At 40.1% G+C, this 128,205-nt stretch overlaps 1 protein-coding gene and 1 long non-coding RNA gene across 6 annotated transcripts; one reads left to right on the forward strand and one right to left on the reverse strand.

Moving 5' to 3' along the window:
- Positions 1-48,751: 48,751 nt before the first annotated feature.
- Positions 48,752-52,373, reverse strand: LOC140305117 (homeobox protein OTX1 B-like). 3 transcript variants are annotated; one of them, XM_072383884.1, is made up of 4 exons: positions 52,277-52,373; positions 51,515-51,666; positions 49,802-49,983; positions 48,752-49,738 (listed from the first exon to the last, which is right to left on the reverse strand). In XM_072383884.1, the coding sequence occupies exons 1-4, from the start codon at positions 52,371-52,373 to the stop codon at positions 49,213-49,215; spliced, it is 957 nt and encodes a 318-aa protein (XP_072239985.1). In that variant the 3' UTR covers positions 48,752-49,212. The 3 variants fall into 3 exon arrangements, with proteins under 3 accessions (XP_072239985.1, XP_072239984.1, XP_072239983.1); XM_072383883.1 differs by having other exon boundaries at positions 52,259-52,373; XM_072383882.1 differs by having other exon boundaries at positions 48,752-49,983.
- A 6,109-nt stretch (positions 52,374-58,482) lies between these two features.
- LOC140304760 (uncharacterized) lies at positions 58,483-85,305 on the forward strand. 3 transcript variants are annotated; one of them, XR_011915289.1, is made up of 4 exons: positions 58,483-58,915; positions 75,238-76,664; positions 76,946-77,061; positions 77,140-85,305. It is a non-coding gene; the product is annotated as an uncharacterized lncRNA (long non-coding RNA). The 3 variants fall into 3 exon arrangements; XR_011915288.1 differs by having other exon boundaries at positions 58,483-58,642; positions 58,719-58,915; positions 75,238-77,061; XR_011915287.1 differs by having other exon boundaries at positions 75,238-77,061.
- Positions 85,306-128,205: the final 42,900 nt, after the last annotated feature.

A 128,205-nucleotide genomic window follows, 5' to 3' on the forward strand; every position in this document is an offset into this window, starting at 1 on the left:
TCAATTATGACACAAATTGATCTATCATCTGCAGTGTACATACAGCACACAACGCACAACACTGCTCGTAGATGGTGAACGAGCATTGTAACCTGGAGTGGACTGGGACAAAACAAAAAAAGCCCACTCTTTACTTGTTTATTGGTCATTAGGGAAACTTCAAATTTCAAAGTAACCTGCTGATTTCCTTAGATTTTTCTAGGTTGTCTTTTTCAAAGTTAATTTATTTTTGTTATTGAGATCTGTTGTTATTATAAATTCGACTAATTTGGATTTTAATTAGATTTTTTTTTGGAATATGATTTAATTCTAGTTAATTGGATTACAATTTGCTTGAATTAGACAATCTTTTAAATGCCTTGAGATAACATTTGTTGTTATTTGATGCTATGTGAATTAGATTGAATTGAACTAAATAACAAAATTAGAAAAATTAGAATCATCTGTTTAGCTCTTTTCAAGTAATGACCTCACCTTACTTACCTTGAGGGGGATAGATAAATTACAATTCAAATAGATGTGTATTGTAGCACCTTTATGAACCATGCATCTGTAATTAAAACTTAATAGATGATTGATCCAATTCAATTTGAATCCACACATTTTCTGAATTCTCTCATGGTATGAGATTATTTTATACTATATAGAGTGTAACAACAACACATTTCAGGCCATTTCAATACCAATTTTATTTGAAAGGAAAAAACATTTTCTATCTGTATCATTCTCATCCTAATTCAGTAATAAGAGTAAGGTTTACAACTCGATACCACTAGAACATAACACTTCAGCAAGGAAACACAATACTGGCATTTGATATTAGACTCTAGTTGATGCACCTGTCTCGAATGCACATTTAATTATTCCTCACATTTTTGGCATCATCTTTTAAGTTCCAATGTTTTTTTTTTTGTTTTTTTTTTCCCCATGGCTGTTTAATTTTTCTTGCTAAATCTCATATGGGCAAAAAAATTGAATGACTATGAGGTTGGGATATATGAAACTATTTGGTAAACCATACTGTCAGCACAAGCTTACCTACTGCGCTCATATGAGTGAAAAGTAGATATTTGATATGTACCTTTTTCCTCTTAAAAATAAGTATTTTTTTAAATATTGGAAGTAATTTGTATACCTAAAAACATAGTATTTGTGCCTTTACAAATGCCCTATTTGGATAAGGCTCCACCCCCTTACTGATAGATAGTAGTACTTACTGACACTGGAAGACATGGAATGAGGCATTTGTTAAGGCAGTATCAGTGTAATACCAGAAGGAATAGTAATTATGCTATCTATTTCAAAAGGACCAAGAAAGTGAGAAGAGTTTCTTGGACCTAGTCTTTTAAAAGAATAAATAGAAAAAAAGACAAACTTTTTGACCTGGTTGATATTGAGGGGCTTGGGTCAGATAACAGTCAACAGTTTAGTAGTACATTTATAACCATATCTGGATTTACAAAGCACATTAAAATGCATTTTTCATTCAACAATTCACATTTAATTAAACTTCAGTCAAACTTGTTTATTCTCTGTTAAACTCTGTTAAACTGCTCTGAGCAAGATGTGAAATGACACTATATAAATAACCTGAATTGAATTGAGAACCGAGATTCAGTTATAAAAATTAAATTCAAATATTGAAAAAATAATATATAGAAACGCATCTAAGACTACTTAAGAAAATATATTAAAGCTAGATAATAATAGCAGATTTGAACCCTGTGCCTCATTCAGTGGCAATGTGTAACAATCCATGTATTTTTGGTGTGTTTTTTCTGGTTAGTTTCTGTTTCATCTCTTTGTTTAGCGTTGCCATTTCCTCACCTTTCCTCAGTTCCCTCCTGCCAGCTCCACTCCCTTCACCTGTGCTCATTATCCTCAGTTGTACCGTCTCACTCTCCTCACAGAATTTAGTCTCCCAGTTCTATTTATTTTTTGCCAGATGCTCCCGTCAATATATCCATGGTTTTCCATGTCTGCCTTGTTCCTAGTTTAAGTTTTTGGTATTTCCAGCTTGGCTGTGATTTTCTTTTCTATTCTAAATAAACCGTTACCTCCTGGCTCCAGCTCCTTGTCTGCACCTGGGTCCTCCTTCCTCACCTCCACCTCCAAACCGTGACACAATGTATCCCTCAAAATCATGTTAATAGCCATGGTTACAGTATAATCGCTGCAATGATACAGGCTTGCAGAAACTAAGCTAGGAAATTACTATTGCAGGAGCGTGACCTCTGTTTATAAATTTAATGGAAAAGAGGTACAAGGAGAATCATTATCTACCCTTAAAATTGAGATTTTTTTAACTTTTGTGCTATAACGTGATAGTGACATACAGTATCACCAATGTATATATTTTTTCCACATTTTTAACATCTGTAAATAGTTGCACACAATCACACACTGATTGGCACTTTTATTGGAATGCTTTTATCACTTTTGGTGATCTGTTCAGCTACTTCATAATGTCCAAAGGCTCAAGTGCACCGAGTTTGTGCTTTTTGTTCAGCTTTTTCATTCCCTTTCTCTTCTTGGTTCCAAGGGCTTCAAGGTGCAACTCATGCTGCGACAATACAGCAACCACAAACCAGGATGGTGGGTACGCTCACTGTCCAGTCCAAATCTCAACCACAAAGTCTTTACATCCCATACCCTCAAGTCCCACAAACCTCCTCCATAAATCTTTGACAATGAAAATTAACCCTAATGGGTTTGGGTGAGATAGCACCCAGGCTTAAGCTATGCAAAAATATTCACAATTCTGAACTAGAAAATGAAGAGAAAAATAAGATATGAAAAGTAGGAGAGGAAAAAAAAAATTTGCTTTGCTGGCTGTATATCTAGGCTGTCTGGCGTGTACTGAGGATTTGTTACTGTCTATCACCTTTTCCTCCATCCCCTCCATCATCTTCCTCTAATTAAAGTGTTTGTTGTCACCCTCAGATTTGGGGTGTGAAATCAAGTTAGCAGTTTATGTAAGAACCATGGTGAAAATCAAACACTTTGTTCATCAAAAAGACAGGGACTTCAATCACTCCAGGCTGGGATATATGTTCCCATTGTTGACTTTGCTATCTGCATGCTAAGCCAATTTTCTACTTAAGTCTCCAAGCTTTTAAAAATGTTATTTGGTTCCCTATGTGGTCTTAATTCTTTACCCTAACTAAAAGCACAGCTGCAGCAGGCTGAGGAAATATAGGGACAATCACTGAAGACTTTAAATACCAAATCATTATAACCTAATATATATATATAAAAGATTGTTTAAATGAAGTAGAGGAGATACACTCTAAGGTCAGATAGTCCATTTTATGTGCTAACCTCCCATTCACCCTACCTCAGTTGCCCATGAAACACTTGCCATTTTCCATTTCTGGAAACACGAATAAGTACAATGTCTTTGTTTACTAAACTAAATTACCAAACTTGGTATTTTATATTTTTAAACACATGCACGCAATTTAGAGACTACATGACGTATGTACGTATTCATTTTCATACATTTGATACACATGCACAAATTACTTTGGGGCTTGATGGATGGTTCTAATACAGTGTTTCTCAATCCTGGTCCTCAAGGCACCCCACCCTGCATGTTTTCCATGTTTCCCTGCTCCAGCACACCTGATTCAAATGAATGGGTCAGGTCTTTAAGCTCTGCAGAAGGCTGAGGACGACCCAATTTTTCCTTGTCTGCAGTTCACTTGACACCAATTTCTCCTTCAGGGATAATCTCATCACAAGCAATTGATAGCCCAGGTGGTTAAAAGACAGCACCACTGAAAGGAGGGCTGGACCAATTCTTTTCACTTTATTCATGCTTCCATCAGGTAATCTTATTAGACAGCATTGTATAAATTTCCATTGCTATGCTAATGATACTCAGCTATCTATGAAACCAAATTAAATCAGTCAGTTGGTTAGACTACAAGCATGTCTTTAACGCATGCTGTATACTTACTCTAGATGGCATTTTCTTGGTTTCCAGTACTACAGTGAGGAACTTTGGAGATATTTTTGAAGAATTTATAATTTGCACATATGAAACAGGTTCCAGGACTGCCTTCTTTCACCATCGTGATATTGTCAAAATCAGGAACTTCCTGGCTCAGAGTAATTCAGAAAAACTGGTCTATGCATTTGTCCCGTCAAGATTGGACTACTGTGATTCTATAGGATTGGGTTGTCCCACAAATTCTCTGAAAAGCCTCCAGCTGATCCAAAATCCTGCAGCCAGAGTTCTGATGAGAACTAGCAAGAGAAATCATATTTCTCAAGTTTCAGCTTCTCTTCATTGGCTCCCTGTTAAATTCAGAATATAATTTAAAATTCTTCTCCCTACATATAAAGCTCTTAATGATCAAGGTCCATCATATATAAGATCTCATCGTTACACATTTTCCCAAAAGAGCACTTTGCTTTCAAACTGCAGGTTTACTTGTGATTCCTAGAGTCTCTGCAAATGTAGAATGGGAGGCAGGCTCTTGTGGAACCAGCTGCCAGTATATGTCTGCGAAGCAGACCCCCTCTCTAACTTTAAGATTCCTAACTGTCCTTTTTGATAAAGCTATTAGTTAGGGATGGCTCAGGTGACCCTGAAACATCCCATAGTTAAGCATAGACTGCTGGGAGACCTCCTATTACACACCTTTCCTCACTTTGCTATATTTTTTTCTTATCTTTTTATTTCCTCATGTGACATAATGTACATCTGGCATAATTGTTGTCATTAACTTGTGTTTCTCTTTCTCAGCAGGCATCCTTTGACAGGTGTTATGGTGTCTGTTGTCCCCTCTTTTCTGTCATTCAAAACCCAGCTGGTCGAGGCGGATAGGTCTTCCTTATTCTGGTTCTGCCAGAGGTGTCTTCTTGTTAAAAGGGAGTCGTTTTTCTCCACAGTTGCCTTATACACGCTCAGGACAGGAGATTGGACTGAAGAGAAGTTTACATCCAATCTGTTGGAAACTGTTTTTGAATTGGCTCTGTATGTATGAATTGGACAAATTTAGAATTTAGTAATTGGATTTGATAGGATTATGATTACAATGAATTGGACTCTATTGGTTTGACTTGGACTGTATCATTGAGGTGCCTAGAGATGACATTTGTTGTGATTTGACGCTATTTAAATAAACTGAATTGAGTTGAATTATTCATGTTTGAATTGTTTGATTTAGAATTTCAGTGATTTCCCAAACATTATGGAGAGCACTGTGGATGGACTTGACCTGGGTTCAAAACTGTGAAAAATCCCCGACCCTCATGCTGTGAGGAAAAATGCTCTTTTCAGGATGAATTATGGCAGGTAACTATAAAAAGAGTTATCTACAACATGCACTATCCATACAGGTATGTTTCAAAATGTGCATACCAGAGATAAAGAAGACCAGAGAGGAGCTTACAGGTGAGCACCTGGAAGCCAGACCTATCATGGGATCCAGCCAGGCCCCAGTTTAAAATGTTCAGATCATTTTTTTTTTTGTAAAACATGATTGTTCATTCACACTTTGCTTATTTCTGACTGTTAACTTCTAATCTTACTTTATTGCAGATATCATTTTTTTCCAAAACCTTAATTCCTTATCTATAATTTTGAATCCAAGGTTTTAAAATTTTAAAAATTTTAAAAATGATCAATACATTAATTTAAATCCATATCTCCATTAGCTTCTACATTGTGGTCGCTAGTTACCCTTGGGTTCATCAACAAAAAAGTTACACCATTGTTGTGTTTCTAAAATAATCCATATGTAATCAACAAAAGCATTATCCATACCAAAACTTCTATCAAAATATCAAACATTAATTACCAACTGACATTATACCATTATCTGCTGTGCTACAGATGGGCAACAACTTAGAAATGTGTTTGGCCACCCTGAGTCTCCAGAGCAACTTCAGAGAAGCTTGGCACTGAACTCTCTTTTCTCTCTTCTCAAACCCCAGCTGGTCGAGGCGGATGGCCACCCTTCCTGAGTCTGGTTCTGCCAGAGGTTTCTTCCTGTTAAAAGGGAGTCGTTCCTTTCCACAGTCGCCACAGGCACGCTCAGGACGGGAGATTGGACTGAAGACAAGTTTCGGTGCAATCTGTTGGTTTCCTTAGCTAGGATATTATTTTTTGAATTGGCTCTATATGAATTAATTGGATTATGATTACAATGAATTGAATTCCAATTGGCTTGAATTGGACTATATTATTTAAGTGCCTTGAGATGACATATATAAATAAAATTGAATCAAATTTAATTGAATTTGGCATTTATGACACAATTGTAATGTAATGTACACCAATTGTAATTTTTATGACTGTAAGTGTCAAAACCATCCATATATGATGGTTTAATGTTGCGCTAAGATATCAAGCTAAATGTTTTTCTTAAGTTTGACAGTTAGGACATGTTTATGACATGTTTATGGTTTTGTTGTCTTGGCTTATGTCAAGTTGTCATAACAAGGACATCTCAAACAATGTCACCTTTGCATCAAAAGTGACATAACTTACCGAATGATACTTAACGACAACTGTCATAAGTATTCATTGATGTTTATGATAGGTGTCATGTCATGGTTATGACAATGTTATGTCAGTCTTATGAACACCCATTCAAGTAAAGTGTTACCCTACATCCTATAAATTGCAAACAGATCAGTAAAAATTTGCACATCTATAATGGTATGCAAAAATGGGCCACCAGCTCACAAATACTTTACTGTTAATTATTGTGGTGATTACAAGTGTTTGTTGTTATTGCAAACTTTTAATTTGAATAAAATGATCTTAATAATAATGAAAGTTTTATTGGGAAGCAGAGGATGTGTTTAAACCTCACCAACTCAGACATTGAGAGGCGTGAAATTTGTTTAAATTTTCACATTTATTTCTGTCTCTATATTGAGCAAAGACTCACTTCCTCAGTCTATAAATCAAATCAAATTAATACTACAATCTAAATGTACAGGGAGACAGGGTGTAGTCACATTTATTTGTGATAACACTCATACATAAAGACTACATTTGAAAACTAAGTTACATAAATATTAAAATTCTGTTGACTTAATAAAATTTGAATGAAATTTTCTCCATGTTTTTTCTTAAAATAAATAATTAATTTCTCCAATTAAGTCAATTTTGGGACTTTTTACATCTTGTTTAGTGTGTTACACAATTAAATTATTATTATTATTCAATTAAATAATCTATTTAGGAAAACCAGTGCTTTTTCAAACATTGTATTATAATCACCATTATGAAATATTATGTACATAGGAATAAATATGAGTTCTGGTAAATGTTCCTTTAAACGACGTTTTGATCAATAATTTACATGATTTAGAATTTCAGAAATTTATTTGGCAACAAAGTATTTTAGTATGAATATCATAATAAGGAAAAAATGTGATTTCTCATTTCTACCTAGATTAACAAATCAAATTAAAACAGAAAAAATAAAGTATGACAAAAAAAGAGGCCCCGAAAGATAATGTTTTACAGATTTTCTATACACATATCCAAGCTTTCTCCAAAATGACTGCACATGGTCCATTTGTAACATTTTTCTGATGTATTACTTATATTTCCTCCCCAGGCTTATCATTTTCACGAAACCTGCATTTAATTTGTCTTTGTATTTGTCCAGAACACAATTTATGCCTCTGACTCATATGCTGCACAGAGATACTCGACTATGCAGGGGTTTCCTTGCTGAGCATTTAAAGTTACCCCATGCAAATAGAATATCCTTATTTCAAGAATTGTATAGTCTATTTGATATGTCAGTCCTCAGTAAGATCATTTACAACTGGCTCAATTTACACAGGGCAGAAGAGGGCCATGCACTTTCTTACAATACAGACTCTCTTGGCTATTTGTACCCTGTGGACGTAACATGAAAATTCCTATTATCTCAAGTGAAGTAGAAATCAAAAGTTAAGAAATCTATCTATATTACGATATTACTACATATCAAACTTGTTTATGTACGAAGTAGACTTATAACAGGGAACACATCAAAGAAGAAGTACAGCTGCGGGCTTGTTGGAAATTAGGGAAAAGCTATTTCAGTTTTACTTAACCTAATCATTTTTCTTGATAAAAAATATTGATCAGACGATTACATGAACTACTACCCTGTCTGTCATCCAATTAAATGACATAAGTCATCAGTGAATTACAGATTCCCAATAATTAACGGGTCAGATTATTTACGAATGTGCACATTTTCAGCTCTTTGTAGATTAATTTTGGTCATAACTGTAGATCATTGCAGCTTTAGGATGTCACTAGCAGAGTTGAACACACCTATCAATGCTACTTCAGATTTATAGGCTTCCTTATATAATTATTTTTTACATGTGGATTTGAAAATTTGATAACGTTTTACTCGTCATATAAAAGATATCTGTAAATAATTTTTACATATTCCAATTAATGTTTTCACATAGAAATTACATTTGTCCCTGTGATTGACAGACAATCCGTCGAGGGTGTACCCGACCACTCACCCTATGGCAGCTGGGATAGGCTCCAGTCCTCGGCGACCCTGAATTAGATTAAGTGGGTATAGAAAATGGATGGATGGATGGACTTTGAATGGAAATGAATGGAAATTATATTTTAACTCGTCATAAATTATTTAAGGCTGCAGGGTGATGTGGTGGTTATCAGCATTGCCTCAAAGCAAAAGGTTTCCTGGTTCCAATCCTAGCTGTGGCCTTTCTATGTGGAGTTTGCATGTTCTCCTGTATGTGTGGGTTCTCTTTTGGTACTCCAGCTTCCTCCCACCGTCCAAAAACATGCATGTTAGGTTCGTTGGTGACTCTAAAATTTACCCCAGGAGTGAATGTGAGTGTGGAATGTTGTTTGTCTCTGTGTGGCCCTGTGATGGACTGGCAAACTGTCGAGGATGTACCCTGCCTCTAGCCCAATGGCAGCTGGGATAGGCTCCAGCCGCCCCGCGACCCTGAGTTGGATTAAGCGGGCATAGAAAATAGATGGATGGATGGATGGATGGATGGATAAATAACTGATTTACATAGCAATGGATACATCCACCTATCCATCCATTACATCCATTCTCTGTTTCCACTATGTCCTGCTCAAAGTTTGCAGGAGATGGAGACTATACTGCATAGCCTGAATTAGAGGAAGAGTACATTTTAGGACTAATGCAGAGACCATCATAAATTGCATGTCTTTGGACTATGGAAGGTTATGAGGAAAACCCAGACAGGCACAGGGAGAACATACAAAATAAACACAGAAAGGTCACTAGTTATAAACCAGAAAATTTCTTCTTTCTCCTCATTGAAATAGTACTCATTATTATTGAAAAATGCTACTGTCATTTAATTACAGCTAAGATATGACATACACATGTTGCACATTGTTACCTTATTGTTTACTTTGGTAAACTTTTTTGTTTGTTTGTTTTTACGTTCTGTGTAAAGCACCTTGAGTCACCTTGCTGTTGAATTGTGGTGTATGAAGAAATTTGCCTTGCCTTACCTTTTATTTTTTAGGCTATCAATGATGGCAAGCTACTGTTTTTTCAATTAATTTTTATTAAACTTTTCTTTAACCAGCAAAGTCATTTAGAACAAATTCCTATTTACAAAGATAACAAGGCAGTGCTGATCCTTTGATGCCTATCAGATGTCAAATAATCACTAGTATCAGATCATTAATGACAGTGAAACATAATGTATGATTAAGTCTGTATCAAAGTAAACAAAGTACTGGACTTAATATTCTGAAGCTGTTACCCTACAATATGATCTGCAGAACAAGACTTTTTCTGACTTGCCTTTTCCCAGGATGCAGTGCAAACTGAGCATTATGTTCACACAGCAAGTTCTCTGTGTTTACTTCATCATGATGCCAGCTGAGGTTGCTAGGAGATGTGTGATGAATCTCCAAAGCCTCTAATGATAAAAGTCAGCAGTGTTACCATCCAGCTGAGTAAAGTCCTGGCCAGGTGCTGCATCCTGTGAAGATATATAACCCGCTGTGGCATGGAGACGATCTTCGCTGATCTAGAGAGTCAGGCCCCTGACTGATTGCAGCTGCTGCCCAGATGTGTAGTGTGGGTTTAAGGGGCAATTGTGGACTGATGTGGGCCCAATGAGGTGATAGCAACCTGGCAGAGATCTAACCCCCTTTGTCTCACTTGCGCATCCCCCAACCATACTCCATCACCACCAATCCAAACCCCTTTCCCCACAGCTCTCGTGGTGGAAACAGGATATTTTCCAGAGGGATAAGAAGAAAAGGAAAAGAAACCAATTTTTTATGCTGCCTGCCATCTGATTTAATGGCATTTTTGGCAGCCAGCAACCAGACTGCTGCTGCCGCCTGTAGCCCCTCAAAACTGAAAAAAAATATTGGAACCGAGGAACAGAAAGAAACGTAAGACGAAAAACAATCAAAGCAAAGTTGTAGTGTAAGCTGCATGCACCAAAGGTAAAAAGAAATAACAGAAAAACTGAAGGAAATATGATCAAATAAACAATAGATATAAATATATAATTTGTAGTCAAGCATTAACAAGAGTTTTTAGGCAGTAGTGTTGAGAAGTTCGACTCTTTTTACTGACTCTGATTTTTACTCTCGAACAGTAAATTGAACGAATCTTTGAATGAGTCATTTCGTTCATTTCTCCAGCAAGTGGCGCTGTAGCCCTACTGTGGGCTTTTCACAAAAAGGCCACAGTTCTAAACACTTAACACTGAAGGCAACAAAGTTTGCTTCAGCTGAGCTGACAAAGTACAATATCCAAAATGCCACAAACAATTCAAACCATGTGAAAACCCGGGAAAGCAAATACACTACACAATAAGGTGACTTGTGTCTGTATCCTCCCTACAATTGTTGTTTAAAGCACGACAGTCCAGTCAAATGAACGAATGAGAACGATCCATTCAGCCCTGTCAACATGACAGCTGGTAGAGGACAAGTGAATGTAAAACTCACATTCATTTTGACGATTTGTAACACAATTAAGTGAGAAAAAAAGTAACAATAAGTTCCATAAAATGTTACAAGGTGCATTTATTGTGTCCTATTACTATTATTAGTAGTAGTAGTATCATCATTATTATGTTATTATTATTGTCATTATTATTATTATTATTATATTATATTATTTTATGGTAGAGTATAACACAAAATCAATATGTTGATATAATTTTCAAAAGTATTTATGCACATTATTAAATTATCATTTATTTATTTACACACTTCACGCAAAACTATACACGTCTACAAGAACCGAGGACCACTAATTAATTATGATTTCAAGACAAATGAATGAACATCACAAATCAGACATCATTCATTTCCTCCTTCGTTTCTCAGTGCACAGTAGAGCCCTGCGTGGGACTGTGTTCTTCACCACGCTCCAGCCCGCTCCTGCTGAATTTGTGACCATTACCGCCTGCAACCGCAATGTGTATGTTCACTCCCGCCCGCACCCGCAAAACTTTTAGAATTTATGCCCGCACAATGATAGAAATGCATTAATTGTGTAAGAAAACACGTAATTTTATAGGCTATTAATAAAGAGATTCATGGACAATTGAGAAACTTCTCCAAATGTTAGAATTGCCTTGCTTTGTCTTTGTGCTGTAAAGACCTTCTTTGAGCTTCTTTTCCACATCATTTATTGACATCCTGTCGCTAGACTACATCCCGATCTCGTAGTGTTTTTTTTAGCCGCCCGCTCCCGCCCGCAGCATAGTTCACACCGCCCGCTCCCACGAGATTTGAGAGACCCAATCCCAATGCAGCCTGTAGTCCACAGCCCCGTAGCTGAACTGCAGTCACATGACAAATGAACGAAAGAACGATCAGTATGAATGATCCGGTTTGTGAACGAACTGTTGTTCCTGCTGCTCTTCATTTGATATACGTGACAAATGAACGAGGACCCGAGGAGTTGAGTCGTAAATAAATCATTTCTGTTTCCTGTCCTGCTGACTGAGCTTATGCAGCTGTCGCCTGCCATGTGGCAAGGGAGGGTACTGCATGAAAATGAACAAATCATTCACTGAGACGACTTATTACTCCTGAGTCATATAAAAGATTAGTTCATAATGAACAAAATGTTCGCGAATGACACATAGGCAGCAGATATCTCTGTTTTTGTGGACTGTGGTTTTTGTTTTGTTTTGTTTTCATATAAGGTATGGCTGTGGTTCTATTTGGGTTGTTTTCCTTTTTTCTTGTCTTCCCTGCAGGGAGATAATAGCAATGGCTCAGGGGCGTTGTTATGACCTCTTTTTCCTGAGCACAGCAGAGCACAGCAGAGCACAGCAGAGCACAGCAGAGCACAGCAGAGCACAGCAGAGCACAGCAGAGCACAGCAGAGCACAGCAGAGCACAGCAGAGCACAGCAGAGCACAGCAGAGCACAGCAGAGCACAGCAGAGCACAGCAGAGCACAGCAGAGCACAGCAGAGCACAGCTTGGTTCAATCCAGCAATCACCACTCCACTCCAGAAAAGCCTGGTTCACCTCCACACCACTTCCAGATGATTCCGTTGCCATGCCTGTTTCCTTGCTGTCGGTCAGCTTCCAGCCACCGCGGTCGTTTTGAGTTGTTTTTTGTTCCCCTGTGAGGAAATAAACCTCTCTTTGTGAAACTGCCACCTGGTGTCCTGCCATTTTGGATCCACCCTGCACACAAACCGCCACAGAATCATCTGGCCAAGATGGACCCAGTGGACACAGACCTCCTCAAGCGAGCACTTGCTTCACAGGGTGCTCTGGTGAGCTAGCCTGAATCCATTCTCCAGCAAGTAATGGACGACCTGCAGCATTTAGCCACGGGAAATACAGATCTTGGAGAAAGGATTAATGCCATCACTGGTCAACTCGCTGCTCTCTCTCACGCCTCCCCTCCTCCTCCTCCTCCTCCTCCTCTTCCACCTGCTCCAGCCCAAGAACCCACCATGGCACCGGTGCTTGCGCCCTGGGAACCTTACATCCCCACACCTGCCAGGTATTCCGGTCACTTGGGGACTTGTTTTCAATTTCTGCACCAATGCTCACTAGTTTTTTTTATTTATTTATTTTTTTTTACCAACAACCAGGTACTTACGCTACAGATTAGGCTAAAATAGCTTTTATCATGAGCCTCCTGTCCGACCAAGCCTCAGCTTGGGCTCTAGCCATCTCTACTCACTCCCAAGAACTCACCCAGGAGTATTATGAATTCACCCAGGAAATGAAAAAGGTTTTTGACCATCCTGTTACCACTAGAAATCACAGAGATTTCCACTTCTGCTTTATGCCCCCTCCTCTCTGCAAAATTGTGTATTCCTCTCAAGGTGTTAACTGTCTCCATTGTATTGTAAAAAGCCCCTCCACCCCCCACTGAGGTTGCCAAACTGCTGTTTAAGGGCCCGTCCACATGAGTACGCAGCCTCACCCAGTACGCTGTCATTTTGAAAAAAAGTCTCTGTAAACACGGCGTCATTTCCAGAAATATCTGTGTCAACACGGATTCACTGGAAACGACCCAAAACGCTGTAGTACATATGCCAGGCCCGAATGTGGCACCACACCAATACAATAAAACCGGAAGAGAAGCCACAGAGCATGCATATAAAGGGATAGACATATAAAGAATCTTCATAATGTCTGTATATAAAGGTACAAGTACAAGCTTGTAGTCCGCCATTGTTGTTGTTATGACCATAGACATTATAAAGTTTGGAAAAATACAAGTACAATGGACTTGTTAAAGTTTTATTCTTTATATGTCTATGGTTATGAGGTTAATGGTTAGAGAGTTGGGGCTTATACGTCATAGATTCTGAAAAAAAAATCCACATTCGCAGTCCACACGACTCCAGGCTATCCAGCGTTTTAGGATTTTCCGACTCTGGGACCCGTTTTCAAAAAATACCGGTTTCACACCTTGAAAAAGCCGGATCAGTCTGGACGCGAGGCCTAAACAATAAAGTATTTATGCGGCTTCGACAAAAATGTGATCAGCCCAACATACTGTGTGTTAAGTTGTGTGTTGTAGTAAGTGTAACCATTTTTAATTTTATATTGTATTTAGTCAACAGATTCACATTCATCTTATTTTGTCAGTTGATCCGAGAAATGCTTTCTATTTGTCATAAAAACACTTATTTTAATAATGGCCTGTCATTTTAGGAAGGGACATACTAAATCCTTCATGAAGGGTAATTTGATTGTAGGTTACACCCCAATTCCAATGACAATTTGGAAGGCAAGACCCCCTTACCCTATCTGCCTACCTGTAAGTCGCTTTGGATAAAAGCATCTGCCACATGTATAAACATAAACAATTTACTCTGCCAAGCTCACAATGTCAGAGGACTGGAATTAGTGCCCCAAAAACTACAATTTCCGCTTGGAAAAGCTACAAACAAACGGTATAACTTCAGGAAGAAGAGAAATGTTTACTTCTCACTAAGAAAAGCAGGCTCACTACATATGGAGGCCAAACAAAGTACAGAACTGTAGCATACAGTTGTCCCATCTAGCAGTTTCCACATTGCCATGGTGAGTCTTTCCTACATTTGCCACAGGTATATTTGCGGCAGCGTACACAAAGTTCGGAGCTTCTGTTATTATTGAAGGGTATGCGCACCTGGCACTGTGTCTTTTTCTTCTGAGAAACTCTCATCTCACGACGCTGTTGTTTGTGTTCTTCCCCTTGTCTTTTCCTGCAAGAGCCTGTTTTGAAGTTCCTCTGCAAGCTTCAGCATGAACAATTGGCGACTTTCTTTGGATCCTGTACATGCTGTGTACAAGACGTGCATTTGTGACAGCCATGTCAAGCAGGTTGTAAAACACAGCCACAAACACAGTACAACTGGTGCCCCGAGGTTTCCTTTGCAGTTGCTGGTAGCTCCAGACGATTTATGTTGATGGTGCCAAGCAGAGTTTTTTTTCATTGAAGAAGCCAAAGACAGAAAGGTGAAGAAATTGTCCATAGTTACAGTCCTTCCATAAATGGGTCCATCAGTTTCAAAACAACATTCTCTGACAGCCTCTCTCCCTTTGGACGAGTGTGATCTTTTCCCAAGTAAGGGGTGGCATTACACATGTATTTTGTGTCCAGATCAGCTGCAATCCAAAACTTGATTCCAAACTTGTCAGGCTTGGATGCACTGCAGAAAGGGAAAATGAACCTTTGAAGGAAATAGCTTTTCATCTACGGTAACATGTTGCCCTGGACTGTAGGACAACACACCATTCTGAACAAACTGCTACCAGATGTCTGAAATTGCTACAAATTGAAGGTACTGCTTTATTTCAAGAAAGTGGTTACAGGACATTATGGTTTGATATCTGGGTTGCTGAATCTATTGGGCCACATGAGTACCAATGTAGCACCAATGTAGCCCTTGGCAGCCCTTCGAAAAAGGATTGCGAGGAACGCCATCAGCTTGAAGACATTCATCTGCCAGCTGGGATTTGTTCTACGGCCCTGCTGGACTGTGCAGTCTCTGATGGTCAACAATTTGCTGTAATCCAACAAATGCAGGGAGCTTTGAAGGCGACTTGTGATTCTGCATGTTGCAAACTCTGTTGGCCCTCCAGATCCATTGAATGCTGTCTGTGGAGTTTCATGAGCACAAAAGTCTCCAACTTTGTGGTGGACCCACACAGTGCCATCTTTCGCCTTCTCTGTGGATCCAGGTGTTATACCCACATCTGCACATCTCCACATCTGTTTTTTATTGGAAGGGGGGTTGAGATGCGTTGTGTCTTCCTCCTCATTTGACGTGGCCTCTGTGTCTGAACTGTCTTGCTCAATCACATACTTGAGTGCGTCTTTAGATGGAAGGATTTACTGGTGCAAGAGCAGTCGCATCCTCATCACTTGACGAATCGGTGACATAATTTTCATTCTGAAATGCGAGGTCCACATCTCCACCATCAGATTCACAGTCCGACATGCTCTGTAGAATTCCTACAGCCTCCTGAGCACTGCTCCTTCTTGGTTGCCTTCGTTGTGACAGTCAGTGCGGTTACATTCGGGCGATCGGATTAATGGCTAAATTACAATAAGATTGAGTTATTCAGCTCATGTAACAAGCCTAATCTGACAAGAAATAGAATCGGATCAGGTTACTTGCGATCGAATTAACACCCCGAGATAACTCGATCCGATTGCCCACTTAACGTGCCTGCAGACGACAGTGGATCAGATCGAGCTTTCTGCGCATGCTCGAGATTTTTTCCCACGACCGTCACCCGGAAGTCGAAGGAGACGGTATTACTATTCTTGCCGCCGCCGTCAGAAAGAAACAAACAACGCAATGGAGAATGCACCGTTTGTGCCATAACCATGCTCATCACAAATATAAGATGGATGTAGCTTCATCTTGCTCTTCGTTCGCCATCTTTCTCGAATGCCTTAGTTTTGTTGTTGTTGATGGTGAAGACGTCAACCGGTAAGTGGCTTTATTAGTGATAGTTGAAATGGGTACAGCGCTGCCTATGTACTGCGGTATTGCATGCTTTGTGCCAGTGATTCGATTCATTCACCGCCATGTAACAAAGGATAATTCCCCTTGCTCAGATAAGGAGCATAACCCAACTATCGCTATAATTGAGTTAATCTCATCATGTAAACCCACTGATTGTGAAGTCTGGATCTGCGTGCCAGGCATTCCCTATTTATGGTCGTTTCTCGCTCACAATATTCACACATTTTACAACACTCCCTTCCCCTCCCTTACTTCATCGAATCTAAATTGAATGATGCCCATTGAGTCTTACAAAAGGGCACATCAGCTATAATCGAACCCACGTAGTCCTCTTGAAAGAGGCCTATTTCGTCAGGTAACACAATTTTTCTTATGCCCTTGTCAAATGCCAGCACAGTTTTTGTTACAAATGTTGTAGTGGAAAAATAAAAATATATCAAGTAAAATACTTTGGTTATGTGCCTTTTATGGCCAGTGATTCTTACAGAATGTCACATCAGAGTTGCTGGCCTGCAGAATAGCCTCTGTGTGGGGGTAGGGTGCTGGCAGGGACACAGCTCAAGAATTAGGCTTTTTTTACACAACAATGGGAGGCAGTTGGTGGTATGTTAGACTTTTTCACACATTTGGGGGGGATTTCACAGCAGACTTTAGTCTGCACTTTGGGTCTTCTAGTGTTAAAGGGAAGGAGGCAGTTGGCCAAATGCTTATGTTGAGACAGGGCACCCAGTCAGTATGCACTTGAGTTTTGCATTTTAGCTGCCGAAAGTGGATGGAATGACATCGCCCTGCAGGGAATTTTCCTCAAGGGAGTATCAGAGAAGTTAAAAGATGAGTTGGCCACCAGAGATAAGCCTGATAGCTTAGAGGCCTTCATAGATTTAACCAACAGATTAGACAACAGGATAAGAGAGAGGCAGAGGGAAAAATCCCAGGGACAGAGGTCTCGGTTCCTCACCTCAGCTCCAGCCAACCAAGTGGCTTTTTTCCCTTCCACCTTTTCCTCACCATCTCGCAGCTCTAGAGTTGACACCGGCCATCCTGCTCCCACGGCGGGGGAACCCATGCAGTTGGGGCGTGCTAAGTTGTCTCCAGAAGAGAGACAGCATCGTTTCATGAACCGGCTCTGTATCTACTGTGGCCAGATGGGGCATTATTGAGCACAGTGTCCCAAAGCGCCAAAAGGACAGGCTCATCAACAGCAGGACGCTGGTGAGCCGAACCTCCACGACTTCCTCCACTAACCGCATTTGATTACCAGGTATGATACACTGGACACATCGTACTCTCCCTGTTGACATTTTAATTGACTCTGGGGTGGATGACAATTTCATAGACATTGACTTGGTTCGGAAACATAGTCTTCCAGTTTATCAACTAGACCAACCCAAAAGAACACTAGCTATTGACGGCCAACCCATCAACAGCGTCATGCACAAGACCCAGCCTCTTAAACTCACCCTGTCATTAAACCATCATGAGTAGGCAGAGCTATTTGTTATATCATCCACTTTAACCCCGATCATTCTTGGGTTACCTTGGCTACAAACCCACAACCCACACATAGACTGGGTGACAACCTCGATTTGCAATTGGAGTGATCATTGTCACCGACACTCTTCTTTCGGTCACCCCCAAACTCTCTGAAAATTTTCCTGCACCCCCCAAAGACAGACTTGACTAATGTGCCCCGTGAATATCATGAGCTGAAGGAAGCATTCAGTAAAAATCGAGCTCTCACCCTTCCACCACACCGACCATACGACTGCGCTATCGACCTGCTCCCTGGTTAATCTCTTCCCACACAACGACTATACAACCTTTCCAAACCTGAAAAAGAAACCATGGAAACATACATCAATGACTCGTTAGTCCAGGTCTCATTCGTCCCTCCTCTTCTCCGGTTGGAGCTGGTTTATTTTTTTCTAGAGAAAAAGGACAAAACTCTGCGGCCCTGCATCGACTGGTCTAAATGCTATCACAGTCAAAAACAAGTATCCTCTTCCGTTGCTAGATTTGGCCTTCACACCACTTCACGACTCAGTAATTTTTACTAAGTTGGACTTGGGAAATGCCTACCATCAAGTCAGAATTGAATAGGGGAATGGATGGAAGACAGCATTCAATACACAGTTGAGACACTTTGAATATTTGGTTATGCCTATTAGTTTAACAAATGCTCCTGCTGTTTTCCAGGCTTTAGTTTACGACGTGCTCAGGGACATGCTGAACAAGTTTGTTTTCGTATACCTTGATGATATTTAGATTTTTTTTTCTCAAAGTTATGCAGAACATATGGACCACGTAAAATAACTGTTGAAAAGATTACTTGAGAACAAGTTATATGTGAAGGCAGAAAAATTCAACTTTCATGCCACCTCAATGAACTTTTTGGGGCACATAGTCGAGAAGGGGCAACTCAAACCAGACCCTGAGAAAATCAGGGCGGTAGAAAAGAGGCCTGCCCCACCCACTCGTAAACAATTACAAAGGTTTCTGGGATTTGCCCATTTTTATAGACATTTTATTCATGACTACAGTCGCCTTGCTGCCCCTCTCACCCAGTTAACCTCAGTCAAGAAAACCTTTGTATGTGTCATGACCCGTCGACACATTTTGTTTTGAACCATGCCTTGTCTTGTCATTTCCTGTTTTATTTTGAAAAATGAACTTTCCTCTCGTTTCAGGTATCTTGCCCTTCCTCTTGTGTTAAGTGTCTGATTGTCTTCCCTGATTCCAAAGTGTTTCCACCTGTTCCCCATGGTGTTCAAATAGTCTGCGTTTTCCAGGCTTTAGTTTACGACGTGCTCAGGGACATGCTGAACAAGTTTGTTTTCGTATACCTTGATGATATTTAGATTTTTTTTTCTCAAAGTTATGCAGAACATATGGACCATGTAAAATAACTGTTGAAAAAATTACTTGAGAACAAGTTATATGTGAAGGCAGAAAAATTCAACTTTCATGCCACCTCAATGAACTTTTTGGGGCACATAGTCGAGAAGGGGCAACTCAAACCAGACCCTGAGAAAATCAGGGCGGTAGAAAAGAGGCCTGCCCCACCCACTCGTAAACAATTACAAAGGTTTCTGGGATTTGCCAATTTTTATAGACATTTTATTCATGACTACAGTCGCCTTGCTGCCCCTCTCACCCAGTTAACCTCAGTCAAGAAAACCTTTGTATGTGTCATGACCCGTCGACACATTTTGTTTTGAACCATGCCTTGTCTCGTCATTTCCTGTTTTATTTTGAAAAATGAACTTCCCTCTCGTTTCAGGTATCTTGCTCTTCCTCTTGTGTTAAGTGTCTGATTGTCTTCCCTGATTCCAAAGTGTTTCCACCTGTTCCCCATGGTCCCTCATGTGTTCAAATAGTCTGCGTCTCCCTCTGTCCTGTGCCAGTGTGTCGCAACCTTTCCAAGTGTTCTTCACCCTAGCGTTATAGTGTTCCACAGCCTTGAATCCACGTCCCTGTAGTCGAGCGTTCCTCCTACAGAGTAATCTTTGTTTGTTAAAGTTTTGATCCATAGCCATACTTTAGATCTCGTTAAGTTTCATAGTCTGTGTGGTTGCCTCCGTTAAGGAGTGATTTTCTGTTCTCACTAAAGTTTCATAGTACCTTTAGAGAAGTGTTTGCATTTTGATTTCTTGTTAAAGTTTCATAGTGCCTCCGATAGAGGAGTGTTTGTGTTTTGGTTATTTGTTAGAGTTTCATAGTGCCTCCGATAGAAGGAGTGAGTTTTATTTTGATAACGTTCATAGTGCCGCCATTAAAGGAGAGCTTAGTGCTTAGTGTAAAGTTTCATAGTGCCTCCCGTAGTGGAGAGATTTTGTGTTCTTAGTGTTCGTGCCTCTGTTTACCGGGTGAGCGTCTTTTGTTAATTCCACTTCATTAGGAGTGCGTGTAGAGTTTAATTGTTACCTTTTACATCCCTTTCTGTTTTCCTCCTGGAGTGGAGTGAGTTTTGTTTTGATTAAGTTTTATAGTTACACTAGCCTCAAGTCTAGTTATTGAGGTTAGTGTAATAGGATTTCACAGCCTCATTGTTTGCTCTGCTCAGGAGATCCATAAGTTGTTTATTATTAATAAACTGACTTATTTTGAAACCCGGCATCTGTGTCCTGTGTCCTGCCGGTTTCTGACAGTATGGTCACCAGATGTACAAGCAGCTTTTGATAGGCTGAAAACAAAGTTCACTGCAGCCCCTGTGTTAATTCATCCTGATCCGGGCCTCCAGTTCATAGTGGAGGTTGGCGCTTCAGATTCTGGTGTCAGTGCTGTCATCTCCCAGCGCTCGCCTGCAGACCACAGACTGCACCCATGTGCCTTTTTCTCCAGACGCCTGACTCCTGCAGAGAGAAACTACGATGTGGGGACTCGAGAGTCGTTTGCGGTGGTCTCGGCCCTTCAGGAGTGGCGGCGCTAGTTGGAGGGGACAGCCCCGCCGTTCATTGTCTGGACAAACCATAAAAACCTGGCCTATCTCCGTTCTGCTCGCCGACTGAGCTCACGCCAAGCTAGATGTGCCCTCATCTTGGTAAGGTTTGACTTCACCCTCTCCTACCGCCCAGGCTTGAGAAACACCAAGCCTGATGCCCTCTCCAGGCATTTCACACCGGATGGGAGGCTTTGGAGGAAACCATCCTATCGTCGTCCTGTGTGGTCGGACCAGCCAGGTGGGAAATTGAACAGTGTCCAGGAGGCTCAATATGGGGAAATGGAACCTAATGGGTGTCCACCTGGACGACTATATGTTCCCCAGTCAATGAGAAGCCCAGGCTTCAGTAGGGGCATGCATCCAAGATAGCCTGTCACCCTGGAATTCACCACACCCTTTTCCTGCTCCAGCAGCGTTTCTGGAGGCCGACCATGACCACAGACACAAGGGAGTTTGTCACAGCCTGTTCCGTCTGCGCCAGAAATAAGTCCTCTCACCGTGTACCAGTGGATCTCCTCCAACCCTTACCCATCCCACATTGGTCACGTATAGCTGTGAATTTTATTACCTCCCTCCGAAGGTAATATCACTATTCTAACCATAATTGACCGTTTCTCAAAATCTGTTCACTTTGTTCCACTTCCCAAGCGCCCCTCAGCATTGGAAACCTCTGATCTTCTGGTCCAGCATGTCTTTCGCCTACACGGTATCCCACAGGACATTGTCTTGGACAGGGAACCGCAGTTCACTTCCTGGATGTGGAGGGGTTTCTGCCAAGCCCTGGGGGTGACAACCAGCTTAACATCCGGATATCATCCCCAATCAAATGGTCAGACAGAGCAGGCAAATGAGAGCCTGGAATCGTCACTGCAGTGTGTGGCGGAACGTCTCCCAACCTCCCGGTCCACGTACTTACCATAGGTGGAATACTCCCACAACTAGGTAGGTCAGTTGGTCTGGCTTTGCTCCAAGGACCTTCTTCTCCAGACAGAGTCCCGAAATATGGCTCCCAGGTACATCGGCCCCTATATCATTGAGCGCATCATCAACCCGAGCGCTGTCTGGCTGAGACTCCCTGCCTTGAGTGCCTCAAGGTACGTCCCGTTTTTTATGTGTCCCTGTTGAGACCTATGTTTGACAGTCCCCTGCATCCCACGTCCGACCCACCTCCTCCTCCCCGTCTTATCGACGATAGCCTGATATACCGTAGCTTATATAGTCTGATATCCTTAAAACTTATGTTAGATATTTGATATAATTTCATATGTGCATGACTTGACAAGAGTGTGAATTTGTACAGAAGAATCAAATTTTTGACTACAAAAACAAACTTCTCACCACATTTCACAAACTTAACATTGTAGAATAAGAAGATAGATAAAAAGAAAATGAAAGAATGGGAGGGGAAAAAAGAAAGAAGACATTCTCATCCACACATGAGAGAGAGCAACAAGAGTTCCATGCTGTTTGTCCTATAAGACTGGACTGCTTAGCTGAGCAGATTGAAAAGGAGGAGCTGAGCCCACAGAGCATAAAAGAGGATAGACGAATACCATAGGACAAGAGAGAATGAGAAAAGGAGATAGGAAGAAGAGAGGCACAAGTGACAAGTAAGTAGGGTCAGTCTTTAAACAATCCCCCACCTCCCCATCACTTAACACTTTTGGTGTGTGTGTGTGTGTGTGTGTGTGCGTGCGTGTGTGTGCGTGTGTGTGTGTGACCACTTTAAAGATGATAAAATGAATGAATGATAAAAGAGGAGATTTGAGTGAAGGGGCAATTCTTTGGCTTGTACCTCTGACAACAAACAAACTCTGAACAATGTGGTTCAGTATGTGTAGACAGTTGGAAGATAAAATATTACTGCTTGTTGCTTTGATAATTGTTTGCTCTCCTATCCCACTATTGCTGAATTGTCTTATTGGAGGATTATCTAAATCAGTGTTGTATAAACAGAACCAGTTAAATGTTCAGTTAATGACTTCATCCTATTCTCACTGTAAAAAATACAATTTTGTTGTAAAGACCGGATAAAAATTTTTAGGTTCGGTTTTTAAATAGATATATATGAAATAAATTAAATCTTAAAAATCAAACGTTGCATACCTTTGCCTTGTTCCTTTGATCTAAATGTGTTAATTTAACAGCACAGATAATTCTTTCTTTTATGTAAGCATTTTACATATAGTACACTAATAAACTAATAATCTTGCTGTGCAAGATTAATTGTACATGAGTGAGTTTTACTTTCATATGAGCAGGAGCCACTTTATGCTTTCTATGTTTTTTTTAATGCTATTTCTTCTTCCAGTTTACATTAAGAAAGCAAGAATGACTTGTGCTCACACATTTAAGATGTGTTTCTATCGTGTAATTTTACAAGTTCAGAACTCCTATGAAAGAGACTGAAAAAAGTGAATTAGCCTGAAATTTTGAACCCATTATATTTGCATTATTTATATGATAAATTAGTTTGCTTCACTAAGTAAGATCTTGTTGTTTTCACTTAAAATTGAACTGTTTGAACTGGAAGTTCACTTCTCAAATCTCCTCTGAATCATGCATTAAAGAATCTATAGACATAAAACATTTCAAACCATCATAAAGGTTAACGTCAATCTGATCTCTATCCCCATGTGCTCTTTTAAGCTGTTCTCCCATGAATTTACTGTAGCAAACAGAGCTTTGATTGTCAACTTACTAATATGGAAATGAAATATAATTGTAATTTATCAGCTGATACAACTCTATATCTTCATAGTACTGGCTTTGAAATTCGTTTAACTCAGCAAGCTTTACATTTAAACATATAAGAAGACTTTCAACTAGATATAAACTCTACAATCAAAGTTCAGTCAACTCACCTTTTTTCATATTTTAATACAAATTGAGCCAGATTGAAGTGCTTTCGAGTGCAGTTGCCACTTGCAGATATTGCTCTACTTTTTAAGAAAAGTAATTAAGGATCATCAGAGGAATGGTAAATCAGATGGGAAAAGGCCCAAAACAGCTATTGCAGGAAGGGGTTAAATACGTTGTCATTTGTAGCCTGAGAGAAAAGTGTGTGTTTTTTTTCTGTCTCACTCTTAACATTTACCTCTTAGTTAGGTCCAGAAGTCACCACACTTCAAAATTGATTCCATTGAATCGAGATCTTATCTAGACTGGCTCTCAGAAGTTAAATCTTTGTTTTGTAATTTACTCCTAATCGCTTTCCTTCTCCACAAATGATAAGGCTGAAACTTTGCTTAGAATAAAGCCTTTCATTGTGAGCTCTTAAAGCTAATAAATGAATAAGATTAGTGCATATCCCTTTTCACAACTGAGAAGAAGAAGAGTGCTATCAGATCTGCCACCAACCTGCATTATCCCTATTATGCCTGTCTGCTTTTCTTCTGCCATCAGTCCATCCATCCATCCATATCAACCAACACATACTTAATAGCAGCTGTTATTTTTGGTGCCTAATAAGAATGCTTTCACTTTGGCACCTGCAAACTGATGCTCATCTAACTTTGATCTGTTTGTCATTAATTTTGCTGCTGACAAAAATGGAGATACTTGATAATATGGTGATTTTTGGCCTCACAGATTTGTGAATACTCACTCAGTGATCTCCCGCTCTTGCAACCATCTCATCAGATACTTTTGTTTTGTTAAAGCCTGCAGTATCTCTGACAGACTCACAATGTCTCTCTTGGATTCAGTGTCCTAATGCACCAGCAGTGGCATTGTTAGCAAACAGCAAAAGCAGTTAATCTCATTCTGGATCGGCATGCATAAGCAACAAGTGTCCTAATTTGGCAAGTGGAGAGGAGGAAGTTGAGAATTAGTGGGATTTAAGATTTTGAGAAGCAAATATGACACTATTTTGGAACAGCGACATTATCCTCTGTTTTCACACTGTTTATTTCTGAAGTTTGGTCAGGTTTAAACCTAACTAACTACCTCAGTTAGGTTTGGGAATTCCTGATTAAGTTTTGGCACCAAAACTAATTGATTAGGGTTTGGAAAATATTTTGGTGATGTTTAATGTTAAATAGAAACTAGAAAAAAAGCTGTTCCTGCGAAACAGCTGTGAGAAAGCTTTTTAAGTTGAATGGGATTAGTTGAACATGCTCAAAAAGCTTAATCTAGTGAAAATTTAGCAGAAATCAAGTGAGTAATAGTTAAAATGGTGTTATAATTGGCTTTGATCTTAGACATTATAAGTTCATATTCTGTATTTTACTAAATAACCTATGTTCCTAGCTGGTACTTTTCCACTCTGCTCATACTGCACAATCGATGACCTTAAAAGGGTCCAAGACCTTAGAATGACATAAACAACTGGGTCAGACAAAACATCTCTTTTAGGGCAGATAGGTCTGGTACATTAGATCCACGCCTAAAAACAGCACACACACACACATTGTTTATCACATCAAGAGAACACAACAAGGACAGCGGTTGGCCTGATCATGCCACTGAAGACTGGCCAATTATACTCTGACAAGTGTGAAAACAACTTCTGTGAGATAAAGCTGAATATAAATATGACATGTTTCCGGATATCGGGGCTCGGCCTGACGGATTTCCTGCGGGAGCTCTGGCACTCCGAGTCCAGCGCTGCAATATACTTTACTTGTGACCACTAATAAATACTTTTTTAATAAACGATTTCTCCAGCTTATTCTTGAGCTTCCAGTGAAAAAAAATCGGGCTAACAATGGCTTCAGTGTAATATACAGCAGGGAGTGGAAGAGTGATGTCATCCGTGATAGCAATGTTTGTCAACAGCTGCAGCTTAACGAGCTCTCTCCCTGTATAACCTGCAGAAATTGCTTTTTTGGATACTATGACCTCCTGTGAGAAAACTGGAAGAGCGAGGAAAATAATTGGAAGACCATAAGAAGCAGAAGGCTTGGAGGAACACGGCAATGTAGTTTCAATGGAGTGAAAAAAATTTAAACGGCAGCGAGTTGAACACAGTTGAACCTCTCTCTGGCGTCAGACCAAATTTCCATTGGAGTTAGTGAGAGAAACTGAAAGGTTTCTCTCGCTTCAAGGCTCACAGCTGTAATTCTGTAAATGTGAGCTCTTTAGTAGTTACATCAGCTGAAAGAGGACAAGTGTACCTACATTTTAAAGTATAATTTGTTTATCTGAGTTAAACAGTATTAAAGTTAGAGGAATTTGTTTGAATATCAGAAAAAGTTAAAATGATCTGTGTGCCACTCTAATCTTCTCATTCATAAAAATCAAGAAGGAGCAAAAATGTTCATGTTTTTTTAACTGTCATATTTCAAAATTGGCTTAATATTTGAAAAAGCTGAATGATTTGGTAATAGCCGAATGTCTTGTGAACATTTTAAAGTTTGAATGGTGTCTCCAGCTGAATGTATGTTGAACTAGTTAGGTTGGAAAGAGGAGGAAGTTTTTGAAGAGTTGAAAGAAATTTCCATTCATTTGAATGACAGGAATTAAAAGTTAAATAGTTTAAAAAGTATAAAAGATATCAACACCAAAAGTCATAGCATAAATTTCCAGAAGGAGCTGAACGTTTCGATACCAAAATTGTTGAAATCTGTGAAAGATTGTAGGAGTAGTTAAGTGCCAAAAAAAGAGAAACAGGAAAACAATAGTGAGAATGCCTTAAAGCATTCTCACAATAAAGAAATTTAAGAATATATCACTGAAGTCACTGAACCACTTTCAGTCACTGAACCAAGTGGACAAGACTGTGCCTTAAAACACATTTTCTCGGGGCTGTGAAACACTTATTAATCATAGCAATATATATCATGTATTACTTAACTATCATTGCGTGTTATTTGCATGCATTCAATGACCCACCTTAAATATGATTTATTCTGCAAGCCAGTGTGACAGCAAAATGAGAAATAGTCACTTAACTTGATTCATGTCCTTGTAATCTTTTTTCATTCTGCTGCACTCAGAAATAACCATTCAGGAACACACTGTCAAAGTATTTCATCATGTAGTCACAAATCAATTAAATTAAATTAAATTTTATTTATATAGCGCCAAATTACAACAATTGTCATCTCAAGACAGTTAAATAATATAGTCCAATTCGAGCCAATTGGAATTCAATTCATTGTAATCATAATCCAATTAAATCCAATTAATTAATTTCAAAATAATCCAATTAATTCATATAGAGCCAATTCAAAAAACAATATCCTAGCTAAGGAAACCAACAGATTGCACCGAAACTTGTCTTCAGTCCAATCTCCCGTCCGTAGCGACTGTGAAAAGGAACGACTCCCTTTAAGCAAGAAGAAACCTCTAGCAGAACCAGACTCAGGAAGGGTGGCCATCCGCCTCGACAAGCTGGGGTTTGAGAAGACAGAAAAGAGGAGGGAAAAACACCATAACACCATTCAAAGGATACCTGTTGGAACAGGGAAACACAAGTTAATAGCCACCATAATGTCACATGTACATAATTAAACAGGGGGAAAAAGAGCAAAGTGAGGAAAGGTGTGACGGATGAGGTCCCCCAGCAGTCTAAGCCTATAGCAGCTTAACTATGGGATGTTTCAGGATTACCTGAGCCATTACCTGATGTATCAGATTACCTGAGCCAACTGTTGTATCAAATTAAAGGATGGAAAAAGTCCACATTTGAAGGCTGAAAAGTGACACTACAATGACAACTGCCAAGAAGAAGTTTCATCCTTACTACTTACGTTTTCAAGTTACGCTTTACATTTTACTAAATACTTAATAAGGTAAGTTATGGAATTAAAATAAAATTGAAGCTGCAAGCAGCTTACTCAAGCTAAACTCAAAACTAAGCCCCACGTCACAGATATTTATTCATTTTCTAGGGGGCGCTATTGAGCAATTAAGACGCAAATACAGTAAAAGAAAATGGCGCACCAGGCCTGATGCACATGCCAAAATTGGTGAGTTTTCACGCATGGGAAAACAATGAAAAATGCGATTTAAAGTGCAAATGATAATAAAAATAATAATAATTCAAGCTGCAAGCAGTGTTGATCGGGCCTGAACACATGCGCACGTCGGAGTAGGTGTTGGACGGCATAGCTATCCGTCAACTGTGGAGCAGGCGGTGAGAATCCCATGTATATGAAGACATCATTAGCAGGGTTTTTGAAAATTCATATGGGGTGCTAGAGAGCTATTTTGCTCCGGCCACACACGATATTCTTTACATACGTACGAGGTTCTCAGCGTGGACGTGTGTGCCAAGTTTCATGAAATTGAGATGATGATATGGCTATCAAACCACAAACGCCATAACTCAGCCTTTGCGGCCCTGCCTCGCCCACAACCTTTAGACTAAGTAATAGTTGATCACAACTGTTAATCCCTCATGGCAGAAGAGTAATTTGAATAAGTTTGAAGCTGTTATCATTAAATCTGTAGTTGGGAGTTTGATCATATGCCAGGTGTGGAAACACAGTGACATTTCCAACCACCAGCAGGTGGCGCTAAAGGTGAGTGTCAGTATGTGCATATGTATGCACTCAGGGCAGAGTCCCCAGCAAGCCTATGACATTTGGTGAAGATCATACAATGTATGCAAAAGTTATGAGTGACTTTGTGTTTTGTGGCGAGCAGTGGCGAGTCATCAAAGTTTGAGGGTCTGCCACGGACACACCTTTTAGAATTTGGAAAATCTGATCACAGCTTTTAATCACCCATGGCTGAAGAAGCACACCAAGATTGAAACCGTTAACATTAAATCTGTAGGAGGAGTTGGATCAAATGCGAGGTGTGGAAAAAGGCAAAATGGCACCGATTTGCATGTTCAACTGAAGATGGCCGACTTCCTGTGGACCCGGCGCCATGACATCAAGAGGCTTTTTTTTTTAGCCTGGGCATGACAAAGGCGTGCACCGAATTTCGCCAACTTACGCAAAACGAAGCCCAATGGCAGGTGTATTTAGAACATTTGTAGGGGGCGCTACAGAGCCCTTTTCCTCCGGCCACATACAATATTATTTACATACGTATGAGGTCGTCAGCGTGGACATGTGCGCCAAATTTCATGACCTTGCGATGATGATATCGCTTTTAATCCACAAACGCCGTAACACAATCTTCGCTGCCCCACCACGGCCACACCCTTCAGACTTTTGAAAAGATTCTCCTAACTTTTAATCCCCCCATGCTTTAAGAGTAACATGACCAAGTTAGAAGCCAGTAGCATTAAATCTCTAGTAGCAGTTCGATCATATGTTAGGTGTGGATACAGAGTGACTTTCCAGTCATGTATGCAGTCAGAGGAGAGTCCCCGGCAAGCCTATGAAGTTTGGTGAAGATCGGATAATGTATGCAAAAGTTATGAGTGACTTTGTGTTCGCTGTTTCACAGCTCAGGCCCTAATAAAACTAAAGAAAGAAAGAAACAAACAGAAAACAGCTCTTTTTCTGAATTATTGACTGCTGTGTCCTACCCCTTCTCCTAAAGTGATCCTGGGTGTCATAAAAGAAAAAAATACAGATTTTGTGTTCATCAGCACAAATACAGTTTTCTGTTTCGTAACAATGTCATGTTTTTCCGTAGTCAATGTGGAGCTGTAGTTAGTAACCCAGAAATGAACTGTGTTTACTGAATGAAAGTGTATGTGTATTTATGTGAGAGCTAAAATCTAAATGTGATCTAAAAATATCAGCCTCTTTTTCTTCTCTCATAACCTTAAAGATGAATGCAAGTCTTTCACCCAATCTAAAACACTTGTCTATACTAAAAATGTCTCTCTTTAGTTTGTAAGATAAATTCATGCCAGCTTTTGTGTAATGACTCCTTCAAACATCTTAAAAAGACATGAAGAGACAAACAGTGTTCTTGTTTAATAACTATAACTTCATGTTTGTCCTTCACAGTCAGCCATATGTCTTTGTTCTTTTCCAAGCTTGTTTTGGGAGGAAAGCATCCATATATTAGTTTTCCAGTGGTCATATTTGCATACAGTCTCAATGGTGTATATGTCTTTGCTAAAATCCAATGAAACATTAAGGCTTATTTAAACAGGTTTTAGTCTTGAATTCTCACGTAGTCCAGCAGTAAAGAAGCATTCCTGCTATCAAAAATGGGTAAGAAGTCTATACCTTCTTCTTTGTCATTCTTTTAAAAGTCAGTGTTTGTTTACGCTTGGCCAGCTTTAATCCATGACTTCTTCTGTTGCACAGTGCTGTCAATCAAAGCAATGACAACAGTACCGAAGGGCACCTCAAGCTGCCATTCACATGCTCTGACTCGTTACCAAAGAACAAGAAACAAAGTTTGCTGCAAACAAAAAGAGAAATCCTTTGATGGGTGAAACTCAATTAGCAAAACACTGTCAACATGATCAAATAACTATGTCGTCATTTGTGACCAAGAAACTGAAGGTTACATAATCTTTGTGACTGCTTTTGAATTAAGTAACTGACAATGCAAGGTTAGCACAGAAGGATAGTGAAGCAATATGAGGAATCACACACCTGCTGTAGTATTGAAAAATAAGCCTAGCAGATTACGCATACTTTTATTCCTCTATTGATATATTGCTCCACAAATCACTGTTACTGTTTAGTGATGATTCTTGACTCGCCTGTATTCCATCTTTCCTTGATTGCCCCATTAGTTTAAATACCTGATCTTCTCTGCCATTCTTCACTAGTGTGTTAATGTTTTTGTTATGCCTGTTTGGTTAATAACCTGGATCTTGACCTTTAGTGTTTTTATGGATTATTTCAGTTCTTGGAGTACCTTGGTTTTTTGTTCCGATTCTGCTGGCCAACTTCTCTGCTCACCAGACCAGGTTTTTCTCTGTGTGAGAATTTTCTGTTCTCAAATAAACTTTTGTTTGAACTGAGAGTTTTGTTTCACTTGACTCTGTGGCCGCACCGGGGTCCGCACTTCATTAGGGTGTGACATAGTGTTCAGATCTTCTGTATATATCAGTGCTACAAATATAATTTTATTAGCATCATCTATGGTATATAAATGCCTGGTCTTTAATACTTCATAATCTTAATGATTTTAAAACATTTATCCATTATTTGGTCATATTTAGTGGATGGTCATAGAGATCAAATTCTCATCCAACATGTTGTGTTGTCTTTGTCTTGTCTCATAATTTTCTTTCTGTCTGTATTTCTTTCTTTCTTTCCTTCAAAATATGCTTTACAATTTTGCAAGTCCTTTAAATTACAGTAAGAAATGGGCGGTTTTGAATATGCATTTTATCAGATAATTTGTAAAGAATTTGACAATCAATAAAAGTGATGGTTACATCCTGAGGCATAAAAGGGTCAGTTCTTAAGAAATATTTACATGATATAAAGTGCCAGGACTTTTGTTGAACCAGATGTTCTCATTATAAAGTGAGTTTCCAGGGACTCATCTCACTGAATTTGGCAAGAATGAGTAAATCAGATTAGTCAGCTAATAAATCAAAGAGTGCTTTCCCTATTTCATTTTGTTCTATACAATAAGCTCTAAGGGAACTTTTAAGACCCTCTCATTAACATTGTTGCTTTAAACTCCTTCTGGATGTCTTCCTCTGTATTTAAAACAAGGCCTGGACTTTAATGTTGACCCATCTATCAAAAGATTTCTTCTGTTGCTCTTTGCGACTGAAGTACATAAAAGACTTGATCGATTTGACTGCAGCAGCAGATTTTATAAAATGGAGGTTATAAAATAGCACACTTTCAATATAGCAAGTTTTTTCTTTAACAGACCTGGATCAGCAGAAAGACATTCCACTCTGGCACAACATTTTGGGGATTCCTGGGATGCAACAACTCTTTTTTCTTCCTCTCCGTGTTGCTTCTTTAAGTGTTAATCCTTAGGAAACTTCCACCCATAGCGGCTTGTTTGAAGTGAGCCAGTGGCTATCCACTAAGTATGGTCCCCGTTCATCTGAGTCATTAGATTAAGCTTAGGCACAGCCCGGACAAAGAGATACCCTATCGCCATTTATTTCAAGGAGAGGACCCAGTATGGCCAGTATGGCCACAGAAAGGAGAGGCACTTTTGGAAAACAAATTCATTAAAAGTAGAAAGCAGAACACAAGATGCACTCTACTTGTGCAGAGTCCAATTTATAGTACACACGTCGGCCTTTAGAAAAGCCTGAAACTCTACAAGCGTCTGCTGTTTACATGATACTAAAGCACAGATTATTGTCCTGAGAGTGTATTTTGAATAAGCAGGGAAACTGTTCTTTTACTGATATCAGATATCAGTTAATTATAGTCATTCATGTCTAGCAATCATCGTATGTTTTAACATTAAAATAAAGACGACAAATACAATAACATTAAGGGAATATATATATATATATATATATATATGTGTGTGTGTGTAGTACTTATCATACCGTTATATTCACCAATCAAAAAAATGAAAATAATGAAATAAGTACATTATATTCATTGTGTACTCTGGCTTCCTCCCACCATCCAAAAACATGCATGTTAGGTTAATTGGTAACTCTAAATTGTCCCTAGGAGTGAATGTGAGCGTGTGTGTGGTTATTTGTCTCGTTTGTCTCTGTGTGGCCCTGTGATGGACTGGCAACCTGTCCAGGGTATACTCTGCCTCTCTCCCAATGACAACTGGGATAGGCTCCAGCACCCCTGCAACCCCACAGTTGAATTAAGCTGTTATAGAAAATGGATGGATGGATGGATATTCATTGTGTGTCTGCTGATCTTAATTTAGATTAACTTCTTGTACTAGTCTGTTAATAACAATAACATTTCTAAACAAATCTAATACTATTTTCTTGACAGATATTTTGATTCTATACAGATAGAAAATAAACATTTAATAAAACATTTGAACAGTGGTAAGATTTGATCCTTATTATTAATACTTGGGTCACGACCTTAAAACTTCATGATTATTCATTCTCACTTCGTATGCATTATACATCAGTAAAAGGCTCTGCATACCTACAGCACAGCTGAAAGATTGTGAGTTAAAAACAGAACTCTATGTTAGGTCACATCCATCACAGATTTAAAGTTTGTCATGTTTTTCTCCCGCTTTAATGTTACTATGCATGTACTGTGCATGTTTCAAATAATGTTCAGTTTTGTTAAATTGTGTTTTACATGAAAAGAGAAACACTGTCAGAAATAAATCACAGAAGATACATGCCTAAAAGTGTGCAACAGAGTACTGTACAAAATCATTTTACAGACATCTATTTTAAAACCAACAAAATTATTCATACACGTGAAACTTTTTCTGATAATCACAAAATTGGTCATCTAAAAGTCTGAGAGAAGCTTCAAAAACTCACAAAATTTTATTCTTGTATGATTGCTGGAATGTAAACTACAATCACTTCAAAGAATCGCTTTTGTGTCATGCAGCATCTAATCTTCCCCCTTTGAAGACGAATGTCATTGTCTCTCGTTACTGACGAGTCTGATAGGAATATTCATGCTTGTGGAGGAGGGGGTAGTCAGTGTGAGTGTGTGCCGCAAGATTGGCTTCTTAAACAGCCGAGGAGCCATTTTGTGCAAAAAAAAGTCCTGGACATGTCAAGGCTTTTGACAGTCTGTGTTCAGGATTAGTGGGCCAGCGGCAAGGCAATCCCTAATCCCTCACTGTATCCTAAACTATTTACCCGTCGTACTAAAGCAATTTCCCTGAGAAACTATACACACAAGAGATGCTGGAAGTATTCATTATCATAACTCACAATTTAGCTTTTTATTTATTTTTGCTTCCATTTTTAAAAAATAATTTCTACCAACTTTCTTTATCCTAGTAAGGAAAGTGGAAGATCCACATACTGTAAAATAGATCTACGACAGTAAAATTCTCAATAGCTAGGAAATTATTCTTAAAAATACATTTTTTATGTTGTATTCTATGTTCGTTTTTCAAAAATACTTTAAACTAATTAAATTTTTCTTTTAAACTGAAGCAGTATAAAGGGATTTCCAGTGTTACCAAGTGCAACAGCAAAAAAAAAGTGGAATCACCTTTCTTGCTCATTCAGCTGTTTTATAATGCAGTGAGCAAAACAAAGACAAACAAAAAGAAATCATAAATTAAATTAAACAATTGCATTTACCAGCTTAATCCACTGGCTTTGTAAAACACACCTAACAAATAAATAAAATTTTTTAAATGAGTATGACAATGGAATTTATTTTGTCCTGTTTCATGGCCACCAAAGATTTTCAACTAGAGCTGAGATCCAAACTGTTTTTGGACTACGAAACGTTTTAATGATGTTTTCTCTGTGGTAAGATACAATATCATTATGAAAATTGTTCATCTGTCCATTTACTGTAGAGGTAATGACTGACATTTTTACTTGTCCTTTTACCAGACACGCAACCCCTCATTGTCAATGGATATGGTTTCTTTTCTTTTCTTCTCGGAGATACACCAAACAAAAGTTCTGGCATCATCCCCTGTCCCAGCGCAGACTTGTAAACCATCTCTGAATATTACAATCATCCAACCCCCCATGGTCCCGGACTGCTTCTCTTCAGCGCACCATTACCTTGTTTTCTTCCGTTCAGGTGTTAATAATATATTTATTTGGCTTGTCTGGATGTTAATCCCATTTCCTTCAGCCAATCTCTTACAGTTTTATTAAGGTCTATTGCTGGGAGTTTGCTATCCTGACTCTTTTTCCTCCTTGGGCTACTTGTATATTTTAGAACCTTTTAGAACCTTGCATTTTGATTTTACTTACTCCAAATTTAAGACAGCTTGGTGTCGTCTTACACTCCATGAATTGTGTAATCAGGGATGAAGTAGGTCCTGCAGAGTACTCTGCAGGTAGTCGTCTGAGCATGCCCCATCACTTCTGATATCCATGGTGGAAGGTGTAATTAGGGTGCCTACTAGAATGAAGAGGGACAAGGAAGGAAAATGAGAGGAGATGTAATGGATGGCTGAAAGTATGCAGTGGCAGGATGAGTCAGAACTAAAAGGAAGTGCTCACCAGATATACCCAATTAAAGCTTATAACCTAATATAAAGCTTGTTAAAGGGGAACTCCGATAGATTCCTCGAGCAGCAGCAGGCGTCAATGATGTCATCCCAGTAGACGAGTGTGTAGAAAGCCCTCTATAAGCCCCCCGATAGCCGCCAATAACAACAACATTGCAGTTATAAACTAACAGTGCAATAGCACGCATTGATTCATTCATTCGTCTTAAAGTATTGGTGAAATAAAGACAGATAATGCCTTATTTAGAGGCTGCATCGTTTATGGGGGCATAAACGATCATTCCGTTATATGGATCTCAAGGAATCTAAAAATCTTCCGAAGGAAGCTGACTTTGACCAAACTGCTCTCGGTCAGTAGATGAACATATTTCATGCCAGAAATAAGGTCTAGGTTTAAAAATACCGGAACTCCCTTTTAAATTAAGCTTTTTTGTTATTTATATTACTAAAATGAAGGAGAAATGCTTGTTAAAAAAGGCCTCATGGTGGCACTATCATAGCCATCTTCTGCCTGGAAATGCAACAATAAAAGCATTTTATGCTGAGCCTATAGGGGGTGCTAGAAATACTTATGTGTACCTCAAAAACTGCTGGAAGAAATTTCTCTAACTTTGGTGCACAAGGTCTAGAAGTCTAGAAGCAAGTATTATATAAAACCCGAAAGACCACAATGATTAATGCGTGTGGATTTGGTCTATTACTTACATCTTTATAACTTTATATATTATGTATCTTTTATATCTTGAAAAATATCCCAAAATGTCCAGTATAGTTCTGACTTTAGAACCTATAAACTGCCAGTTGCTGCAATATATTTATTTGGTATTGGTTTTTGAAAGGACATTTATTTTAAATTGTGTTCTACAGAAGACATAAGAAGACACAGTTGTGACTTTGACTGGAACTTTCATTCAAGTGCTCAGTCTGAAAGCGTTAAGATAAAATCCTGTTCATCGCTACAGAGAAAATCTTAGCGGTCATAAAGGGTTAAAAGTGAGCACTGGGATTTTTTGTATGTGATTAAGTTCATTCCTAATCCATTTACAAAATTAAATAACGCTAGGCAAACTTCTAACTTAATTATTTTTGTGCTTGAGTCCTGCCCAAAATAAAATGTACAAGTTGCCATATATATTACCTTCACTCCTGTTATAGATGTAAACAGGATGACACAAAATCTGCTCGCATCTGTCTGTGCCAGATTCTATACTGGTACAGTGGCATAGAGGATGTACATCTTAACAATCATGGTGCAATAAATTAAACATTAAAGCTATTTAATACATAGGATACATTAAATTTGAAATTTAACCTGTATTGTAACTGCTGATCTGTGGCTTGATCCTACTGTGAATGCAACTGATGTCAGAATGATCAGAATTCATGTGTCTGATTTAGGCCTTCTGAATTTAAATGCCTTAATATTGTGTTTGTTATAACTAGCTGTAAGATAGGGCAGACTCAGAAAGGAGCAGAGACAGCAGGTCAAATAAAAACTGAAGTTTATTGTGGAGAACTGATGATCCTTCAAAATAATCGTCTGTGGCTGTAAGTGTCTGTGAAGGGACAGTAGGTGTTAAAACATGGCAGGAAATCCAGAATATCCAAGAATCCAAAATAAGTAGAGTACTGGACGAAAACTTAGATGGGACTTCCATCAATCCTTCCAGAACAGACTTAAATTGCAACTGAGGCAGAAGCGGTGCAGTGGCAAAAATAGGCTTAGCGTGATCAGGTGCATGTACAGTTTGCTGCAGTATTAATGGGGCTTTCTCTGAAAAAAAGATTCACAAAGAACAAAAGACTTGAGAAGACTAAACAAGACTTCTTAGAACTAGACAAAAAGTATGATTTGCTTTACCTGAGTTGTATTACATCAATCTAGCAATGATGAAACTGCAGACTGGAGCTTTAGAAGGCAGAGGTAGGTGATCTGCAGCAGGTGAGTCGAATCCTAAATCAGCACCACCACGCCCAGCAGGACGTCCTGGAGCCACATCAGAGGAAGCAAAAGGAGATGTAACAAAAGTTCTCAGTTAGATTTTGGAGTGATGAGTAAACATCCCCCCTACATTGTTTTTGAAATTTATTTTGCCCCAGAGCTTACAGGTGGATGCTAGGGTGGTGGAGGGGCTATAAAGCAGCCAGTGTGCTGTGTTTAAAGGCAGCAGCAGCAGCAGCAGGTGCAAGCTCAAGGCTGAGAGCTTTGCAGCTTAAATAGATCGCCCAGATTGGAGGGCTGCGCTTTATAAGTGGTATGTTGTGTGTGACACAGATCACATGGGAGGCAGTAGAGCATATCGAGTTCCTGTCTGAACTAGCTTGCGGGCATCACTCCATTTATGCAAATGCTAGCTCCATACTCAATGTAATCATACATTTTATGTGAAACATATTGAATTTTCCTATTAGAGGTGAGTTCAAAAAGGAAACTATTTAAATGGAGCAATCCAACACTGCATAATGCCATAAAGACAAAATATATATTCTGACGTTGCCTGATGCCACTACGGGTTCTTCAGCAAGATTTCAGAGACTGAGGACGGTTTGACATGTGTTGGTTTTGTACTTTTTTGAAAATCTGATCAAGTGGAGTACATAGGCCTTTGCACTCCCGATTCGTGCTGCCGACTCCAGTTCTCTCTTGTCTCTGTTCCACTGTGTTTTTAAAAGAGGAGAGTGATTGGACAAGTGAATGCCGGTGTACTAATCACTCACCTAGTCCTGCTCCCCTGAGCTCTCTCCACACCTCTCTCCTGCAGCTGATGCACCACGCCCCCTCCACATATATCCACCGCCCGACTTAGACCGGGGAGCCGTCTGGCCTAACCCACTCCCCCCGACCTCACCATGCAAGAGAGGAAGTCGGCCACCGCCATCTGCGCCCCCGGCCTATGGACCACCTTGAATTTAAACGGCTACAGTGCCAGATACCAACGGGTGATCCGTGCACTGGCATCTTTCATTTGGTGGAGCCACTGGAGGGGAACATGGTCAGAACAGAGGGTGAATGGGCGCCTCAGTAAGTAATGCCGCAGAGCGCCAACCGCCCACCGGATGGCCAGGCACTCCCTCTCCCCGTGCTGTACCTGGTCTCCTGGTCGGATAGTTTCCGGCTGATGTAGAGCACTGGGCGGTCAACACCCTGCACCTGCTAGGACAGAACAGTCCCCAAACCCCTTCCCGACGCATCAGTCTGCAGGACAAATGGGAGAGAAAAGTTAGGTGTGCGGAGAAGAGGCTCCCCACAGAGGGTCTGCTTTACGGAGCAGTGCCAGGTGTGCCTTGAGAGGGTAACTCTCAAGGCACACCTGGCACTGCTCCGTCCACCGGACTGGCTCAGAGGCACCTTTTAGGATAAGGTTGGCCAAGGGGCTGGTCAGCTCCGCGAAGTTGGGAATAAATCGCCAGTAATATCTGGCCAGCCCCAAAAACCGCCTCACCTCTTTTTTGATCTTGGGACTTGGACAGGCTGCAATCGCTGCTATCTTGTCTACCTGTGGATACACCTGCCCGCCGCCAAAGTGGTACCCCAGATACCGTACCTCCCTCCATCCAACTGCACACTTCTACGGGTTTGCCGTGAGCCCCGCCTGCCTCAGTGACTCCAGCACCGCCGCCACGTGCTGCACATGCTCCGCCCAGTTATTGCTATCATCCAGGTATCATCCAGGTAAGCGGCAGCATATGCAGCATGCGGGCGCAGTACCTAATCCATGAGGCGTTGAAATGTGGCTGGGCCCCCCGAACAACCTGAACGGAAGTGTGACAAATTGGTACAACCCATACAGAGTGGAGAAGGCTGTTTTTTCCTTAGACTCTGGAGACAAGGTAATCTGCCAGTAGCCCTTGGTCAAATCCAGTGTTGTAAAAAAATGAGCAGTGCCCAGGCGATCCAGGAGCTCGTTGACCCGGGGCACAGGATAGGCATCAAATCGTGAAACATCATTCACCTTGCAATAGTCCACACAGAACCGGATAGACCCATCTTTCTTGACTACAAGAACGATGGGGCTACCCCAGGTGCTGTGGGATCCTTCAATTACACCCATCTCCAACATAGCTTCCAATTCTGCCTGAACCACTTTTCTCTTGTGCTCAGGTAACCGATAGAGTCATGAATGCACCGTCACAACCGGGTGCATCTCAACATGGTGTTAAATAAGGCTTGTGCGTCCTGGCAGGGGGAGAACACATTGTAATGGCGAGTCATTTTGAGCTGGAAGATTGGACCGATACAAGCACTTTATCTCTCGGTGAAAATTGTCTTAACCTAGATCCTCTGTTGTACAGCCGTTGCTGACGTTCCTGGGCACAGAGCAAATTCTCATGTGACAACTGCCCTAGTGTGTGGAGCTTTACGCTGAGGTCCAGGATATACTGAACTTCATTTTTAATGGGGCTTGGACCTTCCTCCCAGTTTTCCTTAACCAAGTCCACGTGGTTTTCTGCCAAAAAGCAGTTCCAAGGGAGAAAATCACATTGAGGCCTGGGGTACCTCACGCACTGCAAACAGCAGAGGATCTAGCCACCTATCCCACTTACTACTATTATCGTGCACAAACTTATGGATCATGGACTTCAAAGTCTTATTCAGGCGCTCAACGAGGCCTTCAGTTTGAGGGTGGTAAACACTGGTTTGAATCAACTTGATGCCCAATAATCCGTACAGTTCTCTCAGTGTTCTTGACATAAATTGGGTGCCTTGATCAGTCAGGATCTCTTTCAGGATCCTGACTCGGGAGATAACTTGAAGTAGTGCCTGCACTACACTCTTTGCAGAGATGGTGCGCAGTGGCACTGCCTTTGGATAAAGTGTTGCATAATCCACCAGAACTAACACAAAGCGATATCCACGTGTGAAATGGTCCAATGAGGTCCATTTCTTTTTTTTATTTTTCCCCTTGTCCTGTTCAGCATTGTGGCAGCAGAATTGTAGTCTGAATACCTTTGATGCCAAACAGATTTGCTTTGCCAAGGGAAGTTTTATAAATGTAAAGCTACCCTTGATGCCCATTTATTTATTTCTGTTTACAATATATGACATGTAATAGAACTGAACCGGACCGGGGGACAAGGAAAGAAGAAGAGGAAAGAAGAGGAAACAGAACAAAAATAGAAACAAAAACCAGACAACCAGCTGCTACACCTGTAAAAAACAAAACAGACAACAATCCATGGCCTCTGAGGGGAATCCAGCCTTAGCGCCACCAGGAGCACCTGAAAGCAGACAAGCAGAGAAAAAACAAACACACAAACAAACAAAAACAAGCACAAGAGGCGGCAATCGCATACAACACAACTGTGGATATAGATGACCTGAGACGACATGATAATACATCAACTGCTTAGCGACCATGCTACTGGACTAATGAATGTGTGTGTGTGTGTGAGAACATGCAACATCTATGGCACAGGACCTACATGATAACCGTGCTTATAAGCGAGTGTATAAGCGTACAGGGCCACAATCCACAGCCCCCCCAAGCAATCAGAAGCAGGCAGAGAGGGCCACAAGACTCAGGCCACCAGCAGACCCCACAGAGCACAGAACCCAGGAAGCCCACCGCAGGGGCAACCACGCATCCACCCAGAAGACTGCAGAGGAAGCCCCCGGACAGAGCCCCCATAAGCATAGGGCAGAGGCCTTCCGGGAGCCAGGGGCAACAGCACACCGACCCTGCCAGGCCCCAGCCACCCAGACACGGCCGTGCACTGGACCCGGGCCCCAGGAGCCCGAGCGCCCCCAAACCCCCCGGCAGAGGCCCCACCCAATACCCAGGAGGGCCAATCTCCCCAGACAGCCACACAGTGGGTCAGCGCCTGCCCCAGCGCCCCTGGCCAAGTGCCCTGGGAGTCAAGACGTGCCCACAGGTGGGTGAAGTCGCAAGCAGCGGGGAGAGGCAACGCCGCCCCCCCATCGGGAGAAGCACAGGCAGGCCAGGCGACAGCAAGTCCCAGATCCAGGCCCAATCATTACCACACACACTTTCACGTCCCATACATCCACACATCCACACGTCCTCCCTCCCTCGACTCCGCTGGGGTGTAGTGCAGCGGGCACACCAGGGGGCCAGCAGCCCCCCAGCCACCACAGACCCCGAACCAGCAGAACAATTAATCAATCCTCTTGGCCCCTCCCGCCCCGAGCAGCAACCAGGAAGCAGGGGTGTGGGAAGAAGACCCCTCCCCTCACCCTTCTGGCTCTTCAATATTTTCTAATAGTGAGCAATTAAAATTGAGGGGCAGCTAAACTTGTAGAACTGGGAGCGTGGCCCTCTGGGCAGCCTACATACTCAAAGAGCCCCGCCCACCAGATGCCACTCAGTGTAACCACCCCCCAAGACCTAAGGTGTGTGTGTGAGTGTGTTTGATAAGTAGTAATGTCTAAGGTGTAATTAAAACAGGGGCGGTGAACTGAGTGCAACCAAAGGGGACCACCTACGTGGCCCCATCCACTACACCCCACCGAACACACACGCCCCCAAAACCCTTCATGTGTGAGTGTGTGCTGTGTACAGGAGCCAGAAGGGAGAGGGGTATGGGGCTGATGTCCACCAGGCTCGGGGCCTGCAGCGACCATATTCCGGGAGCTACTGTACCCCCAGAAGGTACCCACCCCGCCCCACCCCACTCAACCCAACCCCACCCCGGAGGACCTCTACAAAAAACAAACAAACAACAACAAAAAACAAACAAACAAACCACCCGGTCACACCAGTCGCAGCAGCCCGGGCTCGAGACCCACCATCACCCAGGCCCCCCCAGGCCCCCCCCAACAGGGGAAAAGCACCGCCCCCCCCCCCCCCCCCCCCACCGCACGCCCCAACACCCTGAAAAAAAAAACAACCATCTGCGGACACCTTGGAGGTCCCAGAGCAACAAGCCCGGCACCAGGACCTGCACCAACCCACCCATACTGTGGCGCGTCCAGGGCAACCCAGCCCCCCCAGGCACAGGCAGGGCCCCCCCCCCCGGGCGCAAGGCAGCGCCCAGCCACCAGGGCCCAGGCCCAGCACCACCACCCACGCCAGAGCGGCCCAGCCACCCGGCATAGAGCCAGCAGCCACCACCCCAAGGCCCCTAAGGGACCCCGCCCCACGCCGCAAGACAGCCCCACCCGCAAGCCCCCAAAACTGCCCTCCAAGCCCGACACACAGTCACACACCCGGTCCCCACGACCCGAGAGACCACCAGACGCCCGAAGCCACACAGCCCCCCCCAGCACATACCCAACCGCCCAGAGCGACGGGACAGCAACCAACCACCACCACTATGTGATAAAGCTAATCAGAGGGGACCAGAGAGAATGAAATTCAGCCAATTGATGTTTTGAGGAGGCAGACATTGTTTCCATGCTAATATAATCTAAAAGAAAATTTCTAAACTGGTTAATACACAGATTGTTCTTCGCTTTCCAGTTCATGAGAATAGTTTTCTTTGCGATACATAACACTGTGAGAACCATGTGTGCTGAGTTAATTTCCATGTTGATGTTGTCTAAGTCACCCAGTATGCACAGTGTGGGGCATGCAGGGATGCTACACTTTAGCCATGTTGATAGGTCCTCACAGACCTCAAACCAGAACTTCTGGACAGGCGCACAGAACCACAAAGCGTGTGCATAATCATCAGGTGTGTTATCTGTGCAATGTGAGCAGATGTTTGAGTGTGTTAGACCCATCCTGAACATCCTTTGTCCTGTATAGTGTGTTCTATGAAGGATTTTGTATTGTATGAGCTGTAAATTAGGATTCCGAGTCATTCTGAAGGTGTTCAAACATATTTGTGGCCAGAAGCTATGACTAGAACTGATGGATAAATCTGCCTCCCATTTTTAGGATGGAAGAGACATTGTGTCATCTGTCTTAGACCATAATTTATATATTTTTGATAGTAGTTTTGGGGTGCAGATGCTTAGAAATTCTGTTACCCTAGTCGGGAGTTGTAAGTTTGGTTGGTGGAGGATATATTTCTTTGTTATTATAGACTTAAGTTGTTAATATTCTAGGAATTTATTGCTGCCTATCTCGTGTTGTGATATGAGCTCATCAAATTAAATAAAATTTCCATTTTGGATTATATGTTCCAGATGTTTGATTCCTTTGATCTTCCACAGAGTAAAGTTGGGGAAGAAAGACAGAATAGAAAAACAGTGCAAAAGAGTGGAAGTGTGAGATAGAAAAAACAAAAACAAAAAAACATACCCAAATAAACAAATATGAACTGCATATATCCTGTGCTGGTGAGACTGGCAGTGAGCTATATATTTTGCCTTGATAGATAACTGTGAATTGGATAGATTATTTCATCTTGCTTATATGTCATCTACAGTGAAATGATTCATACAAGTTAACGAATACAGATCACCTGGAGTTTAGAAGAGCCAAGGAGTGGTTTCCTGGTCGCGGTAAAGCTGCCCGTTGATGAATAATTTATCCACCGCGATGACAGCTCGGGAGCCTCCTTCCATGAACTTTCTCCGGATGGGGAACAGAACCCTGCGTCTTTCCAGGATTTCTTTGGGAAACTGGCCGTTGACGCTGAAGTCCGTTCCTCTCAGCTCCCTGCCGCGGCCCCTCACCTGGACCTTCTGTTGGAAATGCTCGAACTTGGCCACAATCGGTCTCGGTCGGCGGGCATCAGGTCTCTTCCTACCCAGGCGGTGGACTCAGTGAAAAGTAATGTTTTTCACTACATCTACTGGAAGTTTCAGTTGATTTTGGATGAAGTTTTTCACTGCGAGTTCAGGATCCTCGTCTGCCTGCTCCGGGATTCCAGAAAACACCAGATTGTCCCTCATACTACGAACCTGGAGATCAATAATTGATTCTTTTATCCTCTTGTTCTCATCAGAGATCCGGCTCATTCCTTTGGTGAGTGATTTCACCGATCCTCTGAGGGCTGCGTTTTCTGCAGCCAGCGTCTGCACCTGTTGCTAGCTGAACTCCAACGACTCCCGTAATGCCTGGAATTCTCTGTGTAGAATTTCTAACAGAGACATACGGGCGTCGAAGCTGGATAATTTGTTATCGATCGATGTTAAAATGTCCGTCGAATCATTACCAGCTGGAGACGTCGCTCCGGGTGACTCTTCATTACGACTTCTCTTTGAGGTTCAAGCCTTGCTGCTAGCAGATGGGGTTTGGTTAGTTTTCCCCATGACATCCTGTCAAAACACTCGTCGATGAAATCTGTGAGGCTCTCCAGGCTTTCTTCGCTGTACTCCAGTGTTTTGTTTTTGTTTCACCCGATAATATATTTATTTAAACAGTAGTTATTGGCGTAATTATAATCTTACTATATTGTTTGCTCTATTTGAGGCGCGCCTTGTTTGAATCTGCCGATAGTCTCACACAATCTCGCGACACTACAGCATCACTCTCTCTGCAATCCTCCCACTTTCAGGTTCACCTCTTTCAACAAACACAAGTCCCCTGAGGTCCATCTCAATACGCTCAAATGGGACCTCAATCAGCGGTAATGGGCGCAAAGGTGCTCTCGGGATGGCCGGTTGGTTAACCAGCTGGTATTCTGAGTAGGACGCACACCAGCGGCGCACGTCTGTCCCAATGCCTGGCCAGTAGAACCGGGCCATTACATGATTCAATGTTTTTTCATACCCCATATGCCCCGCCATCGGGTTATAATGAGCCGCCTGGAAAACAATTTCCTGACGGCTTTTCTGAACCAACAGCTGTGTTATTATTTCCTCTGTCTGAGTGTCACGACTCACTCTGTACAATCTGTCCCTGCACAATGAAAAGTGCGGATATGTTAATACTGCATCAGGGCACACCATATGACCATCAATTTCTATCACTTGGTCCAAGGCATAGCGTAGAGTATCATCGCGAGACTGCTCAAGTGGAAAATCTTCCATGGAGTCGAACATGAGAACCTGCGGAGCCTCTTATGAGAGTACCGTCGGCTCCCCCTCCTCGTCTGTAGTGTTGGACAACCGCGCACTGCTGAGCACAGCGCACGTATCCCATGTCCCTGACGGTCGTGGGCTCACCCCCACACACTGTCCCACAAATCTATCAAACCCGGGCCAATCGGTACCCAAAATCAGGGGGTGCGCCAGGCGGGAGCTAACCGCGGCCTTCACACTATGCTTTTTCCACTTATAATGAATTTCAACTGGAACCACGGGGTATCTGTGAATATCCCCATGTACACACCTAACATCCACCCATCCTGCCTCTATCAAAGCCCCACGTCGAATCAGGTTCTAGTGAACTATGGACTGCGTGAAGCCTGAGTCCACCATTGCCTTATGTGTACTCCCCTGAAACCTTACCGGAATGCTGTATGTCCCTCCTGGACCGGGGGAGGGTGCCGGAGGGCCAACAACCCGAATCACCTGTCCGACCTCCGTTAGCGGGCACTCGCGGCGAAAATGACTGGGCTGCCCGCAACTCCAACACTCCTGCCCTGCCACCTGAGGGAGCCTCTGTGGGTCAGGAGCAGCACCTGTCGCGGCTGGAACCTGGGGTGGAAAGAGAGGACAGGAAATGTTAGTGCAGTGAAGAGGAGATGGTCGTGCTGTTGTGTGATGAGAGTCAGCTGTTGACAGCCTCCTCCGAGGTGCTGGGGTGGGATGGCTTAGAGATGCTGGCCGATCCTCTGGTGTCTGGCCCCGGGAAAAAACGGCCAGATGGTCCTCTGCGAGAGTGATTGCAGTATCCAGGTCAGCGGGTTGGTGTCAGCGCTACTCTGCCGTACCAGTCGGCAGCCCCTCCATGAACTGCTCCAGGACGATTTGTCCCAGCATTCTTTGCTCACTGTTCGAGTCCCCTGACTGCAGCCATCGTGTCGCCACGTCTTTTATTTGCTGCGCATAGATGAAGGGACGGTCAGTGGGGCCCAGTTTTGTCCTTCTGAACCGGTGGCGATGGTCCTCCGCCGAGTACCGTAGGCGATCCAGAACAGCCCTCCTGACGTCTGCGTACTGTCCCCGAGAGCGAGTAGGAAGGCTCAGCGCTGCTGTTTGGGCGTCCTCTGACAGGAGGGGAGGCAGGCGCACGGCCCACTCCACCTCCGGCCACCTGCATGCCACTGACGTTGCCTGGAACATCCCCAGGAATGATTGAGGGTCATCTTCCGGTGTCATCTTATGTAGGCCGACTCCCTCGAGCAAGGGAGCCGGTGCCGCTGCTCCGGCTCGATTCACCATTGTCTCCAGTAGTTTTGTCTGCTGTTCCACCTGGTCCTGAAGTGTGGGCAGCTGCTGCCTGCTGAGAGCCGCCTGATCTCGGGTTCATCTCCGCGACCTCCGCTAGCATTTGGGCCAGTACTGTTATGGGCACCTTGGGTGCCAATGTGACCACTACGGGCTCTTCAGCAAGATTCCAGAGACTGAGGACAGTTTTACATGTGTTTATTTTGTACTTTTTTGACAATCTGATCAAGTGGAGTCGTTCACAGGCCTTCCCTCTCCCGGTTGGTGCTGCCGACTCCAGTTCTCTCTTGTCTCTGTTCCACTGTGTTTTTAAAAGAGGAGAGTGATTAGACAAGTGAATGCTGGTGTACTAATCACTCATCTAGTCCTGCTCCCCTGAGCTCTCTCCACACCTTTCTCCTGCAGCTGATGCACCATGCCCCCTCCACATATATATATACATATATATATATCCCAAATCACATCTATATTGGGTCATGCCAACACGTAGTAAAATTTTACTGCAGTCTGTCCATAACCTTTTGCGTAATCTTGCTAAGAAACACATAAATCATACCAACCACAAAAATTCCTTGGCATAGGTATAAAGATTTTCATAGGACCATCACTGCTGTGTCTCCACCTTGGGTGTGACTCATCTGAGACAAACCACTAAATGAAATCATATTTCACCCCATCAGCAGGTCAAGGAAGATCCTTTCGTTTACTGCCACCCTCTCTTCTGTGAATTGTATATTTTAAGGCCAAAGAGCTCCTATAGCAGGAGCACTTCAGAGGAGGCTTAAATTTATTGTGATGTGTCATTAAGTCAGGAAAAGAACTCTCCTGAAAGGTGAGCTCTTGAAGTATTTGTATCTTTACAGCCTACTTGAAAACTAAGAAACCAAAAAACCAAGTCACTTTGTTACTAGAAAAAAGAGGAGTAAATGTGTCCCAGAGGAGAGGTGGGCATTCAGGATAAGAAGAAAACTGCAATAGCTGTTCAGGAACTGGTGTCCCTTCTTTAAAATAAGTATCAGATACTGCTTGAGCATGACCTAAAGTTTAGCTTGTCCTAATGAGATAAATTTAGGCTTGTGTTTACAGAAGGCAGCAGTACACAGTGTTAAAGCCCAGCAGGACGCAGAGGATGCCTTGTTTACTGAAACCTGTTTGTCCAGCTGTGGAAGGGATGCAGCAAGGACGTGGGGTGGCGGTTAATTAAAGTCGTGATTCATCCCTTTTTCCCTTGGATCAAATAAGTTGCATATTACTTTCGACACTGTTAAACAAATAGCAGGGATGCCAATATACATGTTTGCTAACCTGGCTGTGAGTCCACCACATATTCTCGTGGGGGGTTGATTTCCTCTGGGAGCCATAACATTTAATCTGCCTTCACATTGTGGATAGGATGCTAATAAACCTATTTTTAGCCACTTTCTTAACCTACTTTTCAGCTTCCAGAAAGAGTTATCATAGAATTTCACAATTTAAAAGTAATATAATGTAGACAAGAATGCACTAAAATGTAAAGCCACTCCTTTAACTTGTGGCTTTCTGGTGGTCCTTGTAAATCTAGACCACAGATTGTGGCTGTAATTTTAAAATTTTCTGTAATTATCCTAAAAATCTTGAGAAAAATGTTTTGCTCTGATATTTAGACACAGCCTTTTATTTTAAGTTCTAAAGTTGTTGCCTTTTTCTGAATAGATCCAGCACTCATGTGACTGATGTTTGCACTAACTAGAACAATACCTTGAAAGACAGGTCAGTCAAATCCAAGTTAAAGCTCTGCAGAACCACTACAGTTAACACACACTACAGCCGTGGTTTTTATTTTTCATTTGTTCAGAAAGCATTCAGAAATAACGTACGTAATGATCAAAAAGATTGTTATGAAAGCCAAAAAATGTTCTGTAGTAGGCTACAGTTTCCAAAGATATGAAACAGAAAATCCTCAAGCAACAAGTTTGATCTTTTCTTCAATGTATTTTCATTCTTTGTATGATATGATAGTTTTAAATGTTCTGGTGACTATATTTATGATTTTAGCCACATTTTCACAAAAATGTCAATCTAAACCTATTTTCACACAAAGATCAACTTTAACTCTGAAAAGAAGACAACATGTTATCTTGTTCTGCTGCCACTCTGCTAGTTCACAATGACCAAACAGTATTGTGGTGTTAACAAATATAGATAAGTAAAGATAGAGACAGATGGATTTAAGAAAATGTACACGAAACAGCAACACATTTTCCTGCTCTGGCTCTCTCTCACTAATGGAGATTAACAAAGCACTTTTTTGTGCTGCCTGTTCACTGCCAAGACTGTATCACAGCACTTCTGGAAATTATCTGTAATTCTCTTTTTTAATTTTTAATTGTTTTTCATGTGGACCTGAACACTTTGAAGCCAGTAAAATAAGATAGTATTATTAGATTACCCATAGTTATTCTCTGATATTGGAAGTTGCCCTGTTGGCAAGCAAGACTTAATTCTGTCTTTAGAAATTATTTTTAAAAAGGCCTCTTTGGACTGGCCATGTTTTAAAGAGACTTTATTATAAAGACAGGCATGTACATGTTTCAAATTTCAAAGGAATAGTGACATTACGTATCTACTTCCCATTTGGATATTCTTTCCTCAGCAAAGAACAAATAACAAAGTCTGTCATTTGCCGCAATGCAGTCTCCAAAATTCACACCTGGAGGCTGGAAGATTAGCTTCTGAGCAAGTTTTAATCTGAAAATCAAATATAAATGGACATCAGCAACCTGAAAATCATAGCAGTATTCTATCTTCATTTAAAAAAAATATTTTAGGAAAGCCCACTCAAGAGTCCAAAGTAAGCTGTTTTTAAATCTTGTGTCTTTCAATTTTTTCAATTTCAACTGAGATGATCCCACATCGCATGACCTGAAAATCTACTTTCTGAAAACCTTATAAATGGGTCAGTTTCTCTTGAAGTCAAGAGTCCTTGAGTAGAAAAATAATCCTAGATTATCTGCTGACAACCACATAGGCAAGCTTGTTCCCTGCTACTCAGGTTTCAGTTCTCTGTGCACGATTTAAATTCATTCACAAAAAAAACTTTTAAAACATGTCTCTACTATTAGATTGAAACATCTTCAAAAATAAACCATCAACAAAAGGAAACCCTCTTGTGACCCTCTAAGTCACAACACTTGGAAACGCCATGAGTCTTTGTAGTCCAAACAGTCGGAGGCATTGAAGCTAAGTTTCCAGGCCGAAGCTGCCGTCTGCTCTTTGTAATCCAGACAGTCTGTGGAGTTAAAGGCAAGGCTGGGTGCGCTGTACGCCTGGTGATGATGTGTTGGGTGGTGGTGATGGTGGCCTGAAGTTTGGCCAATATGATGGTGTGGGTGTCCTGACATAGAGTTGCCTGTCATGGGGCTGAGCTGATGTGCATGATGTGGGTGGTGGTGAGAGTGCATGGGTGCCAGGTAGGAGCCACACTCCACACCACCAAAGTAGGAGCCTGATGCTGAGGTGGGGTAACCTTGACTGTACGCTGCTGCTGTTTGGCTGTAGGACACTGGATAGGAAGGTGTTCTTCCAGTGGAAGATGACACTGAGCGTTGCATGCAGGAGGCGCTGGTGGGAGCGGCAGGGTCGGGCAGGTTGGCTGGTGCTGGGGCGGGGGAGATGGGTGCCGGGCTCCAGATAGATGACACTGGAGCAGTTACTGAGGTAGAAGTGCTAATCAGACCAGGTCCACCAAGACTGGAGGAGACGGAAGAAGATGAAGAGGAAGAAGATGAAGAGATGGAGGAGCTTGACACTGCTGGTGGAGTGAACTGGCTACTGCTCTCTGAACTGATGCTCTCTCGGGTTGGAGATGACTTCTTCTTCATTGGTTTTACCTTGGCGCTGTTGGTGTTCTGCTGCTGCTGCCGACACTTTGCTCGTCTGTTTTTAAACCAGACCTGAGGAAGAAGGGGTGGTTAAAAAGTCATTATCACTGATTGGCCAGATGATAGAAGTCCTGACTGAGCGAACAAGACTGTAACACCTTCTGCTGTTGTTGAACACTCTTCTCTCTTACGTGATCCTACCGAGGAGGTGTTGCTCTTTATTTTAGTTTTATTCATCACAGTTTCCAATAAAAACACACTCTGGGAATTTTTGGATTCCTTTGTGTACCAAAACAAACAAACAAAAGTTTCCACTTCACTTTAAATTTGTAGAAGTTCAACTTTTATATTTGGTTGACTTTGTTTTTTAAGTCTTAGTATCTATGCTAGCTTTAACAGTTTGTTTTGGACTGTTTGTTTATTTTTAGGCCTCTGAGAATGTGAGGAAGAAGCAGTAAGTTTATCTCAATGCAATGAAAGTTCTAAGTTATATGATGGTCAATAGTTCATGAATGGGCCAACACAGAGGAAAAACTAAACCACCAGGCATGGTCAAAGCCACTCCGGTGTTAAATTTGGAATAACCAATTAACCTGACATGCATGTTTTTGGATTGTGTGAGAAAGCTGGAGTCCCTTGAGAGCCCACACATGCAGGGATTTGAACCAGGATCCTTCTTGCTGTGAGGTGACAGTGCTAACCACCACACCACCATAAAGCTGACACTATTGTTTTTCTGTTAAAATAAATAGATGAACAAATAAATAATGAAGATACTTGCATGGAAAGCAGCACTTCAGGGATAGCTATTTTACAAAGTAAAGCAAGCAGGAAATTATGACCAATGACTGCAATACATTTTTTTATTTATTTGAATAAAAATTGAACAAAAAATTGAACAAAAAGTCCTGGAATTTTCTATTATATAGGCCACATGTACATGAGCCATGTAATGCACAAGAGTTAATTGCCATGACTTAACTCAGAGTAGTGTATTTACAATTTCATAAATTTCAAACATGATAATGCTGATTCATTAATAAGTTTAATGAATTGTGAATAAGTTTAAATAATTGTGTAGGCAAACTAACAGCCATCGCTCTTCTAATAATAATAATGATGCGTGTTGACCTGGCATGGATTAAACAGCAGAAAGAAGAGAGGCAGCTGCTATAACTGCGACTTTCAGCAAAGCAGAGGGCTGCTAAAGCCGTCCACGGAAAACCTCTTAACCGGCTCTCCACATTAAACCAAGCCTACGACTCGTCTCTTCTCGATCAATAACAGCTGAAACATTTTTTGCTCACTCCGAGGATAATCAGGCAGAACCCTCGGGTGAAACAGATAGGTCTACTCAGGAAATGTCACCAAATCTAGAATCACTAAACAAGTGTATACATTTCTGGAGAAGTTACTGTCGGCTTACTTTAAAGCTGCCACTCATACATTCAGAATAATCAGCCCCGATGCACGTGGAACGTAATGTTAAACATAAACGAAAACGAACGAACGAAACACCACATAACTGAAAGGTGTATTTTTTAAACTTGCACATTTAATATTTATGATACGTGAACAGTGCTTGTCTTCCGGACGTCCTGACCTGCACTCTGGACTCCGGCAGGTTGATTTTCAGCGCCACCTCCTCCCTCATGAAGATGTCCGGATAGCGCGTCTTGGCGAAAAGAGACTCTAGAATGTCCAGCTGCGTCCTAGAGAAGGTGGTCCGCTCTCTGCGCTGCTTCCGTGGGTTGGCTGGGACAAGAATATGAAGAAGAAAAAAATCAGTCTTAACATTAATAATTCGAGCCAAGACCGTTGAACAAAGAAACTGAATTGATGTGCGCGGTTATGCTATAATTTGATCGTTTCACGTCTAAAAGTTGTCAGGGGCCTGGATGGTTGGTTTCCTCACGCAGAAGTCAATGTTTTGTTTTTTCATTCTCCAGCAAAAACAAAACAAAACAAAAAACAAACAACAGCACTTTACTAATAATAAGTCTGATAATTAGTAGATTATTACAACCCGACAAGCCCGAAACTCAGAGAAACTCAGCTCAGAAAAAACTTGCAAAAGCTGTATTCTAAACCCCGATTTTCTTCGAACTTATTGAGGTTTTAAGTCACGTTAAGACTTTGAAATAATTTCTTTCGTCGGGAGCATTTAACTTCGCGACAGCAATGGACTTTTGACATTTCAACTAAAACCAGAGCAAGGACATCAACAGACAACATTACGACAGGATAACATAAAACTACTGAACTGCACATACACAATGTAGCCCGCTTTTCATTTTCATAAGAAAAATGAAAATATTGTGGAAAACTCCCACGAACATAGTAGAGCCTAAAATAAGTAATTTACCGGGGTAACCCACAGACGGATGCAGCAGTTCCATGGCAGCTCCGCTTAGGCCCAGTCCGTTCATCCCGTAAGGGGCCTGTTTGAGATAAGACATCATGCTCGAAGCAGAGAGGGGAGACCGGAGTCAGTACAGGTGGAACAGGTTTAAAGACACAGATGCAAGAAAATAACCGAAGAATTCTAAAAGTTATGGAGTAAAATGTAAATCAGTTAGTGAATGTCTATGGCACAACGAGTGTGACTATAAAGGCCTCGTATCAAAGTGTCAAATTTACAAGAACTTTTGAAATACAAACCTATACTGTATGTAGCTTTTACACTTTACGCCGTTATTCTGGAGGCCCACTTCTCACCCCGCAAAGCCTCTATTTTAACACAGATGGCTGATGTGTAATCAGAACGTCTAAACTAAGCCCGACTGTAAATCAAACACAACATTTTGAGCTTTTAAATTAACTCTTTCGCCACAATCATTTACACACATAATCAATCAAATGGATCAATTATACTATTTAAAACACAAACGGAGGAAACAAAGAAGACTTTTAGGAAAATTGTTCTCAGAAGTAGAGATAAATTATTTTTTTGCATGGAGACTAATCTGCAGTTTTGTAACATTAAATGTGCAAATGAAGGGAAAATCCCTAAAAATGGAAATTCAGCACGAGGATATGAACATATCTGTTAAATCAATTTATGGGAAAAGACACTAGGCCTGTCTGTGAGACGGGGCAGCGTGATAATTAATGAATAAGTAAAGCTCAGCGTGTTGGAGAATAACTGCTTTAATTCAGACAAAATAACAGCGCACCACACTTCTGTAGGTGACCTGTCGTCACAGTGTTTGACTTTTCTCTGAGTAGGAAACATTTATCAGGATGCCTCCTGCCATAAGCAGCCGTGCTATCACACAGATGCTCATTATGCTTTAATTAATTCAATAGCTCACAATTAAATTGACCTGTGGAGACGCGTTTAAACAACATGCTACTTGAGACTTTACCTAACTTTGGTTAGGGTATGGTTTCCAAAGCTAATTTCTAACGCTGTCAGTCCACACATGTTTAGATCTTGCGCTACTCATGTTTAGCTACTTTGTTTGTGTTTTGTTTTTACTTTTTTAATTGGTGAACGCCAGTGTATTTAGATACGAATTTCTATAAACCAATGAAGGCCGTTTAACAGTACGTTTACTCCTTGAAGCGTGCCCCGGGCCTCATGATGGATCTCAACTGAGGCGTTAACGCTCCAAATAAAGCTCGTCTTATTTCTATAACCGCAGGAAGGAGGTGATTTACGCAATGTAAATCCTCCAAAACTGTGTGCAAATGAACTCCATTAGAATTTAGATTAGATCTACAGGGTGACAATTAGCAGACGGCTCTTATCAGCAGAAAAGCGAGGTGGGAGGTTACGGGCTCTGGGGAAAAAATAAGATAAAAATAATAATATATATATATAAAGAGAAAATAAACCTGAAAAAATGACAATAGGAAATTTTTGCACCAGTCATTTAAAAAAGAAAAAGACAGGATCGGGTTGCCAACAAACCGATTCCTTTGTTTCTTTTTGTTTTTTTTATTCTATTTACAATAAACTTAGCAAATTAATGGAATTCTTTCATTTTTATCCTTATTTTCACATTCTTTACATTTTACATTCTTTTTTGTAGCAGTATTAATCATAAAGTTGTGGACTGACTGCATGAAAATGCTTTACCAAGTGTGGGCCACCACGACCACCTTAGAAGTGAAGGGTGGGGTGCAATCGCAGACAGCTTTTCTTTTCATATAATTTTTTTTATTATTTGAGCAATATAAGTTGATCTGCTAAGAATTTATCAAAAAAAATTCAAACAAACTTGTAAGATTTTTTCGTTTTCCATATTTAAACGCTAGCAGCCTGTGATTGTAAAAGCTGTCCAAGAAAGAAGGAAAGAAAGAAAGAAAGAGAGCGGCATAGAAAATACAGATAAAAATAAATATATATACAGATATAGAATTCTCACCTTGTTAGATCTCCTTTTTAAAATATTCCCGTTAAATGTCAAACCAATGAGATTAGAGATGACGAACAATATCCACATGAGGGAAAGTTTATTCACGTATTTGGTCTATCTAAAGCAGGTTTGAGAGCTTCACGTGGAACTCACACCTGTGTGTGATTAATAAAATGAACATGTCATGGCAGAAAATTAAAAAAAATAATCACGCTATTTGAGTCCTCCGCTCTCCTTCTCTCTACAGATGGTGTTGGTGGATGGAAATTGATGCTTCCCCCTAAAACAAGTGCTTCTATGTGTCAAGGAAGCGCGAGGCTCCTCACCCTCCGAGCCTATCACAGCGCTCAGCGGCTTTATATTTATGCAAGGCGGCCATTCAGCTCACGAGTTCGTCCCCGAAACGCCCGCCCATTTCGCATGGAGGGGGCCCACCTGACTCGAAAGTTGAAAAGTTTGGGTCGGAAAGTTGGAGGAGACCCGGGTGGCCTGCACTAAGGAGATAAATAAATTATTCATATAACTATAACGCAAAACATTTATCTAATATTGTGGGGTAATCATATATGAAGGCAGTTGAACTTTTGTTGAGATATATTTATTTGAGACAGATGTTAAAGTAAACATTGTTTTTTTTCGCAGTGTGAAACAAATGACAAATGTTGAATAAAAATGTAAAAATCCAGCTACCCAAGTCTGCGAAAAACACTGTGCATAAAACAGATAGCATCACATGGTAATGGTTAACAGACAGACAAACTCCTGTCGGCCGTTTCTGGTTTTGTTTTCACTGTGTCTAATGACTAAGGAAGGAGTTGCAGAATAAAGAGTTGCCGTTAAAGACAGCCAGGTCGAAAGTAAAGTATTGAGTATTGAGTTTTAATAAAGCCTAGTTCAGGAAACCTGCTGTGGAAGCATTTGGACAGCCTCAAACAACTGATTTAGGTCAGAAAATAAAAATAAAAATATTTCTGTAAGTAAACCTATTTGATGTGGAATAGCCGCAATGAAAACTTCTGAGTGGAGTTGGGCTGCTTATGTTATAAATTACAATAACCAAATGACATTTGATTGAGATCAACACATTGCAATTGGTCATGGTATGAGCAATAAGATGTGGTAGACAGCATTTGTATATATTGATCTTTAATTGTACACATGCTTTTTTATTTTCACTAAATACATGTATATGCACTCTTTGCAAATGCAAAGTATGTATAACTACATTATTAAAAAAAAGTTTTATTGATCATTAAAATATAGGTCAATTCATCCATTAACAATAATAATATATTTAGATATGCGCAAGGGCCAGCTGAGAAGTTTTGTGGCCTGCAGGCACTAAAAGAATATTTCAATCAAACGAGAGCAACAGGGTGTTCAGGGATATTAATATGAAAAAGGGAAAAATCTTTGGTGTGTGATTTCTGGTTAAATTAGTTGTGGCCAACAGCAATAAAAACAGTAATTGATGACAAGTATCAAGATATTAAATGGACTGAGTCATTATTGTTGGGAGAGGTTTTAGAGGGTTTAATCCCAAATTGCGGAAGTATTTTGTTAATACAAAGCCTGTAAATCCAGGGATCAGGCTGCCTGATGAGCTGTGTATGAGTGTTTTGCGTGCATTTTGGAGAAGGTGGGGGTTAAGTTCAAAGAGGGTTCTTGTCTGTGTTATTGGTGGTTATTAAGAACATAATGCATAAAATCCCAGATAGTCAGAATGCACGCAGAAGGCTCAAGCTGGGCTGCGGCATACTTCCCATCTTTTAAAGAACGACACAAAACCTCCTGCACTGAAAAACTTATAGAACCAGCTGACAGCAATGAGTTTCTCCACAGGCTGAAGCGCAACTGCAGCTTAGCAGGCAGGTAAATAGCTGGCACATGGGAAACCGTGCAACTGGGGCCATGAAAACTGCTACACTGCTGACTCGGACCACTCGGGTAAGAGAAACAAAAACTTTATGTTTTACTGAGATAACTAAGTTTCTTGTTTGTCAGTTTTTAAAAAATAATTCTTGCTTCTTTATTTTTTTTTTGCATCAAAGTTTTTTGAAAAGTCAGGACCAAATATGAACGACTTTATATCCACTATATATATCCCCCCCAGCTACCTCTCATTTGCTCGTACAGTCATTTTAATGTTTCTGTGAATGTGAATGAAATAGTTCTGATTGGGTCCATCGATAGGGGCATTTGAGATAATTTTTTTGAGGGAGGTGTGCTGGTGAATGTAAAATCGATATTTTCCTAGTGGGCCAGTGTAAACAACTGCATAAGGATCCTAAACCCTTTTCTGTGACTTCAAAGATGACAAGCTGATGATGAAATATTTGATATGAATAATTGGTATTCATTTCAATAAGTAGTCAGAAATAAGCCTACTTGTAACACCTCTCTTCACCACATGAAAGTGATTTTTAGGTTAAAATGACACACTATACCCACAGTGAAAACATACAGTTAATTTTTACACTGCAACACATCCAAAAGGAACAGTGTCTTGAGAAAGTCATGGTTTTACATATTAAAATTTGCCAGTTTACATATCTACAAATATATCTGTCTAAAATATAACTAGAATATCATATGTACATAAATTCAATCACATTTTCTATTTTGAGTTTGTAAATCATTGTAGAAATTGGATTCAACCCTTAGATGTTTATGTTTATGCATTTAGCAGACGCTTTTATCCAAAGCGACTTACAAATGAAGATATAACAAGCTATATAAAAAGCTAACAATAAACTACATAGAAGGAACCCACTAGTCCGACTCTGTCAGAGGTGACAGAGTAGAGATAGAGTGCAGGCATAGAAGGAAGTGCAGAACGATAAAGTGCAAAGATAGAGGGGGTAGGTAAGTACAAGGTAAGTGCTAGGATAGGAGATGCTCTCTGAAGAGCTGGATTTTCAAGAATTTCTTGAAGATAGACAGGAACGCCCCTGTTCTGGTAGCGCTCGGTAGGTCATTCCACCATCGTGGGACGACACATGAAAAGAGTTTGGATTGTCTTAGGCATGGTGTAGGCACTGCTAGACGACAATCCTGGGACGAACGGAGGGACCGAGTTGTGACATAAGATGCACGAGTTACAGGACCCTACACTCTGGTACACTCCATAAGTGGGTCAAAAATTACCCGTGTTGGAATCAATATGTTTTTATGCTATTTTTGTCATTTTGGTTAAGAATAGTCATATTTAATATTTTGTATCATAATTTTGGTTCACACAAGAATGATTTCATATTTGAAATATATTTTTTTTACATTTCTAAAACGCGTGAAACATTTTGAAAATTGTAAAAGAAAATTGCGCAACATGAATTTATACACCTGTGGCCATGGATGTGATTGGAACACCTGAATTTAATTATTTGCATGGGTGAGTGAATACTTTTGGCAATATGTTGTACCAAAGCACCATGGGCCGTCTCTGTGTTTGATGCGTGCAGGTGTAGGTGCCGACCATCTGGTCCATGGTGTCTACACCTCCTTTGGTCTCTAGTATATGATGAGTTCAGTTTTTCTCTTTCTGCAACTTTGCTGTGATGAATTGTGCACAACAGCCATTCATTTTTTCCTGACATAGCTGACCGTGGCGAGGCTGCCATTAAATACGAATTCTGTGCTGTGAACCTCCCTGGATTTGGAAGCCTTCATCAGAGGAGGGATGTCTGACTTGTTCTGCCCTAGAGTCCCCACAATAGTGAGATCCTTCTCCAGGAGGTGCTACGCAAGAGGCACACTGGGGAAGAAGTTGTCCATGGTGATGTTGCACCTCGTGTCTCTGAATACACTGCACAACTGCAAGATCATGTTTTCTCCCAGATTCTTTTGAATTTCTTCCCCTGGTACACCTCCCCATGTAAGCTGTTTCGTCTATTGCATAGAGGATATGTGTGATACACGGACTGATACTTTCCAGTTCTTGTATTACATTCTTCATGTATTAGATCTTGTTGTGTACAATAATCTTTAGATGTGACACTTGTGATATAGTCAGTGTGGTCCACAAAATATATATTGCTATCAGTCACAGTTGATCAGAATCAAATGTTCCCATGAAATTCCATAGGAAATTAATGTTGACCCAATTATTTTCACCCAGTATTGTTAATTTACTTTATTTTTATAACCAATGTAAAGTAGCCAATCGCATTTGAGGTCAAGGTACAGGAAGTGGGTGTGGTTAGCGAGTTCGAGCACGACGGACACGGTCGATGCAGGAGAGAAACGTATCGACAGTTGAAAAGTCAAGTTTACTCTTTATTGCCTCTTTATTGATTTGCATCATTTCTGGTGAAAGACTTCGGTCAGGACTCTTTTGTGAAACTGGAATAGTGTTGAAGTGCATCAGTGTGAGTGGACAACACTAGACAAAGTTACCAGAGTTAGCTGCTAATTCAGTGGCTAATGTGTTTTCCATGGCCTTAGCTGAAGGCTAGCGACCAGCAAACCGGAGCTGCAAAGCCTGCAAAACGACGGCGGAGACCCGACGGAGCCGGACAGTGTTGCCGTGTGAGGGACTGTTTCTTTGTTGTCGGCTGCGGGAATCGTCGCTTCATCCTGCGAATCTTCTCTCCTTTCTTCCTGCCGCTTGTGACTGCGTGCGAGCAGTGACATCAGTAAAGGTACCGTTTTTATTTATTTATTTGGCCTTTGAGGTGAAACAGTCGTGGCTTTAATGTACCCAAACAGCGCCCAGGCCTGCAACGTCCTGAACTGAGCATTAGTTTGTTACAGTATACTGCTGGTTTTAGGTTATTTGGGCCCAAAGGTAATCTTTTGAGTAAACCAACATCAATGCATGCAAAATGGCGTATTTATGAAAGCATAAACGTAATGACTTAAAAAGTTAGATAAACATGTTTTTCTGGTTTTATACAGAAAAAGTTTCAGTAACTTGAAGCACCAAAAACAACCATCTTTTCCCAATATTGACTAAACTGTTTTTCAAAACACTATATGGATGAGCACCTGCATTGAGGTGTGACAGATCTGTGCATTTTACAACTACCATCCACCCTGACTACCTCATATTGACTCTAAAACACTGGATGCATCATTGCATGAAAAAAATAAGAAAATAAATAAAGATAGAATAATCCAATCAACTTTTACACAAAAAGTACAATATAGTGGAAAAAAGCATTAAAACCCTAAAAAAAAAATCTAAGGCATTCACATCAGCAATATTTTGTTTGGACTGAACCAAAAACTCTCTCACTACTTGTTTGGAAACTGCTTACTATATCTGAATAATTTCTTTGGAAGTTGGACTACATTTAAATTATTACAAATCATCATGATGGTGATAGATGATCATGAAATAATAGAATTCATATCTCAAATACATGAAAGCATTTTTAACCTGTTTAATTTTTAAGTTTTGAATACATAAATTGATCCTTTTGTGTTTTCAGTTGTGTGACCCAGAGCAGCTGGTGTATATTTACAGTACTGTTATGGAGCACTCTTGCTTCAGCCTTCAGCTGTAATAGCTGCACTGCCTGACAGACTATAAGATTCCTGAGGAGCCACAACAGAAACAGGACATGAGAAATGATTTGTCATTTATCATCAAATACAGTACGTACAGCAACAAGTCCTGCTGGAAAAACTGTGAAGAGTACTGAGAGAGGAGTATGTAGCTGTCAGTCAAATATCCTGTGGTCCTGCCCCTCTCATTAAGAAGGCAAACAGGGAAGGGAGGTTGGGGGGGGTAGACAAGGATGGAGAAATCAGACACCAGCGTCATAAAACCATCTAACCCCATCTTGTACCCATCACCCCCTGAAGCACTGAGGTGGTGTGGGGAGGGAATTACTTAGACGTGTCTCTGTGTGCATGTCTGGGTGTGTGTGGGTGTTTATGTATGGGGGGTGGACTGTCAATCCCTTTAGGATTATGCCCCTTCCCCTTCTCTCCTTCCTGGCTCTGTTCTTTACTCTTTCACTCTGCTACCCCTCGGGCAATCATCTTACAACTTGCATGGCCAGCACTCATTCAGATATCCCTAACAATGCGTAGCAATGGTAACCATGTGAGTGCTGGCCAGGCATGGAGGAATGCATAGATTTAGTTTCACAGCATCGTCCCTGTTGAAATAAAGAAAGGGGAAAAAAAAAAAAGGAAAATTCCACAATATCTTAAAAGAAAATGCTGTTTCTAAAGACTGATTATAGGAAAACAAATATTTGTTGTTAATAAATATAAAATTAAAATTATTTTGACATAAAATGTGTTTTCAGATCTGAATAAAGGTATGAGCTATCGTATGTGAAAAGGTTCTAACTGAATACTTTTTTATTACCACTTTTAGAGTTTTTATGGACTTCATTGTCAGCCAGCAATGATTATAACACCAGGCTTCAATAAATGAGACTGTCTTCCTCTCCAAAATGCGCCCATGTGGCCTATGTGCATGCAGTCAGATAAGGTCTATTATTAAAATCCTCCTCAACTTCTAGTGATTCTGACAGCATCTGCATGTTAAATCCAAACTGGAAACGTTGTTTAATCCCTACCTAGGAAAGAGAAAAGTTTTAGTAAAATGTTGTGGCAGAGCATATGTTGGTCTCAATCTCCTATCTCTAAGGCCCATGGTTAAAAGAACAGCATGAAGATGCTTCATCCAATCAACCCTCCTTCCTCCTTATGCAGAGTTTGTGCCTTATTCATTAACAGAATTGACAGTGATATTAGCTCCATTGTGGGAAAGCTTAGATGAGATCTACTATCCTGATGCCATCAAACTGCCATGAGAATTATGAGCCAAACACGTGACTTGTGATCATATTGCCCTGAAGAAATAGTGCAAAAAGTTTAAACTATCATCGGAGCCAGCCATTTGATAGGATTCTGGTACTGCGGCTAATCAAATGGCCCAGTGCTGGGGATAATCTCCTGCACAGGATTACATATTGATTTGGAATGTCTACAAAAAGCTTATAATATAAAACTGCAGCAAAAGTAACAGAGTATGTGAATCTTTCAGAGAGGAGCATCAACTTCCAAATAAAGAGACCCAGTGAACAAACCAAACAAGAAATAAATGGAGAAATCAATGTCGGGGTACAGTCGCACATTGTTAACTGAAGAATAACATCTCTACCCTGTTTTTTCGTGGTGGTGGTGGGATGACTGCAAGTTTGCTTCAGCTTTATTGTGTTTATTTACATCCTTAAAACTCCTTCACAAAGCTTTACTTTTTATAGAAATGGGGTGTTCCAGTCTGTCCTTTCTAAGTTGAGTAACAATGTTTTTTTCTAAGTGTTCATAGACCTACTCATTGCCTTAATCATACCTTTGATCTTGTGCTGATTTATGGCACTGAGAGTGAACAGTTAACAGTGTTCCTCATAATCCTGTCTTGCCTGACCATTTTTTGATAACTTTTGAATTTACGTGACTTGACTATACAGCTTCTGAGAAGAATTTTAATTATTTTAATTAACAGACAACGGCTACCTAAATTTTACTCTAGCAATGCTTGACTCTCTTGTTGACAGCACTATAGTTTCAATGCGTACAACACTGGACAATGTTGCCCCTCTGAAAAGGAAGGTAATCAGTCAGAAGAGGCTGGTATAATTCACAACTATGTGCTTTAAAGTAGACTACAAGAAAGCTAGAGAGACAGTGGCGTTCCTCTAATTTAGGAGAGTCTCAATTAGTCTGGAAAGATAGTTTGATAACGTATAAGAAAGCCCTTCGTAAAGCTAGAACTGCTTATTATTCATTATTGATAGAAGAGAATAAGAATAATCCCAGGTGTTTTTTCAGTACTGTAGCCAGGTTGACAAAGAGTCCAAGCTCTGTTGAGCCAGGTATTCCTTTAACTCTCAGCAGTGATGATTTCATTCTTTATCAATAAAATAATTTCTATCAGAGAGAAGATTAATGGAATCCTTCCCGCTATTATTACCGATGTATCATCAAGTACAGCAGCTTTAGAAATATCTTTAAAACCGGACTTATATTTAGATGACTTCTGTCCCTTTGATCTCTCTGAGCTAACAACAGCAATAGTCTCTTCTAAACCATCAACTTGTATTTCATTAACAAACAAACAATAAACCAGACAGCACAGCTCTTACAAAGTTACATAATGATAATAATAATAACAATAATACACATGGGTTACATGAAAAAACACATTTGGGTCATAATTATGTTCTTTACAATGTGGTCAAGGGATTTACCAATCGTTGTTTTATTTGTAAAGACAGCAGTGGTTGACCTTTCTTCATTAATTGAATCAGATCACTGGGAAGATAATCAAGAAAGGAATACCATATATCATAGTTGGCATTGTTGTTACCTTTTAAAATGACATTAAGATGTTCCATAGGAAAAACCTTAAATGTTTCTCTGTACCACTTTGTGACTGAAGGAGGCTTCTCCTGAATTCACTAGAACAGAACACATTACCTTGCTAAGAGCAGGAGTACACACATCAAAGTGAGCTGTCCTGCAGATAATCATAGTTATGATCGTTGATCGTAGTTATGCTTAGAAGAAACAATGTAAATGTAATTTATTTATACAGCCCTTTACAACAATCCATTTCGGTGTACCAAAGTGCTTTACAGCAGATAATAGATAAAGAAAAGAATAAGTACAAAACAATAAAATTACCGTAAACTCAATAAAATACAGCAAAATTGAATAAGATAATATAAAAGAGTCACCATTCTACTGGGTATTAAAAGCCATCTGAAATAAGTATGTTTTAAGCCTAGATTTAAAGAGGATCTATACTGGATCTAATGTTACTGTTTTGTGAAATATAGAGCTAAGCTATTTAGCAACATATTTATTATTGTAAAATAATAAATTATTATTATTTATTTTCCAACTTCTATTTTACACTTTTTTCATAAGGGGAGATTTGAGGATCTATTTTGTGTAGAAAGTGAGGGGTGCGCTGCATTCTATATTGACTCTCCCGGATTTTATTGCATATAAATACCTTCTTTGCAGATATGAAAGCATCTGACCATGCCTTTTCAATAAGTTTAACCTCCCAATTCTTTTCCCAAAGCTCCCTTGTCCTGTCAGCATTAGCAGAATTGAAAGAGATTATTGTTCTTAATTAAAATTAAGAAGGAAGCTTTCAATAAAACTTAAAATTGGTTGGTTATGTGGGAATGTTATATGATTTTACAAAATGCCTCACTTGAAGAAAACCAAAAAAATTATTACGTGAAATTTTATACTTATTCTGAATTTCTTTGACTGACATGAAGGTACCATTTTCAAATAAATCAGAAACTAATCGCAATTCCTTTGAGTACTAGTCATCGAAAATACTCTTTCCTATGCCTGGAAAGAAAGCTTTATTATTAATCAAAGGTTGCAATGCTGAATAATCTCTCCGGCCAGTGTGCCGCCAAATCCTAAGTGTGCTTTGCATGACAGTTGTTCTTAACCTCTACTGGGAGTTCAGCTATATCAGTTGAAATAAGGCAGAAAAAAGACAGAGGGGCAAAACACCAAGCATCCACAGGGTTCTCCTCGTGGTGCAGAAAATGTTTAAGCCAATTTGATATTATCCGGGCAAGACAAGCCCAATTATAATAAAGAAAGTTAGGGAGTGCTTGCTTCTCAGGATTAGTAATAAATAGTAATATATTGTCAGCATAGAGCAATATTCTACATTCATTATTTCCTAACTTGACAGAAGAAAATCCCTGGTGGGTCCTAATAGCCTCTGCAAGTGGCTCGAGTGCAAATAATAAAGGTGAGAGGGGACAGCCCTGACGTGAGCCTCTACTCAAGGGGACAACATCAGACACAGAACCATTCACCAGTATTCTTGCAGCCTATACCAAAATCCAGTCAATGAAATTGGAACCCAAACCATACCTGCCCACAACACCAAATAGATACTCCCTCTGTACCCGATCAAATGCCTTTTCAGCATCCAACGAAACCACAAGAACTGGCTTCCTTGTATTTTGAGAAATCTGTATAAGATTTAAAAGCCGTTGGACATTGGAGTGGGAGTACCTTCCTCCGATAAATCCTTTCTGGCCGATCAAGATAGGCAACACCTCCTCCAATCTCCGAACCAGAAGCTTGGATAATATTTTACAATTACCCCCAAGTAAACTTAATAGTATGTAAGATGCACACAAATCAGACGGGTTGTCTTTCTTTAGAATCAGAGAGATATGGGCAAGGTTTAAAGTTGGAGGAAGTGTGCCCCTTTCAAAAGACTCCATAAATATGTTAGGTTACGGACCCACCACATATTTGGCCATCTTTTTAAAAAATTCAGGCCCAAACCCATCGGGGACTGGAGCCTTCACACTCTGTAGGGATTTAATGGTCTCCAGAACTTCATTGGCTGTGATCGTCCCGTATAGATCCTTACTGCTTTCTACAGTTAAGGTAAGGAGATTCATTCTGTCCAAAAAGCTATGTTTTAAAATTGATGTATTTTGATACCCGGATGAATATAATTCCTGGTAATATATAATATAATTCCTCTTTTATAATTTTACTGATCATTTTGATTTCAAAATGTTGCTCACCCTTCCTGTCTCTCAGCGAAAGTATTGCATATAACCCTGTCTTGCCCTGGGATAATCGAGCAAGTAGTTGGCCTGATTTGTTACTGGATTCAAACAATCTATGCCTGGCGTAAAATATTGCTGATTCAGCTTTTTGAGTTGGCAACTGATCGAATGCAGATTTGGCTGCCCCCAAGCTCCTTAAAGCAGTGGTGGAAAAATATTCTTTAAAGTCTCTTTCTAAGGTAGCAATATCTAGTTCAAGTTCTAATTGTTTAGTTAATGTACTCTTCTTTTTTGCGGCTGTGTAAGGACCCTCTGAGAAAGGCTTTTCTCGCCTCCATCAAGGTAGAAGCAAAAACGTCAGGTGAATCGTTTGTGGACATAATGAGTTCCCATTGATTTATTTATTTATTTTTAAATTGCCAACAATGCAGGGTTGCTAAAAAGAGATGGATTTAAACGCCAATGTCTAGAAAAGGGTCATAGTAAGGTGGCAAGAGTTCTACAGAGACTGATGAGTTGTCTGAAAGAAGACGTGCTGATGGAGCATGCACCAATCCTGTGAAGGACTGATCTGGAAACAAAAATATAATCAATTCTAGATAAAGAGTTATGCGGATGAGAGAAAAATTAAATCTTTATCTTTAGGATTAGTGATTCTCCATGCGTCAAATAGACCAAGGTCCGAACAAAGCTCTGTTGTGGCTTTTGTCATTTTTTTAAGGAAATTGGGTTTTAGGTGGCCTGTAAGCCATGTCAGAGAACAGGCAGTTAAAGTTCAATTCAATTCAATTCAATTTTATTTATATAGCGCCAGATTACAACAATTGTCATCTCAAGGCACTTAAGTAATATAGTCCAATTCAAGCCAATTGGAATTCAATTCATTGTAATCATAATCCAATTAATTCATATAGAGCCAATTCAAAGATTAATATCCTAGCTAAGGAAACCAACAGATTGCACCGAAATGTGTCTTCAGTCCAATCTCCCGTCCTGAGCGTGCCTGTGGCAACTGTGGAAAGGAACGACCCCCTTTTAACAGGAAGAAACCTCTGGCAGAACCAGACTCAGGAAGGGTGGCCATCCGCCTCGACCAGCTGGGGTTTGAGAAGACAGAAAAGAGGGGGGAAAAACACCATAACGCCATTCAAAGGATATCTGTTGGAACAGGGAAACATAGGTTAATAACCACAATAATGTCACATGTACATAAAATCAATTTTGAAATTAAACAGGGGGAAAAAGAGAGCAAAGTGAGGAAAGGTGTGACAGATGAGGTCCCCCAGCAGTCTAAGCCTATAGCAGCTTAACTATGGGATGTTTCAGGATTACCTGAGCCATCCCTAACTATAAGCTTTATCGAAAAGAAAAGTTTTAAGCCTAATCTTAAAAGTGGAAAGGGTGTCTGCTTCCCGGACATTTACTGGCAGCTTATTCCACAAGAGAGGGGCCTGATAACTGAAGGCTCTACCTCCCATTCTACTTTTAGAAACTCTGGGAACAACAAGTAAACCTGCAGTTTGGGGGCGAAGTGCTCTGTTAGGAAAATATCTTACAATTAAATCTTTAAGATATGATGGAGCTCGGTCATTAAGAACTTTATATGTGAGAAGAAGAATCTTAAATTCTATTCTGAATTTAACAGGGAGCCAATGAAGAGAAGCTAAAACTGGAGAAACATGATCTCTCCTGTTAGTTCTCATCAGAACTCTGGCTGCAGCATTTTGGATCAGCTGGAGGCTTTTCAGAGAATATGTGGGACAGCCCAATAATAAGGAATTACAGTAGTCCAATCTTGAAGTAACAAATGCATGAACTAGTTTCTCTGCATCACCTTGAGACAGGATGTTCCTGATTTTGGCAATATTACGAAGGTGAAAGAAGGCAGTCCTAGAAACCAGTTTTATATGTGCGTCAAATGATAAATTCTGGTCAAAAATAACTCCAAGGTTCCTCACTGTAGAACTAGAAGCCAAGGAAATACCATCTAGAGTAACTATATAACTAGACAATTTCTCCCTGAAGCGCTCAGGTCCAAAGAGAACAACTTCAGTTTTGTCTGAATTTAAAAGCAGACAGTTCTGAGTCATCCAGGTCTTTATGTCTTTAAGACAGGCTTGTAGTCTGACCAACCTGTAGGTTTCATCTGGTTTCATAGATAAGTACAGCTGAGTATCATCAGCATAACAATGGAAATTTATGCCATGCTGTCTGATAATGTTACCTAATGGGAGCATGTATAAAGTAAGAAGAATCGGTCCAAGCACAGAACCCTGAGGAACTCCATGACTTACTCCAACGTGTGAGGAAGATTCTTCATTTACAAGAACAAACTGGAATCTATCAGATAAATATGACTTAAACCAGCCTAATGCAGTTCCTTTAATCCCAATAACATGTTCAAGTCTCTGTAACAGAATGCTGTGATCGATCGTATCAAATGCAGCACTGAGATCCAACAGGACAAGCACAGAAACAAGTCCGCTATCAGAAGCTAACAGGAGATCATTGGTAACTTTCACCAGTGCCGTTTCTGTGCTATGATGTACTCTGAATCCTGACTGAAACTCTTCAAACAGATTATTTCTATGTAAATGATCACAAAGTTGAACTGCAACTATTTTTTCAAGAACTTTGGACAAAAAAGGGAGATTGGATATAGGTCGATAATTAGCCAACACTTCTGAATCAAGAAGAAGAAAAGTTGCCTCTAAGTATCACATATGGTGGGTAGACGGAGGAGATATTAGCCAGTAACTTAGAATAAAATGAGCTGTCAAAAGTGTTGGGTGCATAGACACTTCCCATAGGAATCTTTTCACCATACAGAACCCCTGTAACCATAACAAATCTCCCTTCTGTATCTCAGATGACGTGTGAAGGCAATACATTTGTGAATAAGTATTGCTACCCATCTACCTTTGGTTGAAAGAGGAGTAATACATTTGGCCCACCCAATCACGCTTTAATTTGAAATGTTCAAGATCTGTGAGGTGGGTTTCCTGTGACTTTGCCACTTGCACCTTATCTTTTTTTAAACATGGAAAGTATTTTGCGCCTCTTCCAACATGGTTCATTCCCTTGACATTCAATGTTATGACTTTTGTGTTACTCATGAGGTAGCTGATTATTTGAACAAAAAATAAAAATTATCCTGATGAAGATCAAACCGAAAGATGATGACCGATTATGACAGATATAGTACAATAAAATAGTATTTGGCATATTAATTGGATGGGCTGTGCTGGTATGAACATTTCCATCTTCTAATGATGGGAAAATAACTGGAATCTTCTCCATACTGAAAAAAACAATGTAAAGATGAAGACAATGAAAATTATGAACAATCAAAACAAGAAGATACCCACTGGGTAGTGCAATAGGTGCACATGCTGCTAGGAGTTTCCACTTCTGGAGCAAGGCAGAAGGAAGAAAAAAACCAAAAAAAAACCAACTCCATGTCCCACCCCAACCCCCACAACAGAACGGTAACACTTGCCTGTTACCACTCTTGGCATCAATCAACAAAAAACATCTATAGCTGTAATTATGAGCCACAAAAGGGCCCCTCATTAAATGTTAACATATCAAAGTAAACATTATGAAGAGGTAACTACACCACATGGCAAATAATAAAAAGGGAATAAATAAATAAAAACAATTTAGTAGTACCAGGACCATTTACGCTTGTCTGAGACTTACATTGACATTCCCACAAAGTGCTGTCCTAAAGAAACAGACTTGATAAACCTGAGCTGTGTTGTGTAGTCCCAGATTAAACAGGAAGCAAGTCACAGTTGGAAAGTGGCTCCTGTCCAACTTTACCCCAGTGTGTTGAGAAATTCTTCTGCATTACCTCTTGTTTCAAACTTGAGCTCAGTGCCATTGTGGTTCACAGTCAGTCAGTGGGGTTACATGAGTGCCATTGAATCGGATTAATGGCTAAATTACAATAAGATTGAGTTACTGAGTTCATGTAGACACCTTATTCTGACAAAAAAAAATGGATCGGATCAGGTTACTCGCGATCGAATTAAGACCCCAAGATTACTCGATCCAAATGTACACTGAACATGGATGTAGACGGTAGTGGACGGATTGAGCGTTCTGCGCATGCTCGAGATTTTTTTCCCGGGATTATCACCCGGAAGTCGAAGGAGATTATATTACTGCCGTTGTTGCCGCCGTCGGAAAGACATAAACAACGCGATGGTGAATGCGCCGTTGTGCCATAACCCTGCTCATCACAAAGAAATGTAGAGGGACATAGTTTCATCTTGCTCTTCATTCACCATCTTTCTCGAATGTCTTAGTTTTGTTGTTGTTGGTGGTGAAGACGTCAACCGGAAGTGGCTCTATTAGCGATAGTTAAGATGGGTACAGCGTCACCTATCGTACTGGGGTATGACATGCTTTGTGCCAGTGATTTGATTCATTCAGCGCCATATATCCAAGGATAATTACCCTTGCTCAGATAAGGAGCATAACCCAACTATAGCTATAATCAAGTAAATCCCATCATGTAGACCCACTGACTGTAGCCGGGAAGCGCATCCCGAAGCGGATACCCTTATCTATCGGTGTCTGGCACACATCGTTGAAAGACCGCCAGCTCTTTCAAACCGCAGATGACAAGTATTTATGTGTGAAGATCCGTTGGCCCTCATATTCCAAATTAGGCGTCACCCTCACTGCTGCCATTATCCTCAGTGTATACCAGGAGTTGTGAAGTTTAATAATCACCAGGCAGGGGGCCCGCGGCCCCAAGCTATGATGTGCCCGGTCAATTTTAATACGGCTTTTTGCACTGGGGCTCACCTCCAACCCAAGCACAGTTGGCAGCCAAGACTAAAAAAAGTTGGTTGGGCCTTTTCCTTCCGTGCCCAGGTTGAGAACTCAAATGTTATCTCGTCTGCTCTGGTTCTTCATATCATCCGTGCATTCGGCCATTAGCTTAATTTTCCTCTTGGCCTTAGAAACTCTCCCGTCAAGACAGGTCACTATGTCCTGCACATCTGATACTCTTTGCTCTGCCTCGGTAATGCGTTTCCACTGGCTTTCCAAGGTTCTCGATATCCTAGATAAAGTTTCTGTGAACTTACAGAATTTCTCTTCCATTTTTAACGCTGAAGTTTTGAGTCACCTCGCGAATCAAAGCCGTGGTGTTCATCGCTGGCAAGGGCTTCTCACATGTTGATGGCGACGCTGTTGTTTGTCTTGCAGTTGTTGCAGTCGTCATTCTTCGTGGGTTAATTTTCGTCTGTTTCAACATCTCTTGTTGTCTAAAAATGAGCTGTTTCTTCTTGTCACTAAATAGTATGCCAATAACTGAACATAAAATGCCAAATGGCAACAATAACTTGCACTAAATGTGATTAGAGATAAGTGGGAGCGGGAGCTCTGTGCAAACACTTCCTCCAGCCAACCATCGTCACGTGACCGATCTTCTCTTAGCTTCTGATTGCGGGTTTGTGTCTGAGCTTGTCCTGTTGGATCTCAGTGCTGCATTTGATACAGTCGATCACAGCATTCTATTACAGAGACTTGAGCATGTTATTGGGATTAAAGGAACTGCATTAGGCTGGTTTAAGTAATATTTATCTGGTAGATTCCAGTTTGTTCTTGTAAATTAATAATCTTCCTCACACCAGAGTAAGTCATTGAGTTCCTCAAGGTTCTTTGCTTGGACCGATTCTTTTTACTTTACACATGCTTTCATTAGGTAACATTATTCGACAGCATGGCATAAATTTCTTATTGCTATGCTGATGATACTCAGCTGTACTTATCTATAAAACCAGATGAACCCAAAAGGTTGGTCAGACTACAAACAAGACTTAAAGACTTGGATGACTGATGAATTTAAGAACAAAACTGAAGTTGTTCTCTTTGAACCTGAGCGCTTCAGGGAGAAATTGTCCAGCTATACAGTTACTCTAGATGGTATTTCCTTGGCTTCTCGTACTACAGTGAGGAACCTTGGAGTTATTTTAGACCAGAATTTATCATTTGGTTCTAGGGGTGGTGTCACAAGGACATTGGCCCCAGCTGAAATCTGATAGGCCCCCTAAAGTGCCCCTGTCCTCATCTGTCCTTTGTCCGAGAGCGACGATCAGATTATGGTGGATGCAATTTCATGCCAAAACACTAGTGGTGCTAATGAGCCAAATAGGAATATCCAGCGTGAATAAAGCTTACAGAAGTAGAAGATCTGAACGATCTTGAACGATGTTTGACAAATACTTGGCCCCTTTATGAATATTGTGGCCCCTTGATGAGCCCCTTACCTAGAAAAATCCTGGATCTGCCACTGTTTGACACACATATAAAACAGATTTCTAGGACTGCCTTCTTTCACCTTCGTAATATTGCCAAAATCAGGAACATCCTGTCTCAGCGCGATGCAGAGAAACTAGTCCATGCACTTAAAGATCGGACAACTGTAATTCTTTTTTATTGGGCTGTCCCACATAATAGCTTCCACCTGATCCAAACTGCTGCAGCCAGAGTTCTGATGAGATCCTGTTTAATTTGTCTCATTAGAATTGACCTGCCTCCTCCTTCCTGGAGGGTGTGGTGATGAGAGGAGGTCAGGAGATCACCAGTTCAAGACACATTCAATTAAATTTTTATTTGTATAGCGCCAGATTACAACAATTGTCATCTCAAGGCACTTAAGTAATATAGTCCAATTCAAGCCAATTGGAATTCAATTAATTGTAATCATAATCCAATTAATTAATATAGAGCCAATTCAAAAACAATATCCAAGCTAAGGAAACCAACAGATTGCCCCGAAACTTGTCTTCAGTCCAATCTCCCGTCCTGAGCGTTCCTATGGCGACTGTGGAAAGGAACAACTCCCTTTTAACAGGAAGAAACCTCTGGCAGAACCAGACTCAGGAAGGGTTGCCATCCGCCTCAACCAGCTGGGGTTTGAGAAGACAGAAAAGAGGGGGGAAAAACACCATAACGCCATTCAAAGGATATCTGTTGGAACAGGGAAACACAAGTTAATAACCACAATAACGTCACATGTACATAAAATCAATTGAGAAATTAAACAGGGGGAAAAAGACAGCAAAGTGAGGAAAGGTGTGACAGATGAGGTCCCCCAGCAGTCTAAGCCTATAGCAGCTTAACTATGTAATTTTTCAGGACATCCAGCACAATATTTGCAACAGTCTTTGTATTTTTCTATTTTCCTTCTACTCGTGACTCCTAATGTTTCTGCTGTGCTCTCACCTACAAATGGTTGGGATTAAAAGTAAATGGTAAGAATCAGAATTAATGAACACGGTTAGCTCTTCATGCTACAAAATACATTCCAAGACGAAATCTAAACTGTTATGGTCCTGCATATTTTGCTCTTCAGGGTCACACGCAGGCTGCCCTATGACAGCCAAAGTATATGTTACCATGTTACCATCTTACAGTTTACATCTATGGATTGTGAAACTATCATGTGTTACATGTTTTATGGTGAGATTGGGATGCTTATTTTTATTCACTGGGTGAGAGGCAGGTTACATCATACATCATAGTCTGTGATAGGGCCAGCACAAAGAGAAGCTCTTTGCAACCGTCCATTGGAAAATTGTTTGGAACATTGGAACTAAAATATGGAAAGAAATGTAAGACTTCTGTCAGATGATTCCTAACAGCTTTGCTAAGCCTCTGACCTGACATCTATAACACAACCAGCAGCATCCAAAATGTCAGTTTCATTAGTTGTTTTAGTACAAATATTTAAGTTTTTGATTAATCGATCAAAAGCTCTTGCAGAACCTCTCTACCAGAAAACCATGGCCATTTTCACCATAAAACTTTAAACATGTTTCATGGAGGTGTATATGCGAGATGGCAGATGTTAAAATATTTAGGTCAGTACTTAAAGCTTTAGTCTAGCAGTGAGTTACCTCCTAAAAATGTATCTGTACCTGAATATCTTTAATTATTTTTCTCCTATCAAAACTCCTTGAAATTGTCTTGGGATGTGACTCAGCTTGTTACTTATTCAGTAAATGGGATCAATGAATATATTAATCTCGCCCAGTCTATATCTCTCCCCACCAGCAGTTCTGCAAAGTCAGCTCCAACTCTGCAAACTCACTGTGCAATACTTGGATTGTAAAGAACGTACAGCCATAAAATAATGATCAGGTCTGCTTTTACTCACTGAGCACAGGCCACACAGACAGTGTGACAAGTGGCACCTGTTTGTACTCAACTTGCTTTCAGAAAAATGCTGGCAGAGCTGCTCTACTCTCTGCCACTCTCCTCCCCAGACTGACTGGGGCAGAGAGGCTGGGGAGTGGGTCTCTCAAGCAGAAATGCCCAGGGAAGATATGGTCTCATGCAGTGACACGAGAGACTACGTAGCCTCATTCCCATATACCAGTGTTTCTCAATTCCGGTCCTCATGACCCACTGCCCTGCATGTTTTCGATGTTTCCCTCCTCCACCACACCTGATTCAAATGAATGGCTCCTTATCAGGCCACTGCAGAGCTTGATGACGAGCTGATAATTTGAATCAGGTTTGGTGGAGGAGGGATTATAAAACATTAACTGCCATATACTGAAGGTGACTTCCATCACATGATACATGGCTCGCTTTTTTTTTTTTTTGATAATACCTCTTACTTTCTTTGGTGCTACTTCAGCGAGTTTCCAAGAAAGCCGAGCAGATACTATGCTGCAACATGGAAACACTGCAAAGCGTTGATTGGTCAGAGAGAATCATCACCTGTGGGTGGAAACAACTCTCCGCTTCACTGCGCACACAAAGACACACTTCCTTGTTCTATGAAGCTGTTTGAAAGTCAAGCAGACAATTTACAACAAATCAGGAACAACTCTCCAAATCAGGAGAAGAGAGGACCCAAATGCAGGCACAGAAAAAGGCAGGAGATTGTACAAGAACTTAAGCTGATCTATTTTAAACTGTAACAAAAAGCAAAGCCAAGCCAACAACAAAAATCTGAGAAACAAACTAAACTTGACTGAAACTATAAACAAGAACATGAACTGACCAGAGCAACATGAGGTAACAACAGCAAGGATCAGACAATGACTGAGAGAAAGAAGGGAGCCTAAATACTGTGGGAGAACTGATGAGTGAATGATTGCAGCTGAGAAGATTGAACACAAGCGAGTCAGTGAAGCTAATGACTGAACTGAGAAACTAAGGACAACTGTTGCTGTGAAAGTAGAAACAGAAACTGAACTGAGACAAGACAAGACTAAGAGACAAAAGCAATCGTAACAGACAAACCATGAGAGAGAGTGCTTGCAGATGTTAGCAAGCTGTTGCACCTGGCTGATTGGCAGGACTCATGGTCCCAACAAATGAGCTGTCAGTTGAAATGATAGAAAAGCTTATAAAACTTCCTCAATAAGGTTATCCAACTCAGTGTGGTTAGCTGTGTCTAAAATTTGGAGCATGTATAGACAAATTGGGAAGGTTCTAAAAAGGAAACCTACAGGACATTAAAGTATCAGGACAATGTCAAACTCAAAGCAGAATGTCTTGAAAAAAGCAAATACACAGTAAAAGAAATCAAAAACAATCGAGCAGAAACAGGACTCAATGATTATGCTTGACCTGCCAGGAAGCGGATGAAAGAAATGAGATATACATCCCAAAAAGCCAAACATAAAACATTGCTAACACTTAAACAGAAGAAAACAAGATTATGGTGAACTAAGGAGAAGCATGATGGACTGTGGACGATTGGGTGAAAGTGAAATTCAGGAATGAATCACAAATATGCATTGGGCAAAGAAATGGTGCCAGAACTTTAGTTGGTGCAGGTCCATTGAAACATGTAAATATCATTACCTGAAGAAAATAAATAAATTTCCACAATCATTGATGATATGGGGTTGATGTCAGAAAAAAAGAGTAAACTTTTTTTCCCCCAGAAAATGACATATCAGCTCAATATTGTGGCCTCCGAACAGTATGAATCTCAGTCTGACTCAAAAATGTACTATGATCATTTAAAAGAAAATAATGTGTATTTGGCGCTTTGCAGAACACACAAAAAACATCTTATGGGCATGTTAAAAAGGTGAAAATTTTTATCTTTAGTGGAGGCGTACTTTAAAATTTTGTCAGTAATCTTGTCTGAAATCTGGATATTGTTTGATAGAGCCCATTTGTAAGCACTGTAAGACAGTCTACATATTGATGGTGATTCAAGACACCAATGAAAATGTTAATTTTGCAGAGACCGGTAGATTTCTTCTTCCAAATGAAAAAGTACATATTAGTCTAATCAGCAGTGGGCTTTATCAGAACAGAGGCTGTAGCTCTTCTCTGCCAGACTGTTATCACTGTTAAGTTGAACTTAGGCTACTTTCCAAGTACAGCTGAGGTTTTTGAGAACCTGTCGTCAATGAGCCTGTTTTGCTTTTTTTCAGAGTTCCTGCTCCGCTGAGATTCTGTCTGTGTACCCTATTGTTCTGCAAGAGTTCTGATTGCGTCATTCCATTTTGAATAAGAAGAATCTTCCTCACACACCAGAGTAAGTCATGGAGTTCCTCAGGGTTCTGTGCTTGGACCGATTCTTTTTACTTTATACATGCTTCCATTAGGTAACATTATTAGACAGCATAGCATAAATTTCCATTGCTATGCTGATGATACTCAGCTGTACTTATCTATGAAACCAGATGAAATCAACAGGTTGGTCAGACTACAAGCATGTCTTAAAGACATAAAGACCTGGATGACTCAGAACTGTCTGCTTCTAAATTCAGACAAAACTGAAGTTCTCTTTAGACTGGAGCGCTTCAAGGAGAAATTGTCTAGTTATATAGTTACTCTAGATGGTATTTCCTTGACTTCTAGTACTAAAGTGAGGAGCCTTGCAGTTATTTTAGACCAGAATTTATCATTTGATACGCACACAAAACTGGTTTCTAGGACTGCCTTCTTTCACCCTCGTAATATTGCCAAAATCAGGAACTTCCTGTCTCAGGGTGATGCAGAGAAACTAGTCCATGCATTTGTTACTTCAAGATTGGACTACTGTAATTCTTTATTATTGGGCTGTCCCACATATTCTCTGAATAGCCTCCAGCTGATCCAAAATACTGCAGCCAGTGTTCTGATGAGAACTAACAGGAGAGATCATATTTCTCCAGTTTTAGCTTCTCTTCATTGACTCCCTGTTAAATTCGGAATAGAATTTAAGATTCTTCTCCTCACATATAAAGCTCTTAATGACCGAGCTCCATCATATCTTAAAGATTTAATTGTAAGATATTTTCTTAACAGAGCACTTCGCTTCCAAACTGCAGGTTTACTTGTTTCCCAGAGTTTCTAAAAGTAGAATGGGAGGCAGAGCCTTCAGTTATCAGGCCCCTCTCTTGTGGAATAAACTGCCAGTAAATGTCCGGGAAGCAGACACCCTTTCCACTTTTAAGATTAGGCTTAAAATTATTTTCCTTTTTGATAAAGCTTATAGTTAGGGATGGCTCAGGTAATCCTGAAACATCCCATAGTTAAGCTGCTATATGCTTTGACTGCTGGGGGACCTCATCTGTCACACCTTTCCTCACTTTGCTCTTTTTTTCCCCCTGTTTAATTTCTCAAATGATATTATGTACATGTGACATTATTGTGGTTATTAACTTGTGTTTCCCTGTTCCAACAGTTATCCTTTGACTGGTGTTTTTTCCCCCTCTTTTCTGTCTTCTCAAACCCGAGCTGGTCAAGGTGGATGGCCACCCTTCCTGAGTCTGGTTCTGCCAGAGGTTTCTTTTTGTTAAAAGGGAGTCATTCCTTTCCACAGTCGCCACAGGCACGCCATCAGGACGAGAGATTGGACTGAAAACAAGTTTCGGTGCAATCTGTTGGTTTCCTTAGCTTGGATATTGTTTTTGAATTGGCTCTATATTAATTAATTGGATTATTTTGAAATTAATTAATTGGTTTTCATTGGATTATGATTACAATGAATTGAATTCCAATAGGCTTGAATTGGACTATATTATTTAAGTGATTTGAGATGACAGTTGTTATAATTTGGCACTATATAAATAAAACTCAATTGAATTGAATTGAATTGAATAAAACACTCATCTGGAAGGACTCACCTGGACTCTGTCACTTCTGCTGTTTCAGATTCCACCTGCCTGCCCACTCTCCACCCTCTCTCAAACACATTTTCTGGAAATCTGGTTTCTAGAAACCAACCCTGTTTTGGACCTCCCTCTTGGATTTCAGAGCTACTGACAAAAGTAGGACACAATTCTCTCCTCTGTTCATTCTTCATACCACTCCAAATTAATCTCTTACTAATCTCTCCTCTCCAACAGAAAGCTGTGAACCTGCACATAGATGGACTGTCAGTCCGTACTCACCTGATGCCTCTCTGCTCATTCACTGTAAATGAGTCACTATACACTCTTTTGCCCGCTGAGTTAATCTGTTCTAGTCCTGAATCATGACACAAATCTGCTAAACACACAGGACCTGTTGGATGTTATAGAGAAATGCATTATTTTAAAACTCGAGAAAGAAACTAGAAAGTCCAAAACAGATCTTTTTACACTCCCTTCCAATCAGCTTGTTTTCTTTATCATGACTATTCCACATTTTGTTGTGAGACTGAACAGATCAGCTGAAACACTCAGTGTATTTAAATCCAGGTTGAAGACACATCTATTTTCATCTGCATTTGAATAAGCTTGAGTTTCAAAACGGAATCATGTTTTAACTATTGATTTTATCTTTCATATATATCATTTTTTCTGATTTTATCTATTGTTCTTATTTCCTTCTTTTGTTTAAATTTTAAATCATGCTTTTTATTTCTTCTGTTTTAATGTCTCTGTAAAGCACTTTGAATCACCTTGTTGTTGAATTGTGCTATACAATTCAGTGCTTGCCTTGCCTTGCCTTGAACTGGATGTTCAGATATTGCACAATACCTTTACATTGAATGTTGACAAATAAAATGTCAGCTCTTACTGCTCCTAAAAAGGAGGATTAGGAAAAAACTCAAGAGTTTTTAAATTTTTTAAATTCAATCTTCTTTTTTTTCTTTACACTTTAAATTAGCAGGGAACCTTTGAGGAGAATGAGGACACATGCATACACACTCGTATAAAAAAAAAAAAAACAGATTAGAGAAAACAATACCCACATGACTTCGATGCAAGGCAAATACAGCAAACTCCCTTCAATCAATAGTCCGCACCTAATAGTCACGAAATTAACTGATATCAGGTGCACATATGACTGATGGTTGGAAACAACTAAGAATGATGGGTAAAGGGAGGAGGAACTGCACAGAGTCTCCTTAGCAACCCACAGCAATCCCTCCTCTTTGTTCCCTCCAAACATAAAACTAATTGGAATTGATTTATTATGGATTAGGTACTTTATCAGGTGAGAGAAGGAATTACCATGGTGAGCAAAAGGGCTGCGATAGGTCATTGCTGAATGGTAAAATCAATTTGAGATGACTGTGCCGCATCGTAAGGAGAACGTAGTTCAAATCAAAATTCATGTCAAAAGTCAGATCTTTTTCAATTTTATTGTAAATATGAAAAAAACCTATATGGAAAAAAGTGATAAAGTCTAATTTAATTTTGTCTGAAAGTATTTAATTTTCTTTTTAAAAGATGAAAGTTTGTGTCGCTTATCAGCTGACACTTGCAGGAAATCCACAGTTCTTTTTCTTTTTTTCTGTTCTGTTCTGATTCTTTTTATCTGTTTATTCTTCCTCATGTTTTCAGGTGTCTGGTGTCAGTTTAGCACCTTGTCAAATCCTCTCCAGCTCTGGCTCCTTTTCTCATCCTGAGCAACTTGAAACTTCATCAGTATGTTAATTACATAATCTTTAAACACTAAAAGAAACCATTAATAAACATTGATTTGAACACTTGCCACCGGTGACTCACATTAATCCAGTGCAAATTGCTGATATACAAACTGCAACAGAGGGTTATTTGTGGAGGATTACCTAAAGAAAATGGACAGAAGAGACACCAATCGCACTCAGTGGCATAGACGAAATTAGAGATATTCAAAAAGTGAGAAGAGGACTCCCCCTTTTCTTATTCTGTTGTTATGGTCAAGAAGCTTTTTAAAAGGAAAAGACTTTCTAACATAGAAATAATTTTATTCAAAGATACTTCCCATGTCCCACTGATTATGAAACCACCCATAGTCACTATAGAGTCAAGACCGGGATTGCCTTGACAAGCCACAGTGAATAAAATTGTGATTTAATGCTATATCATGCCATCCAACATGGCATTTTTTCAAAGTTTCAGGTGAGGCTCAGCTCAGCTGAATTAAAATAGATGTTTTATTAATTATTGAATTACTTATCAAAAGGACATAAAAACCATCACAAACAAGATACATAAAACAAACAGAGTCACGAAGAGAACCACGAAGAAAACAAAATGATCACAATAAAACACAGCATGACAACAAAAAAACATTCCAAAAATGCGCAAAGGAACTATAAAGAGATTAAACAAACAAAATATGGAAATTATAAAACAACAACAATTACATAACACCCAACAGAAGACTCAAAAGAACCACTATAATATGTGGCCACTAAGACATTCTAAATTACCACAAAGGCCAACCTGTAAGACACTTAAAACGATCGCTTTTCATGACTTTGAAACTAATGAATATCTTTGGACAGACTTATTTTTAAAATGTTAGTGTAGGGTATTCTGAACAAATGTCAAACAGCAAAATCTGGTTTTGGCTCACTTGGTAAGTGTGTATGAGATCAACAAAAATAATTACAAGCATCCCCTAAGTGGTTAAGAATTTAACTAAAATGAGGGGAGCATCTTAGTTGTAATTTGTCAAACAGCAGGTCCACTGTCCCTGAGTTTGAATGCCTCTATTCTAATTAACACTTAAAACAACACGAGAAGTTTGTGAACATTAAAACTATCTCTTTCTGACTCATTTTGAAGTACAGTGACTTTGGTGATGCACATTCCTTCAGCAGTTCACGACGTAAGGGTTTCTAGTCCCGTTTGCTTTACAGTTGCCTGGCATTTTTTTTGCCCTCTTCAGCATAACAACATCATGTATATGACTGTACATTTGCAGGGCTCACATGTTAAATTTTTTTTTTTACAAATGTGCAAATCATAAACAAATTTATATTTTACTAACAAAAATTTACTCTCAATCTAAAAAATGTGGTCATCCTCATCCTAAGAGATTTAAAAATACTGGATGTTTTATGCTGCAGCAGTCGAGTTCAGAAAGCATCGATATTCTCAGATGATTCTGTCCATTGTTAAATGCATGCATGGTCTGACATACCAGGCCAAGTTACATTTGTGCATAGATTTAGGGTTCTACTTGCCAGTGAATGGGGACTTTTAGACCATTTTAAAACTCTGTTCTGTTGACCCAGTTTTTTTTTTTTCATATTGGTGAACATCTGCTCATTTTTACTTCTGAGAGACTCTGCCTCTATCTGGTGTTCTTTTTATAGCCAACCATGTTACTGACCTGTTGCCAGTTAACTTAATTAGTTGCAAAAACATTTTCTCCAGCTCTTTCTACTAAAAAGTACCACTTACTTTTTGTAGCCGTTTTTGTCCCCGTTCCAACATTTTTGAGAAGTGTTGCTGTCATCAACGATGAGATTTATCATGAAATAGTAAAATGTCGACCGCTGGGATAGGCTCCAGCCCCCCTGCGACCCGACCGACGGATTAAGCGGGTATAGAAAATGGATGGATGGATGGATAGTAAAATGTCTTACTTTCAATATTTGATCTTCTGTGATATGTTTTGACACCCTCACTTACTGACAGGTATTAGTGTCAGGATCTGACATAAAAGGAGCACGCATTAAAGGTTTAGTCCAAAAAAGGATGGGTTGTGGTTTACATCTTTTTGCCAAGTTTGGTCTGTGAATCATGTAAGTTCCATCCAATTTTTCTCAATGCAAGATGTCAAAGAATGTTTGTTCTCAGTGCATGATATAACAATGAGCCTGGAGAAAGGAGCAAAAGATTATCCAGCCTGTTAGCACTGCGCTGATGAGCTGTCTCCACTATTCACAGACATTTTCAACACCTCACTGGAGACAGGTCATGTGCCAGCCTGTTTCAAGATCTCAACTATCATTCCTGTTTCCAAGAAGCCAAGGTCCACAGGGCTTTATGACTTTAGATCCATCACACCCTGACCTCATTGGTTGTGATGTCTGTGGTAAGTTCAGCTGGAGAAGAACAACTCGAAAATGTCTTGGCCGTATTTGCACTTTACATAATGGCAAAATAAACATTACATCTAGAACTCTGTAGACATCTCTGTCGCCTGGAGGTCAAGCATAGGACTACAAATGGGGTGGGGGAGTCCTTCAAAATAAATGCAACGTCAACCCCAAGTGGGCGCATGGCTCTTGTGCTCTTATTCTGAAAAAGAGTAACTTAATAATGTTCACATCACAAGAAAGTCCTTTGAGCGCCTTGTTCTTTCACACCTCAAAGAGATCACCGTCCCCTTCCTGGACCCTCTGCAATTTGCCTACAGAGCCAACGGGTCTGTAGACGACTCAGTCAACTTGGCCCTCCACTACATTCTCCAGCACCTGGTACCTACACCAGGATCCTGTGGATTTCATCAGCATCCGCTCTCTCATCAAGAAAGCCCAGCAGAGGATGTACTTCCTGCGGCAGCTGAAGAAATTCAACCTGCCAAGGACAATGATGGTGCACTTCTACTCATCCATCATTGAGTCCTTCCTCACCGCTTCCATCACCATCTCGACTGCCACTGCCAAGGACAAGGGCAGACTGCAACATGTCATTTGGTCTGCAGAGAGGGTGACTAGCTGCAATCTTCCATCTCTCCAGGACCTGTACGCCTCCAGGACGCAAGCAGGGAAGATTGTGGCTGATCCCTCTGTAAGAGACACTTCCCTCTGGCAGGCGGCTGTGGTCCATCAGGACCAAAACCTCAAACCACAAGAACAGTTTCTTCCCATCCGCCACTAGACTTATCAACAAGGCCCTAAGCCCTCCTTGATAATGACCCTCTCCCCTTCCAGACTTACAAGCCACATTAACGTAGCATTTCTGCGTTACATTAATAATAATAATAATAATGATAATACGTTTTATTTGGAGGCTCTTTTCAAGTCACCCAAGGTCCCCTTACAATAAATAAATACAGGATAAAAGCATGAAAGATAGAAACAACATTTAAACAGAACGTGAACATAAAAACAAGTGAAGTGCACAGGGTCCAGTTATAGAGAGTATGCCAGTTTGAACAGGTGAGTTTTGAGTTGAGACTTGAATGATGTGATGGAGTCTGATTGTCTTATGTGTGGGGGTAGGGAGTTCCAGTGTCTGGGTGCAGAGCAGCTGAAGGCTCGGGTTCCCATGGTACTGAGGCGTGACGTGGGGATGGTTAGCAGTCCAGAAGAGGATGAGCGGAGAGTGGGGGAGGGAGTTTGTTCGTTAAGGAGGTTGCAGAAGTAAGTGGGGGCTAGATTGTGGAGATCTTTATAGGTGAGGAGAAGGTTTTTGTGGTCGATGCGATATTGTACAGAGAGCCAGTGAGGTTGGATGAGTACAGGGGTGACGTGGTCCGACGATGTGGTACAGGTGATGATCCGGGTGGCCGAGTTCTGAATGATTTGCAGTCTGTCGATGAGTTTGGCGGGGAGTCCGGTGAGGAGGACATTGCAGTAGTCGATGCGGGATGTGACAAATGAGTGGACCAGGATTTCAGTGCTGGACTGGAGAAGGGTACAGGGAATCCGTTGACGATGATGGGTGGAGCTGGGATGTGTTGGGATTTGGTGATGATGGATTTGGAGCCGATGAGCAGGGCCTCGGTTTTATTGCCTTTTAGCTTTTTTTCTTACAGTACAGTACCAGTGGTGAGGGAGGAGTTAATTATGTTGGTGATCGTGGGGGAAATGCATGGCAGACAGGCTTTGACAAGGGAGGTGGGACGAGGATCGAGCTCACAGATGGTGGTTTTGGCTTTATGGATGAGTTCCAAGATGGTGTGTTCTGATATTGGGGTGAAGTCGGAGAGGGAGCTGATGAGAGGTTGGCCAGTGGTGATCATCCAGGGTGGATCGTTTGGTCACTCTATTTATTTGGGACCACTTCATCCTGTTGTATATCTGAACATTTATAGTATTTATAGCATTTAGCTTGCACTACAGCTTCTTATTTTTTTAGTGCAAACCTACTTGGCAATAAACTTGATTATGAGCTAGAGGAGTAAATACTGTAATAAATCTGTGATTAGGGTGCATCAGTGTCCATGGCATGGATGAATTGCAAATATGTGAAGGTATCTCTGCTCAAGTGTATATATTAACTTACAATTAAGAAGTCTTTTCCTAAATGGTTATTTTAGCAGACAATATGCCTGACGTTGTTTTGCACAAACTATTTCATTCGAAGTAAACACAAGAAAAAAAAAAATGCACCCGTCTCAGTGAATAATTCCCTATTATCCCTATATAGACCAGTGAGCAGTGCTGACCAACATGTCATTGGGACCATCAGGTGGAAACCTCCTTTCATCAGTGTTTCATCTAGTTGGGCCCACGACACCTCAAGGAGGCTAGACAATGATCACTGGCGTCCCAGAGTCACTCCCCTAATGCCAGCCATCACTGCTCCTCACACCACAGCAACCATATTTTCTTCCACAACCACAAGCTACCCCAACCTCTCACCATTCACCAGTCATAGCGGGATGGAGAGACAAACCCCGGTTCGGGTAGGGGGTAGAATTAGAAGAGGTAAAGATAAGTAGGAATGGGATTCAAACCCTGGTTCGGGAAGGGAGTAATGAAAGTATAGAAGTTGCCAAAGGTGGAGGCAGGACAAGACAAACTAGGAGATTCAGCAGACAAACTCACCTAAACAGTCCTACAATCACTAAAAATGCCTGCAAAAACAAGGCCATACAGGACAACTCACCTAAAATGGCTGCCTGGTTTCAAAAGGCTCACATGGGCCACACCCTCCACTTAAATATATCCTGGATTTCTTCCTTGCTTCTTCCAAGAGTCTGTTTACCCTAAGCGCTCTCCCTGCTGGGCCCCCAGTTACTATTGCTTCTTCCAATCCAAATCCACTGACTGGACTTTACTGCCTCATCTGACATTTCCTTCACTATTTTCTTCACACTCTGTCCACTTATACCCAACTCCCTCAACAATGAGACAACAGACCTTTCAACAAATCCTCCATATCCTACTTCCACTGGACTTATCCCAACTTTCCATCCTCGTTGCTCTGCTTCTGCCCCCAACTCCACATATCTAAGCTTTTTCCTTTCATATGCTTCTACCACAAATTCCTCACAAGGGACAGTCAGCTCAATGAAACAGACACTCATTCTACTCCTAGACCACAAGACTATGTCAGGATATGCTTTAGATTTATAGAAGCTATTTCCTAGGAAACAAGAAGCTTTCCTCCTAAATCTCCCTGCATCTCCCAATCACAAGCATCCTCTAAGCTGCCTTGCCTCCTTATTGTCTTATTAACTTTCTCCCCCTCTTGAACAAACTGAATTCCCACTCTCTTCACCTTAGACCCTCCTAAATTTACCTGCCTTCGTTTATCTTCAATACCTGCAGCTAAGCTTCTTAATACTTGGTTATGTCGTCATGTATATCGGCCTTGTGACAGGCTAACCTTACAACTTGACAAGTTGCAGTACCTGAACATAACGAACATAGCGGGTCTCCATTTACCCAGAGTTTTGGGGAGTTGGCAATACATCATATGTTGCCCCTATTAAAAATCTAATACTCCTTTCTCCTTTCCTCCATACTCTACATCTCTTTTCAACGAAGCTTTTTCTTCTCTATACTTTCCCAATTCAAACACTGTCCCTGCTTAGCCTGAGCCACTGCCTTCATAGATACAGAGTGTTGTATAAATGTGTGCATGTGCAAAAAACAATAACCACAGACTGCTGGTCAACTGAAATTTTGTAATTGACACAAATGGTTATAATCTCTTGCAACATTCCAAAAATATGTGTGCTAAGTTACCAAATCATTATATAGCATAATTAAAAGACAGGGTGATGTAATACAAGGGTAAACTTAGATTTTAAGAAAGTTGATTTGATTATGACTGGCTTGAATTGGACTGTATTTTTGGAAGTGCCTTCAGATGATAGTTGCTATGATTTTGCACTATATGTGGTATTTGATTTAATGTAAGGTAACTATCAACATTTTTTTTTTTTTTTTTTATTATAATGAAATGGTCAGTGGATCCACTGAAAATAATTTATTTGAACTGGTCTGGACTTTTTTTATGCATCAATTTTGCTATCAAGATTACATGTGCAAACTGTGTAAATATATCCAGTATATACAACTACAGCATCTTGTGTAATCATCATATTTACCCATTTTCACTGTCTTAGTTGGGTTTTCTTTTCCTTGCCAAAAAATGTCTCGGGAGTAACAACTTTCATATGAAGGTAAATTCTCCCAGAAGCCTCACAGATAGAGCTTTAAAACCCTTGCTGTGTTTTTGTTCTACATTTTTTTTTTCTGTTTGCTTTAGATAACAAATCTTTGGTTGACCCCGAGCGTTTGGGAGAGCATTACAAATTAATCCCACTTTTAATAAATCTGTCTAAAGCCTGAGATTCTTACTCGAAAAGGAGGAAAGAAAGAAAAAGGGGAAGAAGAGAATAAAGGGATCTGAGCGGAAAAGAAATATATTAAACCCTGTGATCACAGGCAGCTTTTCTTGTTTGTTATCCCTCCATTTTACCTTTAATCCAATACTTACTAATCCAATTTGTCTTTCAGGCTTTGACCCTAACTTCTCCTCATCTTACAGCTTTTGTAGAAATATGCCTATGCCTCAAGCATTGTGACCACTCCTTACACAGTTCTGCTCAAACATACTGTCGATTCGGGGACAAAAGTGATCATTTAGAGAAAAGCAAAGAAAAGTTTAGGGCATTATGAAAAAAGAGAAAATTGTAAGCTGGACTGCTCATGAAGCACGTTTAAAGAGTGGGAGATTGTTCCAGACAAGTTGTAGCTTCAGTCTGAATATGCATTAAGAGCCTTAATCAGATCTTGGGCAGTCACCCACTGAAGGAGAATATTGGACAACACAAAGGGATTGATTTAATTACTTGGAGTGGGTCTTTGCTGTGGAGCTGCCTTGTTAGGGGGAGTGAAAAGGCTGGTGGTATCCTTGTGATATTTTGTGAGGGTGTCTGGAGGAGGTGGTGGGGGTATGGAGGTAGTCTAGCTTCTTAAGTCATCAACACTAATCCTGAGTATAAAGCTCTCCTGATTGAAAAGGCCTGCATTGACTGCAGAAAATGGACAGAGCATTTTCTGTTTAACGTCAATCTGGCCAACGTTCATTCTTTTCAGTCACCTTCTCTTAGTGGTAAATTGTGACAATCGTATATCACGCCATCTTCCTTTTATTCAAATAGAAAAATAACTAATTCACTGTATTTTTACTGATACTTTGACAGGATCATGCTAAAACTGATAAATATTTTCAATTCACTGAGTCTGTTGCATCAACAAATGGTCTTCTCAGTGAGCAATTTAGGCTTGTAAACCTCTTGTTAAAAATTATGTTTCCTTTACATGATACCTAAACGGTTGTCAGAACTATAAAATGAGGCGTTCTAGCTGAATTCTATTGGCTGAATGGAGGAAAGATGCAAAATAAATATATATATATATATATATATATGTGTGTGTATATGTTTGGATAGCTCTCATTTCAGTATTCGTTTTTGTCAGAAGATGAGACATTCAAATGCCTTTAGGGGAAAACAAAGCTCTTGAGATATTCTAAAGGGGGTATAGATGTGAGACTCCAAAGAAGAGCTCACCTGATAGATTCCTGAGAGGTGTTTCCCCCCTAGGACACCTTTCTACCTCATAGATAGACAATAAGCCAGTCAGAGTGTACCCTAGTGCCTTGTTTTCTATAGGCACCAGTGACAACGAAGCCCTTAATCATCTCATGACAAAAGCCAAAAGGCATCATCCTATTAAGCTTCACTGCTAATATGAGCTACTGCCCAGGAACCTTTCATTGGATGCTGTGCTATTAAAGTGCTTCTGAACCAGCCAGCGGGAACCTAGGCTCATTCACCTTTCATCTGGGGGCCTGTTGTTTGGTAACTATAGTGGAGGCCGACTCAAGATGTTAGTGATCTCATTACAGCAGTTGTGAGAAACAGACTCAAGATTCGAGCATCTCTCTTCTCCTTTTCTCACCTCCCTTCTAGTTTTCCCAACCAACAATTCTTCCCACGTCCTTGCATGGCCACACATTGATTATTACTTAGGTTCATAGTTATGTAATTTTCCTGAAAGAAATATACTCATCCCAACCCCTGTAGCACTCTTAGCTTCTCTTTTTTTAGGGCACACACTGAATGAACAGCCAGGTTGAAAAGCGAAGAGGCCCCCGGCATTACAAAAAAAACATTCAGATTTCTCATTTAGTTGTCTTTATGCTGGTTGAGCCATGTGGCCCTTGAAGGTGTTGAAAACCTGGGAAGCACCAGAGGGATCAGAGCAATCTCATTAGCATTTGCTCAGAATTGGAGTGGACCGGCTGTATGACAAGCTGGAGCTCTCTGCCGGGCCTGAGACAACCGCCTCTGCCACTGTGCCCTCCTTTGTGCTCTTGAAGAATTTTCTATCTTGACAGCCCGCTTTTCCTAATGGGATATTGCCAAGTTGATCATGGGAAAAGACTATATCATAGGTGGACTCGTAAAAAAATATATATATTTCAGTTACACAATCAAAACTGAGAAGGACATGTTATTGTTTTTGTGTCTTATAGTAATACCTCTCTCAAATCAATAACCATGCTTTACTTACTTACCAAGTGAGAAAGCAAGATAGTTACGGCAGTTTGGAGATTTGCAGTTGATGTGAAGATATCTAATTGCAGAATTGTCAATGTTTATCAGCAGCAAACCAAGATAACCAACTGGTTCTTAATCACAGGATGTCATACTCCTGAACTGTCAAAACTGAAGTGTGTGTGGAGAACATGGTGTGCTATCACATCAATCGCGAGATAGACCAGTGCAAGAGGAGGAGTAGGTTGTAAAATAAGTAGACTTTCAGAACCCATATGCTTCGGAATCAAGTTAAGGTCTGGGACTGTTATTCCCATTCATTTATTTTATCATTATCGCTTAATTTTCATTTCTTTCTTTCATTTGCTCTAGTACTGCTTTGTTATGTATTAAAAATACTTGTCTGAGGTCGGGTATTAAATTTAAAGTTTAAAAGGCATTTAAAGTGCAACTGCAGAGTTAGGACCAAGAGGTCTCTAAATTTTGAGGTGTCCTTTAGTGAGGAACTGAACCCCATCATGACCCCTAATATACTCAACAGTCTATGTCTGTAGAGACTAAAGCTCCACATATATATAAAAAATGTATAATTTATGTACATATACTAAACAGTGCAAATATATACAGTATAATATATACTAATTTGAAGCACTGCATTTACAGCTCTGTTCCTGTCCCTGTGAATGAGTAAATGAGAAATGCATTTGAAAGCACTCTGTAGAACCAAGATAAGGTTAGGAAGTGCTACAGAAGTGCGTGCCATTCACCTTTTAAAAACAATTGACGAAAGTTAGTACTTTGTCAGGGCTCTGAAAACATAGCTGGGCATAGAAATGAAACATGACACCATTGAGCTTCATTATTATTGTCAATATTAGGCTACTATGTTAACATATGCCCTTACATTTAGGTCACACCCTTGTAAATACTCTCCAGGGGGAAAAAAGTAAACTTTACATTTAGAACCAACACAAATGGTCCCTGACCAAGCATGAGTATTTAAAAAGTTGGGAGAGAGGTTGATTTGGGTACACAGTTGGGCACGCATATTTAGAAAGCATGGTTTTTGCATGTCATGTATCAACCTTGTTCATGTCTGTCATTTTGGCTTAAAAAACATGTCTAAATTAAAATGATAGGGTACTTGCATAGTCAATTTTATTGCTTACACTTGATGTCAGTATTTTAATTGTTATTTCTTTATAATTTTCAATTATTTTTTAAAAATACATAGATTTCCTTTTCCTAAAACTGATATCTGTATTTTATTTATGAATTAACAGGAAATCATTAAATATCTTAAAGAAATGTGCCATCATTATTATTTTTGAGAATATAAATGGATTCAGACACATTATTTAAATTATGGATACGTTTATGTTTCTTGAAACAGAAAATTTGAAATGTTATATACTGTTTGTCTTGGCACACAAGAAGCTAAATAACTACCAGTACATAATTTGTAATCAAGGGTATTATGGATGGATTTCTTGTTGAAGTTGTGTTCTTTGCATTTGTTATAGTGTGTTGATGCTTGTTTTTGCTTTTGTGGGGTGCCAAAAGTGAGGTTTACTTAAGACTAAACATGAGTTTTGGAAACCTATGAGTGAAGAATGTCTCTTTAGGTCTAAAACTTAAGTCCACCTTATGAAAAAGTAACAAATTTTCTGTTGCACCATGTTTTGACATTTTATTTAACTAACATTCCCTGTGACTGTAAGAGCTAATCTCTGGCTACTCATTATAAAAGCTAAACCAGCCTACCTGCAATGACCAAAGTTTTTTTTGTCTCTTAAGCTTTACATTTTCCTTTGATCTAACAATGGGATTTAACTGAAACACAGAATATTTCCCTTATGCTTGATTTATTGGCAATCTGTAATTGATCTTGCAATAAGTTGGCATGTGTTTGTGGTATTTGCAATTAAATGCCACTATTGTTAAGGTGTATTTAATCTTTTTTCCTCCCCCGAGGGAAGGTGAACTGTGTGCTCTATGTCTGCTTTTGAGCTTAATGACACCTTGGGCATGCCTGGCACATCAACCCCTCAAGGTCACCCTAGTAAAAGATTGTCCTCATTCCTGTTTTTTTTCTATTTCTCCTCCCAGTCACAGAGCTTTTCATGTGAAATTCAGCAGCAATTACGTCCATGCTTGAATTAATGCAAGCCCTCCACATTTGACCAAATATTTTCTCGTAGAATGTGGAATTAAATTGGGCAATAGCAACTGTCTTACTGATGTAGTGAAATGTGTAATATGTGTAAGTGTCACTGAAGGGGGTTTATCTGCTAAACCCCAGCAATTGGCCCCACTATCATGGACAATGAACCAAAATAATGTCAACAACTCATTTCCAGACCTGGGTTTATAAATGTGAGTTTGCATGTGTGAGTGGGCGGATGAGTGGTTGTGTGTGTATTGGGGATAGAGAGTTTGAGCTTTTTAAATATATGTATATATATACAAAAAAGCTTATGGTAGTGGTGTAGTTCAACAGCAAATTCGACAACAAATTGATGTGACTGATGAATAAAGCAGTCATTGGAGATGCGATTTGATCTAATCTCAAGCTTCAGCATTTGCAAACATTACTTTTGTTTAGGGATTTGAGATTGCTGATCCTCAGTTTTGATAAAATAGAATCTGTAATAAATGGGTAATTTGAATCATGAATGATAGAGAACCAGCCTAATTTACTGCATCAATGTGGATACATTGATTTAATTCAAGCTTCTTCTCATTCCAACTATATGAAAAATAACATTTTTGGCAGGTAATTTACAAAAGCATGTCTTAATATTTTAAGCAATAAATACTAAAGAAGTGATGGTTTGAGCTTCCCGGGAACAAGAATTTGGTGCTTTTGCTTGTCTTATTTTCTTTGTTGAAAACAAAGCCACTTTACAATTTTATCAGACCAATCCTTACAGCAATTACTTGAGAAAAAGATTATTGGTTGGTAGCAGCCTTAAATTTGTATTGTTATGTTGGACCAGCATTTTTGTTTCTTGTGTCATTTGCCAGCCATGCTGAACCTATAACACTTCTAGATTTTAATATTCAGCTGCCGTCCTTGTTGATGTATTACTTTTATTTATTTTTTTTAACTGACAAATAACTAGTTCTCCAAGAAAATAGGTTGTGTCTTCATACTGAAAAATATAATCCACATCAGTGGGTTCTTCCACACCAGAGCTGTTTGGTCGGCTTTAAACGAACCAGATTTGTTTCCACGGATAGTGCGCTTCATTTTGGCAGGTGTGAAAGCTCATCCAAACTTTGCTCCGGATCAAACAAGAAAATTCTGGTTTGCCTGAAAGCGTGGGTATTGGTTCGCTTGCAAGTGAACTCTGGTATGGTTGGCTTACAACTATCCAGCAAACCACAAAGAGGAAGCAACGTAGAGCACAGCAGCACACTGTAGTCTCTTGCTGTTTGCTGTCATTCTCGGCACAGCTGCATTTGTCTCATGTCCCCAAACTATCCTGGTGTGAAAGCGCTCTTATATTCTGTCACAGCACAGCAGGAAGGAAATACTCATATAGGTGTTTTCCCATTGGAATGAAGCTGATGCTTGAGTACTGTTTTTATTATTAGTTTATTGCCAAAATTATATATCAATGCTGAACTTGACATGGGGAAGAAAGGAAGGGGCAGAGTGAAAAAAATGGAGAAACAAAATAGAGAAATAACACCACATGACAACACATTAACTGTTTAATATGCATGTGAGTGAATGCGTGTGAGTGCGTGTGTGAAATATATGGCATAGGTCTTATATGAATTGTATTTAATAATGGGTGCAGAGCGTAATTTCCATCAGTTGTTTTTTCCGGTCTTAATGGCTGTATATGGCAAAGAAGCTCGTTGACATTTGAAATTATCCAAAGTGCATTTGTTTATCCAGGTTGTAAATTCACACCAGTAAATTCACAACCTGTGTTGTAAATTCACCCATTCCCAGCCTCGGCCGGTCGTACAGACCACCTCCGCAAACGTCTTCTCTGTCGCCTGCGCTTCAACATTTGCAATATAAGCATTTGTTCTTCAATATTAATGAGCTCCAACTGCAAATACAGCTGCTCCACCTCGGTTGCCATTGTTTACTGTGGTTCACTCTGACCGGAAGAAAAAGCAAGGATTCGGCTATAACCACAAAAACACACAGCCACAACTCTCTACCGTCATGGTGGATTGCAAAGCAACATGTTCCCTCGACGCAGAATTTCGAATGCTCAATGACGATATCATGTCGATACCGTCAACGTTATGGAGGAGTATAAACTAGGACTTAGACAGATCCCCCACTGCCATGGAGCAAAGGCCTAAGGGAACCAGGGACAATAGCATGCAAGAGCGGGAACCAGCCCGAGAACCACCCAGCCCATCACCTAAGTTATAATAAATTTAGTAAAACACATAAAAATGCTGACCTTATGGTGTAAAAGCTAAGAGTTGCTTGGTAGTTTGTAAAAATGTATGCATTCTTTAAAAAGTAAATGAGTTTAATCTGCAGTGTTAAAAGTATGTATTTTTAAAAATTTGTGAATCTGTCAGAGGTTTTTTTTATTTTGCAGTTTTGCCTGTATTTTTAAAATAAGCAAAAATATCAGTACAATTACAGAAATTGAGTGGGATTTTACATGTCTAATGTAAAATAGCAAGAAGAATTTTATCTTACAGTATCTTATCTTATAAAGACAATTACAGTACATTAATAGTACTATATTTTTTACAGTGTAATAATATGTTGTTTATGGCTGCTTGAATAAACAACCATAGGTTGTTTTTGGAAGAAAGACAGTTTGAAAAATAAGTTTTATCAGTTAATTCTACAATATTTTTTTAAGCATTTCTTTGTGGCTCTTGTTCCCCAGCACCTACTTAAAAAGGAGTTATTCAAAATTCAAGAGTCAGCAATAGCTGAGAACAGGAGGTAGAGCAAAACACTTAACAGATTTTAAAAATGTATCATTAGTGTGGTGCTACATACTTTCATTACCAAGTTTATCAGAGCGACCAGCAATAAGGCAAAGGTTCATGCACCCTTGAGCACAAAGACTCAAGTTGTTCTACATTTACAAAATCATTTAACTTCTTTAATTATTCCTTAAATTACAATTGCAAATAAAGGCCCTGTCGTGGAGGATATGCATGCCCTGCAAAAAGAGCAACATTTTTAATGATTACTTTTAAAACCGTACCAAACTAATCTCCCATGGACAAAAAATGAATAAAAAAGGGAAGATTTTCTCTGCCATTCTATTATAATGGAGGCGTATCCGCCACCAGGCACGGTGGCTGTTCTGGACCAGATGTTTCAGAACTAACCAACAATTGGACTAAGAATAGAAAAGGTACAGCGAGAGTAAGGCTGGAATAAATTAATTGCTAATTTCTCAGTCTTTGAAGGAATTAGGCTCACTACTTTTCCCTTATGTTCTGTGAGAATGTCCATGCGTTAAATGTTTTTCTTCTCTTGCCAGCCCCTCTCCCCTCTCTGTTTTCCTGACAGTTAAGGGCCACCCAGAGGAGAGTGAGTGATGCAAAACCAAGGAGTAATCCCTCTGTTTATCTCGGCTTCGAGGCTCAGCCCCAACCTCTGCCTCTATTATCTTGAGGATTTAAGGCAAACTTTCATTTATTGGCTGGCCTCCCTTTTCAATCCTGGCTCCTGAGCTCAGGATACCCCCTCCCCAAGCCTATATCCCAGTGTGAGCAGATTTGCATAGAGCAACAATGCATGTTGCCAAGGCAGTGACCAGTCGGTAGTGGGACAAGCCTACTTAGAAGCACGGTTTGATCAGGGAGCACATGGATATAGAATGATGTGGAATTCAGAGGGGAGGGAGCAGCACCTGCATGGCAGCCTAGCTTAACTACGCCATCGAAAACAGCAGATGTACAACAATATGGTCACTGACTCCCCTCTTCTTTTTTTTCACTCCTCATCAACACAAATTAAAAAGGCAAAGTTTTAAAAATTGACTTATAGGAGGGTGGAGCGCTTTGCCTGCTAAAGTGGTTTGACTACTGGTTTGAAGATTGTTTCCTCAGATTTCCCTGAATTCCCACGCTAAAACATATTGTGTAACGGCTTCAGTAATTTCAATCAGCACGGTTACATTCATAGTTGAGTTGAGCAACAGTTACAACTTAACTTAACAATTTGATTAGACCACTGTCCTTATTCGGATATATATGCACAGGAGGGCACTTAAGTTATTAAATCAAGTGTGTCCAACGAGGTGATCTTGTGGACTTTGTGAAAAAACATTGAAGAGATTCTGCTGCTTTTAACATTGTCTGTTGGAGAAAATACTTGCAAGTCTTTTTCTTCTGAAAATTCTTTGTGTATATGTTGTCTTCAACTGTCTGGTGATTTTGTCTGTTTTTGTACTGGTTTTAGTTATAAAATGCCCAGAATGCAGAATACCCAGTCTCATTTGAGTCCAGTGGAGCATATACACAAGAGTAATTCAAGCTCGTACTCGTACAAACAATTGGACTGGTACTGAATATATTCAGTAAAACAGTGATGTCCTCCTAAAATCATGATGGAGGCAATTTGTTGTGCTGCTCATTTTGATATTGGAATTTGATTCTGGCTAGAACACGTAGAGCTGGGTCATGTTGTCATGGTAAATAAGATAGTGTTTCTCAAAGTTTTTTCTTGTCTATGTGCTGTCGTAGCTTCCTCACCAGCAACTGTAGCAGTATGCGTTCATGAGTCACTATAGTGCCCTTTCCCTCCAGCTATACAAACCTCCAGAAATTTGACCAATCAGAAATTAAATTAAATTAGATTTTAGATTTTTTTTCATCCCAAAGAAACATTGTGAGGTTGCTGTATTCTTAACATTTTTTCTTAAATAATCATCATAAGCTTTCATTAAGAGGGTTAAGAGCGTTATTGCTGTTGTATCTCTGTTACAGCGGAGCTTAAGAAGCCTAGCACTGATCACACTCAGTTTTGACACAATGCAATGACGAACAGGACCGGTCTTCTTTTTTTTTTAAATGTAAATAACTTAAAAGGATTATTCTTTTTACAAATAGATCCAGGGGCTCCAGAGCAGTCAACAGCACAGAAGTAGCCTTCTTTTTCAGTTTCTTTGTCAGATGTAGACATTGAAAGACGATTGCTTCCTCAAGAAATATGATTTCTTATGTCCTTTTTTTCAAGACAGCCTCTGTGTTGGATTTCCAGTCCAGTCTACTGTTCAGGTAGATTCCAAAGTATCTTTATTCCTCAACCACCTCCGCCTCTTCACCTGGCGTGGGAACAGTGTTTTACTTATTCCTGATCTTCCCAAAATTCAATCATCAATTCAATCATCTCTTTTGTTTGTATCCAAGATTAATTTTTTATTTTCCCTATGGGGGATGAATAAAGTATTTTCTATTATAATCTATGAGGTGATTGTTGCCACAGCATGCCACAAAGTAATTGACAAGTTGCTCCTGTCCTGCTGACCATCTTCCCAGACACACGATTAATTTAATTATCCCAAATTGCCCATCAGGTAGTCAACAATTTAGGTTACTGTCCCACCTGCACTCTCTTGAGCTTCCCAAACAACAGTGCACTAAGAGCACTGGAGAAATCAAAGAACACAGTTCCCAACGCGTCGTATGTCCAATCAAGATGAGAGTGGGCACGCTGAAGTAGGCAGATGATGGTAACCTTAACGTCAACCCGAGGTCGACAAGCAAACTATAGTGGGTCCTAAAAGTTGTTTACCCCCTTATTAGGTTAGCCAATACCAGTGTATCCATGACTTTCACGACGCAGAATGCCAGGGAAGATGAATGAGTCTTTCCAGGTACTGTCTTCCACAGCACCAGGACCCACCTTTGACTAAAGCTAAAGTTGAAGAGGTGCTGTAGAGCTGCTAAACACAGGCCCTAGAGACCCTGCGGCAGATACCATCTGGACCTGCAGCCTTGTTCTGGTACAGTCTCTCCAGCTGCCTCTTCACCTGACTACTTGAGACACACAGGCTTGAGGTGTTGGCAGAGTAGGTCGCGTTGTGTCCCGAAGTGGGGATAGATTTTGGTGAGATCTGCGTTCTGTCACAACTGAACTAGGTCTTGAACCCAAAAGCACAACTCAGAAGACAAAGTACAAATATACAATTATTTAATGCAAAAATGTAAACAAAAATCACTCTTACGAGGAAGGCAACTACAACAAAATATAAACTAAATCACTCTTTCGAGGAAGGCAACTATGACGAAGCAGCAAAATAACAAAGAATACAAAACCTGAATGATCAAGAAACTCGACATGGACTGGCATATGTTCTCTGGCTAAAAGACAAGAAGAACTGGCACAGGACATAGGGAGATGCAGACTATTTAAACACAGAGTTAATGGGGAACAGGTGGAAACAATCAAGAATCAGCTCTATGGCTCCATCCAGGCTATCATTTCGATCCTTCCTCGCCCCAAAGCACTGCACCACACATCTCCCACATTACTCTGCTGGATCCCACACCCCAGCCCTATTCTGTACACCTTGCTGCTCTCTACCTTCCTCCCCTTCAACTGTTTTTTTTAACAGTCCCCAACAACGGTCCTGTTACGTTGGCAAGGGTCCAGTTAATGTACTCCAGTAAAATAGTCTACAATAAGTCTTATGCCCATAAAGATACATAGTCTGCTGCAGCAAACTTTAAAAATTTACCTCAGATGCATATTTTTCCACATATTCTTGATCATAACTTCAGTTAGCATGCATGTATTAGCCACACCGTCATACCAAAACAGCTCTGGTCTTTAAACTTTTGATTGACATCTGACTTTTTCAATTAGATGTTTACCCTGTCTGCTGGGGCACCATAGTCAATTACTCACTGATAGGCCAAAAGTATCTGCACCTATTCTTATGTGTGAGGCTCAAACCAGTTGAATTGAATTGAATTACATTGAATAGCTAATGAAATTCTGAAAACAACAATATGCAAGTTGAAGGAGGGACTCTTTTTCCATATATGGCAAACGTAACGTGTAAAAAGTGTCACAGAGAAGTAGTCTAGCGTCTTCAGTTCAAATTATTCATCATCGTGCGCAATTTCAGATTCTGCAGTTTATTTGTTTATTTTTCTACAACATGGCTAAACAGACATCAAAAACAAAATACAGTAAGGAGGGAGCCTTAGAGGTTTGTTTACGATGGGACAGTGATGCTTCTGAGGTCAGAGGGGGACAGTGATAATGACTGGACTAAGCATCTGAAGAGGGAAACATGGCTCTCTACAAGTATTATTTATATTCCATTGTTATTTTACTTAACATTATTATACTTATAGATAGATACTTTCTTGTTCCCGAAGGAAAATGTGGACTCAACATTATCATTTGGTCTAGGTTGAGTTTTGATTGCCAGTGGGATTATTTCAATAAACTTTTTTTTTTTTAAATTTAAACCTACTCTCTCTGCCTCCTCGGCCCAGAACTGTGTCCTTGCCCACCCACTCTTTGCCACAAGCACATTAAGATTTCCAATTCGAGGTTGGTGAAAAACGTAGCCCTCCTCTTCCCCGTTGCCATGTTGACTCGTGGAATCGGGGCTCCATTGATGCTGGCTTTTTATAATTGTGGCACACGCACTAACTGGAATCAGCGTTTTTGGAAATGTAAATTTCCTGTGGGTTGAGTTTTCTATTTCAGAGTAGATCGACTCAGAGTTTAGGATTAGATTCAGAGTTTGATGAAACTGCTTTGTGAAACGGACCCCAGGTCTGACTGCACACACCCTGCACAAGGTCTTTTTTGACACCCTCCCCTCTGGCTGGCTCAAGGTCATGAGGGCATGGACAGAAGGACTGAAAAACAGTTTCTTCCCCAGAGCTATGAAAGCTCTATGTAAAGCCTGAGCTGGATTTTTTTTTTCATTTTCTTTTTTGCCCTTATCCTTTTTATTCCATGCTGTTTACCACTGCAATATTTATTAAAATATTTTTTACATATGCTGCAGTGCATAGGACTACTGTTAAAGAGAATTTTGTTGTGTAGAAATGTGCAATGACAATAAAGATTTCTATTCTTTGATAATTTAACACAGATGTGTATAAAAAGAGGAAGCCTGTCTAATATTTAAAGACAACTTTTTGCAAAGTTTGGGAGCCTCGACTGCAAAAGCCCGATCCCCTTCGAGCTTCAGCCTAGTTACCGGAAAAACCAAGATCGGCTGATCAGCACACCAAGAAGGGCCATAAGGCTGAATAAAGTCCGAGAGGCAGGGTGAAGCAAGGTCATTTCGACATTTATATGCTAGAGGGAGAATTTTAAAATAAATTCTTAATAACACAGGGAGACAGTGAAGGGAGGACAGAATCAGGGATGTCATTTGTACATACAAACAAGTTGATTAATGATTTAGATTTTGTAATATTTGACCTAATTGTATTTTTTAGTAGCAGTTGCAGTTCCGTACCATTTTGTGGAGTGCTTACTTAATGTTGTTAATTACTGCAGTTCTCTCATTGGTTAATACAGATAACGTGACGTAGTATGTGTATTTTGCTTAGTGAAGCTATGGGACCGAGAGTGCACACTAGTTTTTGACCGTGCATGCACGTGAATATTATTTTGTTTCACAGTTTTGTTTTTTGTAACGGAAAGAAAGGTTTTTCAGTAAACCCTTGAAGAAAAACACAGACAGCTGAGTTTTAATTGAAGCACACATCAGCTACATGTTCGGGATCTATAGTTTAGTGCGCTCAGCAGAAAACAGACGGAGCCACACTTACAAGGGAAATGTGCTCACATTGTTACACTCTAGTTAATAGACGAGCAGCGGCATCTTGGATAAGCTGAATGTGTGAAATGGAACCCTGGCTAACCCCAAAATAGTTAGCGTTGCAGTAATCCAGACGAGTTTTGATAAAAGCATTAATCATTCAGTGGTGCCATCAGATCGGATTAATGGCTAAATTACAATAAGATTGAGTTATTCAGTTCATGTAGACGCCTTAATCTGACAAAAAAAACGGATCGGGTTACTCGCTATCGAATTAAGACCCCGAGATAACTTGATCCAAATGTACACTGAACGTGCATGTATACAGCAGTGGATCGGATTGAGCGTTCTGCGCATGCTTGAGATTTTTTCCCGGGATCGTCACCCAGAAGACAAAGGAGACGATTTTACTGTTGTTGTCGCCGCCGTCTGAAAGAAATAAACACGATGGAGAATGCGCCATTGTGCATTGCGTTTGTGCCATAACCATGCTCATCATAAATGAAATGTAGAGGGATGTAGTTTCATCTTGCTCTTTGTTCGTCATCTTTCTCGAATGCCTTAGTTTTGTTGTTGTTGGTGGTGAAGATGTGACCGGAAGTGACTCTATTAGCGATAGTTAAGATGGGTACAGCGCCACCTATCATACTGGGGTATGATATGCTTTGTGCCAGTGATTCGATTCATTCAGCGCCATATATCCAAGGATAATTACCCTTGCTCAGATAAGGATCATAACCCAACTATAGCTATAATCGAGGTAATCTCATCATGTAGACCCACTGAGTGTTTCAAAGTCTTGCCAATTCAGAACAGGTTTTAACTTAGCTATCTGCCTTAACCAAAGGATCACTGAGCTGAAAATAACTTCTGTTTTGGTTTCATTAAAACTAAAAAGATTTTGCAACCTCAACAGTTCAATGTCATTAAGGCACTCTAAATTTTATATACATATACATACATATGCGTATATATATATATATATATACAATTCTATTCATAGATATGTACATAGATATATAGACTGCCAGGCTGACAAAGAGCCCGAGCTCTGTTGAGCCATGTATTCCTTTAACTCTCAGCAGTGATGATTTCATGAGATTCTTCATCAATAAAATTGTTTCTATCAGAGAGAAGATTAATGGAATCCTTCCCATTATTATCACTGATGTATCATCAAGTAGAGCAGCTTTAGAAGTATCTTTCGAACCTGAATTGTATTTAGACAGCTTCTGTCCAGTTGATCTTTCTGAGCTAACAACAGCAATAGTCTCTTCTAAACCATCAACTTGTATGTTAGACCCAACCCCAACCAGACTGTTCAAGGAGGTTTTCCCCTTAATTGACACTTCCATATTGGATTTGATCAATCGGTCTTTGTTGATAGGATATGTACCTCAGACTTTTAAGGTTGCTGTAATTAAACCTTTACTTAAAAAACCTACTCTTGATTCAGAAGTGTTGGCTAATTATCGACCTATATCCAATCTCCCTTTTTTGTCCAAAGTTCTTGAAAAAATAGTTGCAGTTCAACTTTGTGATCATTTACATAGAAATAATCTGTTTGAAGAGTTTCAGTCAGGATTCAGAGTGCATCATAGCACAGAAACAGCACTGGTGAAAGTTACCAATGATCTCCTGTTAGCTTCTGATAGCGGACTTGTTTCTGTGCTTGTCCTGTTGGATCTCAGTGCTGCATTTGATACGATCGATCACAGCATTCTGTTACAGAGACTTGAACATGTTATTGGGATTAAAGGAACTGCATTAGGCTGGTTTAAGTCATATTTATCTGATAGATTCCAGTTTGTTCTTGTAAATGAGGAATCTTCCTCACACGTTGGAGTAAGTCATGGAGTTCCTCAGGGTTCTGTGCTTGGACTGTGCTTGGAAGCATGTACTTTATACATGCTTCCATTAGGTAACATTATCAGACAGCATGGCATAAATTTCCATTGTTATGCTGATGATACTCAGCTGTACTTATCTATGAAACCAGATGAAACCTACAGGTTGGTCAGGCTACAAGCCTGTCTTAAAGACATAAAGACCTGGATGACTCAGAACTGTCTGCTTTTAAATTCAGACAAAACTGAAGTTGTTCTCTTTGGACCTGAGCGCTTCAGGGAGAAATTGTCTAGTTATATAGTTACTCTAGATGGTATTTCCTTGGCTTCTAGTTCTACAGTGAGGAACCTTGGAGTTATTTTTGACCAGAATTTATCATTTGACGCACATATAAAACTGGTTTCTAGGACTGCCTTCTTTCACCTTCGTAATATTGCCAAAATCAGGAACATCCTGTCTCAGGGTGATGCAGAGAAACTAGTTCATGCATTTGTTACTTCAAGATTGGACTACTGTAATTCCTTATTATTGGGCTGTCCCACATATTCTCTGAAAAGCCTCCAGCTGATCCAAAATGCTGCAGCCAGAGTTCTGATGAGAACTAACAGGAGAGATCATGTTTCTCCAGTTTTAGCTTCTCTTCATTGGCTCCCTGTTAAATTCAGAATAGAATTTAAGATTCTTCTTCTGACATATAAAGTTCTTAATGACCGAGCTCCATCATATCTTAAAGATTTAATTGTAAGATATTTTCCTAACAGAGCACTTCGCTCCCAAACTGCAGGTTTACTTGTTGTTCCCAGAGTTTCTAAAAGTAGAATGGGAGGTAGAGCCTTCAGTTATCAGGCCCCTCTCTTGTGGAATAAGCTGCCAGTAAATGTCCGGGAAGCAGACACCCTTTCCACTTTTAAGATTAGGCTTAAAACTTTTCTTTTCGATAAAACTTACAGTTAGGGATGGCTCAGGTAATCCTGAAACATCCCATAGTTAAGCTGCTATAGGCTTAGACTGCTGGGGGACCTCATCTGTCACACCTTTCCTCACTTTGCTCTCTTTTTCCCTCTGTTTAATTTCAAAATTGATTTTATGTACATGTGACATTATTGTGGTTATTAACCTATGTTTCCCTGTTCCAACAGATATCCTTTGAATGGCGTTATGGTGTTTTTCCCCCCTCTTTTCCCTCTTTTCTGTCTTCTCAAACCCCAGCTGGTCGAGGCGGATGGCCACCCTTCCTGAGTCTGGTTCTGCCAGAGGTTTCTTCCTGTTAAAAGGGAGTCGTTCCTTTCCACAGTTGCCACAGGCACGCTCAGGACGGGAGATTGGACTGAAGACACATTTCGGTGCAATCTGTTGGTTTCCTTAGCTAGGATATTAATTTTTTGAATTAGCTCTATATGAATTAATTGGATTATGATTACAATAAATTGAATTCCAATTGGCTTGAATTGGACTATATTACTTAAGTGCCTTGAGATGACAATTGTTGTAATCTGGCGCTATATAAATAAAATTGAATTGAATTGAATTGAATATATTTGTATACACAATTTAATTCTGTTGAATTAATGTACCACAATTTAGATAATTTCCTTCAAACAGAGTGGTGTTTCCTGAGAGCCACAATAAACTGATTATTAACTAAACCCTTAAAGAGTATACTGTGTATTAGTAGCATGTTTTTATCAGAATACAGAATATTTTAAAGGTAATCATATATATCCAGTGGAGGTCATAGCTACAACTCATAATCTGTACACCGAACTGTGAGCTCACTGGGCCACATTGTGATTACTGTTAATGTTTTGTGAGAGCCTGCATGAGCAGGTAGCTTTATGTTCTTCAGGCTTTTTTAGAAGCGTTTAAGCTGAGTGACAGAACAGTAGGAAGACACAATGTATAGTGATGGCCTGCAGAGAGCTACATCCCCCCAACAAGTACAAGTAAATAAGGACTGCCCACCCCCAAATTCAGACGAACATACCGTATCTCCACCCACCAAAGACATTACCCACCTCCTGTGTGCACATCAGTTAACCCACAGAAGATAAAGCCAGTAAAGGACGAATATATAGAGAGCAATCTGTGTTTTGCTTAAACAAAGTTAATTTCAACACTTAATATCAGTCCTCTCTTCACAAAGGAACCATATTATACTATGTCGTTGAAGTTGAAATGCTGTAGTGTACGTTTAAATATTTACCCTCTTATCTCTTTTCTAGTCACTCTGTGGGAAGTCACTACTGGGGTCCAGCTAAATACTTTTGTCTACTCTCTTTGCTAATCCTTTTCAGGGAGTGAAGAGCATACTGCAGTGCGAATTCAGACTATTTGCATTTTTTACATACATTTTGATAAAATTCCAGATTTTCCTTAACTTTTGATATGAATGGATAGTTTATTACAAAATGGTCTTGTTTATTACAAAATGGTCATGCTACAACTTTTAACAGTTAAAGTTGTAACTGAGACAAAAATATAGGCAATCAGGTCATCAGACAAGTTTTAACAACACTTTGTGAGAGTAAAAAAAAAAAAGTATGTTGGTGGCTGAAGAATATTGAATATTGATGCTTCAATTAGCATTAGCAAATATTTTTCCCAAAAGGATATAAGAATTTAGGATTTAGATGTATTCCATCAGATAAAGCTTTTCATCTTTGACAGATTTTCTACCCTCTTCTCCAGTCACTTTTTTTTGTTTTGTTACCAGAATGAGGAAAGAGGTTTTCGGAAAAGCTTTGGGTTTATTGTGTTTGTGGAGGCTGGACAGACTGATGGCCGTAGAACAGATATCATCTCAATATCTATTGACAGTTTGAAAGTCAGCTCTTCTCTGCATAATTGGCCCCACCTCTCCCATTAGCAATGGCTGTATTTAGCTCCCTAGGGCATGTATTAGAACAAATTTGAGGAGTGTCATGTTGCATGCATTTCAACAGGGCCAACAGGGTTAGACTCACATTGGCGTAATTAATCTATCTGCTTGACTAATGGCTGAACCAACTCCATAAGGACAAGGAATCTGAAGCAATATTTCCATCAAGGAGAAAGTATTCCAGCCCCTCAGCCAATTAATTAAAGCTGCAATTCACATAAAATAAAACAAATAAATAAAAAAAACAGAATCTCATCCATTTCAGTTTTGACCACAATAATCTGCAACAGACTCACAGGAACAAAAAAAAAAAGACTAAATGATAGCAGATTTCACAATTAAAGGCTTTGTTTCATATTTCGGAAGAATCTCAATCCATTTCAAGAATATTGTGTGTCAGCAAAGGAGAGCTGATCAAAATAAAACATAAATATGGAGGAAGATTCAACTGAAGCATAATTTCTTTTTCACTTCAAAATATAGAAATAACTAACAAATTAGCTGAGGTCATTAAAAAAAAAAGTGATGATATGTGACAAACGATATCAAAGTCTAACTAAGCATACATTTAGTTGCAAAACGAAATCCCTCTCCTTTTTAATCCAACCAGCAGTTTGTCAGCTGCATCTCTATTCCTGGAGTGTAGATGTGACAACAACCAAGAGGCATTCAAGACAAAAGGAATTAACAACTGAAGCATGTTTAGCACATGAATAGTGGGATAAATTGAATTGGTGCAAATTAACTGAAGCAAGCTTTTGGATTGGAGACTGTAGAATCCATCTGATAAACAGCTGATAATCACCTGCTGATACACTGGGACAGAAAAACAGTGATTAATCAGTAAAGTCACTCATCAGCTTTTACTAGGAATCATGTTCTGTGTTAAAACACAGCTCTTGTTTTTGCTTTACCGTTTATGTATTTGGATGCTTTTATCCTAAGTGACTTACCAAAGGACCCCTACTAGAGGTTTTGAACTCCAGGTCACCCACATGAAAGGTAGCAATCTTCACACTACACTATCCAGCTAGCGTACTGTACTGTCACGCTAATGTCTGCAATGCAGAAAGGGATGTCGGGAGCATCCTGTAGTTAAAAAGCTAAAGGGAAAAATCAAAAAACATTCCACACGCATATTTATACAATGACAGAACAGACACTAGGGTGATGTAACAAAAGAATAAAGACATATCAGAAGCATTATTTGGTTTATTTCCATAATTTTTTCAAAGATGAAAGGGACTTTAAACTGATTTCTTGAGGAAAAAAAACAAGAAACTGACTGCATGTCTTTATTATGATTCTATGTTGGTGTGGTGTCTAGCTGTGTTTTCGTTTTTTTTCCTTTCAGCCGTGTGATAGGCTGAACAGGTCTGGAATCCTTCCTTCTGGGTGGAGCTTGGGCTTCGGTTCTCCTGCTGCTGCACCTGCTGCTGATTGGCCCTGACAATTTCTGCTTCTTACGCAGAGGACACATAAGGGCTCACAAGAGTCATTCATTTACACAACAAAATCAAAAGTGTTAGATTTCCAGTGTTGTATGTTAAAAATACTGTGTTAACTTGTGTACACTTGTTTAGTCTAATTTAACTATGTGAGAGTTAGTTCCTAAAAAGAGCTGGTGTTAGTCCGAGGATTATAAAATCAACACTTAAAAGAGTTGTTCCCACAATTCCAATGTATCTGTGATGTGTTTGCCTAAAGAGCGGGATAGCAGACAACTACTTTGTTTCGCGCTTTCAACTTGACCAAGTCCGTTTGTGTCAGCTCAGTAAATGAAAGGCTTAGCAATTTAACAATACTTTCTATGCAGTAGTATTACATATGTGTTGATAATAAGTCTCACAAAGTCATGTCTGCAGCTGACATCGTGATATGGTAAGTCCCATGCTAAGGTTAGCATAATTGTTGTATGCAATGTTTGATGAGTGCATTCATTTTGCACAAGACTGTTGATTAATATACACAAGTCAGTTCAGATAGGCAGCATCCCAAACAACATAATCACATATGTTTACCTTCTTGTTTGCTTCTTCTTGTCCTGGCTTTGCACCGATGTCTTTGCACATTATCTTGTCTTGTTGTGTTCTTTTTTTTAAGATTTCATTATTTTTTTCTATTTGCATTACAAAACTGCTACACTGTGGACCCTGAGCTTCACAATTTCATCTCTCTGTATACTTGTATGCGGTTGAGATGACAATAAAGTTCACTTTGACTTCAGAATCAGAAATACTTTATTGATCCACAGGGGGGAATTATTTTGTTGCAAATGCACCCATTTAAAGAATATGAAAAGATTATACAAACAATAGTAATAAAACTAACTAAGCAAAAAACAGAGAATATATATATATAGCAAATAGAAATAAAAAGTCCAATTTTAAAATAAGTAGACACTCTTATGTAAATATTTACAGTTATTGCACATATTCACCATAAAGGTTTCAAACTTACAAATTGGAGTTGTGGAGTCCAATTGCCACAGGAAGGAATGACTTCCTGTGTCTCTCTGTGGTACATTTTGGTAGATGTGTCTTCTACTAAAAGTGCTCCTGTGTTTAACAAGTGTGTCGTAGAGTCGGTGGGAGACCACTGATGTCCAGGATGTTGTGCAGCTTCGACAGCATCCTCCTCTCTGTCACTGCAATCGGAGAATTCAACTCCACTCCCACCATGTCACTGGCCTTGCGGATCAGTTGTTGAGTCTTTTGGCATCCGCTACCCTCAGCCTGATGCCCCAGCATGCAACAGCAAAGAAGATCGCAGACTTGACTTTGACTTTAATTGAATATGGACAGGAATGTAGACCAACATGTTGGAAAATAATAAAAATCAAGAACATCTTTGGTCTTTATACAAAGAGACAGCCAATCACAATAAAAAGGGGAATTAGAGCATCTGTGAAAATGATCTGGGTCAGGGATTTTGAATTTGAAAATCCTACCGTCAAACAAAGTCAAAAAGAGGAAGCTGTTGAGATTTCTTCCAAGTAGCCACATAATTTCCATCCATCCATTATCTGCCGCTTCTCTGGGGGTTGGGTCGCGGGGGCAGCAGCTTGAGCAGAGAAACCCAGGCGCCCCTGTCCTCGGCCACTTCTTCCAGCTCTTCCGGGGGGAACCCTGAGGCATTCCCAAGCCAGCCGAGAGACCTAATCTCTCTGAGTCTTCCCCGGGGGTCTCCTCCCAGTGGGACGTGCCCAGAACACCTCACCAGGTGTCATGGGAGCATCTTATCCAGATGCCTGAGCCACTTCATCTGACTGAGCCACTTCATCTAACTGAGCCACTTCATCTGACTCCTCTCAATGTGGAGGAGCAGCAGCTCTACTCCGAGCCCCTCACAGATGACCGAGCTTCTCACCCTATCTCTAAGGGAGAGCCCAGACACCCTGAGGAGGAAGCCCATTTTGGCCGCTTGTATTCGCAATCTCGTGGGTCGTGACCGAAAGATGAGAGTAGGAATAGATGAGGGTAGGAACGTAGATTGACCGGTAAATCGAGAGCTTCACCTTCTGGCTCAGCTCCTTCTTCACCACGATGGACCGGTACAGAGCCCACATCATTGCGGACGCCTGTCAATCTCCTGCTCCATTCATCCCTCACTCGTGAACATGATCCCGAGATACTTGAACTCCTCCACTTGGAGAAGGATCTCATTCCGAAACCTGGTCCCAATTCTCATCCCAGCTGCTTCACACTCGGCTGCAAACCTCTCCAGTGAGAGCTGAGGGTCATGGCCCGATGACGCTAACAGAACCACATCATCCGCAAAAAGCAGAGACCCGGTTCTGAACCCCCTCAACGCCCTGGCTGCAACAAGAAATTATCTCCATAAAAATTATGAACAGAATTGGTGACAAAGGGCAGCCCTGACCCTCCAACCCTCACCGGAAACACGTCCAACTTACTGCCGGCAATGCGGACCAAACTCTGACAGACCTGCAAGGTGAATCGCTTTGACGACGCTCAGAAGGAACTTCTGTCTATGAAAATTCAAACGATGTGAAGTAACTAACTGAAATAACTAGAAAAGATAAGTTACGATCATCTTGAGCAACAAGCTTATACTTAATTTTGTTAACCCAGATTTCCCAGAACTCTAATTCTAATTTACAGTTACCTGCCCATACACATAATCAGGATTTGGTTAGATAGCAATGAAATATTTTTATACTAATGACTAGAGTACACAATTTTTAAATAAATTAAAAAAAAAAAAAAAACCTTTGTTTACACATTGTTCTATTGATTTTGACTCAGTACATCCCCAAAATGGTTGTGTAAAATGTAAATGCTCTTTCCATTCAGCTACATTTTTCTGAAGACAACTGGCAAACCTAAGTTTTTCTCTTGCTATTACTGTTATCTTAATCTGTGCAAGCTGACATCCCAAAAAGTTGTAAATGCTGTACTTTGGTTACTATCATATTGAAATCAGGGCACCAGAGCATCAGTTTCTTCCATCTAGTCTAACCTGACTTACAATGAAAATGAAACAAGGATTTACATCATTATGGTGGTAATAGGAATTATTAAAATTTTGACTGCAACATTTATCATACATTTGAGCAAGTAGACATGGGACTATAACATTCTTAAAAATCTAAAAAAGATTATTTATCATACAACAGGAATGTAGTAATTAAGAAAAAGAGATTGGGGAATTCACACAACACCAACACAAATTTGACTACTCCCTATCATTTGTGTTCTTACTTAACGTATACAATTGAGAAACCACACAAACAATAATCCAAACAATACTTAAGGCCTGCATAATTATATATAGAAGGAGCAACTAATCCTTTAAAAGTACAGGAAAAGTTTGTTTGGTTTCATATGTCAAGAATGTAATGAATGCTACATTAACCCCACCAATGCTAAGCATCACGGAGAATGGGCATATTTTTCCAGCAGGTCTGGCCCCCAGCACTGATCAAACCCACCCCCATAAATCAATTTTACTCTTACCTGAAACCCTGTGCCCTCTCAGCCTTGGTCCCTCCTATTTGTCAAGTACTATGGAAGAAGGGAGGACCCAGATGCAGACTTCTCAAAATTACCAGGTTTATTCCAAAAAAAGACAAGGAGCAAGAACAAAAGGAGCAGCAGAGCCGGTTATCAGAAATACTAATGTTGTGAAAACAAAACAAAACTAGACTATGACTAAGGTGCTAGAAACCAAGACTATGATTAATAAACAAGATTATGATTAACATTGGTTGTGAAAAAACAAGACTATGAAAACTATGGCTATTAGGCAAAACCAGACTTAGCTTTGTGGTGTAAACGTGGAAGGGAAAGTGAGGATTTTGCCATGAGTGTTGGTGATGATGTGCAGCTGTGAGCAGAAACAGGTGACTTGAGTGAGACTAAGTGACAGGGGGAAAAACATGACAAGAAATTAGTCTAAAAACCTGACAAAACCTGAAAACATGATAAAGACCAGAAAACGTAACAAATGACCTGAAAAACAAAACCGTGACACTCTTAGATTACGCATGTACAATGTATATATGTGTGTGTATTAAATATGCATATGACACCAGTCATAAACATCCATTGGCTGTTAATTCACAAACACCAAACATTGTCCCTGTCCCTGCAGTACAGAGGCAAGTAAGGAAATTCCCCAATTCTCTCCCAGGGGAAGTAGTAGGAAGGCAGAGTCGATGAAAAGCTTTGATGATCATGAAAGACTTGTGATGGAGCAAGTGATGAGATCTCACTCTTGAAAGCTGTGTTAGCTGTCTATGAGTGTGTGCGCGTGTTTGTGTGTGTTTTGAAGCAGGAAAATGTCAAAATATAAATCAACACAAATTTTTGAGGAATATTTATAAGGAATAAGCAGATTAATGCTAAAATAAAGAAATTAAGTTGGGGAAGTGGATTTTAGTAATGTTATCTCATATAACGAAAAAAGAAATTTGGGGAAAAATAAATATAATTTTGAAACTGTCACATAACAGGGGACAGCTCTAATTGTGGGAAAATGGATAAAGGTGTCCAAACTTTAAATTAAGGGTGTCCAATGCTGTTAAAAGTTTGGATAATGATTACAGGTGAGATATTATGCCCTTTTATAACATTTTGACACAATTTTCTGAGGTCTTTTTTAGATGAATTAAATTAATAAATTATGCTTTTTTTTGTACAGCAATTGTCACGGTTTATGTTTTGACATTCTTGTTTTCAGGTTATTTGTTATGTTTTCAGGTTCCTCATGTTTCCAGGTTAATTTCTTGTCATGTTTTCCCCCTGTCACTTAGTTTCACTCTGGTCACCTGTTTTCTGTTTCACAGCTACACATCATCACCAATCACGTCCTTACAGCATATAGTTTCCTGGTTCCCCTCTCTCGTTGCAGAATCCTCACTTTCCCTTCCACGCTCACGCCACGAAAGCTAAGTCTGGTTTTGCCTCATAGTTACAATGCCTTAGTCTTTTTAACTCATAGCCATAGTTTTCACAGTCTTGTTTTCCATAGTGTTGTTTATTTATTATTCACAGTCTTGCTTTATTTTCACAGTCAAGTATTTTTGAGATCCGGCTGTGCAGCGGCCTTGGTTCATGCTTTTGTGTTCTGGGAAATAAACTGCATCTGGGTCCTCCCTTTCTGCATCATTCTTGACAACAAGAATTGCACACAGCATCTCTGGCTTTAGTTACCTACACATCTAGTTACCTACACATTTTGTATCTTAATGTCATTAAATGATTGTACTTAGAGACTTCCATATTTATGAGAAACATGTCAGAAATGTGATTTTGATATTTTGAGAACAGTGTACAGCATTCAATGTAGTAACGAGTGAGGACTGGTGCTGTGCATTGTCGTTTAATTTGAAAGTATTAAACCTCCAAGAACCAGTTTCAGAAGATACTAGTTTTTGTAGTCTAGCACTCAAAGTGCTTTTATACTACAAGCCACATTAATTCATTCACACATATAGTCATAATGTTACAGGCAACATAGTGCTTTTTTACCTCACACACATTCACACACCAATGGACACATTGGCAACGTGGATGTTGTGCTTGAGGGTTTTGTTGTGTCTCCTGTGCATTTACTTTTGTTTCCTTCTCTCGCTCAATATTTTATTTCTACCAAGGAGGTGGTTGAGGGGTGGCTCCTCGCTGACACACCTGCGGACAATCAGACGTCTCTATAAAAGGCTGCGGGGGACTCAACTACGCTGCCAGATAATTCCGCATGTTCGGTCTGAGCCTGTGATGGTAAATTTTATGTCTCAGGACTGACAGACTCTCCAATCCACATTAACCATTTGTATCACCCAGACACGCTAATTGTTTTAAACTATTTACCTCTTAATTAACACTCAGACAAGATAACTGTTTTAACCTCCTGTTTCTTAATTATCATCAAGACTGCATCCTGCCCCCCACTGGAGATGTTGTTACACATCTAAAGAACAAAGCCCCCACCTAAATGCTCTGTATTTCTTTTGTTTGCATCTTTTCATACCATTGCAGCTGAATGGTGTGGACTGATCTTTTTCCTTGCAACGAAGAATAAAAACTTAGCTGGCCGGCAGAAAAAGTAAGTTTCTCTATTTCATTGCTCATCAGAGGTATTAGGAAGGAAGCGATTGAAAACTTCCATAACAAGCCACTTAGTCTTACGAAGATTCTTGTACACGATCCTTGTTGTTGTTAAATTTATAATACTTTGCCTTCTTCTGCTTTTTTCTTTCAGTCCGCAGAGTGTTGTTAGTGTTGCCCCCGGCCACCTGCAGCCTGTGGGGGTTTTAATCGTAACCGTTATTGGCTCTCTCCAGCCATCGGCTGAGTGTTTTCAGTTCACATTTTCCCAAACTGAGTTTGAGTCTACTTTTCCTTTTTTTGTGGATTTCAATCTCCTCTTGGTTTTTTCGTCTCCAGCTCATGGGTCCAGCCTCCTGAGGAGTCGTAATAGTGGATATGGCAAAGTCGAGGCCAAACGTCAAACCACCAACTTTCTAATTGGAAGACGACTGCTCTTCCTCCTGAGCTATAGCCACCCCACTGTAGCTTTCCCTCATTTTGAAATTAGAAAGTTTATTGCAATTTGTTGAAAATCAAATGCTAATTTGTTTTACTTTGTAATCTGTTGCAGTTTTACCCAGATGGTACATTTCCCTTTCAGAGACTTTCATTTTAAGAGGGTGGCTTTGCTGGTAACCCTATTGTTTTTTTTTTTTGTTTTTTTTTTATTAAACCTTTATTTAACCAGATAAAAGGTTCCAGTGAGATTAAAAATCAATTTTTTAAGGAAGTCCTGGCCAAGACAGAACAGCAGCACAAACAAAGAACCATCAATCAAAACAGACACAAGACACTTAAATAATATTACAACAAATAGTGGCAAAAAAATTATAAAAGTACAAAGGTACAATACAAATCATGAAATCAACATCAGCTAAAACAACAACACCTTCACAATTCCTTTTCTAGATCTTTCAATTTGGAATTTAAAAGCATTCAAAGAGATCAGATCTTTGACTTTTAAAACATTCTGTAAAAAATTCCAATCAGATGATGCCAAGTACCCAAATGCCCTTTTCCCATGCTCCGTACAAACATTTAGTTATTGATAAGGTATAAAACTCCCTAGAACGCAGTGAGTATTGAACATCACGTTTTAAATAAATAAAAGAACTGAGGTAAGTTGGGAGCAACCTGAGAATTGCCTTGCCTATTACCTATCTGAAAGTATACCAGTGTGTATGTCTACGAGCTTGTAAACAAAGCCATCCCACCTGAGCATAGAGCTCACAGTGGTGAGTCAGGGCTTTACATTTTGTGATAAACCTGAGTGACGCATGATGAACTGTGTCAATCAGTTTCAATGTCTGTGCAGGGGCACACATGTACATAAGATCTCCATAATCTAAAACAGGCAAAATGTTGCAGCAACAAGTCTCTTCCTTACATTAAAAAAAAAACACAAATTGTTTCTAAAATAGAAACTTAGCTTCAGTCTCAGTTTTTTAACCAGGCTTTGTACATGTGGCTTAAAAGTCAGGCAATCATCAATTAGGATGCTTAGGAGTTAACTAACTATCTGTAGGAGTTAACCCTTTCAATTATTCTTCCTTCAAGAGTGACAAGTGAAGGAATATTCAGTGGCCTACTTCTGACATTTGAAAATAACATTGAAAATAACAGTTTTTTTCTGCATTAAGAACAAGTTTCAAATTAGACAGACTTTTCTGTACAACATTAAATGCACAGGTAGAAGATCAGAGCACTGACCACCAAAACTCACACGTTGGGATCTATCAGTAAGTAAGTAATTTCAAAAGCCTGTATCAAAAGCCTTGGCTAGATCAATAAAAAGAGATGCACAATGCTGTTTTTTATCAAGTGCTAAGGAAATATCATTTACCACCTTTAGAGCTGTCGTAATGGTATTGTGATAGTTCCTAAAACCTGACTGAAAAGGGGATAAGATATTATTTGAATATAAGAAATCTTTGAGTTGTTCACTAATTAAACTCAAGAATCTTTGATAGTACAGACAACTTTCTTAATACAGGTTGGTAAAGTATGAGAGACATTACTCAATGTCAAAGGGATTTAATGACTTTCTAGAACCTCCTTGGGTCATTTAAACTATCAGTGGTACCTGATAAATAAAACTTAGATTTTGTCTTTTTGATTAAAGAAGAGCATTTGTTTCTCTACTGTCTAAAAACAATTCAGTCAGTGCTCAATCCTGTAGACCTCGCCTTAGTCCAGGCTAAATTACCTTCTCGAAAGATAACAGAAATATCAGGGGAAAACCAAGGATTACCCTGCCCTTTAACTCTATACGTTCTAAAAGGAGCATGTTTATACACAATTTTGGTAAAATCATCTTTAAAAAATGACCATGCTGACTCAACATCTGCCATCAGCTCATTCGTATTCCATTTGAAATTGAACAAATCTTGATTAAAAACCCTGATAATTAAAATTTTGAAGGTTTCTCTTGTAAACCAAGCGTGGTTTTGTTTTAGGAATCTTAGTATTACTGACAGCAGCAATTATACAAGGATCTCTTATATCATTGCAAAAGACACCTACTGCAGAGAATTTATATTGAACATTTGTTAAAATTAGATTAAATAAGGTGGCCTTCTCTGGGAATTTAGGATTCAGTCGAGTAGGAGAGTTAATCAACTGTACAAGGTTTAAGGAATCACAAAGAGATTTAAAATAATCAGATACGGGAGTGAGCCAATCCTAGTTAAAATCACCAGCTAAAATAATATCACTGTATTGAGTCTAGATAGAAAGTCTAAAACACTGCAGCACAGTAGCTGTGGCCATGGGAGGCCTATAGCAACAGTTATACCAAGAATCTTAGCAACATCCGATTTGAGAGCTAGGAATTCAAATTGTATGCTAATAGATTCAAAAAGTACCACAGTAACACAAAATGTCGATTTGGTGCAATCCCACCTCCTTTCTTTGCTCTATCTGCACGATGAACAATGAACTAGTCTAAAAATGATAAACGATAAACTAGTCTCCATGACAACCGTTAAGGCCCTAAAGGAGTTTTAACGTGATGCACCTTTGCACGTTGGCATGCTACGCACGTAGAAGCCCAAGTCTGAAAGTCCTTCCTGAGGTCGGTCCGCACAAACTTGGCATCCACCAACTTAACTGAAGCTTTAATCCCAGGGAGTGACAGGGAGTGAACAGCATCAAAAACACGGCGGCCATTGACAATGATTGAAACGTCACAAAGGAGTGTCACACCACCATTCTGAAAAGTGACATTTTCCATACGCAAACAAGACTCAGCTGTGCGCAATGCCTGCACCTCCGAGTCCGTCAGCTGGTCCGCAGCCATCTCAGCATAGTACATTCCCAAAGCACAGTGGCAACTTGGGCATGCGAGAGGCAGTCAGCAACCAAGTTGTCCTTCCTGGCAACATGCTGAATGTCAGTTGTAAATTCGGAAATAGCAGAAAGTTGTCGCTGCTGCCGCCCTGACCACGTTTCAGAGGTTTTGGCCATAGCACGTAAGGGGCTTGTGGTCAAGAAAAGCGGTGAACTCTTGGCCTGAAATGGCGTGTGTGCGAGGAAAAGGGCCAAGAGCTCTCTGTCAAATGTGCTGTACTTTTTCTCTGATTCTCGCAACTTCCTGCTGAAAAAGGTTAGGGGCTTCCAGGCAAACTGCCCCAACTGCGTAATCAGAAGTATCAGAGGTCAGGGTGATAGGCGCTGCAGGGTTGGGATGGGTCAACAAGGCGGCAAGCGCTGTCTTAGCTTTGTCAAATACATGTAACCTCTCCGTGGTCCACTCAATGTCCTGGTTACCCTTCTTCCCCTCATTAACTCAAAGGCACCAATCCCCATAGCAACCGCTGTGTTGCGGAAATAGACACGCATGCGCACTCACATACTACTGAGTGAAATCTGCGGTCGTTAGCCCATAAGCAATTTCTTTTCCGAACTGTTCTGTATCGTTAAAATTTAAGAAAATAGTGACGTTGGTACACGTTTCAGAGGCTATCATTGTCACAGTTTAGTCATCCTACCATCAGTAATTTTCCATTGATCCTGCTTCTGCCCCACTCAGCCTGTCAGTCACACACACCTCATCAGTTCACTCCACTCACCTGTGCACACAGCTGCCTCTCATCACATGCAATCAGCCCAGGATATAGTCACCAGCTCCACACTCTATCCTTTGCCAGATTGTTCTTTGCCATGCAAGTCTTTCCACCGTTCTCCTGCCAGCTTTACCGGTACCGACCTCGCCTGTCCCTGATTCCCTGCTTCGTCTGCCTCCTGGTAATTCGACCCAGCCTTCTGTCCCTGACCAAGAACTTTGCCTCTCCTCTCCTCTCCTCTCCTGATTCCTGTTTGCCGGTTTCTAAACCGTTTGTCTGTCTGCTAGAGTCTCAGTAAAGCCTTGAACTTTTTACCACTGTCTTCTGACTCCTTTGCACTGCAATTAGGTCCATGCACCACCCATTGCAATCATTATCGTTATCAGTCACATAACATGCAAAGGTTGAACAGGAATATATCATGTGGCCCCCACGATTGCCCTAATACAAGCATTTTTATATGTGTTTTTGGTTCTTATTTGTTTCAGAGTTGATAGAAAGAAAGGCTTGAAGATAGGAGAGACATACACAAATGACTATCAGGCAAAAGAGTTCATTCAGTACATCGCGGAGGATGTGAGGAGAAAGATGAGGGCAAGATTGTCAGATGTCAAGTTCATCTCTGTCATGTCAGATGGATCCCTGGACAGTGCAGTGATTGAGGAAGAGATGGTCTATGTCAGGAGTGCCAGTAAGGGGAAGATCAAAGTTGATTTTGTCGGGATAAAAGCTGTTTCAAAGCCAGATGCTACAAGCATAACTGAAGCTGTGTGCAATATAATCGACAGCGAAGTCCGATGCAGTGACGAAAACTGTGATGGCCAAGAAGGTTGAGGACCTATTGAGAGGACTCTACACCTTGTATCGCAAGAGTGGAGTAAACAGAGCCAGCCTAAAGCAACACTTCGGGGAGCTCCACATGAAGGCTTTGATGCCAACCAGAGTAGGTGGAACCAGGTGGCTGCCACATCTCCTCAAAGCACTAGACCATTTCCTCAGGGACTATGTTGCTGTTGTACGCCATTTACAGGAAAAGGTATGATAATTTATAGCATACTAAAACCAGCAGTGTAGGTGGATAATTTAATATTTGTACCTTGCTTAATAATGTGGAACAACCTCCTTACACATGTCTGTTAAAACAGGTAGGAGACACAATACCAGCCAACAATTGCATTGTTTATGTTTATGTGTTTATGTATTTAGCAGACGCTTTTATCCAAAGCGACTTACAAATGAAGATATAACAAGCTATATAAAAAGCTAACAATAAACTACATAGAAGGAACCCACTAGTCCGACTCTGTCAGAGGTGACAGAGTAGAGATAGGGTGCAGGCATAGAAGGAACTGCAGAAAGATAAAGTGCAAAGATAGAGGGGGTAGGTAAGGGGTAGAGGTAGAGGGGGCATTGGAAAAACAAAATGAATATGAGACTAAAATCATATTTGCATAATAATTTGGAATTCAGTGTAAATGTTCTCTGTGATTTAATGCTGTTGTTTTGTTTGTAGTCCCAAGAGGAGACCACTCCTAACAAAGATGGTCAGAGGCAAAAGGCCAAGGGCTTCCTTAACATAGCCAAGGATAGTGGAGACATGAAAAGAACAAAATGCGGAACTGAGAACTGAGGTCTCGGTATAATGATAAATAAAAACACAACAAAAACTAATCAAAATCAGCATCTAAAATATGGTGATTATGTATATGTATGATGTATAAGGTATGTATCATATGTCATACCATTCATTATTTGATTTTAGGTTGTGTTTTTTCACAATATGTATGTAAAGATAAATAATTAATCAAATAATTAATTAATCCATTGATTTGTGCACAACTGTAGACTTGAGCCTAAGCTGAGAGCAGCACTGGAGACGGACATCTATGAGGGAGTTGTCCTGAAACCGACTAAGCCTGACCAGCATGACAAGTCCAAGAATGATCTCATAAATGCCCTGTGCCAGTGCATCACTTCTGGGTTTGCCGATGTAAACAGTGGTCCTGAAGGCAATGCGACTGATAAATTTCCAGTGCTGGCCAGAGACAGACACAAGTGCAGGTCAGTAATTAAAATGTAATGAACAAATATATGCCCATTTATGTTTTAAGACAACTCCTTAAAGCTACAGTCTGTAGTTATGAGAAAAAAGTGGACTTAGCCTCTAGGTCCCTCCTCCTTCCTCTCTGCTGCGCTGCAGCTCTGCCTTCTAAGCTCCTCCCCACAGATATAAATATAACACAAAAATAGTTAGAGACTGCAGCTTTAACTTCGTATCAACGTTTTCCCCTTTGTTCTCAGATTTTGGTGATGATGACGTAGACCAGGTTATTAGTCACTTCCGACCTCTTCTACTGAGAGCTGGAGTGGATATCGACTTTATTCCAGATCAATGGACCATTCCGAAAACACAACTATACACTGCAGGGTTCAGCCAAAGTACTGTTGATTAAAGTAACTAAGGATAAGCGTAAACACAGTAAAATAGTTATTCACCTCGGCGGTAATGACACCTGGTTACGCCAATCGGAGGTCACTAAAATCAATGTTGCATCGGTGTGTAATTTTGCCAAAACAATGTCGGACTCCGTAGTTTTCTCTGCACCCCTGCCAAATCTGACCAGTGATGACATGTTTAGTCGCATGTTCTCATTCAATCGATGGTTGTCTAGATGGTGTCCAGTAAACAACGTGGGCTACATAGATAATTCACAATCTTTCTGGAGAGAACCTGGTCAGATGAGGAGAGAAGGCATCCATCCCACTTGGGAAGGAGCGGCTCTCATTTCTAGAAATATGGACAAATTTATTACTCATCCAAAAATATGACAACCCAAGGTTGAGACCAGGATGCAGAGTTGTAGACTAAAACACACTTCTCTGCAGCTTCCCACCTGCTGCTACCCCCCACAATCAAAAAACACAAAAGGAGCAAATCTTCTTGTGCAAAAAAAAATGTAAACAAAAACTTTAACTGAACAAAAACATCAAACTATTAAATGTGGTTTGCTGAATATTAGATATCTCCTTTCAAAGTCACTGTTAGTGACTTATGGCATTGAGAGTGAACAGTTAACAGTGCTCCCTCAAAATCCTGTCTTGTCTGACTATTTTTTAATAACTTTTGAATTTACATTACTTGACTATACGGCTTCTGTGAATAATTTTACATATAGAAGGTGACTATCAGAGAATGCTGTAACCAGTTTTAAAGAGCTGATTTCATCATGCTTTTCTTCACTGCCATGTGCAGATATGACAGAGGACGGCTACTTAAATTTTACTCCAGTAGAACTTGACTCTCTTGTTGGCAGCACTATAGTTTTAATGCGTACAACACTGGACAATGTTGCCCCTCTGAAAAGCAAGGTAATCAGTCAGAAGAGTTTGGCTCCTTGGTATAATGGTATAAAGCAGACTGCAAGAAAGCTGGAGAGACAGTGGCGTTCCTCTAATTTAGAAGAGTCTCAATTAGTCTGGAAAGATAGTTTAATAACGTTTAAGAAAGCCCTTCGTTAACCTAGAACTGCTTATTATTCATCATTGATAGGAGAGAATAAGAATAATTCCAGGTTTCTTTTCAGTACTGTTGCCAGGCTGACAAAGAGTCCAACCTCTGTTAAGCCAGGTATTCCTTTAACTCTCAGCAGTGATGATTTCATGAGATTCTTTATCAATAAAATTGTTTCTATCAGAGAGAAGATTAATGGAATCCTTCCCACTATTGTCACTGATGTATCATCAAGTGTAGCAGATTTAGAAAGTATCTGCAGAACCTGATTTGTATTTAGATGGCTTCTGCCCAGTTGATCTCTCTGAGCTAACAACAGTGATAGTCTCTTCTAAACCATCAACTTGTATTTTAGACCCAATCCCAGCCAGACTTTTCAAGGAGGTTTTCCCCTTAATTGACACTTCCATATTGGATTTGATCAATCTGTCTTTGTTGACTGGATATGTACCCCAGACTTTTAAGATTGCTGTAATTAAACCTTTACTTAAAAAACCTACTCTTGATTCAGAAGTGTTGGCTAATTATCGACCTATATCCAATCTCCCTTTTTTGTCTAAAGTTCTTGAAAAAATAGTTGCAGTTCAACTTTGTGATCATTTTCATAGAAATAATCTGTTTGAAGAGTTTCAGTCAGGATTCAGAGTGCATTATAGCACAGAAACAGTACTGATGAAAGTTACCAATGATCTCCTCTTAGCCTCTGATAGCGGACTTGTTTCTGTGCTTGTCCTGTTGGATCTCAGAGCAGCATTTGATATGATCGATCACAGAATTCTGTTACAGAGACTTGAACATGTTATTGGGATTAAAGGAACTGCATTAGGCTGGTTTAAGTCATATTTATCTGATAGATACACTGAGTTCCTCAGTGTTCTGTGCTTGGAACAATTATTTTTACTTTATACATGCATTAGATAGCATGGCATACATTTCCATTGTTATGCTGATGATACTCAGCAGTACTTATCTATGAAACCAGATGAAACCAATAGGTTGGTCAGACTACAAGCTTAAGACTACAAGTCTTAAAGACATAAAGACCTGGATGACTCAGAACTGTCTGCTTCTAAATTCAGACAAAACTGAAGTTGTTCTCTTTGGACCTGAGTGCTTCAGGGAGAAATTGTCTAGTTATATAGTATAAGAATTTATCATTTGACGCACATATAAAACTGGTTTCTAGGACTGCCTTCTTTCACCTTTGTAATATTGCCAAAATCAGGAACATCCTGTCTCAGGGTGATGCAGAGAAACTAGTCCACACATTTGTTACTTGAAGACTGGACTACTTTAATTCTTTATTATTGGGCTGTCCCACATATTCTCTGAAAAGCTTCCAGCTGATCCAAAATACTGCAGCCAGAGTTCTGATGAAAACTAACTGGAGAGATCACGTTTCTCCAGTTTTAGCTTCTCTTCATTGGCTCCCAGTTAAATTACTTGTTGTTCCCAGAGTTTCTAAAAGTAGAATGGGAGGCCTTCACTTATCAGACCCCTCTCTTGTGGAATAAGCTGCCAGTAAATGTCCGGGAAGCAGACACCCTTTCCACTTTTAAGATTAGGCTAAAAACTTTCCTTTTTGATAAAGCTTATAGTTAGGGATGGCTAAGGTGATCCTGAAACATCCAATAATTAAGATGCTATAGGCTTAGACTGCTGGGGGACCTCATCTGTCACACCTTTCCTCACGTTGCTCTCTTTTTCCCCCTGTTTAATTTCTCAAATGATATTATGTACATGTGACATTATTGTGGTTTTTAACTTTCCCTGTTCCAACCGGTATCCTTTGAATGGTGTTATGGTGTTTTCCCCCCCTCTTTTCTGGCCAGTTTCCTGAGTCTGGTTCTGCCAGAGGTTTCTTCCTGTTAAAAGGGAGTCGTTCCTTTCCACAGTCGCCACATGCACGCTCAGGACGGGAGATTGGACTGAAGACAAGTTTCGGTGCAATCTGTTGGTTTCCTTAGCTAGGATATTATTTTTTTAATTGGCTCTATATGAATTGGATTATTTTGAAATGAATTCATTGGATTTCATGGGATTATGATTACAATGAATTGAATTCCAATTGGCTTGAATTGGACTATATTATTTAAGTGCCTTGAGATGAGAATTGTTGTAATTTGGCACTATATAAATAAAACTGAATTGAATTGAATTGAATAAAACACTCATCTGGAAGGACTCACCTGGACTCTAAATAAAACTGAACTGAATTTAATTGAAAGAAAAACATCTGATGTACCTTGTGATGACCTTGAACAGTAGGGCTATGGGTCAATTTACAGCGGAATTACTCTTGAGTCTTGAGTAGGTCATTTGTGAAAGGTACAATCCAAATGTGATGCCATCTTTTACTAACTAAAGTTGCATTTGAAAATTTGTTTTCCATGTGCTTGAAAGTTATTGAAAGTGCATACCATAACATCTAATTTTGTATTGTCTGTCTGACCCTGCAACAGGGACCTGGCCTACAGTCAACAGAATGCTGCGCTATGAGTGTCCTGACATCCTAGATCTGTTTGATGCCCTCCTCACCATTCCAACAAGTATAGCTGACTGTGAGAGGGGATTTAGTGTTATGAAGCAGGTAAAGAGTGACTGGTGCTCAAGCCTGCAAGGGGAGACACTTGCTGACCTCTTGAAAACACAAGTGTGCTCACCAGACATCAAAGACTTCGACCCCCGCAAAGCTGTAGAAATCTGGCATGGTGACAGTGCACATGTCGGCCACACTTTGTGAGAAAAGGGAAAAATGGAACTGATTTAGATGGGGGCTCTGAGTCAGAGTCCAAAGTCAGTTCAGAGAGCTCTGACGATGTTTTACTGTTCATATTCAAGCATTTCCCAGTATCCCCCTTGTAAATTAGTCTCTCTGTACATAATTTTGTGTGTAATTGTGTGCATTATCTGCACTAAAACATGTTTAGAAAGTTATTTCAAATAAAAGTATTTAAAATTTTGTACATTCGGGGTAACATTAAAAGAAATCGTCACATTTCTATTTTTTTTTTTAATAAAACATTTGTCAAATTAGACCCCTGAATAGTATGCAAGGGTTCATGAATAATGAAATGTTAGGATAATTTTTGTATGTACTTAAGTTTCATTTTATTGTAATTATTTTAATTGGATATACATTCCCAACTTCAATGCAATACACATTTTTAAGATCATGTAAGGCACCTCATGTGTCACTCTCCAAACCCACAGACGAACACTGGAGGCGTTTAGGTGTGTTTGTGACTGCATGTGAAGAAGCCTCAGATTGGGAGAAGGTGGAGCCAGGAATAGAGTATTCTGAGAAACTGGATGCATATACTAGTCCATTAAATTGGACATGCAAAACCACATGTACACTTACAAGGACAGATCTGGAAGAATAAAGGTGCCATTTACTATGAACTGTAGAACTTATCCTGCCAAAGAGTTTAAATATGTTTAAATATGCTGCAGTATTGAGCCATGGAGCATGTAATGTCGCTACAGGAGGGATAGTAGCAATAATGAACAAGGTTTTTACAGCATATGGTTTTATTAATAATAAAATCATAACATGATAATAAATAATTTTTGTCTAACGTGTCAAATATGTGCAAAATATGATCCATACATATGGCCTAGGACCGGGGCGAGGACAGTTCCCGAGGCTGGAGTACCCTTTTCAACACGTTTGTATGGATTTCATTGAATTAAATAAAGGGGTCTCCCTGGTGATTAGTGATGTTTTACCAAATAAGTTGAAGTATTTCCATATGCACAGGCAGATGCACTCTCAACACTGGTGAATTAGATATTTCCTAGATTTGGAATTCCTGAAAAAATCTACAGTGATAATGGGACGCACTTTGTAAACAATATTATCTTGCTGATGGCAAAGAACTTGAAAATAGATCTCAGAAACCACTGTGCATATCATCCACAATCAGCAGGTTTGCTGGAGAGACAATGAAATAATTAGGTCAAGACTGAAGAAACTGGGAAGAATTGGGTTTACTGTTTACCACTAGTAGTCCTAGACATGCATATTACTCTTAACTAGCACAGGATTAACTCCATTTGAGATAATGTATAATGTATGACCATTTTTACTACCACAGAACTATTCACCGGACATGATGAAGAAAGAGAAGAAACCTTAGCAGGATACATGGTTAAAATGTTAACAAGTAGAGAGATCTCTTCTGTCTAGTCTGTTCTAGGGACAGACAGACAGCAGCCGTGGCATCCATTTAGATTACCAGGGTTTTGTAGGTTAAAAGGAACCAGCTGTGTCTTGTTAATCATTTTTCTTATTATCGTATTCCTAATTCTATGGGATTAAGCACAGATTGATAAAAAACTGAAAGATAATGCATTACAATGAATCACCCTCAGACCCTTGACACAGACCAAAAAGCCCATGTGTATTCTGAAAAGTACATATGTGAAACGTATGTTAATACAAGATTTCTGAAGAATCGCCGGTGTATCAGTTGGAATTTTGCTATAACGAATAGTAGTCCATAACAGGTTATAGTGATCGGAATAAATGACTGGAATGTATACAGCATGACAAAATAATAATTATCATTGTTTGACTATTCCTGATTTTCATTTATTATTATTTTTCATTTTATAAAATGTTCTATTTAATATCCATTTCATATTAATCATATTTTCATTTATTATTCATTATTCTTATTTTTATTTCATACATTTTTTGTTTGTGTATTCATTTTGTGTTTGCTAATCACACATATGTCCATTGCCATTCATTAGAATCAACTGTTCGGAGTGCGACCTTTGATACTGAGTGAGTGATTAAGCGGTCGGTTGCCAGGTAGAAATGGGGCCATAGGAGAATTTTCCCGTAAATACAGCAAATGGGGTTTTCGCTCCTATGCACTGCGAACAGTGGAAAGTTTTCAATGTTAATGATTTAAAATTATTCAATGTTAATTGTACAAGATGCAGAGTTTTTTGGTGTTTAATCCCTTTTTCCTCATAGCATAAACAGGAGGGAATGTTAAAAAAATTATATAGTTATACTATGAGAAAAGCTGCAAGAATAAGAGTTTCTGTGATGGGGGGAGGCCTCCTCCTGTCTTTTGGTTCTCATAATACTATGTAGCAAGCAAAAGTGTTTTGACGGTCTGAACTCATCTTCCCATAACATTAAATGGCTAGTAATGCCTTTTCCCATAACAATGAATGTCCCTTTCCCATAACATTGTGTGGCCAGCAAGCACAAACAATATAAATAGCAATAGTACCATTTTGTTAGTCAGACAACTCTGAGCCAGCTTCCTGACAGGTTGTGCGGACTTGTCTCTTTCTTGCAAGAAATAAATGTTTTGTGTTAATCGTATCCAGTGACTCTGAGCCTAATTTTGAGAGAATTTTTCTAACAGGGTTCCAATGCCTTTTGTCATCTTTCGGCCTGGTACAGTCAGTAAATGTTGCCACACACCAACATGGGCACACACAAGACCTTATTATCTCCCATGGACTCCCACTATCCATCACAGAAATAGGTGGCATTTGTATATCAGATCACCTCCCCATTATATTTGAATTCATAACCCCTTCCCCTCCAGCCAAATCTCACATTTCAGCCTCATATCATATCATATTGAGCATATCACCTCAACTACAGCTGAAGAGTTTGCTGCTGTTTTCATGACCAGTAGTTCCTGCCAGGCGACACTGACTGATCGAATGGCATACGTGGCCTATCATCAGAGGGTCCCAGCCAGCCCAACCGTGGGAATAGCGCGACGGGTTTCTCCAGCTCGCAGGCTCGTCAGACGAGGTCTGAATGCTTTTAATGGGCAGGATTTTGTAAATCCACTCTCCCTATCGGCACCAACCCATGGGTAGTGAGACCGAGACGCCCCATCTGCCCCAGCACAGTGAACACGGAGCCCACCACCGGGTATGCGCTTCATGCCGGGCGGGGTTTCGCGCTCCCTCTCACATGGCGGTGTGACCGGAAAGCATAGAGTTTCTCACAACCTGATCCAAGCAGATGACTTATGGCGGTCCTGCCCGGCAAAAAGCCTAGGGCACCCCGTTCAGCCAGCTGGCAGACCCGCCCCATCCACAGCAAGGTCCACCCCTGCGGAGGGGCTACCTGGTTGATCCTGTCAGTAGCATATGCTTGTCTCAAAGATTAAGCCATGCAAATCTAAGTACACACGGCTGGTACAGTGAAACTGCAAATGGCAATGGAATCAGTTATGCTTCCTTTGATCGCTCTACCGTTAACCTCTTTTTCAGAGAAACTTGAAAATGTGGCAATTCTAGAGCCAATACATGCAAATGTGCGCTGATCTCCGGGGATGCGTGCATTTTACCCATGCGGGGTGCCTCTCGGTGCAACTTTCGATGTTACTTTCTGTGCCTACCATGGTGACCACAGGTAACGGGGAATCAGGGTTTGATTCTGGAGAGGGAGCATGAGAAGCGGCTCCCACATCCAAGGATGGCAGCAGGCGTGCAAATTACCCACTGATAACAATACAGGACTCTTTCGAGGCCCAGAAATTGGAATGAGTATACTTTAAATCCTTTAACAAGGATCAACTGGAGGGCAAGTCTGGTGCCAGCAGCCACAGTAATTCCAGTTCCAACAGTGTATCTTAAAGTGGCTGCATTTAAAAAGCTCGTAGTTGGATCTCAGGATCGAGCTGACAGTTCGCCGCGAGGCGAGCTACCATCTGTCCCAGCCCCTGCCTCTCCTGCTCTTCCTCGATGCTCTTAGCTGAGTGTCCCGTGGGGTCTGAAGCGTTTTTATTTTGAAAAGATTAGAGTGTTCAAAGCAGGCCCGGTTGCCTGAATAGAATCGAATAGAATAGAATAGAATAATACTTTATTCATCTCCCACTGAGGTAAATTCAAATTTGTCAAGTAGCTCATGTCACGACCTGGCAAGACACAAGCGCAAGGATATTTGCAGACAGTAGATCTTTATTTAGGTCACTTAATAATCTCCAAGTCAGAGAGAAAATAACCGGCTATGAAAATCACACTTCTCCCAATATCTATGAAGTGAGAAGTGTGGCTATAAAATTTATCAAAATAATAATCACTCCACTCCACTTAAATAAACATGAAGGGAAATTGGGAACAGGTGAAAACACTTGGGGATCAGGGGAGCCAATCAGCCTGGTGACACAAGAGGAAGGGCAAGTGACCTGAAACGAGAGGAGAGTTAATCCTTCAAAATAAAACAGGAAATGACGAGACAAGACCAACTAAAAATCAAAAGACCTCACCTGTGTGACCCCTCAAAAAAATTATAGAAAAATTATAAATATTTACAATGATTGTATTTTAGACAACAACAATACTACTACTACTACTACTACTACTATCATTATTATAATAATAATCATTGACTACATAAATAAATAACTTTGAGAAGAACATGTCAGCAGCCACTGTTAAAAAGCCGTACGGCTGTGGGGACAAAGAACCTCCTGAATCTCTCAGTTCTGCAGTGCATTGAGATGAGCCTCTCACTGCAGCTGCTCCTCTATCCTGCCAGGATGCTGTGGAGAGGATGTTTATTATTCTCCAAAACAGAATATGATTTCCTCCTTATCCATTGCTCCACTACAGCACTGAGAGGGTCTAGCTTTCTGCCTGCAACACAACTAGCCTTTTTCACTAGTTTGTCCAGGTGCCTACAGTTTTTGTCTGAAGTGCAACTCCACCAGCAGACAACAGCATAGAACAGTGCGCTCTCAATGATAGTGTGACAAAACATGCATATCATATCACTACAGACATTGAAGGACCTGGGCCGTCTCAGGAAGAAGAGACGACTCTGGCCCCTCCTGTACACTGTTTCTATGTTGGCAGACCACTCCAGTTTATTATCCAGCACCACCCCCAGGTATCTGCAGGTCTGAACAGTCTTTTTTTCCCCTCCATCAATGCAGACTGACTGGTATGGAGTTTTAGATTTCCTGAAGTCCACCACCAGCTCTTTGGTCTTGGTAGTGTTCAGGAGCAAACAGTTCTTTTTGGTTCAGTCATGGACTCCACAAGGTCCCTGTACTCCTTTTCCTGTCCACCGCACACACATGCCACAAAACATCAAAACAGCCGTATCATCAGAATACTTCTGTATGTGGCAGAACTCTGAATTGTACCTGAAGTCCAATGCGTACAGGGTGAAAAGAAAAGGAGCCAAAACAGTACTCTGCAGAGCCCCAATACTGCACTCCAGTGACTTTTTTTTGTAACTATTCTTCCTCAATACTCCACCCACTCCTTAAAACCTGTGCTTCCTGGCTCCGCTTGACTTTTTCCCCATTGACAAACTGTCTGTAGGTATAGTGATAATGGAAACTTTGGCCATCGTGCCTTTTGGGGAAAGAAAAGTTCTCCTTAATAGGCAGTGTCCCTCTGATCACCTGCTCAGTCTTCTCTAAATCTGAGAGGAAAGACGACCGCTCAGCTGGGTCAACTGGTGGAGCTGATGATGATCCATGGTACGAAGGGGATGTTGTGGTGGAAGTTGCTGAGGAAGTGACCAATAAAAGACAATGATAAAAAAAGAGGGACCTATAAGGACATTAAATTACAGTTTTGTATATAATTATTAATCTTGAATGTTCTACAGTACAATGAGCAATTTTAAAGGGTGTTTTGCTGTTAACTTACGAGGTAGATCAGCTGTGGTTGCAGACACGGAGGGGACAGTGGGCACAGAGGATGGGGGTGTGAGACAGAGCTCTGTAGAGGATGGAGATGGACCTAAGATAAAATACATACATACAAATACACACATATTAATTAAACACTTTGACCAAATTAATTTCCCAGTAGGTGCAATTCTTATACTTAGAAATTTGACAGTCTTTCCCTCACCTGATGCATTACCCACAGTTGAGCCTGAGGATGTTGACTGGCACTGGGCTGATTCTCTGCCTCCAAAGTACTTTAACAGTGCTCCTGGGGAGGTTTCACATAACTTATGAGTTGATGTAAAATAGAATATGTTTATTTTATTCACATAAATTACCATGCTCTGCAGCAAACAATTTGTGCCAACAACATATCGCAAACTATAACTGGTAGCCTGATGCTAATTCAAGTTTGATATCAAAGGCAAAAATTTTGTTTTGTAGCCCCCCCCCAAAAAAAAATCTAAATCAACTCAAAGTTAAATCTCAGTATTACACAAATACAAACATGTTAGCAATATTAAGCTAGTTAAAAGATACATTTTTAAACTAGCTAGCTAGCTAATTTGCTATTAATGGACATTATACTACTAAGACATGCAAACATACCTTCATCTTGGCGTTTTTCTCCTCTTCCTCTGTCTTTTCTCTGCCCCTGAAGGATATGTCCTTTTTTGTGACATTGTTTTGCATTCACCTGTGCTTTTCAATGAGCAGGAGGCACACATTACCGGTGTAGTGGAGCTTTGACAAGAGACAGTAAGAATCACTTGACATAAAATTGTGTTTTTGTACAATAATATATATTTGATCATATAGAAATCATCACTCATTCATGCAAAAAATAAAATTTTGTCAATTGCTCTTGGGGGCCTCCTCGTAGCCATGGGGCCCTAAGCAGACATTTAGTTTGCTTATGCCTTGGGCCGGCTCTGCACTCACCCAGAAACACTCGCCCAAACCATAAGATTGTGACCATTCTTGTCAATGCAGAGGAGTGTAGGGCTGAATGATATGGTCGGGAGATTGGACTGAAGACAAGTTCAGTGCAATCTGTTGGTAATAGCTAGGATATATATTTTTTAATTGGCTCTATATGAATGAATTGGGTTATTTTGAAATTAATTAATTGGATTTCATTGGATTATGATTACAATTAATTTAATTCCAATTGGCTTGAATTGGACTATATTATTTAAGTGCCTTGAGATGACAATTGTTGTAATTTGGCGCT

The sequence above is a fragment of the Leuresthes tenuis genome, unplaced genomic scaffold (genome assembly GCF_036924035.1).
Source record: "Leuresthes tenuis unplaced genomic scaffold, fLeuTen1.0.hap1 SCAF_4, whole genome shotgun sequence".
NCBI classification, from domain to species: Eukaryota; Metazoa; Chordata; class Actinopteri; order Atheriniformes; family Atherinopsidae; genus Leuresthes; species Leuresthes tenuis.

Coding starts and splice junctions, on each gene's coding strand:
- LOC140305117 (XM_072383882.1), bottom strand. CDS start 52,373: ATGATGTCTTATCTCAAACAGGCCCCTTACGGGATGAACGGACTGGGC. Junction 51,667..52,276: donor TCCGTCTGTGGGTTACCCCG/GTAAATTACTTA, acceptor TTCTTGTCCCAG/CCAACCCACGGAAGCAGCGC. Junction 49,984..51,514: donor TGCCGGAGTCCAGAGTGCAG/GTCAGGACGTCC, acceptor CTTCTTCCTCAG/GTCTGGTTTAAAAACAGACG.